The 121896-nt window shown below is 39.5% G+C and overlaps 1 protein-coding gene across 2 annotated transcripts; it reads right to left on the minus strand.

Moving 5' to 3' along the window:
* Positions 1-45511: 45511 nt before the first annotated feature.
* Positions 45512-120381, minus strand: LOC134612741 (spindle assembly abnormal protein 6 homolog). Of its 2 annotated transcripts, XM_063457174.1 has the most exons (16): positions 120064-120381; positions 101774-101834; positions 99349-99428; positions 97211-97315; positions 90852-91023; positions 83988-84065; positions 82844-82963; positions 79463-79654; positions 78623-78817; positions 78330-78419; positions 78074-78253; positions 75621-75702; positions 74519-74655; positions 59681-59772; positions 56057-56145; positions 45512-46389 (listed from the first exon to the last, which is right to left on the minus strand). In XM_063457174.1, exons 1-16 carry the CDS (start codon positions 120126-120128, stop codon positions 46304-46306), a joined length of 1824 nt encoding a protein of 607 aa, XP_063313244.1. In that variant the 5' UTR covers positions 120129-120381; the 3' UTR covers positions 45512-46303. The 2 variants fall into 2 exon arrangements, with proteins under 2 accessions (XP_063313244.1, XP_063313245.1); XM_063457175.1 differs by lacking the exons at positions 45512-46389; positions 56057-56145; positions 59681-59772 and adding an exon at positions 60123-60523.
* Positions 120382-121896: the final 1515 nt, after the last annotated feature.

The raw sequence follows: 121896 nt of genomic DNA on the forward strand, positions 1-121896 counted from the left end.
GCTCTACAGAAGGAAGAGGTTCACCTACTGGAGCCTGGTCGTAGGTCCAGGGCGCAGAGCAGACGGTGAGATACCAGCCCAGCAGTGGTGGTTCGTAGAGTCTGCAGTACTTATGGTGGCTACGCAGTAGTTATGGTGTCTACGGTGCTGATGATCCTTTGGTGAGCGCTAGGAGCATCCTTTTCTACGTTCCAACTTCCAGCCAGCCTGGAGGCAACCGTAACAACTTGTGACTAGCTTTTTATACTATGTGGTGAATTCACATTAAGTCTAAGTATATAGATTAGTAACACAAATGTTATTAAAAACTGTAATTTGCTATATTATACAGAGAGTTGTGTGTTTGATAAGTTACACATGACTGTGGACGTTTGGTACCATCTTGCCCATCTTATAATGTTTCAGTATATTTAGTATCGGTGTGGTGAGATTCCTAGTAATGCAATATTGTTCAATAGTGATGCACCGAACTGTTCGCCGGCGAATAGTTCCTGGCGAACATAGCGTGTTTGCGTTCACCACGGCGGGCGAACACATGCGCGGTTCAATCTGCCCCTATTCGTCATCATTGACTAAACTTTGACCCTGTGCCTCACGGTCAGCAGACACATTCCAGCAAATTAGCAGCAGACCCTTCCTTCCAGACCCTCCAACCTCCCTCCCAGCATCTATTTTAGATTAATTCTGAAGCTGCATTCTTAGATAGAGGAGGGAAAGTGTAGCTGCTGCTCATTTGATAGGGAAATGTATAGCTAGGCTAGTGTATTCAGTGTCCACTACTAGTGATGTACCGAACTGTCCGCCGGCGAACTTAGCGTGTTTGCGTTCGCCGCCGCGGGCGAACACATGGGTGGTTCGATCCGCCCCCTATTCGTCATCATTGGGCAAACTTTGACCCTGTGCCTCTCGGTCAGCAGACACATTCCAGCCAATCATCAGCACTCCCTCCCTTCCACACCCTCCAACCTCCCTCCCAGCATCCATTTTCGATTCATTCTGAAGCTGCATGCTTAGTGAGAGGAGGGAAAGTTTAGCTGCTGCTGATTAGATAGGGAAATTGATAGCTAGGCTAGGGTATTCAGTGTCCACTACAATCCTGAAGGACTCATCTGATCTCTGCTGTAAGGACAGCACCCCAAAAAGCCCTTTTTAGGGCTATAACATCAGGCTGCTTTTTTTTTTTTCCTGTGTAATGTAATTGCAGGTGCCTGCCTGCCAGCTTCTGTGTGAGGTTCACATTGGATACTGTGCCTACTTGCCCAGTGCCACCACTCATATCTGTTTTAACAATAGCTTAAGCTTTAGATTTTAAAGAAATCATTTTTTTTCACTGTAATAGAAGAGCAGTTGCCTGCCTGCCAGCTTCTGTGTCAGGTTGGATGCCTTGCCCATTTGCACAGTCAGTGCCACCACTCATATCTGTTTTAACAATAGCTTAAGCTTTAGATTTTAAAGAAATCATTTTTTTTCACTGTAATAGAAGAGCAGTTGCCTGCCTGCCAGCTTCTGTGTCAGGTTGGATGCCTTGCCCATTTGCACAGTCAGTGCCACCACTCATATCTGTTTTAACAATAGCTTAAGCTTTAGATTTTAAAGAAATCATTTTTTTTCACTGTAATAGAAGATCAGTTAGTTGTCTGCAAGCGTCTGGGTGTCAGGCCTACTTCAGCGTGTGCTCTGCAGACCTGTGCCAGCGTGCTTTGACAGTTCTCTCTTCTTATGATGCTTTGGATCCTCCCGTGATATGTAAAATATAAAAGGGAAAAGGACCAATGGTGCAGATTGTGGGGTACGTGGAAAATGAAGAATAAAGATGTAATAAACTCACATTTGTATGAGCTATAACCAGCTCAGGTGGAATGGGCGTTCTGCAGTATAATCCCTGCTAGTAGGATATCAGGAAATTCTGATCCACTGGTGCTGTCCAATTCTCAGGAGAAGGGAGAAAAATATATAACAGATAGTGCTCTCTGAAGATAAGATGTGGTATATACAAAACAAAATAAATATACTCACAGTATACAGTGCAGATGACACTGCACTTGAGATATGGCGTGGGTGGTATAATCCCCACCTTAGGATATATAAAATGCCAGGAAAGGATAATATAAAATTGGAGTGATAAAAATATATATAATAAAAATATGAATGGCACAGAGATAAAGCCAAACGTAATTTATTATTAAAAGTATACAATAAAATCCATTAACGCGTTTCACCTCAAGGGTTTTATCGAAATGGAATAACATTTAAAACCTGGCAAGAATAAAATATATATAGGTGCACTGTTACTTTAAAAACGGCGCCAAACATAGCATCAATTAACATTAGCCAATCACAGTTAGGCATAATACATATGATGGATACAGCTTATAATACTATTAAGAATAGGTATATTCTAAAAGTTTGGTGTGTGCCAGACATAATAGGCAGAAGAAAAATGGAAAACGAAGCTATATAGCTTGTATAATATTAGATTGTATTAACACTCTAGCGCGTGGGGTTGTGGGAGATGTAGTCCGCTGGCCACGTGTCAGTTTAGATCCAATGAGCATCCTGGGCGGGGCTTGCGCGCGTCACATGGTCCGCATCACACAAAGACAGTGTGATGCAGGAGTCATGTGATCGCCGCTAAGGAGCTTGGGAGATGTAGTTAGAGAACCCGAAATGGGTTTTTAAATAGAAATAGCTAGCTTAGGAATATGTAATGTCGGCAAGAGGATGCATGGCAACAGATAGCCAAATTTAAAATTAATACAAGGGTAACATATAAAAATTAACTTGGTATTAACAGGCATAAATGATATATATATAGAAAAAGCTAGCTTAGGTATATATAATATCAGCAGACAAATTAGTATGCATGTAAAAATGCTGGATGCATACTAATTTGTCTGCTGATATTATATATACCTAAGCTAGCTTTTTCTATATATATATCATTTATGCCTGTTAATACCAAGTTAATTTTTATATGTTACCCTTGTATTAATTTTAAATTTGGCTATCTGTTGCCATGCATCCTCTTGCCGACATTACATATTCCTAAGCTAGCTATTTCTATTTAAAAACCCATTTCGGGTTCTCTAACTACATCTCCCAAGCTCCTTAGCGGCGATCACATGACTCCTGCATCACACTGTCTTTGTGTGATGCGGACCATGTGACGCGCGCAAGCCCCGCCCAGGATGCTCATTGGATCTAAACTGACACGTGGCCAGCGGACTACATCTCCCACAACCCCACGCGCTAGAGTGTAAATACAATCTAATATTATACAAGCTATATAGCTTAGTTTTCCATTTTTCTTCTGCCTATTATGTCTGGCACACACCAAACTTTTAGAATATACCTATTCTTAATAGTATTATAAGCTGTATCCTTCATATGTATTATGCCTAACTGTGATTGGCTAATGTTAATTGATGCTATGTTTGGCGCCGTTTTTAAAGTAACAGTGCACCTATATATATTTTATTCTTGCCAGGTTTTAAATGTTATTCCATTTTGATAAAACCCTTGAGGTGAAACGCGTTAATGGATTTTATTGTATACTTTTAATAATAAATTACGTTTGGCTTTATCTCTGTGCAATTCATATTTTTATTATATATATTTTTATCACTCCAATTTTATATTATCCTTTCCTGGCATTTTATATATCCTAAGGTGGGGATTATACCACCCACGCCATATCTCAAGTGCAGTGTCATCTGCACTGTATACTGTGAGTATATTTATTTTGTTTTGTATATACCACATCTTATCTTCAGAGAGCACTATCTGTTATATATTTTTCTCCCTTCTCCTGAGAATTGGACAGCACCAGTGGATCAGAATTTCCTGATATCCTACTAGCAGGGATTATACTGCAGAACGCCCATTCCACCTGAGCTGGTTATAGCTCATACAAATGTGAGTTTATTACATCTTTATTCTTCATTTTCCACGTACCCCACAATCTGCACCATTGGTTCTTTTCCCTTTTATATTTTACATATCACGGGAGGATCCAAAGCATCATAAGAAGAGAGAACACCAGCGCAACATAGACATTTATCCTCCTCTTTATATTGACTTTTATATATATTTATATATATCCTTTTTATATTTTTATTGGGACTTATTTTATTGTATCTCTTGGCGCAGCCTTTTCTCCCCTTTTTTCTTGTACATCCTTATCCCAGAGGGTTAGAGGGTGACCCTCTGTAAGGTTGCTGCCTCCTTTGTATATTATTAGCGCTAACCTACTCTACACTTTTTCTTGTGCTTTGACAGTTGCCAATCATATCTGGTGTCTCTTTAACGTGCTTTTACAAAGAAAAGAGGTTTCCAGTGTAAGCTAATAGCAGCCAGTCAGTGTCCTTCAAGCGGCTCTGTCAGGCCTTCCTTCAGCGTGTGCCCTGCACAACCCTGCCAGCGTACTTTGACAGTTGCCACTCATATCTGGTGTCTCTATAGCGTGCTTTTACAACCAACATTTTGTTTCCACTGTAATAGAAGAGCAGTTGCCTGCCTGCCAGCTTCTGTGTGAGGTTCACAGTGGATACTGTGCCCTCTTGCCCAGTGCCACCACTCATATCTGTTTTTACAATAGCTTAAGCTTTAGATTTAAAAGAAATAATTTTTTTTAACTGTAATAGAAGAGCAGTTAGTTGTCTGCAAGCGTCTGGGTGTCAGGCCTACTTCAGCGTATGCTCTGTAGACCTGTTCCAGCGTGCTTTGACAGTTGCCAATCATATTTGGTGTCTCTTTAGCGTGCTTTTACAAAGAAAAAAGGTTTCTAGTGTGAGCTAATAGCAGCCAGTCAGTGTCCTTCAAGCGGCTCTGTCAGTCCTTCCTTCAGCGTGTGCTCTCCAGAACTGTTCCAGTGCACATTGCCAATCATATATGGTGTCTCTATAGCTGTCACGACAGCGACCCCTTCTCGCAGAGTGTAACCTAACTATAGAACGTATACCGGACCTTAGAATGTCCGGACTCACGTTGGAGTAGTCAAATGGGATAGCCAGAGGTCAAGGGATAACAGAAGACGGGATAACGATAAGCAAGCCAAAGTACAGGGAACCAGAGAGTAGAGTAGTCGAATAGAGAAGCCAAAAGTCAAATACCAGGGTAGAATACAAATATCACAGAAAGTAGCACTAGGGGAACCAGCAAGAACCACACTAGGGCGTCTTACTGCTGTCAGGGCAGCCCTTTTATAGTGTGGTGTGTGTAGCCTTAAAACCACGCCCCCAAAAGTTCCGGGGCGTGGCCGCGTCAGGACCTTGTCGGCTTCAAGCCGATGGCAGTGGCGCGCACGCGCCGAACCTAGAAATTCCGAGCTGAGTGAGCGGCCGGCGTCAGAAGTGCCTTGCCGCTCAGTGAAGGAGGATGCTGTGCTGCGCGGGTCCGAGGAGGTCAGGTAAGGTATCGTGACAGTACCCCCCCACAAGGACCGCCCTCAGGGCGGTTAGAACGCCTCCTTTCAAACAAACGAACCAGGCGAGGGGCGTGAACATCAGAAGCGTCCACCCACGAACTGTCATGCCTTAACTATGGTATCCTCTTACTTCCTGGTTCCACAGAGCCTAGCCACACCCCTTTATGACACGGTCTGCCTATTTAATCTGACTGCACCAGCTGATCTAGGCTGGATTATTGAACTACGTTCCGTACTCACGAACCGGCTACAACTTCGTTGTGAAAACCTCTGTTACCAGACCGGACTGAAAGACTCTGCAAGTTCCCTTCACCTCTCCTCATCCACAACTAAAAGCTTAACACTCTCCATACAGGATAAACGCCTCTCAGGAGATCTCGGGAACCAGTGTTCTATGTGCCGGAAGCTAAGTAAAACCTCTGTGATAAGCATTGCATCTCAAGCTGTTATTTCCTGTCTCCAAAATCCTTCGATAATACAAAACCGTTACAGCTAACTTCAACTCATACTTTATCTCAGTTAGCTGCATCTGTCTTGCTTCGGTTAAAGTCTATGGAACAGCTATTGTGACTGCTTATCACCTAAACCGTTGATTCTACTAAGAGACTCTTTATTGATTCAGTGTCTGCAATTTACTATTGTTTACTCCTTAAAGCTACAGTGCCTGTAATTGTGGACTTCAGTTATCATTTACTACTTAAAGCTACAGTGCCTGTAATTGTGGACTTCAGTTATCATTTACTACTTAAAGCTACAGTGCCTGTAATTGTGGACTTCAGTTATCATTTACTACTTAAAGCTACAGTGCTTATAATTGTGGACTTCAGTTATCGTTTATTACTTAAAGCTACAGTACCTGTAAATTGGAATTAAAGTCAATACCTTTTACTTTTTATAATAAATATTCAAACTATACGAAATCTGCAGTTGTGTTCCTTCATAACAAATGTTTAGACGTGACACGAACGATCCTCAGGACCATAACCCTTCCAGTCTAAAAGGTATTGAAGTTTACCCCTAGAAAAACGAGAACCCAAAATAGACCTCACTTCATATTCGTTTTGTCCCTCCACAACTTCAGGAAGAGGAGGAGAGGTACTACGAGTAAACCGATTACAAATTAATGGCTTGAGAAGTGAGACATGAAACGAATTCGGTATTTTCATATTAGAGGGTAAACGAAGACTGTAACAAACAGGGTTGACACGTTTGAGAACCTGAAACGGGCCAATGAATCTGGGAGCAAATTTCATACACGGGACCTTAAGTTTAATGTTTCGGGTACTTAACCACACTTTATCCCCGACCATGAACGTGGGGGCAGGTCTCCGATGCCTGTCCGCATTAGCTTTGTACACACTAGCCCTTTGAGTCAAGATTTGTTTAACCCCTAGCCAAGTCTCCCTCATATTCCGGACAGTGTCATCCACACTTGGCACTCCCGTAGAAGGGACGGAACTTGGTAGAGTAGTAGGGTTAAACCCATAATTGATAAAAAAAAGGGGCTGTGTAAAGTGGATTCATGGACATGATGGTTGTGAGCAAATTCTGCCCATGGTAACAACTCCGCCCAGTCATCTTGATGAACCGAAGTGAAACAGCGGATGTATTGTTCCAGGCATTGGTTCATCCTTTCCGTAACACCATTAGATTGGGGATGATAAGAAGAGGAAAGGTTAAGGTTGATACCCAACTGTCCACAAAACGCTTTCCAGAAACGAGAAATAAATTGAGGGCCCCTATCAGAGACAATATCATGGGGTACCCCATGTAAGCGGACAACCTCCCTTATAAATATAGAAGCCAGTTCAGAAGAGGTAGGTAATTTATAAAGAGGGACCAAATGAGACATCTTGGAGAATCTGTCAATTATCGTTAATATGACAGTGTGGTTCTTAGAAGGAGGTAGGTCTACTACAAAATCCATGGCAATACTCGACCACGGAGTCTCCGGAATAGGCAAGGGCTTGAGGAGACCTAAAGGACGACCCTTAGGGGATTTAGTAGCGGAACAAATACCACAAGCAAGGACAAACTCACGAACATACTTCTTGTAGGAAGGCCACCAGAACCGTTCCACCAGCAATGATGTGGTTTTATGTATCCCTTGATGCCCTGCCATTTTGGAATCATGCATGAGGGATAGTACTCTGTCCCGATAGGCCAATGGCACATATAGTTTTCCTTGTGGAACAGTCAAGGTAGTGCGATCTTGGAACGTAGATAGTTCCTCTATTAATCCCGATGAGACTCATGGCGACAATACGATTCTTAGGGATTAAAGAGGACATAACTTCATTGAAGGATGTAAAAGGTTCATATAGGCGGGATAGGGCATCAGCCTTAATATTTTTTGACCCCGGCCTATATGTAACAATATAATTGAAACGATTGAGATATAGAGACCAACGTACTTGTCTGTCAGACATTTTCTTGGCTTCACTGAAGTAAGAGAGATTTTTATGGTCTGTAAAAATGGTAACAGGGATGGGTGACCCTTCAAGCAAGTATCGCCATTCTTTAAGAGCAGAAATAATTGCCAACAACTCTCTCTCCCCTATATCGTATCTTTTCTCAGTTTCTGTTAATTTCTTAGAGAAAAATCCACATGGGTGCAATGGTTGATCATCCGAAGGTCTTTGAGATAGTATCGCTCCTATCCCTGACTCAGATGCATCTACCTCCAGTATAAAAGGACGGGAAGGATCAGGATGCCGTAATACTGGCGCTGAAGAAAAGGCTTCTTTTAATGAATCAAAAGCTCTCTTAGCTTCTGGGCACCATTCCCTGTGATTCCTTCCCTTAGTCATAGCAGTAATAGGGGCTGTTATAGAAGAAAATCCTTTAATGAATTTCCTATAGTAATTGGCAAACCCCAAGAAGCGTTGGATTGCTTTAAGTCCAACTGGTAAGGGCCATTTCATCTAAGATTCTGTCAGACACTCCATTCAGGAACACATCCACGAAAGCTTGTTCGTTCCATCTGACTTCTGCAGCTAAAGTACGGAACTCCAAAGCATAGTCTACTAGAGAAAGGGTACCTTGTCTTAAACGTAACAAGGATTTGGCAGCGTTAGTCTTTCTGCCTGGGGGATCAAAAGTTCTCCTGAAAGCTGCAACAAAGTTTATATAATTAAAGACAATTGGGTTGTCATTTTCCCACAAGGGATTAGCCCAGGTTAAGGCCCTATCTACTAACAGGGTGATAACATACCCAATCTTAGCCCTATCGGTAGGGTACGCTCTAGGATGGAGTTCAAAATAGATGCTTATCTGGTTCAAGAACCCCCTGCATCCCTTAGGATCACCCCCATACTGGAGAGGCGCTGTAGCCTGATTGGAAGTGCTTGTAGGTAGCACTTCCATGGGATGTTCCTGGGGTCTCTGACTAGGAGTCTGCTCCTCCGGCTGGAGATAAGCAGTACAGTTAATTAACGTCTGTACGGCGAGAGCGATCTGGTCCATACGATGGTCCAGTTCCTCAAACCTATTGTCAGTACCAAGCCCAAGAGGGTTAACACCTGCAGGGTCCATGGCCCTAGTGTAATGTCACGACAGTGACCCCTTCTCGCAGAGTGTAACCTAACTATAGAACGTATACCGGACCTTAGAATGGCCGGACTCATGTTAGAGTAGTCAAATGGGATAGCCAGAGGTCAAGGGATAACAGAAGACGGGATAACGATAAGCAAGCCAAAGTACAGGGAACCAGAGAGTAGAGTAGTCGAATAGAGAAGCCAAAAGTCAAATACCAGGGTAGAATACAAATATCACAGAAAGTAGCACTAGGGGAACCAGCAAGAACCACACTAGGGCGTCTTACTGCTGTCAGGGCAGCCCTTTTATAGTGTGGTGTGTGTAGCCTTAAAACCACGCCCCCAAAAGGTCCGGGGGCGTGGCCGCGTCAGGACCTTGTCGGCATCAAGCCGACGGCAGTGGCGCGCATGCGCCGAACCTATAAATTCCGAGCTGAGTAAAATAGCGTGCTTTTAAAACCAAAATTTTTTTTTCACTGTTATAGATTGAATAGCAGTTACTTGTCTTCAAGCGGGAGTCTCAGGCCTACAGTGTGTGCTCTGCAGAACTGTTCAAGTGCACATTGCCAATCATATCTGGTGTCTCTATAGCATGCTTTTAAAACCAAAATTTGTTTTTCACTGTTATAGATTGAATAGCAGTTACTTGTCTTCAAGCGGGTGTCTCAGGCCTACAGTGTGTGCTCTGCAGAACTCTTACAGTTCACATTGCCAATCATATCTGGTCTCACAGTAGCTTGCACTCATAGTACCACTAATCCCCAAAAAAATGACAGGCAGAGGCAGGCCACCCCGCAGGGGCCGTCGTGGTCGTGGTGCTGTGATTCCCTTTTGCCCTAGAATAATGCCCAGTTTTCAGAAGCCACGTACCCTGAACTTGAAAAGTTCTGAGGACATAGTTGACTGGCTAACACAGGACACCCAATCTTGTACAGCCTCCGCTCGGAACCTTGACGCACCATCCTCCTCCAGCTTAGCTTCAGGCACCTCTCAAGATACCACTCACCCGCCTGCCGCCACCACCAAAACTAGCACCACAGCCGCTTTACTTGGTATGTCAGAGGAGTTATTCACACACCCGTTTGAAGAAATGAGTGATGCACAACCATTATTGCTAGAGGATGTAGATAACAGGGATATGTATCAGGCAGGCAGCATTAAACACATGGAGGTACGGTGTGATGATGATGATGTTGTACCCGCTGCTGCTTCCTTTTCTGAGTTGTCAGATACAAGCGAAGCGGTTGATGATGACGATGCGTCCATGGATGTCACGTGGGTGCCCGCTCGGCAAGAAGAAGAACAGGGCGAAAGTTCAGATGGGGAGACAGAGAGGAGGAGGAGACGAGTTGGAAGCGGGGGGGGGTCGTCGCAAGGAGCTAGTGGCACAGTCAGACAGCATGCATTGGCACCCGGGGTCAGCCCGACAGCACGCCAATCAACGCATGCTGTGTCCACCACCAGAATGCCGTCATTGCAGAGCTCAGCAGTGTGGCATTTTTTTTGTGTGTCTGCCTCGGACAACAGCGATGCCATTTGCAACCTGTGCCAAAGGAAACTGAGTCGTGGGAGGTCCAACACCCACCTAGGTACAACTGCTTTGCGTAGGCACATGATCTCACATCACAAACGCCTATGGGATCAACACATGAGTACAAGCAGCACGCCTACTCTAAGCCGCCATCCTCCTCCTGGTCTAGCATCTTCAGCCACGTCAACCACTGCTGTCCTTCTTGCCCCCTCTCAACCATCCACCACTCCGTCTCCCGCCTTGAGCAGTTCCCGCTCATCTGCCCACAGTCATGTGTCTGTCAAGGACATGTTTGAGCGTAAGAAGCCAATGTCACCAAGTCACCCCCTTGCCCAGCGTCTGACAGCTGGCTTGTCCGAACTATTAGCCCGCCAGCTTTTACCATACAATCTGGTTGAGTCTGAGGCGTTCAAAAAATTTGTAGCTATTGGGACACCGCAGTGGAAGGTACCCAGCCGGGATTTCTGTTCACAAAAGGCAATCCCCAACTTGTACTCGATTGTGCAAAAGGAAGTCATGGCATGTCTGGCACACAGTGTTGGGGCAAGGGTCCATCTGACCACTGATACCTGGTCTGCAAAGCATGGTCAGGGCAGGTATATCACCTACACTGCGCATTGGGTAAACCTGCTGATGGCTGACAAGCAAGGAATGCGTGGCATTGCAGAGGAGTTGGTGACACCGCCACGAATTGCAGGCAGTCCTGCTGCCACCTCCTCTACTCCTCCTACTCCATCCTCTTCCATAACCTCCTCGGCTGAGTCCTCTTGTGCTGCTGCGTCTTTCTCCACATCAACGGCACCCTCCCAGCTCCCCAGGTACTATTCCACATCCCGGATACGGCAGTGTCACGCCGTCTTGGGTTTGACTTGCTTGAAAGCAGAGAGTCACACTGGACAAGCACTCCTGTCCGCCCTGAACGCACAGGTGGAAAAGTGGCTGACTCCGCAGCAACTGGATATCGGCAAAGTGGTGTGTGACAACGGAAAGAATTTGATAGCGGCATTGAAGTTGGGCAAGTTGACACATGTGCCGTGCATGGCACATGTGTAATCTGATCGTACAACGTTTTGTGCATAAGTACACAGACTTACAGGACGTCCTGAAGCAGGCCAGGAAGGTGTGTGGCCATTTCAGGCGTTCCTACACGGCCATGGCTCACTTTGCCGATATCCAGCGGCGAAACAATATGCCAGTGAGGCGCTTGATTTGCGACAGCCCTACACGTTGGAATTCCACAATCCTAATGTTCGACCGCCTGCTCCAACAAGAAAAAGCTGTTAATGAATATTTGTATGACCGGGGTGCTAGGACAGCCTCTGGGGAGCTGGGAATTTTTTTGCCACGTTACTGGACGCTCATGCGCAATGCCTGTAGGCTCATGCGTCCTTTTGAGGAGGTGACAAACCTAGTCAGTCGCAACGAAGGCACCATCAGCGACATCATACCATTTGTTTTCTTCCTGGAGCGTGCCCTGCGAAGAGTGCTGGATCAGGCTGTAGATGAGCGTGAAGAGGAAGAGGAAGAGTTGTGGTCACCATCACCACCAGAAACAGCCTTATCAGCATCGCTTGCTGGACCTGCGGCAACGCTGGAAGAGGATTGTGAGGAAGAGGAGTCAGAGGAGGAATGTAGCTTTGAGGAGGAGGAGGAGGAGGAGCAAGACCAAACACAACAGGCATCCCAGGGTGCTCGTTGTCACCTATCTGGTACCCGTGGTGTTGTACGTGGCTGGGGGGAAGAACATACCTTCAATGACATCAGTGAGGAGGAGGAACGGGAAATTAGTAGCTCGGCATCCAACCTTGTGCAAATGGGGTCTTTCATGCTATCCTGCCTGTTGAGGGACCCTCGTATAAAAAGGCTGAAGGAGAACGACCTGTACTGGGTGTCCACGCTACTAGACCCCCGGTATAAGCAGAAAGTGGCGGAAATGTTACCGAATTACAACAAGTCGGAAAGGATGCAGCATTTGCAAAATAAATTAAAAAGTATGCTTTACACAGCGTATAAGGGTGATGTCACAGCACAACGAGAATCTAACAGGGGGAGAGGTGGAAGTCATCCTCCTCCTCCTCCTCCTCCCACGACCACGCCGGCAAGGACAGGACGCTTTAAAGACGTGTTGTTGATTGAGGACATGCGGACCTTTTTAAGTCCTATGCATCGCCACAGCCCTTCGGGATCCACCCTCAGAGAGTGACTCGACCGACAGGTAGCAGACTACCTCACCTTAACTGCAGATATCGACACTCTGAGGAGCGATGAACCCCTTGACTACTGGGTGTGCAGGCTTGACCTGTGGCCTGAGCTATCCCAATTTGCGATAGAACTTCTAGCCTGCCCCGCTTCAAGTGTCCTGTCAGAAAGGACCTTCAGTGCAGCAGGAGGTATTGTCACTGAGAAGAGAAGTCACCTAGGTCAAAAAAGTCTAGATTACCTCACCTATTAAGATGAATGAGGGATGGATCCCGAAGGGACTGACACTGGGCGATACATTCGATTAAAAAAGGCCTGATGAGATGAGCTGCCTTGGGCTAAAAATGGTCCACACGCTGCTGTATTTTAGCTCTGAATGACATTTGACTTGCGTGACTTATCCGCCACCAACTAGGGTTCAAGCCGCCATGTTTTAGGGCACTTTCTGCCTGTGAAACAAACATCAATTTTTCTGGCCGCTGCTACAGCAGCGGCTGCAACAATACCAAATTTTTCAGGCATGTGTACATGCCTAATTTTTAGGCCCACTGGTGCAGCACTGTGGCTTCAAAAACAAAAAAAACAAAAAAAAAATCCTCCAAGATGGCACCAATATACCAGTGGTCTAAGCATCTTCCCACCTTGGCCTAAAAAGGGGAGGTGATTCAACAATTAAAAATCTCTGCCATTTACACGTCCACTGATAGGAGACGCGGAAGGTATTAAACTGATATGAACAATACTAAACTCACCACTCCTATCTGGTGGCACATTAGCTTGCCCGCGCAGTGCCACAAATTTCAAGTAAGAGGACCGACCAAGCATCTTCTTCCATCTCCCTGTTACATAAATCAATGCCATATCCATAGAAATTGTACATAATATCCAGGAGAGTTTTACAGGGCCAAATCTTGTCGCCTGTTGAAAGAGGTGACCTTGCTCGGGTCCCAGGTGTGCGGTTCCTAAAATGGCTGCCATATACACGTCCACTGATAGGAGACGCGGAAGGTATTAAACTGATATGAACATTTACTAAACTCACCACTCCGAGTGCTGTTATTTATTTAATTTTTTTGTGGTGAGGCTTTACAGGACAGAGTGCTTCTCCACGGGACATGTTAACTCACGGGCAGCTGGCTCATCAAGGAACCAGAGCAGCTTGAACGAGGTGAACTTGCTCGGGTCCCAGGTGTGCGGTTCCTAAAATGGCTGCCATATTCACGTCCACTGATAGGAGACGCGGAAGGTATTAAACTGATATGAACAATACTCCACTCCTATCTGTAGGTCCGTCCCATTGTGATTTATGCCCCCCACCCACCGCGCAGGGATGGGGGCCGGGGGGGGAGGAAAGTAGGCCCCCCATTGTGATTTATGGCCCCCACCCACCGCGCAGTGGTTGGGGAGGACAGTAGCTCCCCCCAGTGTGTATCATGGGCTTTGAGGACAGGTGTCAATCCATACCTGCCAAGTGACCCTATGTAGGGGGAACAGTCCCTATTCTGCTCTGTGTCAGTGTGTATCATGGTCTCTGTGGACGGGGAACAGTCTCTATTCTGCTCTGTGTCAGTGTGTATCATGGTCTCTGTGGACGGTGAACAGTCTCTATTCTGCTCTGTGTCAGTGTGTGTCATGGTCTCTGTGGACAGGGAACAGTCTCTATTCTGCTCTGTGTCAGTGTGTATCAGGGGCTTTGAGGACAGGTGTCAATCCATATCTGCCAAGTAACCCTATGTAGGGGGAACAGTTCCTATTCTGCTCTGTGTCAGTGTGTATCAGGGTCCCTGAGGATAGGTGTCAATCCATATCTGCCAAGTGACCCTATGTAGGGGGAACAGTCTCTATTCTGCTCTGTGTCAGTGTGTATCATGGTCTCTGAGGACAGGTGTCAATCCATATGTCAAGATGTCAATATGTCATATGTTAGGTGTTAATCCATATCCATTGTGATTTAGGAATGTTAGGTGATTTATGCCCTTTATGGATTAAAACCAGACTCTGCATCAACTGTGTAATTTTCCATTGGAGTTTTGCCATGGATCCCCCTCCGGCATCCCACAGTCCAGGTGTTAGTCCCCTTGAAACAACTTTTCCATCACTATTGTGGCCAGAAATAGTCCCTGTGGGTTTTAAAATTCGCCTGCCCATTGAAGTCAATGGCGGTTCGCCCGTTCGCGAACGTTTGAGGAAGTTCGCGTTCGCCATTCGCGAACCGGAAATGTTATGTTCGCGACATCACTATCGTTCCATAATTTGAAAAGACAATAGTTTAACAATAAATACAATGACTTTATCACTCCTGACATAGACTGTGGCACTTGAACTCTTTCATAATGGAGTTTACTTGGTGTCAATAATAATAATATAAATAGTGACATGTATTCACAATATGTACAATACATGTATTAAAATAACATCCTAAGGCAATTTAGTAGATTGTAAAGAGAAATAGCATCTCCTTAGATTGGTTAGAGATGGTTTGGCAACTGTTAAGTAGACATTGCCAGGAGACAATATGCAATACGTTAGTAGGGCACTTGGGGTTGGACTGAGCATCCTTGAGGATCCAAGAATGAGTGAGGAGCGTAGGTTGCCAGTTAGAGCAACAGAGAGACTTGGACAATGACAAGACTTTATCATAGTGAGAGACTGTTTGTCCATAGGAGCGGCATCCCACCAGTTTTTGTTGCAAAAGCTAAGTAATTCGTTCAATAATTAATTAAGCAACATATTTTTTTCTGATACTCTGCATATAGAAATTGAAATAAACTGTTTGTAGTGACCTCAAAGAGTAATATCAATGTCTTTAGCACTGCAGTTCTTACTGACTACTTTTCCCATGAGACTCAGTCAGCTATTCAACTAGATAAATGTCTTGAAAAATATAATGTACTTGAACTGGAGTGTTATTGGAAAGCCATAATGGTCAGAAAGCACAATATATATATAACAAACAAACAGTTGGTGACATTGTAAGTAATAATCTTAACATATTATTAATACAATGTGGGTATGAGCACATTACGTGGGCAACGTCCAACAGATTGGGTATACGTTTTATGGAGAGGGCTGGGATCAATTTACAGGGGTGGAACCTAATGCCAGTCCACTCATCTGCAAATTTCAGCAACTGCCACTTGTGAGACAATGTAAGGCAACTGCGTAGTTTAATGTGGAGAAGTAATTGACACAAAGTCCATGACTTGGTAGAGTATTTTGGATAAATGAATGAAGAAATACGTAGTAATGGAGTTATAATGTGAATGAATACTGGTCAGAAATGTCTGTACCACAAATACAGTGTCTGAATGGATGATCCGAGTTAGTGGTTGAGGATAGCACCAGGGATGAAACAAAATACAGTCCAGGATGGCCTGGTGAGACTTTTATGTGATATGCTGTGAAGATGCTGTGAATATTTTTATTAGGTTAAGTGCAATAAAATTGCATGTTTCACAATTAAGTATGCAATGTACCATCTGTTTTATCTTTATTCTTCTAGTATTATGTAGTGCCATGAATAATATTTGATCCTTTTATACCGCATTATATTCTAGACCATAATTTTTTTCACATGCATTAACTGGTGGTCTGTTAGTGCAATTAAGCAAATAAGGGGGTTATCACCTAAATTGTGTTATACTGTGTAAAATGTTGTTCTCTTAGTAGGTTTACTGTATCTCACATATTTGCATTTGTATCTGTTTATATTAGGACTGTGAAAACCTGGGAGAAATTAACCTCTTATTGCTGTATATTTCCATTTCCTGGTCATATCCATGGCAGTTCAACAATTGGTAGCTTCTCCCTATCCCTAACCAGACAGAAATCTAATTAAAACAGAAGGTATAAGTAACCCCTTCTACTCCTCCCACACTCAGTCTTTTTTGTTCCTGTCCTATCCATAAGACAGACTTTTTCTTTTTGACTTATCTGAGGGTTGTTCCTTCTGCCTCAAGGGAGTTCAGCTTCGCTACATTGGGAAGTCTGGGGGATTTACTTGCTGTGACTCTAGGGGTAGCAAGATCATGCCATCACCATGATTTCTGCAGTGACCCAAGGGGTAGCACATACATAGCATATGGATTTACTTGCTGTGATCCATGGAGTAGCAAGATTATGCTGTCACTCTATTTCCACAGTGACCAATGGGTAGCAGGCTGGACATGCACATACAGAGCATATTGGTTGCAAGGATTAATATGACATTGACTAACATTCCATTGCTGAAATAGTTAATGTGAGACTGGATAGCATTCCATGGCTGAAAGGATTAAAGTACAATTCTATCTTGTACTTTCCCATGGATTTACTTTCTGTCACCCTAAGGGTAGCAAGATTATGCCATCACGCTGTTTCCTTCAGTGACCAAGAGGTAGCAGGCTGGACATGCACATACAGAGCACATGGATTGCAAGGATTCTATGAGATTGACTAACATTTCATCCCTGAAGGAGTTAATGTGAGACGGACTAGCATTCCATCACTGTAAGGGTTAACGTACAACACTCTCTTGTACTTTTTGTGGTGTCAGGGTATTTATATCGGCAGACATTTTGTGCTATGATAGAAATTAAAAGTGTATATTCTGAAGTCACTTTGAACAGACCAGACTCCATTTTGTTATTTTCAAGTTAACAAAATACACGAAATTTCTATCCTTTCTCTAAAGCCTTGCCAGAGCTAAAAGGAATGTATAGTATAAACAAACCAAGTGATAAGAGACTGTCTAAAATGCTAATGGAATAGAATAAATTCTAAACCCAGACATAGGTGACAGAGAAGATTAAATAATTTAATTTTACTTTCTATATCTAACAGATTCCCATTGTATTGAAGGGGTCATTTTTAGTATTAAGAACTGTCATATTAGAAATTACAGCAGAATTTGGAGACACATAGTCTGGACAAAACTTAAAGAAACAGTTTGATCTGACGAGTAAACTTGAGTTATAGCAACCATATAGATAACGTAAATAACGTCAAAATAGCCACCAGGAAAAGTTAACTCTTTCCTGGATAGGTATGTTTAGTGGGATGAGACTGCCATCTATAGTCCAAATACCAAATTGGTTATCTAGAAAGGAACCACACCCCTAGTGCTGCTATTGGTTTATTAGCCACTGACGAACAGAGAATCTGTTCCTTTAAAAGTTAAGACAAAGGCAATCAGAGCAATCTGAATAATCAAGGCAGGTGCAAGGAGGTATGCAGAAATCAAAAGAGTCGGAAGCAGGCTAAGAAAGAAAAGACAGAGAAACATTCCTTGACACTTAGCTACCTAAGAACATCTGGTGAGAATATCTATTTAACTGGTAAATATACTGGCTTAATTTAATTAATTTAAATTAATTAAAACTTTCTAATAGCATGATATATGACTGGATAAATCACGATCAGATTTCGATATTTAGAAATCTTAGTTAAATAAGAAATACATTATTAAACTTTTTATTCTGCAGATAAAAACGAGAATTCTGTATTTATGTGACATATCACATGTTAGCATATCGTGATATTTATCCAGCTGTATTGATTTGCTATAAAATAAGATTAAATATCTGTTTAGCCAAATTTAAAAAAAAATCAGCTTATAGAACATGTAGATTTCTTCTCATTGGATGGATCCAGGAAATGACTAATGACTGGTTTTAATGTTATTTTATTTAAAATTACATAAGAATAGATCTTAAATGCCTAGAAGAGGTCTAGCCAGCATTGAAAGGGTTATTCTAACTGTCAGCTAAAGTTTTTACGACCTCACGCTGCACTCTAAGCAATTCTGTTCTCTCTGTGAAACTTTCACATTCTTTCTCTGTGAAGACAGTCGTAAATCTTGTCTTGACGCCTAATGGTGTAGATTCTAGACTGTGTTAGTCATTAGGAGATGTTTTTATATTACCATATTGTATTGCATACTCATGTTATACTGAATTTCCATTGATTATTATCACGCATGTTACATATTATTATTATTTGAATATAAAAATAAATTGCATCTATTTTTATAACAAATTCTGAATTTCTTTATATGGAATACATTCCACTTACACGATAAAGTTCTTTGGGATCTGAGAATTAAAATAGTGGGTAATTCTCAACTGTTTACTATTATTATCCCATAAATATCCCCACAGTGGATTTACTTGCTGTGACCCTAGAGGTAGCAAGATTATGCCATCATACTATTTCCTGCAGTGACCAAAGGGGTTGCAGGCTGGGCAGGCATATACAGAGCATATATATGGATGTAACCCCTTCTACCCTTCATCAGTTTCATCTGAACGGTAAGAGTTTCCTGCTCATTTGAATTCAATCGAACTTATTCCTAGGCCTCTGTCTTATTCCTAGGCCCCTGTCTCTTTTAATATATCCACTGGAGTCATTATTCTAGGCCTCTATGGCTTTTAATATAGCCACAGTAGTCACTTATTCCTAGGCCTATGTTGGACCTTTTAATATAGCAGTATAACAGCTGGAGTAAGTTATTCCTAGACCTCTGCTGGGCCTTTAATTATAGCAGCTGGATTCACTTATTCCTAGGCCTCTATTAAGCCTTTTAATTGTTAGAAGAATCTGTTCAACCCTTGGGGCTCGCAGGTTTAGTTCCCCAGCAGGGTTGACTCAGCCCTTCATACCTTTGAGGTAGATAAAATGAGTACCATTAAATTTGGTAACAGTAACATCCCCAGGATGCACTTAGAAATCAGAAAATATATGAATGTATCTTTCTTGGTTAAACATTTTGTTATACTTTAAGTCCAGCTGCGGTGGTTGCAGTTTCATATTGGCTCCCCCTTTTAAGCACAATTTGTTTATTATAGGTTTCCTATATTAAGTAAATAGATTTGTGTACAGTTTTCATCTTAATTTGAATTCTCCTTTTTGGTTTTGGTAAGTTTTTCTTTATTGAAGGTATATTACATCTTTTTCTGTATCTATCAAACTCTACTTGTTTTAGTAGAGATTTGCTTTGGTAAGGACAAAATGAATCTTTTTTTGTTTCCTAGTACATTTGATGATGTCTATAGATTTGCAGGATGATTATTCCCATGTATCAATTGCCCCACACCACCAGATGTTTCTCAGACTGCAGTGGAAGGACACTTTTATTTTTACATTTTCATAGTGAAAGATAAATGTCTGCTGAAGTTAACTTGCTCCCTCCCAGTTCAAGGTACAGCTGGGAACACGGTTCAACACTTTTCAGAAAGTGCAGTAAGACTTATCAAGTAAGTATTGGATGTTGACTGTCATATTACCTCAGCAGAGAGAGTTTTGATCCAGATCCACCATAGGTCTGATAAGATGGAACAAGGAGGAGGTTAACTTTCCTATAGAAATCCCTTTGGACAGTGATAACTATGAATACCATCCACTAGGGTTGAGGAACTTTTCTTCAAAATCGAAAATGTTCAGGAAAGGGACACCCTTAACATCCAACACTTCTCTCCTGCATAGGTTCCAAGAGCCGATATCAATCATCCTGACAGTTCCATATTGGTACCCAGTCCACGGTTTCTTCACGACCTCCATGGGATCTCCCAAAATAGTTCTTCCCTCTTCCATCAGGTCCAGTTCTACATTCCTTATTCTTAAGGCTTTGGATATTGTAAAGAAGAGCTTAAAGATATGGGTTTTTCAAGGGCAGTAATTAATGACCTTTTGAAGGACATTGAAAACGTATATCCTTGGCTATCTTTACAGAGTTTTGATGCCTTTTTTCCTAGTATATTTCTAATTAGATGATCATTCAATCAAAGAGGTTCTAAGTTTTTCAATCCAGGACTCATTTAGGACTTAGCCACATCACTTCAGAGGTACATGTCTCAGCACTTTCGGATCTCTCTTTTCATGAAAGGGCTTTGATATGGAGGTACCTAGATATCTGTTGGCTGTAAATGATCCCTCGGTTAACCATTGCTGCCCGTGGAATTCTTCCCTGATTTTATAAAGGCTTTGAAATCTTCACCCCTTTTAATCATGAGACTCTATCTGTCCACAACTGTTTAATATTAAGTTAGCTCTATCAGTGACATTAGCATCGGGCTGAAGGATATCAGATCTTCAAGCACTATTTTGCATAGAACCCTTTACTGCCTTCCACAATATATCTAAAGCCTATTGATTAGAAAGTAGAGTCAGTAATGAAACTTTCTCCTCCTTCCTAAATACTTATCAAAAGCATAATCTGAACAATTGCAAACAAATGGACACATTTGATAGATGTCTTAAGATCTATTTCTATAGATCTTCTATCTGGCTTTCTTCTGATAGTATGTTTATCTTTACTAATGGTCCAGAAAAGGTATTCAAGCCTCTATAGAAGTCATCAGCAGATGGATAGTCTTGGCTATTTTCAGTCTACTAAGCCCTAGGGGTTACAGTACCTGAACATCTATTTGCTCTCCACTGGAGCCATTTTTCCCTATTGAGCATCAGTGGCCAAGTTTCCCTGGAACTTATAGGTAAATGGCTGATTTGAGACTTTATTTTTTTTTTGTATATTTGAGCTGGTCAGTTTGATAATGTATCAATAGTGGGCAATCAGTTTTTAATTTCCAATGTCCTTTCCTTCCTCGGGTGATTGTTTTCGAACTTTTATGTATTTTTTTTTTTTTAATAAATCTAAGTATGTACGTTGTTCATCAGATGTATAGTAACAAAACAACAGCTAGATCTTTGTAGAAAAAGTAAAAATATATATATACATATATGTATGTATATATGTATATGTATGCGTGTGTGTGTGTGTGTATATATACATTTTCAGAAATGATGGCTGCACACCACGGTCTTCTTTTAAAATCCAAATTGCTGGGGGCGTGGTTACGAGGTGAATGGCGCCGGTCGCAAGCTAGGAGAGCTCCGTCGATGGCAGCAATAAACAGCGTGAATCCACAGCGGCATTGTACGGGACACACTTACCCAACCTCAGACCACAAGCAACAAGGCTATGGCAAGCAAAATGCCGTGAAAAATGCGGCAAAAAGCGACCAATATTCAGGTCCCTGTCTACACCGACCAAGAGGAAGCAAGATGGCGACGTGGCAGCCCTCTCCCCAGCGTCAAGCTCGGAACAGAGCGACATCACCTCTATCTCAGTGCACGCAGGGGCTACAGCATCAGAGGTGAATATTAAACGGCTAATGGAAGATCTTAAAACAACACTCAGAGGTGACTTCCAAAAATTAGCTAGTGAAATTAAAAGAGACGTACAGGCTATAGGAGAGCGTACTGCGCACCTGGAGGAAAAGGCAGAGGAAATTATTGAGGCCCACAATACTTTGGCAGATGCCTATACAGAGATAAAAACAAAGCTGCAGCACCTAGACACTAAAGTTATAGATTTAGAGGACAGAGCCCGCAGGAACAATATCCGGCTAAGGGGCATCTCGGAGGAGGTTAAAAATCAAGATCTGGGGGCATTCATTATTCAGCTGTTTCAGTCTCTACTGCCAGAACAAGAGATTATACTGGACAGAGCTCATAGAATGGCGAAGCCGAAGAATTTACCGGTTGATGTACCACGAGATGCCATAGTGAGAGTACATTTCTACGGTATAAAGGAAAGGATCATGTAGGTGGCCCGAGACCCTAATCGTCTGACGGGCAAGTTCGCAGGAATACAACTATTTACTGATCTGTCACCAGCTACATTGGCGAAAAGGAGAGCCTTCGGCAAGATAACACGTGCCCTGCGGGAAGCTCAAATTCCCTATAAGTGGGGATTCCCAACCCGCCTGGTGGTTCATAAAAATGGCGCAGATAGGATAGCGCTTACGCCGGAGGATGGTTACAAGCTGCTTGCGCAATGGAACATGCACCTAGACCCAACAGAGTTTACTCCAGGAGTTCCAGAGGGATCACCACAACGCCTAGCTGGGGACTGGCAAAAAGCTAAGGCCGGGAAATAAGAGCTTTGAACTTGCCTTAATTACTACATACTGCCGCGAGAGGGCAGAGGACTGACACCCCTGTTCGGCGGCCCTATACATACCAGGGTTGTTTCCGGAGAGGTATCGTATGGACACTAATGCATGGATAAACCTGTATTTTCTGTTTATTTTTTAGTCATGGGGGTGCCACTGGGTCAGGCTCCCAGGGGTGCCTGGTATAGCCTTAGGTAACCAAGTAGACGGCTCCCCAAATAGACCAGTTAATATGAAAAAAAAAAAAAAACTTTTAATAATGCAACAAACAAATACTAACCCCCCCCCCCCCCCAAAAAAAAAATAAACTCCACACGAAACACTTATTTTCATTCTAATCAGCCTTAAAAGGTGTATCTTGAACCCGTACGAAGCGGGAAGCTGCCGGCGGGCTCGGCGAGTGCCTCACGGAGGCATTAGTATTAACAGTATTATAGTACCCGTCCCCAATGGCTCCTTTAGAGCCGATATGGTGTATTCTGTTACACCATATGTCCATTTATTGGCCATACCCAGACAGTTTTTAGATGTCCGGGTTTTACGGCAATTGTATATAGTTACTGTTTTGTTATGTTTTATTTGGCATGTTTTGTTTTTTGGGAATTATTGGCACGCAACACGACAACACAATACTAACATACTACAGGTAGAACAAAGTGAGATTGCCAACGCTCAGAGCTGGACTGGACCTGGCCCTCACCCAGGTTCGAAAAGTCAGAGCAGAATTACGGGGAGGTTCTACAGTAACAAAGCAACATACGCTTTATCTAATGCAAGCCCATTATATCCCAGAGGATGGTCCTAAAAATTTTGTCTTTAAATGTTAAGGGCCTCAACTCTCCAAATAAATGGAGATTGGCCTTTAAAGAGGCTAAACAGGCCCAAGCCCAGATAGTGTTTCTGCAAGAAACTCATTTTGCAAAAATAGGCAGACCGGCATTCCACTCTCCCGCATTTCCAGTAAGTTTTCACTCCTGTTTCTCAAAAAAAAAAGAGAGGTGTCTCTATTCTTATAGGTAGGGATGTTGCCTTCTCACTAATATCCAAACATGTTGACAGCAATGGTAGGTTTCTAGTACTTCAATGTCATATTAATAATTCCCCTTATACCCTGGTGAACCTATATGGCCCACACTCGGACCAACCTGGTTTTCTAGATCGGATCTTTCAAAAGTTGGACAAGTGGGGGCTGGGAGAGGTAATCATCGGGGGAGACACTAACCTTATTTTAGACCACAACTTAGACACGTCTACTAACCAGACAGTAGCGAACTCCACTCTCCAGCACCGACACCACATTACTAAGCAATTGAACCAAACTTCACTGGCATATGGATATGTTGATCCTTGGAGGGTTACCCATCCTCTGGAGCGAGATTATTCCTTTCACTCAGGGGCACACAACTCGTACTCCCGGATAGATCGTTTCCTGATACATGGGTCTCTCATCGCTAAAGTGGTGAATAGCACTATTGGGCTAATTACGTGGTCAGACCACGCCCCGATCACCTTGACGTTGGGCGACCAATACCCAACTAAGGGCAAGGGCTCGTGGAGATTGAATGAACACCTCCTAACTGACCCTCAGATACGCAGTGACATTGAGCAGGAACTGCAGAATTACTTCTACAATAATAAGGTACAATAATCAGGCATAGCGTCAGTGTGGTTAGCACACAAGGCCTATATTAGAAGGGTGTTCATCAAACATGCGAGCAGGGCTAAGGCCCGTAGATTAAAAACATACTTGGAACTTACCAAAAGGCTTACCGAAGCTTCTTTGAAGAATAAATCTTCCCCTTCTTTGGAACATTTACAAGACATTAAAGACATTAATTCTCAACTAATGGAGATGGAACTAGCAAAGACCAATTTTATGTTACGTAGATTAAAACAGAGGTATTTCGCACACGGTAATAGGGCTGTGGCGGTATTGGCCTCCCAACTGCGGAAAAGAGCAGCAGCCACAAAAATAGCATTCATACACTCAGCACAGGGACATAAAGTTATGAACCCTGAAAGCATTGTAGCGGAATTTGCGACATATTATGGCTCGTTGTATAACTTAGATCAAAATAACTTCTTGAAGGCCCCAACCAAACAACAGATTACCGCCTTCTTAGATCAGGTCCAACTCCCTTTTATATCAGAAACCGACAGCATAGGCCTCTTGGAGCCTATCACGGACGAGGACGTTTTTAAACATATTCAGGCTTTGCCGGCAGCTAAGAGCCCAGGCCCAGATGGCTTATCAGCCGTATATTACAAGACATATCGAACCCAACTAGTACCCTACCTCGCTACGCTCTTTAACGATGCTTTGTTACAAGGTTCCCTTCCACCTGAAATGCTACGTGCTCATATTGTTACTCTGCCCAAACCGGGCAAAAAAACTATTATTTGTGCCAATTTCAGGCCTATATTCCTCCTAGACATAGACACAAAATTATATGCAAAGATTTTAGCGGACAGGATGGCCCCTCTTCTACCTTCTCTGATACATCACAACCAATCGGGGTTCATTAGAGGCTGTCAGGGATCAGATAATTCTAGACTTTTATTAAATACTCTTCAACATATGGATGAGGCACACACGGAAGGCCTTCTGCTTGCATTAGATGTGGAGAAGGCCTTCGATAGATTAAATTGGACATATATGAGGGAAGTACTAAAAAGATTCAGGTTCCTGGAGGCACTAATTGGTGCTATTATGGCACTTTATGCCCGGCCCACGGCCTGTGTTTCGAACGCGGGATTTATTTCAACACCCTTTGCCATAACCAATGGCACCCAACAGGGCTGCCCTCTGTCTCCCTTGATCTTCATCCTATGCCTCGAACCTTTAGCTCAACATATAAGGGAGGATGCTAACATTAATGGAGTAGTGATAGGCGACCACCAACATAAACTCTCCTTATTCGCCGACGATGTCATATTGACACTTACGGAACCCGAAAGCTCACTGCCAGCCCTGCTGGATCTCTTGGAGAAATTTGGAAATATTTCATATTACAAGCTCAATACCAGTAAATCTCAAGCGCTCCCTATTAATGTTCCCACACAGAGGACGGAGTGCCTTCAGCAGCGTTTTAAATTAGATTAGAGGGAGGATTATGTGACATATTTAGGGGTTAGGATCACTAAAACTGCCCAAACACTGTTTAACCACAATTACACAAGAATATTTAACTCGATAAAACAAGAACTAGATACATGGAGAGATGTGAAGCTGTCTTGGGCAGGGCGAATAAATGTCATCAAGATGATATCATTAGCGAAGCTACTCTATGTGTTTAGGATGCTTCCCATCCCAGTCCCCAAAAGCTATTGCCACAAAATGCAGCGAGTTTTTACGGAATTTATTTGGGCAAAAAAAAAGAGCCCGAATAGCGGGGAGATGTATACAGAAACCAGTCGAGAAGGGGGGATGGGCGTACCGCAAGTATGGGCTTACCACAAAGCAGCATTGCTAAATCAAGCTATTAATTTACATGCTCCAAGGGGAACAATAGGATGGGTTGACATAGAGAGACAGCAGCTAGCAGGAGAAAGATTGCTGTCATACATGTGGACCCCTCCATCGCTGAGGTGTAACAAACCAACACTGTTCAAGACGACAACAGATTCGATGGCAGCATGGGATGATTTGCTAAGGTCCCAAAATGGTGCCTCCAAGTTCCACAGACTATGCCCTTTGGAGGCGTTGGCTGCGGTCTCTCCCTGGCTATCCTTGAAGCGATGGGAGACCCACAAAATCACTAAGACATCTCAATTTCTATCCGGGAGTACGATAGTGCCATTCCTAGAAATGCAGAAGTTATATGGCTTACCCCCTAATTTCACATTCCTATACTTGCAAATTAAAAGTGCCATTATAGACCATGTAGACTTTAAAAAACAAGAGGACATTCAGACAGACTTAGGGGCAAATCTTTTAATTGCGACTAGTTGGAACAGACCCTTGAAACCCAAACTCCTCTCAGCATGCTACAAAACCTACTTTGCCAACACTGACAGACATCAATCCTCGTTTGTCCTACAATGGGAGAGGGAGACAGGAGAAATAACCCCGATAGACGAATTGATCAAGAGGTTAAATGCTCTTAAGGGGATGTCCAATTGTTACTCTCATTTCGAGGCCCATAGAAAATTAATTTACAGGTGGTACCTTACCCCAGACAGGCTTAGACACATCTTCAAAACTGCGCCTGAAACGTGTTGGAGATGCGGAGTAGGCAAGGGCACCATGTTTCACATATGGTGGCAGTGCAGTCATATTAAACCGATGTGGGAAACGGTACATGCATTGATTAAGGAATTAGGGCTTGAAACACCCTTGACACACAGGGCCTTCCTATGGTTGGAATTCCCCACACAACTTTCCTTTCATAATAGGGCACTGCTGTCCCAGATAGCAATGGCAGCCAGAGCCTTACTAACCTTAAATTGGAAGACGGGAATATGCCCGACTAAACAGATGCTGATTGACAAAATAAGGCTTAGCTATACATATGAGAGATTATCTATAACTTCCCCGACACAGGAACAAAAAGTCGCGCAGATATGGGAAAGTTGGCAAGTCAAATTCCCACCGTGAACGAGGGAAAGGGGCAAGGGCCCCAAAAAAGAGATATAGGGACAACTAATGGCGGAATTTAATTATGCTATAGAGGTAAAAAGATGCAGGGCTTAGAACTCCTTCGACAGACTGGGTTGCCAAGTATACACTAGAAAAAGTTAGTATGTGACTGTGCCATTTTTCCATGTTCTTTACTTTTTTCTTTTTATTCCTTTTCTTTCCTTGAGAATATAGTTTGTTTTCCTTTCCGCTACGAGATGTAATACAATGTAGACGTAATTGAACCATGGCTTGACATGCAGGCATGTATATTCGAATGTATAAAATAAGTATGACTCGTTTACATAAATACGGCTTGTCCCCAGTAGCTCATATGGTCTAGAAAGAGGCGAATGGATACGGCAGCAAGTGTCAGGACCCCGCGGGCGGCTGCAAGGGGAGGCTGCAGTCCGCTCGCGGCACTCACCCTCCAGCCGTCCGCGGTCCCCTTCTCCACGGGGTCTCGGCGAGCGGCATCCCTCCAGCCTCGGATGCCGCCCGCATCTTCCTCCACGCCCCCCAGCGGCAGCATGCATGACGCTGCACGCTGGAGGACTGCCCAAGATATGTCACGCCGGGGTCAGTCACCTGACCCGGCATTAAAGGCACAGTGCCTCAATCACAGTGGGAGGTTTAGATATCTCCCACGTGTGATTGTTAATTCTGATTGGAAATTATCCAATCAGAATTAACCTGATGGTTTATATACTTACCTTTCCTGTTCCTCCCTGCCCTGTTGTGGTCTTTGCTTTATAGTATTGATTCTGAACGTGTGATTTCTGGTTACGTACTCTCTGGCTTGTTATACTGACTTTGTGACTTTCTCCTACCCTTTGACCTCGGCTTGTTTCTCGTTATTCTGTTTTCTGGTTCCCCTTACTCGGCTTGTCTCCTGACTATTCTGTGTGTGCTTAGCCCGGCCACTCTAAGGACCGGTACGCACACTTTCTGTGTGTGTGTCTGTGTGTATGTTAGCGTGTTGGGTTCCCCGAATCGTGACATTACAACAGGGCCATAATGGAACCTGCTGACATACCCCAGCTTTTAGTTAATCAGGAGGCTAGAATGGATGGCTTGGACCACCGTATGGTTCAGTTTGCTCAAGCCTTACAGACCATACTGGCTCGTACTGCACACTTGCAGCCTGCCGTCCAGGAGGTGGCTGCTGCTGTGTCCGAACCCATTGCCACTCCAGTACCCGTTTCTGCTCATGTAGTCCATATGACACCGCCACAGCGCTATAGTGGTGACCCAGCTTTGTGTCGTGGTTTCCTCAATCAAATAGACATCCATTTGGTAATGAATCCACGTTCCTATCCCACTGACAGAACTAAAATTGCCTTTTTGATAAACCACTTGTCTGGGAGAGCTTTAGCATGGGCCAACCCCATGTGGGAGAATACGTCTCCTATGTCCTTCGCAGATTTTCTGACAGCTTTCAAACGCACGTTTGATCAACCCGGTAGGGTTGCTTCTGCTGGCAAAGCTCTGCTTAGGGTCCGACAGGTTAACAGATCTGTAGCGGATTACACTATCGAATTCCGCACTCTAGCAGCTGAGGTGGTATGGAATAATGATGCCCTCGTTACAGCCTTTCAGGAGGGTTTGGCCGCTTACATCCTGGACGAAATAGCGTCCAGGGAATTGCCTGTCCTTTTGGACGATCTTATAGATTATATCATCCGTATTGATAATCGTATTAGAGAGAGACGTAGTCAGAGGCGTATGTATACACAGATGTTACCTGCTTTACCCAGTACTGCGTTACTGGCATTACCCCCTTCTAGCCAACCTCCCCCTGAAACCTTGCAATTGGGTGTTACTGGGTTAACTGAGGTAGAAAAATCATACCGAAGAAGGGAAGGGTTATGCCTTTACTGTGGAAAAAGGGGACATCTTCTAAGAACCTGCCCTGAATTGCGGGGAAAACTGCAGCACCCAAGGCCTATAGAGGGGTCGGCCTCGGGTGTTATGTCGTTTACCCCTCACGTCCCCATTACTAGACCGTTTATTACGGTCACCCTTTTTGTTGGAAATTCTGCCGTGATTACCAAAGCCTTGATAGATTCAGGGGCTGCTGACAATCTTATGGATGAGAGTTTTGCTAAAACCACATCGTTGACTCTGATCCAAAGGGTCACTCCCTTGGCCGTGGAGGCCATAGACGGTAGACCATTGGAGAAACCTCTGGTGACCCATGAGACCCAAGAACTGGTTATGTCTGTGGGTGCCTTGCACAAGGAAAGATTGTCCTTTCAAATAATCAACTCCCCTACAGCCTCTGTCGTTTTGGGCTTCCCCTGGTTGGTTAAACACAATCCGATGATTGATTGGGGTTGTTTGGAGATTCTCTCCTGGGGGAAATCTTGTCAAAGGGAATGTATGACTCGTGTTTGTCCTGTTGGCTTGCTTAATGTACCCACAGCCAAACCACTTTCTGTTAATGTTCCTCCTGTGTATGCGGACCTAGCTAAGGTGTTTGAAAAAAGGGAGGCAGATAAACTACCCCCGCACCGTGAATATGATTGTGCCATAAACCTCTTACCTGGTACTATGCCGCCTAGGGGTAAGGTATACCCTCTTTCTGAAAAAGAGAACCAGGTAATGGAGGAGTACATACAGGAAGCCTTAAGTAAAGGTTTTATCAGAAGGTCCTCCTCTCCTGCTGGGGCTGGTTTCTTTTTTGTTGCCAAAAAGGAGGGTGACCTACGGCCTTGTATAGACTACAGGGGCCTGAACAATATAACGATTAAAAACGCCTACCCTATTCCCCTCATCACGGAGTTGTTTGACCGGGTCAAAGGTTCTAAATACTTCACTAAATTAGACCTCAGGGGGGCTTATAACCTTGTTCGTATAAAGGAGAATGATGAGTGGAAAACAGCATTCAATACACGTAGCGGACATTACGAGTATCTAGTCATGCCTTTTGGACTGTGTAATGCTCCCGCTGTGTTTCAGGACCTCATAAACGATGTCCTCAGGGATCTATTGCATGTCTGTGCCGTGGTGTACCTTGACGACATCCTTGTATATTCCCCTGATTTGCAGACACATCATAATCATGTTAGGATGGTGCTGAAAAGGTTATTACAGAACGGACTTTATTGTAAATTAGAAAAATGTTTGTTCGATCAGACCTCGGTGCAATTTCTAGGATATATAATTTCCGAACAGGGTTTCAGTATGGATCCTGCTAAGTTAGAAGCCATACTATCCTGGCCGCTTCCCCAAGGTCTTAAGGCTATCCAGCGTTTTATAGGATTTGCCAACTATTACAGGAAATTTATAAGAAACTTTTCACCACTTATCTCCCCTATAACGAAGCTGACTAAGAAAGGTCTACACCCTAGGGTTTGGACTCCTGAAGCCCTTAAGGCCTTCGACACTCTCAAGAAGGCATTTGCCTCTGCTCCAGTACTACGCCACCCTGATCCTTCCCTTCCCTTTGTTATGGAAGTGGACGCTTCTGAATCAGGCGTGGGAGCAGTACTGTCACAGAGATCATCGTATGACGAACCCCTCCATCCCTGTTGCTACTTTTCAAAAAGGTTATCTGATCCAGAAAAGAATTACGATGTTGGGAACAGGGAACTACTAGCTATTGTGCTAGCTTTTAAGGAATGGAGGTACTTATTAGAGGGTTCTAGACACAAAGTTATGGTCATAACAGATCATAAGAACCTCTCCTATATAGTTGATGCTAGAAGGTTGTCCGCCCGGCAGGCTAGATGGTCTCTATTTCTTTCACGCTTCCAATACGTGATTACCTATAGACCTGGTTGCCGTAATGCCAAAGCTGACGCTATCTCTCGACAGTATGAACCTCTAGAATCTGTTAACCCGACCCCTGAACCTATTGTACCTGCGTCTCAGATAATAGCTGCTACCCGTTTGGTTGTTTCGTCTCTTGTTCTTGATAAAATTAAGACATACCAAACTCAAGCACCCCCTGAGACGCCTGTTGGCAGACTATACGTTAAAGTGAATGACAGAAAGAAATTGTTAACTTTATTTCACACCGCCAAAACTGCTGGTCATCCGGGGGTTACCAAGACTTATAAGGGCCTCCTTCAACAGTTCTGGTGGCCTTCACTCAAGCGAGACGTAGTGGATTTTGTGCAGGCTTGTCGGGTCTGTACGCAGTGTAAGTCCCCTAATGTGAGACCCCAGGGTCTCCTGATGCCTCTATCGATACCCAAGAAACCATGGACCCACTTATCCATGGATTTTATTGTAGACCTTCCTCCTTCCGATGGTCAGACAGTGATATTAACTGTGACGGATAGGTTCTCTAAAATGGCGCACTTTATTCCGCTTAAGAAACTGCCTTCTGCGATTCAGCTTGCTCAGGTGTTTGCCAAGGAAGTGTTCCGCTTGCATGGGGTACCTGAGGATATCGTATCTGACAGGGGTCCTCAATTTGTCTCTCGGTTTTGGAGGGGTTTTTGTGCTGAGATGGGGGTCTCCTTGTCGTTTACTTCCTCCTATCACCCGCAATCTAATGGTGCAGCCGAACGTGCTAATCAGTCTGTGGAATTGTATTTGCGCTGCTTCACTAATGCGCACCAGGATGACTGGTCTCGCCTCCTTCCGTGGGCTGAATTTGCCAGGAATACGGTGTCTCATTCGTCTACTGGCTTAAGTCCTTTTGAGGTTGCTTATGGATTTCGGCCTTCCGTCCTTCCCGGTGCGTTCTCCGACAAGGGAATGCCCGCTTTGGACCAGCACCTCGCCTCTTTACGGAAGATGTGGGATCAGGTCCATGTTGCGCTGTCCCGTTCAGCGGCTGCTCAGAAGAAGTTTGCTGATCGCCATAGGGGTGCGGCCCCTTCCTATGTTCCGGGTGATAGGGTATGGTTGTCCTCTAGGAACCTCCGCCTCAAGGTTCCCTCGATGAAGTTCGCTCCCAGGTTCCTTGGTCCCTACAAGGTGTTACGTAGGGTTAACCCCGTTTCCTACTCCCTGGACTTGCCCTCTTCCATGCGCATTCCGAACACGTTTCACGTTTCACTTTTGAAGCCCTTGCTTTGCAACCGGTTCTCTCGTCCCCTCGGGCGGCCTGTTTCCCCTCGCGCTGTCCCCAGTGATGTGTACGAAGTGGCTGCCCTTCTCGACTCTCGTGTTTCTAGGGGTCGGCTGCAATATCTGGTGGATTGGAAGGGGTACGGCCCTGAGGACCGATCTTGGGTTTCGTGCTCTGATCTGCACGCTCCCTCTTTGATCCGCTCCTTTCATGCCCGGTTTCCTTTGAAGCCTTCTGCTTCCCGCCCTCTGGGCGGTCTTCGAGGGGGGGGTAATGTCAGGACCCCGCGGGCGGCTGCAAGGGGAGGCTGCAGTCCGCTCGCGGCACTCACCCTCCAGCCGTCCGCGGTCCCCTTCTCCACGGGGTCTCGGCGAGCGGCATCCCTCCAGCCTCGGATGCCGCCCGCATCTTCCTCCACGCCCCCCAGCGGCAGCATGCATGACGCTGCACGCTGGAGGACTGCCCAAGATATGTCACGCCGGGGTCAGTCACCTGACCCGGCATTAAAGGCACAGTGCCTCAATCACAGTGGGAGGTTTAGATATCTCCCACGTGTGATTGTTAATTCTGATTGGAAATTATCCAATCAGAATTAACCTGATGGTTTATATACTTACCTTTCCTGTTCCTCCCTGCCCTGTTGTGGTCTTTGCTTTATAGTATTGATTCTGAACGTGTGATTTCTGGTTACGTACTCTCTGGCTTGTTATACTGACTTTGTGACTTTCTCCTACCCTTTGACCTCGGCTTGTTTCTCGTTATTCTGTTTTCTGGTTCCCCTTACTCGGCTTGTCTCCTGACTATTCTGTGTGTGCTTAGCCCGGCCACTCTAAGGACCGGTACGCACACTTTCTGTGTGTGTGTCTGTGTGTATGTTAGCGTGTTGGGTTCCCTGAATCGTGACAGCAAGGCTGGAATGCAAGCTTACAGGCCTCAAGACTTTTGGGACATAGCAGCCCACCTCAATAAACATTTATGCCCACGTTAGGTAAATAAGAAAGACGACCTGTACTTAAGTGCAGGGTTCTTCATTAGATACCATTGGGACCCTTTTTTACTATAGTCCGAACTGGGAGAAGGCTAGGAGTAAAGGGTGGGAGCAATAGACCTATTAAACGATGGACAGACTAGTTAACTAGGGTTAAAACCTTACGTAAAGTCATAGCCAGGCCTAGACACAGAATGGGCGTACACTGAAATGTTTTGACAATGTAATTAAACCTGTAAATGTAATGTTGGATGACGCAAGACAATAATCATGTATGCTTGTTATCTCGTATAACCCCTCCCCTTCTTTTTATTCTGTACCCTAATCTTGACCTATATAAAACTCAATAAATTTCAATTATCAAAAAAGAAAATCCAAATTGCTTTATTAGATATGCATTAAAATAACGATCAACATTTCAGCCCCACTCTGGGCTTTCTTCAGGATCAGGAAATACAATTATCATAATTGTATTTCCTGATCCTGAAGAAAGCCCAGAGTGGGGCTGAAACGTTGATCATTATTTTAATGCACATCTAATAAAGCAATTTGGATTTTAAAAGAAGACCGTGGAGTGCAGCCATCATTTCTGACAATGTATGTAATCCAGCCAGCTGGCTTATGCACCCGGCATCACTAAAGACAGCGTGAGTGCAAGGAATCTTTTTGTATTATATATATATATTCTGAAGACCTCAAAGGATTAGACTTTTTTTTATCAACTTTGTGTATTGTGAAAATACTGCAAACCGGCATTTAATAATGTCAACCTGGTGGAAACTAATACAATTCTGGAAAGAATTTCAAGCTTTAGGGGAATATATAACAGTACGGGCTTTATATGACTTTGAAAACAACTGGTTTAAATAATTAGGGAAATAAATACTCTTTAGAAAATGTAACCAATATAATGTACACATTGGGTCTATTAATGAACAGTGTCCTAAAGTACAACTTGTATTTGTATTTATTTTTATATTAATTCAAAATTATTACAATTAATAATGGAAAATTATATATATTTAAAGATTTTGTGTAGATTAATATTAAGCAGCTTGGTTGTGAATCTTCGGGAAAACAAAATATATAAATACAAAATGAAAAGTCCTGCACTCACTCCCATCACTCCTGGGCGGCAGCAACGACCACAGTATACATCAGCTCCAATACATATAGTAAAAACCAAAGAAAAAAGTTACCTGCACTCTCTCATTATTCCCCATGCCTATTTAAACAAATTGAGGTCATTTAGTTACTCCAATGGCCACTGGAGGGAATGCCCTCCTGCCAACATCAAGGCAGACCCCCCCCCCCCCTAGACGGAAGGCAGACTCCCTACTCTGACCCTTCACCTTGCTTCCTTGAGCTTCTGGCAAAGATATCTCTAATGAGACAGAGAGGGGTATTTTTTATATACACCCCTATATACTTATTAACCCTTAATAGGGAACACATGGGAGGGGCAGCAGCATTGTAACCTAGCTGTGTGATACAAAAAGTGAATACAAAAACAAAAGTCTTGCGCTCACTCCCATCACTCCTGGGCGGCAGCATCGACCACAGTACACATCAGCTCCAATACATATAGTAAAAACCAAAGAAAAAAGTTACCTGCACTCTCTCCTTAATCCCTATGTATATTTAAACAAATTGAGGCCACTGGAGGGAATGCCCACCTGCCAACGTCAAGGCAGACCCCCCTAGATAGGTCCTACTCTGACCCGTCACCTTGCTTCCTTGAGCTTCTGGCAAAGATATCTCTAATGAGACAGAAAGGGGTATTTTTTATATACACCCCTATATAGTTATTACCCTTAATAGGGAACACATGGGATGGGCGGCAGCATTGTAACCTAGCTGTGTGATACAAAAAGTGAATACAAAAACAAAAGTCCTGCGCTCACTCCCATCACTCCTGGGCAGCAGCAATGACCACAGTACACATCAGCTCCAATACATATAGTAAAAACCAAAGAAAAAAGTTACCTGTGCTCTCTCCTTAATTCCTTCATGGAGCTTCTGGCAAAACAAAATATATAGCACATCCCACCTTTTATCTAACTACAGTTTTATCTACTTATAGAACACAAGGTAATATTTACATCTTGTTTTCTGCGTTTAATGATAATTTTATCCAAGTATAAACTACTAGCAGGTCATTTTTAGTTTAATGCAAAATCACCAGAACAACTACAGCTTATTGAATTTGTTCTGGTGAGTAGAATCATTACCTTCTGGCTTTTTGCTGTAAACACTGTCTTTTCAGAGAAAATGCAGTGTTTACATTACAGCCTAGTGATAACTTCACTGGCCACTCCTCACATGTCTGTTAGAGATCCTTCCTGGGCCATGGCTGCCTAAAATTCATTTAAACATTCAGTGTTTCCACCCACTGCATGCATATACTGAACTTTCCTCATAGAGATTAATTGATTCAATTCACCTCTATAAAGAGATGCTGATTGGCCAAGGCTGTGTTTGAATCATGCTGGCTCTGCCACTGATCTGCCTCTTTGTCAATCTCAGTCAATCCTATGGGGAAGCATTGTGATTGGATTAGGCTACCACTTCTGCTGATGTCAGCAGACTGCTTGTTTGTTTTGAGGCAAACAGCATGCAGATCTACAGCTTCTGGCTAGAATACAGTAAGATGTTGCTATATTTATGGAGGCATGAGGGGCCCACGTGGTCTAGATGGTGGTTTTAACACTATAGGGTCATGAATACATGTTTGTGTTCCTGACCCTATAGTGATCCTTTAAAGGAAGTTGGCAATTTGACACACTGTATGTCTGAAAGATATTTTGCTAATTACCTTTCATGAGATATTTTGGAGATCCATGATCTGCTTGATGCTGTCTGCTTTTTATATATGTATAATTCTTAGTGTTAGGATAGTGTCTTTAATTGCAGTACTCTATGGGTCATAAAAATTCACAATTTAAGTTCTATTCCAATTGCGCACTTGCTGGCAGGCAACTGGGGACTGAGATATATATATATATATATATATATATATATATATATATATATATATATTATGTGCTAGTAGATATCACACACTTCAATTATGTTAGATAGGAACATGCTTGTACTGCATATATATGAAATATATCTGTAAATGAATGAATCAACTTCTTCTGATAATGGAATGTTGGATCCATTATTCTCCACACAGTTAAGATGCTCGTAGCAGCATTATGGTATCTTCACAATTACTGTATATGCAATATTATTTCTGTTGTTGTGACCCATGGCGTTATTGATGTTGTAGATAATATGTATGCTGCTCAAGGTACTAATACTGACATGGCCAGGAAAAACATTTAGCCAACCTCTGTTCCACAATTTGGCTTATGCTCTTATATTTGTCTCTTCGTAATTCTCCACCTTCTTTACAAGGATTATCGTATTATGCATTTACACAATTATCCAAGTTATTGTATTGGTTATGCTCATCCCTGTTGTCAAATCAGAAAATGCAGCTTTAACCTTTTCATTGCATAGGATGTGACATCTCTTTAACATCCCTTCTCCCAGCATATAAAGGATGAGTCAGACTTGTCCTTCAACATCTGTCATTGAAAAGAATAAAAAACATATGTCCAAAAAGTCTTTGCAGGTGGTATATAATGTATGAATAAATAAACATTTAAAACACCTGTGACTTGAGCACAGTTGAATCCATTCATTTGCAAATACAAATGCATGGCATGGCATAGTTCATTGACTGAGAGTAATCCCCAGATGCTTTCAGTCAATGAGCTGGTTCTGTACTACAAGACTTAGCTCAGAGACCTAACAGAAGCTCCTGGCAGATGCTTCTGGCTTTAAGACTGGAAAGGGAAATGCATGGAGGTAAGAAGTAAAACCAGCAACAAACTGCTGGGATACTTATATTGCAGGGTGCCCGGACACTTCCATGACCACTACAGAAATAGGTAACAGCAACGTTTAGCTTCAAAGGTAGAAACCTCTAATTCAGTGTCATTGATTTCAGTAACCAAGGTCATGGCTGTTTTAACATGTAAGACCAGGTAAAATTAAGATGTAAAATGTAAGACCAGGTAAAAGCGTTTGATTCCTTACCATGGGATGGAGCCAGAGGACTCCTGCAACCATAACCACTACAACATGCTGTAGTGCTTGTGCTGCTTAGTTTACCATTTAAAGGTTGAGGTGGGAAACCAGTTAGGAATCCTAGATGTTGTATAATTATGTACACTATAGATGGAGAAAGACACATTCGGCATGAATGAGGACACTGAGAGAAATGTTAAACGTAGGTGAAAATTGGGACAAAACACAAACAAGGAGAAGGATAGAAACACAAACTAAATAAGGAAAGGAGATGTGGTGAAATGCAGGAGGCAAAAGAGGCACACAAAAGCAGGGAAAAAGGCAAAGAGAGTTACATGAAAAGAGAGTTAGAAACACACATAAGGGGAAGTGGAGAGTTGGACATACAAGAGGAAAGTGAAGAGAAGTATTTTAATACACATTAAGACGTCAAATGGATATCAGGGACTCTAAGTATACAACTATACAGAAATAAAACACAACAGCAGCAGTTACATAAGGTTTGTTGAGAGTTTTATTGAAAAATGATCATCTAAAATATAAAATTAAGGGATATCAATCACATTGTTGTACCACTCTCAAATGCATATGTAGCACATTCACTAGTGTTTCATTTAAGGCGATACAGGAAAGCTGGCATTCTTCTGAGTTTGAGTACTTAACATTTGAAGAAAGTATTTAGTGTAGCTTCACTATATAAAGATTGGCTACAGAGATACATGAAATCCATCCCACCACATTCCGTTTATTAAGCCCCTACTCACTACATATGGAGTAGACGAAAATCAATGACCCACTCACCCAAATATCATACTTGTAATGCACTCTAAGGCAAGCAGCATAGAATACCCTTCTCAGCAGATGCTCACTTTATATTCCTAACCAATGTACTTAAAATAGCACTGTCATGAATACCACAGTTAAATGAAAATCCTATTTCCCTGCAGCAAGTCGAATAGAAAAAGTTTTATACCAATCAAACATGAGCAGCTTGACATATTATCCGTAAATTACATTATCTAGCATTGAAACTTGGTTTCTGAGAAGAGCCATTAGAGAATATAGGCAAAAAAAGCTTCCAGTTCAAGTGCATAATCAATTCATAGCAATGAATATTTCTTATTTTTCATGTATTATATTATGCTCTTTGGCAAATTGTGTCAAATGATTTAATTACCTTCTGGCTAGATATAAACAGTGATCTTTATGTATTTGTAACATGTAACATTTGTCACATGTAATGTTAAAATAAAGGTAATTTAACTCACGTCCAAAATAAAAACAAAAATTCACCAAAATAATATGATATTTAAATAATGTATATTTACTTCCCATTTGTGAACAGCCGTTTATATGAATTTCAGATGCTTACCAAGTGAGATGTCAAGTAAATGGTGGTTAATACAGGCATCGATGGAAAATATTTTTAAAAAGGTGATGCTACAGAGAGGTATGTACTAATAAAGTAAAAAAAAAAAATAGATATGGACAACTGCTCCCTTTTGCATTTAGTACTAGGTTACTTGAATAGAAACCTGTTAGTCTCATAATAGTGCAAATTTATTTTTTATATTTCAATATTCATCAAATTGGCTGACAGTCTATTTTAACATTATGTGTGCATATTTTTTTGCTACTATGTTTCAGATTATCATAATTATATTTCCCCTATTAATTTGGGTAGTCAAAGTGATTATTAAGGAAAATGTTGCTGTATTAATATTAAGCAATTGTTTATCAGACTGATCCCTTGCAAAAGCAACCCAGAACTGGAATTTAGCCCACCAAGGTCAAAAAGTAGGTTAAGATCTGAGTGGGAACCCACGAAAGGGCAAGTTATTTGACTTGTTCATTGTCAGCATTTTCTATCACTCTACTTTGGTTTGCTTTAAATATCTAAAGGTAAAATGGTAACCCAAATGTGAAACGTGTTGCTTAGTGTGCCTTTAAGCTGTATCATACATACTAGGGCCCTCTAGACTGATTATGATGATCTGGAATTTTCTCATGCCAATGAACTTACTAGAGTTTAGTAGCTAGATTGACACTTAGGGTTGGTATAGACTGATATCTATGCAAATAATTTAGGTCACCTAATAGTGCCTCTTTATTCACAATTTTGTCTTCTGTACAGTTTAATAAAAATTTGCCTGTTTAGCACATACCTTTTTTACGTTTGATTTATGGACTTTGAGGAGGTGTTCGTCTACATTGTTAGCCCCATATTTATAGATCTTCTTGTAATAACTGCCTTTCTCATTAAGATATCCCCCTCCCTTTGACTGATTTACTTGCTGTGTATTTAGTAAACACTTTGTGTTATATTTTTATTTTACTGCATACATACATTATTTGTGGTGTGTTGTAAAGCACTTTTTAAAATTTATGTATACATATACAATATTAGTTGATAAAACATTGACATAAACAATATTGAAAAATGTGTCTGGATTCCTTCATATAATAGCTAAACAATAAAACCCAGCCCTTGTAATTCTGTTTGACATTCCTTGGATGTGTGATTTGGCAGTGTTATGCACTACTGTCAAAATGTACAGTTTGTTACTATGGAAACAACATCAAAACATTGCATATAACAATGAAACACTTTTAAAGGGGCAAAATATTCAGGATGTGACCAACCACTTTAAAAAAAAAAAAATGTAGTTAATGCATTACAAAATATAAAAAGAAAAAAAAAATATTCACCTTTAAGTTACTAAAACTACAAGCACTTGCACAACTTGTTATACATCAGACAGACCATTCTAGACAGGGACAACTCTCTACCAATTGGGCATCTCTGTTCTATGGAGTTTTTTGTTTTTTTATTTCTTATCCCATACATCTGATACCATTAGAACTGTATGCGATATGTAGTTTGGTTACCAGCTACAGTCCCACTCATCATATTGCATTAGTAGAACTGTTAAATAATATTAACAGCTTATAACTGCAGCTTCAATATACCTATTCACAGCCTGGTTCTGTGTGCAACCAGGCTGTGCGTGTAAGAAAAACAATGTGTGTGCACACCCACCACAGTGTAATAAGTGCTTAATTTATATCAGCAGAAAGAAACTTTCCTGTATAGGATGAAATTTTCAATGATATCCAATGATATAATGTTGTTTTATTTGTAATTGGTTCAGCAGATCCTCCCTTATTTTTTGTCTGTGCGTGTAAGAACCAGGATGTGTGCAGCTACCTCTCAAGTCATCCGCTGCACATTGAGCTCTTTTCCTCACTCAACCACTGTAGTGAAAACTACACTGTTGGATTGATCAGCACAGGTTTCTTCAAGGAGACATTTCAATAATCACTATATGTTTGATCAGACGGAGAAATAATTAATCAAAAACATAGTAGCCTATTGTTAGTTTGATTAAACAGTGGACAAGAATACACTAGTTCCTGACCTGTTATGCTGCCATCACACAGGACAGAGAGTTCCTAAATTCTCTGCACTATGGAGAATCAGGAATTTCTCTTGTGCTATATACAAGAAAACTATTCTAATCCACAAGTCCTTCAATTACCATGATGTATGCTAGGAACTGGCACAATAATGTCACACCTTGTTTTGACTTTGTGACTTGGAGAGCCATTATATTGAAACAACCAATAACCTTGCAGTATTGTACTTATTAGTGTAATCTGTGCCTCATGTGTCATATTTCTCCTGTATAGCTTCCTTTTCTTCTGCCATCTGAGGCGCACACATACAGCGATACACCGTTAGTTTACCTCCAAACATAAGCAGGTATACAATAAGGACAGGGGTGGGAATCCCTACAGGGGACATGGTTACAGAATTGGTAGCACATAAAGATATGGGCCCAACCAAAAACAGGGTGTGTCAGCCTGGGATGAACGAACACCAGGGTTACTGACCATCACGCTAGCTAGCCCAACTCTTTGCTGCACATTCACAGAACACTGTTTAAGCTGAAGATCCTGAATGCATGTGCCGTATGTGTATTGATGCAATCATGTTGTGTTGTAGGGGCATTTCACTGGTATCTGTAGATCTGGGAGAACAGCGATACATCTAGCATGAGGATACTGAGCCTTTTAATGCATTTTATAGGTCTTGGATTTATGAATAAGCTTTGTTTTAGAGGAAGCATTAGCCTGAGCAGCAAATGGTGGTGGTGATTGACTGTTAGCTGACAACTTTCAGCCACCCATTGCTAGTATGAATGAGTGTGAGTACAGGTATAAGCTCTACCATAGCCATACCTCCAGTGGGGGCCAGGCTTTGGGTGACCAGGTAATCTAATTCAGTGTTTAATATCAAATGGGTGGATAGTGCCAGGCGACTATAGGCACTTTAACCAATTCAATGAGATTAAAAGGTTATAGTGCCTAGAGTGTACCAATCATTGCCATTCAATTTATGTACACATCAAACATAGAAAAGCAGCTACTGAACAGGATTTTAGGTAAAGCGAGCGAAATGTTGTTTAGAAAAAATACGCATTTATTTGCAAACCTTCAATGTAGTTGGGACGAATGGGAGGAAGACAATAAAATAACCTACTGATTATAATATACATATTTTGTTAAACTCAAAAGACATATAAATAATGTTTTGTTTAACATTTTATGTGTTTACGAATATGGATAGATCCCCTTTTCTATTTGCAAGTTCCCTCTTCCTCTCCTACCCGGAATAGTATGTTTGACTATTTCTTATTATTTGCTGTTAAACCCTAACTTTAATAAAAATTATTTGAAAAGAAAAGCAGCTACACCGGCCAAATAAGAATCTCCCCAAAATGAGGGAATGCATGGATCACAGAGAGGAAGGAAATCCTAAAATGCAGTTTGTACTGCTCACTATAGAAGTGCATCATTTAAGTAAGAGAGGGTTATAAACAAAAAAAAGGCATTCAGATTTTTGCACAAAGGTTTATTAATGGTTTTATCATGATGATGCATTCAAACATGAATTTTAGCAAGCAATGACTCTTTAAGTAGTATGCAATTAAGCTAAAGTGTTAATTTCTAGTGATTAAATTATATTAAGATATACCACCAGTATGTGTGTACTTTGATATAGTGCTGGACTTAAAAGGACACTCTGAACCTCAAAAGCACTTTAAGTTTGCTGAAATTCCTTGTGTATGAAGACTATAATGTCCATCAAATGGGACTGTACATACCAAGCAGATTGATATTCCAATGATGCGCCAGAAACTCTGTGGCTACATACAGTGCATAGAATTGAAAGTTGTCAGGGCACTCTAAGGGTTAAAAATCCAGGCAGTTTTTATTTTTTTATTTTATTGGAAACAGAGGGAACATTTTTGCTCCCATGTAGCCTTTTTTTGTGTGTGAAGAGTATCCCCTCTTTCATTTTACAAAAGTTCAAATTTCAAATGAAATTGGCACATTTATAACTTAACCTTGTTACACATCCCAGGTAAGTGAACTAAAGCTTTCGCAAGCACTTTTAGATATATCACCAAATAGAAAAAAAAAAGTGTAACACATGTTTTCATTTTGGGCCATACATATAGATCAGGGATTTTTTTATTACTATTATTTAGCCAGTTGCGTGTCCCTTTAAGACAATATGGTTATAAATTACGAACAAATCTCCTTCCCCTTCAAGATTTTTTTTAAATAACCTTTCAAGATGAGAGAGGAAACATTAAAAATTGTTATAGGAATATTTTATGCCATTGATGGCTATTTTAGTTTTCTCAACACAACTGGCATTATTCCTATTTAAATACATCATCCAAAACTAAACAACATGTTACAGAATATATGCATATGTGGTATTTAGATAAACATGAGTTTAATATATGTTTAGAGGCATTTGTATACTGTTGCCTACTCCCCATAAGAAACTGTAAGCAACAACATTTATGAAGAAAAAAAAAATACAGTGAACCAGGCTAAAATCAGTATCAAGATGACCACGGAAACATGGGTAGATGTAGCAGAAACAAATTTTCCAAACATGTTTAATTGTCCAAGAATAACATAACATATTAGGGATATTTTTAGAGTCCAAAGATAAGTTTTACTTATTTTACAGCAATCGTCTTTAGTTACACATACTCAACTTAAGGAGTAGTTAGAGAAAGTGGGATATAAAATCATGCCTCCAAAATCCTGCTTTCGGGAACACAAGTGAACTATTCCTGGGAATCAGTTGTGCAGCAGGCACTAGGACATGCAGGAACTCTTCAACAGTGCTCAGTCCCTACATGGCCTGTAGGCTGTTGGTGGGCAAGGCAGCCTGTCAGTGGGGGTGGATCCACCTTTGTTCTGAGCTGCCCGCCCATTATTAATATCACTAGAGACGCAGACCATGTCACTGGCGATGCCTACTCAGGCACAACTATGTCCCAATTTCGGGAGATACAAATGTGTGTAATGCAACACCATGATTGGAAATGTATATTTCCATAATATGACTTTGAATTTGCAAGCTGCTAAACTGTTTCAAACAATTTGCCCAGAAAGCAATGTGTAAAAAATCTATTTTTACATATTGTAATCTGTATGCTTTTTTGCCATTTATGTTCCACAAAGCATGTGAACACTGCAATTTGGGTAATTTTCTCATCAGAAGTAGCCATCATCTGGTTAGGTCAGGTTTTATATCTCAGCAGCTAAATCTAGTCTTGGACAAATAATTAAATGCCGGATAGAAAGTAAAATGCATAGGGAAAACTACTCATTACCAATTAAGAAATGGAACTATTTGGCCTGCTGTTTAATTTCACATGGATTTGTTTCCATCCCAATTCCAACGGCAGGGACAAGGAAGTTGGCAAGTATTTTAAGACAGGATATGGACTATTAGCCAGTGAGTGCATTATCATCACCTATACCTTGTTGTCTGGAGCAGGAAGTTCAAAACTCAGACTAGATTTGGGTATCTCAATCCTCCTGCAATGAATTTCAGTGATTACAGCCTGCAGAATAATAAGCTAATAACATTTACCTTGGAATTTAACACGATTGAATCTCTTTGTTTTGATGAGATATCACTGCATTTATGGAGCGCTAGAATATATTAAGAATACAAAGTATCTCTTACACTCAAGGAACCCTCTGCCCCCACTTGGCAAAATAAAAGGTTAAATAACCCTTTAAACACTTACCAGATTCTGCTGGGTTGGATTAAGCCTCCACTGACGTCAGCTGATTGGGAGAACCTAATGCGCATTAGTTGTTCTCCATATAAAAGCACAGACTTAAGGCTTTCCTATAAAGGATTCTGAAAATGCTGAACTACCTCATGCAAAGCGTGAGGACATCCAGCATAGTTTCACAAAATCAAACTCTGTGAAACTGCAGGAAGCTTTTCTAGGGGTTGTCTGGTAGATAACCTCTATAGGCAGTCTTAACATTGCAGTTTATCTAAAGGTTGAGTAAAGGGAACAGGGACACTGCACCCAAACCATTCTAATGAGATGAAGTGGTCTGGGTGCCTAGTAAATACAGGAACTTAGAAATTATAATTTATTCATTTTTTTTTTTTTTTTTTTAAAGCAAGAGCAGAAATATGATGAAAATAAGTGTTCATAAATTTGGACAGTGCAATAATCATAATCAAAATATAAATATTTTATTTTACAAACATTAAATATGTGTAACAATACAAAACGTATGTTTATATAATGAAATGTTTAACACACAGGGCATAACATAAACATGAAAATTACAGTGATAAACAACAAAGGGAAAAAAACAGATGTATTAAAGAAATTGACACATATATAAATGATACAGTTGCTCTTGATTGTTGCATTTGCATGAATAACAAAAATTCCATTTCACCCAACAAAACAGCAAAGCTATTTTGGAAAAAAACATATGACTTTAAAAACTATATATGAAGTAAACTGGATATAACATTGGCTTTGATGAAGACAATCAGTTTTCTAATACTGACATGAAAACCTGATTACTTGTGCTATTTACATATTTAGTATATAAAATGTCTGAATCAGAGCAGCAAGAGAAATACGTTTCATGATATTTCCAAGGAAACAGATGAAAGTACAGTGATGTATACAAAACGTTCGAGACATGATAAAAATAAATCCCTTTTTAAATCAAGAAAAAAAAGTGAATGGTAGATCTAAAAAACAAAAAAACAAATGTATTGCTTTATAACTGAATATTAACAGTTAAAACAGTTAAAACAGTGTCTATTTGTTCTGGCAAAAAATAAGGAAATAAATCTTTGCTCCAAATTAACATCTACACCAATCTTTTGTAATGCAAGACTCCTGGAGCAGTGAGACAACGGACAGATTAGGTTGAATCTACCATCACATTTTGCAAATATTTTTGACTGATTACCAGCTTACATTACATTAAATATCAGTTTGGGGTACACCATTTTAACACACGTTGAATACAAAAGTTCAAAAAAATTAAATTAGACTGCATTTCCTACAGCAAAATGAGTGCAATAAATGCCTCTGCTCTTTGCATCACAACATTTTCTGAAGAAGTACTTAAGACGATAAAAGATTTCCATACTTGAACAAAGGTCAGTCAGTAAAAAATATTAACTCCTCTAGACTTCTCAACATCTTAAGTGCTCTACAAATATTTCACAGCAAGGACAGACCTAAATTTGCAGGTTGTTATTTTTTCCCATTTAATTTAATTGTGAAAGTATTTAGTAAGGAATACACAAACCTTGGTGCACTAAATTTATTTACAGCTATAAACAGATATTTTTGTTAACATTTAGGGAGCTATGAGCAATTATGGAATTTTACTTCTAAAACATACTCTTCCTATGCAATAAGATAGCAAACAAATAACGATAATGGCAATAAACAGTTGACATTTATTTGGATACAGTGTTGAATAGTTTTTGGCAGTTTTTATTAACTATAGTTGTAAACAAACCAGAAGGTTCATTCAGTTACTGTACATCCCATTTTTTCTCCTTAAAAAATAATACACAATATACAATTCCTTTTTAGTTAGCTGGAAGTCTGGGCTGTTGTCCAGGGAAGTAGGCTGAAAGAATTGGTGAGCTCCCAGATTTTGTTAGAGTTGGTTTAGCTGGGACAGAAAAAAGAAATATATATATTTAGTAATTAATCGTTGACCAAATATTTTTTTGTGTGCAGTCAAGTCATTATTTCACTTCTTCCCCGTCTCAAAATGAACTTGTTCTGTAAACTATTTTAAAAACTCAAACAGGGTTTTATTACACTCATTACATATCCAAAGGTTTGTGGATCCAAAAGCATAGAGATTAAAAGGGACACTGTAGGCACTGTAACCGTGTCATCTTATCGAAATTGTTGCAGTGTCTGGAACCAACACAGCACCATCCTTCTACCCAGCATTAAAACGTTTTAATGGTTTATTGCTAGACAATAGTCCTAAGCAGCTCAACCCATCTGTGCTGCTTGGACTAATGAGCGTTGAAAACTTTCAGTTTAACAAAGAAGTCATTGCTGCCTTAACCACCCTTTATTGGAAGAATGGCCAAGGGCCCTTACAGACCGTTTTACAATTTTCTTACGTTGAGGACCAGAGCTGTTTTTACATTTCTGCAGTGTTTGTGTTTAGCTGTAATTTTCCTCTTACTCATTTACTGTAACCACACATTATATACAGTTTTTCTCACCATTAAATGGTCTTTCCAAAGATACAATTATTTTCATCATATCATATAAATTACTATAAAACAAATTATAAAATATGATGAGTTTTTTTTTTTTTTTAAAAACACACTTTTTCTAACTTTGACCCCCAGAAATCTGTTACACATCTACAACCGCCAAAAAACACCCATGCTAAATAGTTTCTAAATGTTGTCCTGAGTTTAGCAATACCCAATGTTAACATGGGTTTAGCTTTTTTGTTGTTGCAAGTTATAGGGTAATAAGTACAAGTAGCACTTTGCCATTTCCAAACCATTTATTTTTCAAAATTAACAAATTAACTGATATATGTCAGGAATCCCTGAATAGCCCTTCACATGTATATAGAATTATTTTTTTTCTAAAGAAGTCAACCTAAGGTATTAAACTTGGGGTATTTTGACTCTTTTCATGCAACCATTTTACCACCAATCTATGCCAAATAAAAAAAAAAACTTTAAGGGTTACTGCCAAAGAACACCCCAATATGTGTTCAGCAATATCTCCTGAGTACAGCATCTCATTGACACCTAATCAAATTAAACTTTTAAATAAAGGACTGAAATATGCCCCTGCCAAGTCTGACCCTTTTCTCAATTTTTTAGATGTCCAGAAATTTATGAGGGCATTGATTTTAAATTCTTCTTTTTGAATAACCTCATTAATATTGTGGACAAGATAATTGTTTTCTGCATACAGCTCTTAAGCAGAAATCTAAATTCTGTCCTCCAAACCCACTGAGTGCACATATGAATGCGTTCAATATAGCGGTATTGGAAGACTTAGAAAGAATCCCCACAAAAATCCCTAATAGGCATCACAATTTTACAGTGGAAGAAAGAAAAGCCTTAAAAGAACTGAGAGACAAAGATTTAATAATCACACCCGCTGACAAGGGTGGGGGAATTGTGTTAATGAGTGTGGATTATTATGAAAAGGAATGCCTTAGACTTTTAAGAGATTAACAAACATACAAATCACTCAATAGAGATCCTAGTATGGAATTCCAGACAGAATTAACTTCACTTTTAGATAGGGGAAAGCAGGTGGGAATCTTGACCAAGAAAGAACATGACTTTGTTTTTAATTTATACCCCAGGAGGGCTGTTTTTTATTTTCTCTCCAAGATTCATAAGCACAGGACTGAACCACCGGGTAGACAAATTATTTCAGGGATTGGGTCCCTGACCTCTAATCTATCCCAGTATATTGACACATTATTACAACCCTCAGTCAAGAGTACAAAATCATATTTAAGGGATAGCAGTGAGTTACTCCGCTTATTAAAAGGCATAACCTGGAATAAGACCTATTGGCTGGTGACGTGTGACGTAACGTCACTGTACACAGTCATCAAACACGAACTAGGGTTAAGAGCAGTAAGAGACACTGTATAGAGTCTCAGGACTACAGATGGAACAGATTGAATTTTTGGTGGAGTGCATCAATTTTATTCTTACGCATAACTTCTTTTGGCACAATGAGGAGGATTATTTACAAGTCACGGGTTCTGCTATGGGGACCAGATTCGCACCCAGTTATGCCAACATGTTTATGGCATACTGGGAAGACATGTATATATGGAGTGGCCGTCCATGGGTTGCGAACCTGGTCCTCTATAGAAGGTACATTGATGACATTTTTTATTTGGGAAGGGGAAGAAAAAGAACTCTCCATGTTTTTAGAATATATGAACAACAACGTATACAACTTATCTTTTACTTCCAAGTACAGCACAAGTATTGTTGACTTTCTTGACCTAGTCCTTTATGTAGAAGAACAACATTTGAAGTCCAAAACTGTTTTTAAGGTGGTTGACGTAAACAGTTTTATTTTAAGAACAAGTTGCCACCATCCACCATGGCTGACAAATGTCCAAAATGGACAGTTTCAACGGATAAAAAAAAAAAGAACTGCACAGATCCCACAATTTGTGAGCAACAGTTAGAGAGGGTCAAAGCTCAATTCTTAGAAAAAGCATACGCACCTGAACTTCTGGAATTGGCACTAGACAGAGTTAAGGACTTGGAAAATAAAAAATACACTTCTAAACCCATCTAAGAGGGACAAGGAAAGCGCACAGGATTTTAGGTGCCCCATTATTTTTAATTATAGTAGCCATGCACAATTTTTAAGAAGAAGTATTAAGAAGCACTGGCACCTTCTGCATAAAGATCCAACCTTAGCTACCTTCTTACCCCAACGTCCAAGAATTATTTTTAAGGGTGCACCGACAATTAAAAATCAGTTGGTGCATAGCTGTAGACAGCCCAAACCTAAAACACAGTTTTTGAACGCAGAAAAAGGCTTTTTTTTTAAATGTGGAAGTTGTAGCGTGTGTGTAAGACCACAGGCCCTCCCTTTAGAGGAAGTTCTAGCTTTCAGTCTTCAGTTACGAAAAAATCTTATAATATAAAGGAGTGCATTACGTGCCACTCTAAGCAAGTTATTTGTCTCCTAGGATTTCCGTGTGGACTACAATATGTAGGACAAACCAAAAGAATGCTGAAGAAAAGACTCAATGAACACATATACAATATAAAAAGAAAATTTGATAAACACTCTGTATCTAAACACTTCATCGAATACCATGGAAGTGATCCGGGGTGTTTAACTTTTTGTGGAATAGAAAAGGTGAATATTCCATGGAGAGGGGGAGAACTGGCAAAAAGACTAATTTACCAAGAAATGTCTTGGATATTTGGCCTAAAGACTCTGGCTCTGCTAGGTATGAATGTGGACCTGGAACTTGCTAACATTTTATGATTGGCTTCTATATATGGTGCCCAGATTTGAATTCTTTAAACTTATGGCAAGCATCTGACCTTATGGAGATATAGCAAGTATTTTTTTTAAGAACAAATATTCCTTTGGTTTTGTACGTGTTCCTTCTATTATTATGTGAATCATGGAACTAAAAGTGTTAATATGGGGTATTTGCCCTGATTTGCATATTGATTACTTCATTCATCTCTTGACTTTTTTTCGGGTAGTTTTATCCTCACTACTTTTGGATGCACTGATATGTTTTCTCCATTATCATGAATAAACCCTGGAGTTGCAAGGGTTAATATGGGCATTTGCCCCAATGTGCACACTAATTACATCACTCATCCCTTGTTTTCTTCTGGCAATTTTATTTTCATCCCTTTGAATGCATTATTATGTTCTCTCCATTATTATGAATGAACTCTGGCGTTACAAGGATTAATATGGGACAGTTGACCCAATTTACATACTAAATACATCACCCATCCCTTGATTTTTTTGGGCAATTTTCTCTTCACCACTCTGAATGCATTAATTTTTTTTTTTTTTTTTTTTAATTATGAATGAATTTTTTGAGTTGCAAGGGTTAACATGGGATATTTGCCCTAACATGCACATTAGCTGCATCACCCATCCCTTGATTGATGATGATAATTTTTTCCAGGGAGTTTGCTCTTCACTATGTTTGGGGGCACTGATATGACAAATGATGGCATGCAGACACTGACTCTTCCTCTTTTTGCTCTTTGTTTGTAATATGTGGGATTTTTGGTTCACCTGTAAAGTAGGGACGGAGTGTGGGCTGTACCAGATAATTTCCACACTCTGCCTTAATAGACAGATGAATATAAAGCACCAATGTGGAGAATATACATATTTTACTATATACCACGGACACTAGAGAGTTAACTAGATGATATACATGGTAGCATAGTTTGACTTTCATAGTCTGCACTAATCAACAGATGAATAGGTATAAATTATTTAACACTAATATTGAGAATGTTCATATCTCACTACATTCATATAATGTGAATGAAAGAGTTAATCAGCTCACCTACAGTGTCAGCAATGTATGCATGTAATAATAAAGTTTTTCTAGAATAGTTATGAATATTATGTTTCATTTTGTAAATTTATAACAGTGTATCCTGTTGTATTTTTATTAGTATATATGCTTATTGCCAAGTCTATGTATAATAGTCTTTATTTTTATATCATGTATTTTATGACTATTTAAATAACTTATTGATAAGATACATTTATTAAGACAGAATATAACTCGTCAGAATGTATTATGTTTTAAATAGAAGATGCTCTTTGTATTCAATGTGTAAAAAGCATGATACCTCCAGCGGTCTATTATGAACTGATCAGACAGTAACGTATTTAAGAACGTTCCCCACAGCCGATACACTATCTTGAAAAAGCCTGGTATAGCGGGTGTAACGTGTTGAGGTGCTATTGGCATTCAGGATACAAAGGACTGATGACTGCAGCCTGATTTCCATCGACCACACACCGAGATTTTAGGTTCACATGCTATACTCCACCTTATCAGTGCTGAGATCGGGCGGGAGTTTTGAACTGCTGAAACCAGTGGACGTAAACGGCTGTTCAGCCTCTGATTCTGTCAAAATGTGTTTGTGAGATCTTGGAGTCAAGTATCACCACTTGCTAATGTAAGGGTTTCTATTTGGGGGAAGGGGATCTTTTTTTTTTTTTTTTTTTTATTAATAAAAGCAGTTTTACACTATGAAAGGCTTTTTTGGATCCTTTGAAGGTACAATCTGCATAGAGCTACAGTGTATCCATGGATGTTACATTTTCTGCTTCAGCACAAGATTAACCCTCTAAAGCAGTGGTAGTCAACCTTTTACCTACCGCCCACTAATGCATCTTTTTGGTTGAAAAAATTTCCTTACCGCCCACCAGTTTTCGTGCAAATGCGGAATATTTTTAGAAAGGAAGGTGTTTTACAAAAAATAAATGTACGTACATTTATCTTTTTATTTCTACTTAATGCAGGTTTATAAGGTTTTTAACTTTATAAAGTTTAATGAGAAAACAATAAAGTAAATTGAAATTACCTTTACTAGTGATTTATGAGATCCTTGAGGTTGATGCTGCGAGACTAAATATTTGATATCTGGTTCGATTTTCGTAAGGAACAAACGAAGGTCTCTTTCAGTGATATTCAGACGACTTCTCTGTTTGCGCATAATATGATTTCTCATTTGTGCGTCAGCTCATCTCCTCTCCCTCCTCAATTCCCCTCCCCACCTTTTTTTTCCCTTTTTTCTATTTTTTAACCTTCCTTGTAGCAATGCCCAGTAGGAAGGCTGAGCTAGGTAGCCCACTTACTATATAGTCCACTATAACAGACAGACACACACGTACAGACACACATACATATACACAAGACACACATGACACACACGACACACGACACACACGCATACAGACACACACAAGACACACATACCAACAAACAGTCACACATACATACACACACAAGACACATATATACAGACACACACACACACACACACACACGACATACATACAAAGACACACACACACATTATATTTAAGTCACCCTCCTGTTTCCTACCTTTTAGATTCAAGAGGGTGACTTTCCCTGGGGTCCAGTGGTGGCTCAGGTGGATGGGAGTCAGAGTTCCCACTCTGACTCCCTGGTCTTCCTCCCGCGCGGCTCTCAGGGTTAGCTGGGAGGAGTGACGTGCAGTCACTTCCTCCCAGCTCTGCGATGTCATCACAGGGGGCCCGGTCGCGCTGTTAAAGCGCCCAGCGCTGACCGGGCCCCCTCACAATCCACATCCATCGGGTGGCCCTGACAGCATGGGCCACCCGATGGACCTCTCCATATGCGGCCCCGGCGGTTTGCCGCGCGGACCGGGGCCGCAAATTGTCACGGCGGTACCCAGTCGCAGGGGTACCGCCGGCTCGCAACCGCCCGCCCAGTCGTCAGGTCGTCAAAACCTGGAAATCCCTACCGCCCACCTGAAATCCTAAAACGCCCACTAGTGGGCGGTAGGGACCAGGTTGACGACCCATGCTCTAAAGACTCCCACTCAGAACTTTTGGACTCTTAAGCAAGTTTTAATATTTTTTAGGTGTATGATCTAACTTTTTGTGATATATAGGTGTTTATATATATATATATATATATATACACACACACACATATATACACACCACTAATTCACAGAGATAAGTTGTTGATTTCCACATTTTTTATAGATTGCCTAAATGCAAGGTTATCATATATAGTGCTGACACTTTGTTTTTGAATGATATCTAGGTATAGATTTTTAAGGAACTTTATTTTGTGCTTAGCTGCTTAAGTATACTATTATAAGAATTTTAATTTACTACCATTGCGCTCTCCTGTTCATATCAGTTCAACCAAGTCCTATTTGGGACATTTCTGAAGCCGGCCAATGTAATTTACCCCTATCAAACCATATAATTTTTTGAAAAGTAGACATCCTAGGGTATATCCATGGGTGGTATTATAACCCTTTCCACTAATTCTACCACCAGTCTTTGTCAAACCTTTGGGTAGTAGTTTTTTCTCTCACACATTGTACTTTAGGCATGGATTCTCAGTTCCTGTTATGTGTTACTGACCAAGAACACCTCAATATGTGTTCAGCAACATCTCCTGAGTACAGGGATACCCTCTCGGTAAAGCTTTGTAGGAGGTGCAATGCCAAAACTTCTGACGTGTTTATCAAAGTGATCATTTATTACAGTAAGATCATTAAATGGCAAATTATGGTTAGAGTAAAAGTAACCATTATTGGCATGGTTCCCTAAAGGGAAATAAATAGAAAATATAATTTTCCTGCAATCAAGTGCCAAGGTGAAGTTCTCCTTGCAACCCAGTCCTCCTCCAGTGACATCACTCTCCCTCTCACTGCAAAACTAACAAATGTAAGGAAGGATAGAATAGGTCTGGGAGGATGGGCATGGCAAGAAAGAGGAGGGGGTTGTGTCTCCATTGGACATCTCTCATCAGCATGCTATGTGTGCAGATGATAAATGTCACATGTTAACAGAATTGGTAATAGCTACCCCAGATATCAAATACAGGGCCGGCTTATGACACTGCTGGAGGTGGAGGTGCACCTTTGGCAGTTAATTTTTTAACTCTTTATGTGCATCGTTTCAAAGCAACCCTTTAATACATTGCAAACAAACAAAAATTTAAGAAACACCTTAACATCTAACCATATACCCCCAAAAAGATGTAATAGAGACTTTTTCAACAAAACAAAAGGGTTTTATGGTTGTGGATACTGTGGCGCGTGCAAGAACTCAAAAAGTAAGAAAAGACTAGTAAAAGAATTCTCACACCCTCAAAATAAAAAAAGTTATGTTTAAGATCAACGAGCTAATTACTTGTCAGTCCACGAGAGTTATTTATCTCTTGATATGCCCATGTGGACTTGTATATGTAGGACGCACTAAAAGAAAGTTGCATATTAGAGTACAGGAACACATAGGAATAGGAATATTAGGAACAACTATGAAAAGCACAGTGTTTCCTTACATAAAAATAAACATAATAGCGACCCCACCCTGTTAGAATCCCATGCAATTCAGAGGGTATCACCCGATTGGAGAGGGGGAGATTTTATTAAAAAATGAGGCCAAAGGGAGATGCAATGGATTTTGTAACCTGAATACCATGCAGCCTAATGGTCTCAATGATGATTTTGAGTTATGTCATTTTTTAACTTAAATTATTTTTTATTAGTATGTTTCATTTTAAATATTTATTCTATGGCCATACCAGTCTGAAAATGTCTGATCTTGTCAGATCTCAGAAGCCATCCAGGCTCAGGCCTGGTTAGTACTTGTATGGGAGACCAACTAGGAACCTACTATATATATATTTTAATATATGACATCATCATTGAACATAAGCTGCTGATACAATAGAGATCTATTCAATAATAATCAGCATTTTTCCTAAAAGAGCACACTCCTATTCACCACCTGTCTCTTTATGCATGTACTGTCACTTTAAATGAAACACTAGATGGTTTTTATTTTTTGATATATAAATTTTATGAATTAACTTGTAAGCAATATACAATAATACTGTCCCTCTTTCTCCCTTCATTTTTTTATTTTTTCGTTCATATATCGCTCAAATTGAGCATCTGGTTTGTAAATAGGAACAGACTTGGTTGAAGGAGGGGCATTTTGCCCAACTTCAAAATGGACGATATGAAACTGTGAGCCCTACATTGAAAACACGCCCAATTTGTGATGCGGCACGTGACACTTTGGGTCACGTGACTTGCCCCGAGACTGGAGCATTCTCATTACCAACGCAGTACAGCTGTTCATGAAAAAGGACGCCAGCGGATTGGAGGGAGGGAAGTTTGAAGGATCACACAGGACGAAGTACAAAGTATTTAAACAAGCAACAGCAGCAACTCTCTAACCGATTGAAAAAGCTGTCTGGGTACAGTGAAACATGTTTCGGCTGGAGGATTGAAGATTCCACATTTTATAATTTCTCACAATTTTGTTCATACTTTATTTGTAAGTTTTTACTACTTTATTTAATAAATGTTGTTTTATATTTGGAATCCATCTTCCATTGTTGCTGCTTAAAGAAGGTTAGTTGCCCCCTTAAAAGGCACAGACACCTACACACCAGGAGCCAGGTATAGGGCTCCACATCAGGTGAGAAGCCACTTTTTCTGCACTATTTGACATTGTACATTGGGATTGACCGCACTAGGGGTTCTCCTCTTCCCCTTGTTTTCTCTCTCTTATTTATGCATAAGGATCTCCAGACGCCTAGAGAACCAATTGGGTACTGTGTCACCATAAGCACACGCAGGCCATTGAGATCTGAGCCTATCCTATAGGGCTCTGCTACATGTGAGAGTGAGACCATATAGAATATTCCCTCTCTGCACTTATTGAAAACGTTATCTGCACTATTTCTTGCATTTACATTTGTTTCAGATATATCGCTATGAGTCACGTTTTCCATTCATATGTATGTTAACCCATATGGGTGAGTCAACAAATTTGTAAACGCTCCACATGCACACCAGTGGTGGTTTTTTATTATTAATTTCCAATACTGAGTGTGCACTTCATCTTTTTTGTACTAATCTATAGGGTAGAGAGTCCCTATGTGTGGTAGCTGCTATCATTCTATTCAATTATTAACTGAAAGCGCCTTGAAAACACACAAATTCTTATTTCTGTGAACAAACAAGCAAGTGTACTTTGAATAACACAATAACTCTTACAGTTGCTGGTTCCATTTCCATTCTTTGGGCCTCTGGTAGGAACACTGCTATTTTTCTTCAGGTATTTCATATCTAACCCGACTGGATCACTGCATGAAAATATTAAATAAACAATGAGAACAACAAATACTTTGGCAAGATTAAAAAAAGAAATACATTTAGATAGAATGAAAATGTGATAAGTTTGCAAGTCTTGTAAAAGAGTGAGTAATAAACCTTGTGTATGTTGATAAGTTGCCAGATTTAATATAATTTTAGCTGTTCTTTCAACAACCTACACTGAAGAAAATAATTTAAAATATATATAACACCCATCTTTTTATGTAATAATACCTTTGAGATCGGGGTTAAGCAAATCCCTTGTTTATGAAACTTCATGACGCTGGGTTAAATAAATTATGTGCCACTCATACATATTTTATCATTATCACACTATAGTTCAGAGTAGCTGTATTAGTATAGGGACACAGAAGGAAAATAAGTGCACATTATCTTATATAAATGTTTTATTTTATTGTAGTACAATTCAACTTCAAGGAGATTCACACACAAAAACACATATATAAAATTATTTTAACCCCTTAAGGGCACATGACATGTGTGACATGCCATGATTCCCTTTTATTTCAGAAGTTTGGTCCTTAAGGGGTTAAACAAGGGTATTGTGTCACATGCTATTTTTTACTGAACATTTTATAAATTGAGGAAATGTAGAGTGTTCAAGCCATATTACACTTTATTAACAGTAAAATTAAGTTTGAAAACGGAGATTAAGGACAATTTCAGAATGGCTTCATCAAGGTGCTGGCTTGGATATTTTATTTATTGTAAAAAAGACTGATAGCACTTAAATAAATTTGTGAAGCAACCTTGGAGAGTAAGATACAAAGCCTTCCAATTTTTTAAATCCTCTCTCAAGGATGAGAGCAGGGATATGTAATTGGCTTTATACAGGCCTTCTGTCACAGGTGTTACATGTGTTTAATGCTATCAATCATATAGTGGATCCCAATAGCACTAGATAATCTCCTGGAAATACACATCAGCTTTTGATCTGGCAAATTATTTTGAGATTCAGAGATTTATAGACATAACTTCTAGCTGGGCCATAATGGTGTACTTGAGCATTCAGGTTTGTGGTTGGCCTAGCTATAGTTGGATCCACAAAATATAAACATAGCAAAACTTTGTACATGTGTAACCAAAACGATAACATTATGTTACGGGAGATCCTGAATAATAGAGCCCTATAAATTAATCTAGCAGTCCACAGGAAATTAACAAGTGCACCTCTCTGGGGGGTGAAAGTGCTTAAACAAAACTTTGGATTGTGTATAGGCAGCCAAGGCAATGTTAAATGTTCTAACAAGCCAGCAGTATAAATATTATTTTTCACAAACTCTAGGAACAAGAGATAGTAGTGATAACAAACCATTGTAAACCTTATATTATATATAGTAAAAAAAAAAAAAAGGCATTTTATAGGTATATAAACTTAGAGTACCGAGGTGTTCAGGAACCCAAGGCATCTTCAGCAGCTGTAGCTGGTACGTCAGGTGATTTTATCAGATTCTCTTCCTAAATGTTGATGTCTGCCACCTAGTCTATTGAGGTCGGTGAAGGGTAATGCTTTGCATCTTGATACTTGTACTAATCTGGGATAGTGATGTGCTGAAGATCCAGTGCCTTCTGGAGTGATGCATTTTGAAAGATCCCAGCTGTTCTGGTGGCTCCTAATATTGCCTCCTTATTCGAGAAATTGTGAAGGTGTCATATGAGATAGCATGTTGCTGATTGAGGGGCTTTCTTAGATTTCAGGGCCCTGTGTAGTCTGTCAAAGAGTGTGGGATGGTCTACTGGCTTGTTTGGTATGTAATTAAAGAAGCCTTTTAATAGGGCCTGTAGATCTTCCCCTTCCCTCTCTGGACATCCTCCAATTTTGATGTTGTTCCTTCTACCTCTTGTCTATGTCATCCAGGTGGTGGTGATATTGTGCAAGCTGGGCTGTAAGGTGGTATTCTTGGGTTTGAATACTAGCTAGTTGGTCAAATACCCTTTCCAAGACTTTACCTCCAAGATGGTGAAGGTCTGTGCCAAGTTGTGTAAATTTTCCTGGACAGCACTTTCTAGTTCAGATGGTATGCCTGCCATGTCCTCTTTTGAAGGCAGTATTCTCAGCACGTCATCGATGTCTGCATATGAGGCCATGATGGAGCAGTTCGAAGGTGTGGGGCTGCCTGACCTGATGTCTCCTCTGCAGTGGCCAACATTATATTTGCATTCGGGCTCTTGTTGTTTAGAGCGCTATGTTCTCTGAAAATCTTGGATAAGGCTGATATTTTGTGGGTTCTTCTTATGTCCCTTTACCTTACATCCCCTTTTCTTGTTTTTCATTTATAAATATTGACTCTGGATTAGACAAGTTACTTGTCATGGTGGAGGACCTCCACTAGCATTGAATAGCTACACCCCCTACACTTTTTGTTTACTCTTGTACTCCATTCACAAAATAGAGAATAGACACGTCAACCCCCAAAGTTGACAAAAAATAAGGCACACACTATGAAGGGAAGGTAAGGATACTTGAAGAGTAAAATCACATTTACTGTAATCAATACAATAAAGGAGCAAATATAGCTTCAAATTTCATATTGTTTCAGAAAAATAGTGCTAAACCTATAAACTGAATTTTTTTTAAAGTTAATAAAGCCAAATAAAGAATCATATGTGCCTAAACATTTAGCATTTAAAAGTGACACAAAGTACCCCATAATCACCTCATCTTAATGAAGGAGTTTTACAGCCAGGAGTTCCCATGCACCATCTTACCTTGAAGTGTTTTCCAACAGTTTAAACATTAAAAGTAGTGTCCACAGGTACTGGTTCTGTTGCATTTGCTCTTGTGCTCAGGCTAGTGTGGAAGCATTTTTGATAGATTGACAGCATTGGCCTCTGCATTAGCCCATACACAAGACTAATTTCAGAAACTGGCACCTGTGGACACCTCTGCTGTTGAGTTAATATGGCTCAGGGTACTATAATCACTTTGTTTAAATGGGATATGGTAAACTGTATTCTTTGAGAAAGAAACAAATTTAGTGTATTGAAACCGTATCTGGTAAGAGCCCACATAAATCACATGGAACCTGGATCACAGTTCTATTTTGATGGTTTTGTTGATACAAGACAATACTAGGATATATATTTTTTTTTTTTTAGAAGTGATTTTTTTAAAAAGATTTTTAAACTTTATTTCACACAACTGGCTAAAATAATTCAACAAATATTAATGTATGTGCCCTGAAGCCTGACCAAATCATTACCTTAAACAGGAAAAGTAAATAATCTTTCCATGAATTTATTTATTTACAATGACTTTTCTCATTCGCATTATAAGTCAATTGCATTTACATGCATCGATCAACTTTTCAACGCAGTATGATCAAGCCAAATATAAGCTTTAGAGTAGGGGTACCCAAAAAATAGATCCCCAGATGTTTTAGAACTACAACTTTTATTATGATTCTTTGCATGCCTTTAGAAGGACAAAGCATAATTTAAGTTTTAAAACATCTGTGAATCTACCTTTTTGACACCACTGCTTTAGAATATGCACATATATACCTTGAGGTAGGAGGTGCAATGGGAGTAGATGTTGAAGGAAGGTGTCTTGGCTCAGGACTAGAACCAGAAGCAGAGTTCAGATGGAATCTTACCTGTACGAAAATAAAAATACAGAAAAATTAAATTAAAATAATTTCTTCATATACACAACCATTGCTTAACGTTGCTCATTCAAATGTTGTGTAAAACCCCACATAAGTGTGTGTCATGCAGAACAGCCAAACAAAAAAAAGCACACAAGAAAATCCCCTGCAAGAGACAAATGTGCCAGTAAATATCGAAAACAAATCCCAGAGACCAAAAAGGTGAAACATCTGTATAACATAAGTGTGTTCTGTCTAGTTCACCTATTAAATATACTGGCTAATATAAAGCCATCAACATTTTAAGTGCAATTCTGGAGATACAAATGATATAGTTGCAAATGTGTGTATAAGACGGGTACAAACAAAATTTTCGATTGATCAATATTTGGCACTGCATGTATAACAGTTTTGGTCTTACAAAACATCCATGTGAGAAGACGTATATTAAATATGGGTTGCCACTTTTAATATTTGATACACAAAAATCTTCTATTCCACAATGGTGTTGTACTTAATGCTTTTTTAAGTAGTTCGAACTGTGATTGTGGCGTGCTTTACCAAACCAGTGATGCAAATGACAGAAAAACTAAAGAATGCATGCCTGAGGGTCAAGTCTTGAGCCAACAGAGTTGGTAGATGGTGCATTCATTCGTGAAGCAGGAGTGAAACTGTTTGAATATTTAGAAACTAGTGTGGAGCCAGTTGGCTGTGATATAGCATAGGCAGAGTAGGGGTTGTTACCAATAGGAAACCGACGCTGAAAAGAAAAACAAAACCTTAAAAAATTAAACAAGAATACAAAAAATTAAACAATAAACAAATTAAACAAGAATACAGTAATAATGTTACAGATTTAAAACACAAATATGCCTTTAAACTGTATATCACATATGTATGGTCTTTTAAAGTGTTACACCTCAACTTGTCTTTGCTATTTAATGCATGGATTCAGTATTCAGTAAGGTTGTCTCACAGTGGGAAATTAATGTTGTGTGGATTTCATGTAACCCAAATATTGCTTAAAAAGACAATTCCAGAATAAGGGAATTTGAATATTTGTATTGCATTTATACATTTTGTAGAATGTAAACAGGTTTATTTAAAGATTGAAATGCACAAACACTGCTACCATGCGGCAACAAGCAATCTTGGAAACATCTCCTGCTTTTCCTTAACAAAAAGTAATTTCATTAAGGATTTTTTTTTATATAAAATTGTTGTTGTGTATTCCGGTGTAACCCTAATGCATGCTACTGCATAAAAAAATACCTCCCAAGATGCTGATTAACAATATCTACTTTATGTATACTTGGCCAAGCTTTTGAGAAGTTACAGGGAAAAAAAAGACATGAACATTTTAGTATTTTCAAATGTAGAATATTTAAGCATTACATGTTTAGCTAATGAAATCACAACATAAAAGGCATATACTTTGGAAAAGTGGACACAGACTCGTACCTAGTAGTGTACTTATAGTGTTATGATAGGGGCATTTTTTTATTTCTTTTTTTAATACCTGGTATTGCGCTGCCAAAGGGTACAAAAATACCTGCAGTGGTCTTGAGTTTTCAAAGGGAGATTAGAGCCCAAGGGTTAGGGAGTGTTAAGAATAGCTTGCTTTGATGGTACCAGTGAACTAAAACTCCCATCACTCTCAGCCAGACCTTGCATAATATTCATGGAAGCTACAGTCCACAAAATATTCAATGGAGGCATTCTGTAACTAACTTAACAAACCTTACAAAACTTATTTAACCTTGTGTCTCACCCAATCCAAAATGTCCAAATATATATATATACACACACACATGTTTTGCAGGCTGCTACACCAAACATTCTCCACAGAATTTAACAAACAAATAGTTGTTTATATGCACATGGGAACAATTTGACAATTCCATGTAACAGAGGAAACAGGTAAAGCACAGCAAGGGATCTACATAAAAAAACTGTGATTGCTAATGATAATAAACCTTTCTGCATTCTACATCTGAGGTGCACCAGATGGTCTACAGTCAAGTTGAGAACCTATTGCTATGTACATCCACCCGCATGCTTTCCCAATACATTATAAACATTCCACAGAAAGTCTTTTAGTCTTATTTTTCATAGAACCTGTGGGATACATTCTATGCTTTCCAACACCTGTCCATATAATCTTAAGAAATGTTTTTCACACTGTATATTACCATCAGATTTCGTTTACCACCATCTGTTGCACACCTCAGAAACTCCACAAAATAAGTCTAGTGCACATCGGGGAGACATTTGGAAGCAAGTGCTCCCTTACTTGGATTACTTTAAAAGAATTACAACATTAACGTAATAAATGCTGAAAAAGCTGCATAAATCATTTTATCTGTAGAGCGCCTTTATTGCAGAATGTCTAGTCATTTAACTTTGTGTTTGGCAATGAATATGGTGGGTAAAATTAGAAGAAAAATACTGCAGATTCGTTTGTGCCTTAATACAATCCTGTCAAATGAAGGGATAAATGCAAGTATAATGTGTGATAAACAAAAATTGATTATTCCTTTGTGGAAAAAATATATAGAATAGCTATATATTTAAAAAAAAAATGTTAAAATGATACTGCATTTAAAAAAGAATAATGCACTTTGTTCTCAGTATTTTCCAAGCATACAATAATTTTATTACCCAAGTCAGTGGTTTTTCTATTATTTATGAAGAGAAATATACCAAAGAGCTGTACAGTGACACAAATGACAAGCAAACAGGACAAGTAAAGGAATCTTGGAAAGGGAAAGAGATTGCTTTGTGTGCTAACAGCATACATCATTTACATACAAATAAGGTGGGGAGTAAGCTAGAAAAGTAAAAAAAGGGATTCAAACAGACAATGGGAGACTACTTGTTTGAAGAAGGGAGTGCCTTTAAATGGTTTATTTTTACACTTTTAGATAATATACACCTGTGAGTTAGAGGTGTTTTTGTGGAGGGCGGGGACAATTAAGAATGCTAATCGTGAACCAACTATAATCAGTGGATTTACTTAGAGTAATGGCATGTGCCACAACAAGAGGAAAGAGATTCCAGAGCAAGAATTATGGGATTAAGCCTCTGCCAGTATCAAAACAATCTACAGGGATGTGTTAAATCCAAACTGCACATTACACCACAGTACACAGTTGAATTCTAGTAGCATTTGCTAGAAGGATAAAGGAAGAAAGATAACCAAATTCTTTTAACAAGCAAATTGATGATTACATATGCCAAAACAATCAATTATATTTTAAATGGAATGCATTAGGTATTCTTCAAACAGTGGTTAAGGAAATATATATCTTGCTTTCAACCTTCAACTAATTAAAAAAAAAAAATGACTAGGTTAGAATAAAATATAAAAAAAAAATGTGTACCCTAGGCTTGGACAGTAATATGATATGTGGATGATCTAGCTCAGGAGTAGGCAATCTTTGGCACTTCAGATGTTGTCGACATGTCCCATGATGTCCACAATATCTGGAGTGCTGAATATGGTCTACGTCTGGTAGACACACACACACACACACACACACACACTATTCTGTATTTACATCCTGCTTGACAAGTTTCGACTATATTTATTGTGATTCTTGTTTGCAGATCGCACGGTCCTCTAGGGTAAACAACAGGCACAGTCCTTTTATTTTCATATAATCCAGGCACTTTATTTGTAAGTCCACACAGGAGACAGCAGTAAATGAAAACAAATAACACAAATCCCTATAAACAAAACCTAGCTCGTCTGAGCACTAACTAACTAACAGCAGATTCCCCATCTCTCAGGGGTTAAACTATAACAAAATAATATTGGTTTCACCAACCTAGTGTCTTTGTCAGCTCTCAGCACTCCAGTGTTTTGTCAGCCTGCTGCTTCCAGCTCTTCAAAAGAGAAAACAAACATTCTCCCCTTACCTGCCTAGCAGGGAGGGGTTTATTCCCACTGCTGCAGCTGATTATCTGCAGCTGAGCAGTGGGTTGGAGACCGTCCAAAAACCCTGGCCTGGATCCATGTCTCCCAAGAAAACCGCTAAACTGCAGAGTGGAGCACTGGTCCACCCTGCTCTCCAAATGCTCCACCCCAGGGGCCCATAACTAAATATTAATTTCAGTTATATACACACAGAAACACACACTTCCCCTGGGGTTAACATCATATGCCTCTCTGAACAATTCAGTTGAAATATAAACTCCCTCACAGACCACCCCATTCACCTGATCACATATCCCCCTCCCCAGCTCAGACCCATCGGGGCGAGCGGCCTGGGACCATAGACAGTGAACTCGGGAGAGGCCATCTGCATAACCTTGGGCAGTTCTGGCCCTGTGAGTAATAGTAAACTGGTAAGGCTTAGACTTCGGAACCATCTAGTCACCCTGGCATTTTTTTCTTTGTTTTGCCTCATCCACATTAAAGGAGCATGGTCCGTGATGAGTGTAAAACGTCTCCCCAGTAAGTAGTATCTCAGGGATTCTAATGCCCATTTTATTGCCAGGCATTCCTTTTCCACTACGGAGTACCTCTGTTCATGGGGATTCATTTTCCGGCTCAGATACATGACAGGATGTTACTCTCCTTCATGTACCTGAGAAAGAACCGTGCCAAGGCCCACATCAGACGCATCAGTCTGTACCATAAATGGTTTAGTGAAATCCGGAGCCACCAAAACAGGGTCAGCACACAAAGCTCCCTTCAAGACTTGAAAGGCATGCTCCACTTAACCATAACCAGGCCTTTTGCCTTAGTAAGTTCAGTCAATAGGTTGGCAATGGTAGCGTACCCAGGGATGAATCTGCCATAGTAGCCGGTTAAGCCTAAAAAAGCCCTGACTTGCTTTTTAGTTACAGGACGTGGCCAACTGGTGATGGCCGCTACCTTGCTCTCTTGTGGTTTAAGGAGCCCCCGCCCGATAGTGTAAGCTAGATATTTTGCTTCTTCTAGCCCTAAAGAATACTTAGCAGGGTTAGCTGTCAAACCGGCAGCCCTTATACTATCCACAACTGCCTGAACCTTCATCAAGTGGGTTTCCCAGTCCGCAATGTGAATCACCACATTATCCAGGTAGGCGGCTGCATACTCCCTGTGTGGGTGAAGTATCTCATCCATCATACGCTGAAACGTGGCTGGGGCACCATGCAACCCAAATGGCAGTACTTTATATTGGAAAAACCCATCAGGGGTAGAAAACGCGGTTTTCTCTTTTGCTTTCTCTGTCAGGGGTATCCCTTGGTGAGGTCCAAGGTGCTCAGATATCTGGCCTTACCTAATCGCTCTATTAGCTCATCCACACGAGGCATCGGGTAGAGAGATATCATTTAGTTTACGGAAATCATTTCAGAAATGGATTTCCCCATTTGGTTTGGGCACTAACACAATTGGGTTGTTCCACTCACTTTGTGATACTTCAATCACCCCCAACTCAAGCATGTTTTTAACCTCTGCACCAACTGCTTCACGTCTAGCCTCAAGTATCCTGTAGGGCTACAGCTTGATCTTCTTCCCAGGTTCAGTTAGGATATCATGCTTGATTATGTGTGTTTTCCCTGGTATTGGGGAAAACACATCCCTATTTTTAGACACAAACTTCCTGACTTCCTGTTTCTGATGGGGGGCAAGAGTATCAGCGACATGCACCTCCGGACCCTGCTCACGACTGGCTTGAGTAGGTGTGACGAGACCAATCTTGCCACTGTGCAGTGGAGGAGCCTGGTTGCCTGCCTGCTGCCTTTTGACTATGGACCGGCATTTAAATACTTTATTTTCCTATGCAGAAAGGTCTATTCATTTATTTCTGCTCTGGCGTTCGGTAGATTCTCGGATTTACCGAATGAACTAATTTAACCCAGATAGCTATGCCATGGAGCCTATTCGTGTAATAAAAGACTTTGGCTCCATGGCAATTGAACTGTATGTGTGTGATCTGAGCACCATTCAGTAATACTGTGCACTCAGATCGGAGCTATCTGGGGATATGTTGAATGTACCTGTTTTATGCAATGGATGGGAAAGGGTACCAACGGACTACGAAAGCCCTTATGCAGAGCTTTTAGTTGGAATTCTGGGCAGGATTTACAAAACCTCTCTATTGCCGAAAATACCCCTGGCCAATAGAATCGGGTCAGAATTCATTCCCTCGTTTTTTCAAAACCAATGTGCCCACCTAACACATGGCTATGGACTAGCTTTAAAACAGTGTTTCGGTGAGATTGGGGAACTAACAACTGTTCTGCCTCCTCTTCCCCCTTCTTCTCTACTCGATACAGCAGATTATTTTTCACCTTGAAATAAGGAAAGCTTAAGGGCTTGTCAGGGTCCACCCTTGTACACCCTTTATTTGCACATTCTCTCTTGCTCTCTTGCTGCTGACATATTGGGCTGCTTGGAAGTTACCAGCGGGGACTCTGAGATCCTGAAACTCCACTTCTTCTATAGGGTCTTCAGTATGGGGAGGTGCTACCTCATTACCCAGGCACACCAAGGTTGTCTCTTGCTCGGTACCCAATTCACATTCTATATCGGAGAAAGGAAAAATATTATCTATACACTCTACCCCGAGTAGCTCCTCAGAGCGTATTTTCGGATGAGCAGAGCACTTTCCCCATAGGAGGCAGAAATGGGGAAAGTCCCTCCTGAATACTACATCATATGGTAACAGGGGCACTGCCCCTACAGAGCATTTATCCTGTCCTACCTCGGTGCCAAACTCAACCTCTGCCATGGGGTATGTGTGGGTGTCACCATGTATACACACAATATCAATCACTTGTCTGGTATCTAATTTCTCTGGCTGGAGCAGAACACTTTTTTTTATCAAGGTAACCTCACTCCCTGAATCAATCAGAGCTTGTACATTCTTTCCTTCCACCCTCACCATTATTAAATGCATTGCATTAATAGCACTAGTCACCACACACATCTTTGAGCAAGTCAACACAGTCCTATGCAGAGCCCTTGTTCCTACATCACAGTGCATGGGCTCTTCATTCTCTGGACAGTTACGTGCAAAATGTCCAGGCTCAAGGCATTTAAAGCACCGGAGTTGTCCCTCAGCTTGGTCTTGTAGCCGTAATGGAGCTGGTGGGGACCTTCTGCCACCCCGGTCATATGGTCCAAGGTTTGGTACAAAGTTTTGTCCTTTGTTTCCCACTTTCCCGCTTAACCGGTTGTTAGCCGGTTGGGACTTTTGATGAAGATCAATACGGTATGGCTCCTTGCCGACCAAATACCTCTCAATCAGGCACATCATTGCTTCTGGATCCTGAGGGTCCCCCTTGGCAGACCCATTATCACAGTCCTGTTGGCAGGTGTCTGAGAAAATGGTCCATAACAACGATCTCCACTATCTTGGTAGCAGGGTTGCGCTCTGGCTCCAGCCACTTCTGAGCGAGCCTGAGTAATCCATACATCTGGGCTCTGGTAGGTTTACTCACATTGTATGCCCAATTATAGAAACATAGAATGTGACGGCAGATAAGAACCATTCGGCCCATCTAGTCTGCCCAATTTTCTAAATACTTTCATTAGTCCCTGGCCTTATCGTATAGTTAGGATAGCCTTATGCCTATCCCACGCGTGCTTAAACTCCTTTACTGTGTTTACCTCTACCACTTCAGCTGGAAGGCTATTCCATGCATCCACTACCCTCTCAGTAAAGTAATACTTCCTGATATTTTTAAAACTTTGTTATGAAACCTTTGGGCTCTAATGGCTGGTATTACGCCTATGCGCTTTAGAATTTCAGCTTTAAGTTGCTTGTAATCCTGGGTCTGGCCGGAAGGTTGGTCTTCATAGGCTTTTTGGCACTCCCCACTCAGGCATGGAGCTAGAAGCCCCGCCCACTGGTCCAATGGCCATATTTCCCGGGCAGCAACCCTCTCGAAAGTGGTGAGATAAGCCTCCACATCATCTACCTCTGTCATCTTATGCAGGAAGTCAGTGGCATGGATACGGGATGCCCTATCCCCAGGGGGGCTCCCTGCAGATGGCAACATCACTCTCTGCAACACCTCAGTAAGGGCAGCTCTATCCATCTGCTGGGCTTCCTTCAGGTTCTCAACCTGTGTAACCAGTAGACTATTTGTTTCTTGTTGTACAGCGGTTTCCTGTATCAGAGCTTTCACCAGTTCCTCCATTTTAGCGCTAGGCAGATAACAGTCTTAACCCCTTAAGACCGGAGGGCGTACTATTATGTCCTTTTAAAAGCGTCTCTAAACGTAATAGTACGCCCTCCAGTTTTTTGTAACTTACCCGGGCGCCGGCGATCCCACGCCGGCAATCGCGGTTGGGGGGACTCCCAGGGAGCCCCCCCGCGGCAGATCTTCCTCCTCCGGTCCCTCCCGGTCATGTGAGAATGAGGTCCTTGCGAGGACCTCACAATCACATGGCCAGGATAGCTGCCTGGTGCATTGACAGCAGGGGGACTAACTGTAATGACAGTTGGTCCCCCTGCTGGCTGGAAATAAAATGAAATTAAGTGTAAAATTAAAATAAGTGTAAAATAAAAAAATATATACTTAGATCATATATATATATATATATATATATATATATATATATACACACACACACACACACACTGTCTAGGTGTATTTTAATAATAAATATATATATATATTAATATCAAATTACACGTAGACCGATACTGATTGATTAAATATATATATAATTATTGTTATATATATATATATTTATATATAATATAAAAAAATATGTAAATACGTAAAAATATTAAATTAAAAAAATTAAAACTAAAATATATAGATGTGTTTTATTTCGTTCTAACTGTATTGTGATATTAATATATATATTTATATCAAAATACACGTAGAACAAAATAATATATATACCTATATACATAAATATATACGTATATATCACTATATATATACCTATATATAAATAAAAATGTTTTAAAAAAATTATATATATATACACACACACACACACACACACACACACACACACACACACACACAGGGAGTGCAGAATTATTAGGCAAGTTGTATTTTTGAGGATTAATTTTATTATTGAACAACAACCATCTTCTCAATGAACCCAAAAAACTCATTAATATCAAAGCTGAATATTTTTGGAAGTAGTTTTTAGTTTGTTTTTAGTTATAGCTATTTTAGGGGGATATCTGTGTGTGCAGGTGACTATTACTGTGCATAATTATTAGGCAACTTAACAAAAAACAAATATATACCCATTTCAATTATTTATTTTTACCAGTGAAACCAATATAACATCTCAACATTCACAAATATACATTTCTGACATTCAAAAACATAACAAAAACAAATCAGTGACCAATATAGCCACCTTTCTTTGCAAGGACACTCAAAAGCCTGCCATCCATGGATTCTGTCAGTATTTTGATCTGTTCACCATCAACATTGCGTGCAGCAGCAACCACAGCCTCCCAGACACTGTTCAGAGAGGTGTACAGTTTTCCCTCCTTGTAAATCTCACATTTGATGATGGACCACAGGTTCTCAATGGGGTTCAGATCAGGTGAACAAGGAGGCCATGTCATTAGATTTTCTTCTTTTATACCCTTTCTTGCCAGCCACGCTGTGGAGTACTTGGACGCGTGTGATGGAGCATTGTCCTGCATGAAAATCATGTTTTTCTTGAAGGATGCAGACTTCTTCCTGTACCACTGCTTAAAGAAGGTGTCTTCCAGAAACTGGCAGTAGGACTGGGAGTTGAGCTTGACTCCATCCTCAACCCGAAAAGGCCCCACAAGCTCATCTTTGATGATACCAGCCCAAACCAGTACTCCACCTCCACTTTGCTGGCGTCTGAGTCGGACTGGAGCTCTCTGCCCTTTACCAATCCAGCCACGGGCCCATCCATCTGGCCCATCAAGACTCACTCTCATTTCATCAGTCCATAAAACCTTAGAAAAATCAGTCTTGAGATATTTCTTGGCCCAGTCTTGACGTTTCAGCTTGTGTGTCTTGTTCAGTGGTGGTCGTCTTTCAGCCTTTCTTACCTTGGCCATGTCTCTGAGTATTGCACACCTTGTGCTTTTGGGCACTCCAGTGATGTTGCAGCTCTGAAATATGGCCAAACTGGTGGCAAGTGGCATCTTGGCAGCTGCACGCTTGACTTTTCTCAGTTCATGGGCAGTTATTTTGCGCCTTGGTTTTTCCACACGCTTCTTGCGACCCTGTTGACTATTTTGAATGAAACGCTTGATTGTTCGATGATCACGCTTCAGAAGCTTTGCAATTTTAAGAGTGCTGCATCCCTCTGCAAGATATCTCACTATTTTTGACTTTTCTGAGCCTGTCAAGTCCTTCTTTTGACCCATTTTGCCAAAGGAAAGGAAGTTGCCTAATAATTATGCACACCTGATATAGGGTGTTGATGTCATTAGACCACACCCCTTCTCATTACAGAGATGCACATCACCTAATATGCTTAATTGGTAGTAGGCTTTCGAGCCTATACAGCTTGGATTAAGACAACATGCATAAAGAGGATGATGTGGTCAAAATACTCATCTGCCTAATAATTCTGCACTCCCTATATATATATATATATATATATATATATATATATACATACACACACATATATATATATATATATATATATATACATATATATATATATATATATATATATATATATATATATATATATATATATATTAATTCTACACATTTATTTATGTAATAATTTTACATAATTAGGTATCCTAATTAATTACAATTAGCAGGACCTGCCTGACAACCCATGCCGAAAGTATAGGGAATTTAATTTGCTAGCACTATATTTAACCCTATAACTTTCCAAGACACCATAAAACCTGTACATGGGGGGTACTGTTTTACTCGGGAGACTCGGGAGACTTCGCTGAACACAAATATTAGTGTTTCAAAACAGTAAAATGTATTACAACGATGATATCACCAGTAAAAGTAAAGTTTTTTGCATTTTTCACGCACAAACAGCACTTACACGGACGATATTATTGCTGCAATACTTATTACTGTTTTGAAACACAAATATTTGTGTTCAGCGAAGTCTCCCGAGTACAACAGTACCCCTCATGTACAGGTTTTATGGTGTTTTCAAAATTTACAGCGTCAAATATAAGGCTTGTGTTTCATTTTTTTCACATTAAAATTCGCCAGATTGCTTACGTTGCCTTTATGACCCTATGGTAGCCCAAGAATGAAAATTACCCCTATGATGGCATACTATTTGCAATAGTAGACAACCTAAGGTATTGAAAATGGGGTATGTCCAGTCTTTTTTAATAGCCACTTAGTCACAAACACTGGACAAATTTGGCGTCTTTTGCATTTTTCACACACAAACAAATACTAACGCTAACTTTGGCCAGTGTTTGTGACCAAATGGCTACTAAAAAAAGACTGGACATACCCCATTTGCAATACCTTGGGTCGTGTACTATTGCAAATGGTATGCCATTATGGATGTAAATTTATTTCCTGGGCTACTATACAGTCTCAAAGGCGTATCCAATCTGGCGAATTTCAATTTCAAATGTAACACGCTATATTTGACCCTGTAACTTCCCAAAACACCATAAAACCTGTACATAGGGGGTACTGTTTTACACGTGAGACTTTGCTGAATACAAATATGTGTATTTTATTGCAGTAAAAGCAAACAGTATTATGACATTGACAGTTAAAATGTCACGTAGAACTAAAAAATTACAAAATGTCTTATTTTCTCCCATTTTTTTCATATTAAATTATGTTTCATAGCTAAATATTTGATATTAAATAAAAGCCCTGTTTCCCCTGAATAAAATGATATATAATAAGGGGGGGTGCATTTAATATGAAAGAGGTGAATTACGGTTGGACAGACATATAGCGCAAATGCCAGGTTTTGTTTACATTTTGTTTCGTTCACAACTTGTACATTTGGCTGCGGTCTTAAGGGGTTAAAGGTGCTGTGCTATTTATTTGCTTAACAGGTCTGCAAAAATAAGAGTCCTCAATAAGCATACGGACGGATGACTGGCACACCCACACACTCTCAATGTGCTACTGTGCCCGCATTCTCCACCATATTGTGATCCTTGTTTGCAGATAGCACGGTCCTCTAGGGTAAACAACAGGCACAGTCCTTTTATTTTCATATAATCCAGGCACTTTATTTGTAAGTCCACACAGGAGACAGCAGTAAACGAAAACAAATATAACACAAAAACCTAGCTCGTCTGAGCACTAACTAACATCAGATTCCCTCTCGCTCAGGGGTTAAACTATAACAAAATAATATTGGTTTCATCAACCTAGTGTCTTTGTCAGCTCTCAGCACTCCAGTGTTTTGTCAGCCTGCTGCTTCCAGCTCTTCAAGAGAGAAAACAAACATTCTCCCCTTACCTGCCTAGCAGGGAGGAGTTTATTCCCACTGCTGCAGCGGATTACCTGCAGCTGAGCAGTGGGTTGGAGACCGTCCAAAAACCCTGGTCTGGATCTATGTCTCCTGAGAAAACTGCTAAACTGCGGAGTGGAGCACAGGCCCACCCTGCTCTCCAAATGCTCCACCCCAGGGGACAAATAACTAATTATTCATTTCAGTTATGTACACACAGAAACACACACTCCCCCTGGGGTTAAAAATCATATGCCTCTCTGAACAATTCAGTCGAAATATAAACTCCCTCACAGACCACCCCATTCACCTTTTCACAATATAAATATATATTCATTCAAGTAGTATGGTTGCACTCACGGGAATTTCTTTAAAATATAACTTTTATTGTGGTTCCATTAAAATAAATCAACGTTTCAGTCATCATCATAATGGAACCACAATAAAAGTTATATTTTAAAGAAATTCCCGTGAGTGCAGCCATACTACTTGAATTTATTATGTTTTGGCCCTGGTAATGCACCCGGTTTTGAAACAACTGGTAGCTTGTGTGCAAGGTTTTGAAACAACTGGTAGCTTGTGTACAGTATATATATATATATATATATATATATATATATATATATATATATTTATATATTTTTTTTTATTATTATTTTTTTTTTTTTATTGTGAGTAAAAGTTATAAAGTTAATATCCAGCAAGTCAGGAGAGGTTACAATGATTGTGTTTGTATATACTGGTAAATATTGCAAGCACCTCTCTTGTATTCCGTTCAGTAATGTCAACAGACCAAGGTGCACTTTTCTTGATTGGAGAGGCCATTGATCTTAACATTAGAATACCACAGTAATTAGAAAAAGCTTAGTCAATTGTTGCAGCTGATCTTTAAAGAGCAACAGCATGGGCAAAGGCCAATAGATGTTAATTTGCTGAGGTTTCAATGCATAATTAATTTCACAAAATGTGAGCCATTCAAAACAGTTGAACTGAACAATTTCAACACTATATATAAAATACAATGTTAAACAAAAATCTGTACACTAGTCAAGCCAAAAGACTTGCTTTTCCCACAGAAATCACAAATCTGCAGTGATGTTAATATCGCAAAGTATTCTGGGTGGGCATATGCAAATTAGTTTAACAAAGAATCACATTTTTGCCTCATTCCATTTTAAACATGGATTCCTTTGAGTCTGTGTTTGCTGTATACAACAGCTTTGGAACACCACTTCGGAAAAGATGCAAAGCTAGTGAACCACTCATGGACATCTGCTTTGCATTAACAATGAAACATTTGCATGAGATTGGTTACTGGTTTGCTTATTGAGGCTCGGTAGTGCATACATACATACATATGCCCACCCAGAATCCTTTGCGGTAGTAACATCACTGCAGATTTGTGATTTCTGTGGGAAAAGCAAGTCTTATGGCTTGATTAGTGTGCAGATTTTTGTTTAACATTGTATTAACTATCCACAGACTTTAGGTGGAAGGGGTTTTCAATCATATTTTTTCCCCACCATAAACTATTTGGATTTGTTACATACATGCATACATAAAATTGTCCAGCACTTCATAGACAAATAAAAAAAAAAAGCGGATGTTATTCTTGGTGCTTCCCCATGCGCAAATATAACCAAAAACATTTCAACCAAACCGAGTCATTTGTCAAGATCTTGATAATGACTTTGTTGGATCAAAATGATGATCTTGCGGTCCAATACTCAATTTATGCAGCTCACGTATAATTGTGGGAAAAAATAACTTGTGTGATGCTTACAAAACATTATTAGTTTGTATGCTTGTTTGAGTGTGACATTTCCAAAGGGCTGTTATCACTTGCCTATTTTTTGTTTTTATTTCACAATTTATACAGCGCTGGGAATATGTTGGTTCTTTATAAATGATAAAATACTATGCAACTTGAACAAGAGATGAGTGCATTACACAAACATACACTTGATTCAATAATTAATATGCTAGGAATATGCACAAGGAACAAGAAAATCACTGATTACATTGATACTGCAATTTTGCCTTCTGGTAAAGGAGGCCTCGCCTATTGTCTTGCAACAATGATCTATTATGAGTGAGCTATATTAAGTAGCTTAGTATTTCATATTTAGATCCATTCTAGTGTAGGAGAGATCATACATTAGAAAAATGAAAGCTAGGCACATTAGTACAATCAAATAAAGCACAAAGTGGTAAAGAACATAAAACTCATAAAATCCATTAATAATAAGGAAACTCAGCAGATTATTGCATTTGAATAATCTGGCTGCCTGACTGATGCTTGACACTCCTGAACAATAGGGAAGCACATTTTTATCTTCATATATAAAGCAAAGACATTCTAGTGTATGATTGTCTTACCTGACTATTTTGCATGACTCCCAGGTTTGAAGCACCATTGACTGCCTTAACTGATGCAGGTATTTCATACAATGCTTGCACTCCTTGTAAAGATGCAATCTTATTTTCGTTTAATTGCTTGTTAAGCCAAGAAATTACTAGGGGATAAAAAAAATAATAATTCAAATTGAATATTAAGTGGATAAGCTTTTCTTTAGCATTTAAGTGGGTACATCCACTGGCACATTCTAAATAAAATTATACATTCTATTGCACTTAAAACGCACCATAGGTGGAAAAAGAAATTTAAGAAAAAGCTTGTGTGAAGACTGTATTAAAATATACAAAGGAAACCATAAAGGATACATTCCATAAGTAAGCATATGTACACAAGATGTTTTGCACTGAAAACAGGCTACTCACGATCAATATTTAAGCCTGGAATTGTTTGCCAACAATTTTGAAAGGGTGCAAGTACACAATTTATATGCTACATATTATTATGGAACACGTATTAAACTGTTCAATAATATTGTGTTCTGGCAGTTGATAAAATTTACATGAGTTTACCATTGGTGAAAAATGAAATTCAGAAAAATGTATAATAACTAAATGTATAACAAACATTTGTCACAGCCAACACAAACGTGGAAATGTCAACATTTCTCAAACACATATTACATAGTTATAAACAAGGCACTCTTCTCAGTTTAGAGCAATCTATGGAAGTCTGCAGTGATTGAGTACTTTCTTCAAGATCAATTAGGCAGCTCAATGGTTTGTAAATACCAAGATAAAATGTCAATGCTACACAAAAGGATATAGTGAGGTTTGTAAGCTACATGAGTCAAACATTTGCAAAGCAGTGTAAGGGACAAAAGGCACACATTTCATTGGTATGTTTGCTGAAGAGTGGTGGAGAATAACATTGTTTTTTTCTTGGAAAAAGGACATTCAAGAGAATGATATTTTCCAATAACAAGGTGGTAAAAAATAATAAGCTTGTAGAAGTAAAACTCACAATTTTGACACACAGAATACCGAGAAAAAAAATTGCTTAAAGATATATGAATTGACATACAACATCAAGACAAAGTAATGTCAACAGGTCTGCAACATTTACCATTTTCATTAGTCTTTAACAACTGTTTGCCTTCTTCCAACTTCTCCATTGTGTTGTCCAGTTGCTCTTTTAACTTTACTAGCTAGGAAATACAAATACATGTGACAAAATGTTAGAACTATTTTACTTTGAAGAAAAGAGACCTGACAGACAAATGCCTGTAGGACTTTTCAGTGTCATAATGGCTATGGCGAAATTGCTCTACCCTTTCCATATCTCAGCCCTCTCGCTTTACACTTATGCTAGGAAACATTTCTAAAACAACCTAGGAAAATGTCACTAGAACTCATAATTAACCATAATACTTCTGTTCCGAAAATCCTTAAACAGTCAATGGGTGCAGATTTCTTACATATGTGTATAAGATGGCTTATAAATCGGTGTATAATGGGTGTATAAATACCTGTATTTTTATGTATGTGAGCTTATAAGAAATAGGTATTGGATGAGTAATAAAACTTACCTGTGCTGGTGGATAAATATATGGAATTCATAAGGTGGAGTGAATGTGACTTGGTGCGCATCTGAATGGGGTGTATGTGACAGGGTGTGTGGAGTAAGCCGAAACATTGCTGTGATTTTATTAACATGTTTTAATAAATGGCAGCCTGAGGTCTAAGGTGGTTTAAACGACTAATGAATTGATCTTTAGGTGGGGCTTGTGAGAGACCTAGTAGGTTCACGCTAAAACCACACTTGCCATTAACAAGATAACTGGGTGATTGTACACAGACTCTATTTGAGTTGTAGACAGAGTCATTTCACCTTCAAAGGCAAGGCAATGTGTCTCCTTAACCCAGCCCCTTCATGTGTCTCTTTAAGCCCCTCAGCCTCACCATGTGTCTTCTTAACCCCCCAGCCAGTGATGTTTTAGCCGCGAGGCAAACAAGGCATTTGCCTTGGGCGGCATTTTCCAGGGGGCGGCAAAAAAAGGCACCCCCAAATGCCCAGGGCAAGGGCCTTGTTAGCCTTGGGGCTAACTGACAAGGCAGGCTGCTGGGCGGTCAGGCGGGCGGCTGACGAGGGAGCACTTCCTCTGAGCTGTCTGCTCAGAGGAAGTGCTCCCTCGTCTGCTGCCCGCCCGCCAGTGCCGCCCGAATGCCCAGCAGCCACTAAACCCCCAGGGAGAGAGGGACCCCCCCCTCCCCCAGTCTTCCCAAAGGTAAGGAGGCTTGGGGGATGGGGGTAAATAAAAAAATGTGTTACCGAGTGTGTCTGTCTGAGAGTGTGTGTCTGAGAGTGTGTGTCTGTCTGAGAGTGTGTGTCTGTCCAGCAGGAGTGGTGGCACTGGGCCTGAATGTACCATGAGCACCCATTATTACATGTACTGGGATGTAGCAATGTTTGATATGAAGTGGCCTCTATATGCTTTTGTATGATCCTTATGGATGGTAAAGGAATAGTCTAAGCACCAAAATCAGTTTATCTCAATAAAAGGGATTTTGATGAATGGATTCTGCCTTTACAGCCTTAAAACAGCATATAAAAAACAGTGCAATTTCCAGGAAATGTCACAGATCACATTTTAAATTCTAATTATACTAGTGGTTACTAGGGATCCTTGACAGGAATAGATTTAATATTGAATCTATTTAAATTCCAACATCAACATAAAAAGTATGCTGATGCTGGGTCCATCCTTTTCTTCTAGGATTGGCGCATATGGGCTATGTGTACACAGTCTCAATGATAAATATACGACTTGACAAAACCATGACATCACCAGAGATGGATCAGCCTAGTATTCAAAGCAGGTTAAAAAAAAAACATAATGTAATAAAAATATTAAATGGTTATGGAAAGGAATGGCATGCTCCTACCCAGTTTTTATTGGTATACACACCATCAGATATGAGATAGAGGTCTATACTTGGGACACATTTTCTCTATACTGTATTTGACATTCTTTATTCATGGATGCTAGGGTTACAGGTGTTTTATTCTCTGCTACTGTCATATCTGTGATGGACAAGTATTATAGACAAGTAGTATATATGTAGGATATTAGGTTTTACAATATGCATTTGGTCGTCAGGGTTATGCAATCTCAGCAGTCTGATTGCACTTTAGAACTGCCTTTATTTTTGATGCTGTCCCCCCTCTCCCCCAGTCCTTCCTCCCCCCCCCCCCCATAGAATGTTTTCCAATCATTGCATTACACAATTTGTAGAAATGTTAGGGTTGAGAAAAGCTATTCAGTTACACCATATGTTGATACAATAAAGACATATGTTTGCGCAGACCTTTTATGCCAATAATTATATTGAAATTAGACAGACTGAATTATTAAAATTATCCTTCATTCTGCTGATCTCAAGACCAGCCTTATTAACTTCCACAGGTATGCTAATCTGTGTCTCATTATCCTTAAGGTAATGTACAGGTTTTAGACAATACCCTATTTAAAAACCTTCAAATCAAATATGTTGAATAGTACTTCTAGCTTTCATTACCTCTTCTTCTTTGATCTTCAAGGTATGCTTCAGATTGCTTAGCTCTGCTCTGTCCTTCTCCAAGATATGGTCCTTTTCTCCAATCAACTTTTCTTGCTGCATTGTCACAGCATTTTTAATCTTTATCTTCTCTATTAATTTCTTCATGTCGGTCTGTAGTTTTTTGATAATCTCATTAGCCTATGGGAACAGTGCAATTGGTTAGTACATTGAAGGTGTCAATTTATGATCATGACAGATATGGAATTTTAGTTACTTTTATAAGTTCTTCAGAAAGGGATTTCACAGTTGCTTCCAGTTTTCCAGTTTGTAGCTGTTTTTGTTCAAGTGATTCTTCTAGCTTTTTCTGTTGGGAGGAAATGCAATTATGTAAAAATAGATTCTTTACAGCAGATGCAAAAAAAAATATTAAACTATAAAATTGCCTTGCTAAAAATCATGCTTTAATTATGGAGATAATAAGCCATAACCTTTTTTTTTTTTTATAAGGCAGTTGAATAGCCTTTAGAGTTTCCAGTTCCTATTTGCACTTCTTATAGAAACACCAACCTTGTGTTCCTGAACACTTTCGCAAGCATTTACACTTCGAGTTACGACTTGTTCTTTGTCTTTGACTTCCTGCTCTAGAACAGCAGTTCTCGTCTTGAATTGGTTAATAAGCTTCTCTTTTTCATGACATTCTGAATCCAGAGTGGCATTCTCTCTTCGAAGAGAAGTTACCTCCTGTTTTGTTCTGTGGCACTCCTATAAGACAGTATAGTTATATATTTACTTCTACTTCATTTTGATTATTTTATTAGTAATTGTATATTATATATTTGGAAAATCATAGGCAAGGAAAAAAAAATCATTATAAAAAAATATATATATATTCACATACATACACACACACACACACACACACACACACACACACAAAGTATTTTACATGGATATGTTTATGTTAAATTTTAAGTAGACAAGCATCAACATCTCAATTCCTAAACCTTTCTTCCTTTTTATTTATTTTAGATCAATTAACCTAGTGTCTAATAAAGTAGACTATAGAGAGAACCAGTGACTAATTAGAAAGAAGTGTAAAATTCCCTATATGCATGGTATTATCAATGTATACATGTCCTTGCAACTTACTGGACTTTGAACAGAAATGACTGTTAACTACCATCAATATCTACTGATAAACACATCTAGAAATGCAGGATGTGCATAGTTAAATAAGAGTCACACGGTTTATGTGGTAAAACAGTAGCCAAGTATGATTTAATTAATAATATGCATTAGCCATTAACAACCATATTAAACCTAGCCCAGTTACAGATCAAACACGTTTAATAACCATCAAGGTTAAACAGAATATGGATTTAAAATATTGCGCACGTTGCTTCATACCTCTTCCATTCCGGAGAGTTTGCTTTTAAGTTCTCGTATACATGACTCAGACTTGTACTTCCTCTCTGTGAGGTCCTTATTAATGGATTCTAGTTCATTTACTCTTGATTCCAAGTGTTGTATTGTTTTGCTGCTTGAAGCTTCCAATTCTTTCTTTTGATGTTCATACTGGAACTGGCACTGAGTTTGAATCTAAAATAGGTTTAACATTCAATTGATATTTTTTTTTCCCCCAATTATTTTTTTTAACAATAGAATCTGAAATAACAGGCATGTACAACATATCTCAGTATAAATCAATTATAAACTAACAACAAGGGAATAGTGAGTTCAAGTAAAATCAGAAATAGCCATAGTCCATAAGGGGATACAAAGTAGGAGTAAAAAAAAAAAAAAAAAAAAAAAAAAAGTATTTAACATTGAATAGATACTTTAAACTCAACAGGATCAGAAATAGTTTGTTTCCCGTGACTATTCTGAATTGACCTTGATGAGAATAACAAAGGTGCATATACAGTATTTAGTAAAAGATTTGCTGACATAAAATGATGCTTCAGTGCTATTAACTGGTCACAATATAGTTATTTCATCATTGAAACATCCTACACTTTCACTAAGCCATGAACTGTGGGACACTGACTACTCAATTGCACATTTTAGATAGAAGAATAATACAATTCCTCATACACAGCTATTTTTCAGCTCAGCATTGAGTGACAACCTCAGTTTTTATAGAATGTTTTCACTTGGCACCTTTTTTTTTTTTTCATCACATTTATACTTTGTATGTTTTGGTTTGAATATTTATACTAATTTTAAGAGCATTGTGCAAGTCTTATGGAAAAGCAATCAGAGTGACTGACTATTATAGAGGAAATTTATAGATGCACACATAGTGTATATGTAAATATATTCAATAATTGGTTAGTACATTAAAAGCATCAATTTATGATTATGATGGATAGTTACTTTTATAAGTTCCTCGGAAAGGGACTTTACAATTCCCTTTAGTTTTCCGGTTTGTAGCTGGTGAGTGTGTGAGATTGAGATAGATATAGATATCTATCACTCACCAGCTACAAACCAGAAAACTAGAGGTAATTGTGAAGTCTCTTTCCGAGGAACTTATAAAAGTAACTGTCCATCACCGGAACATTTATATATATATATATATATATATATATCAAAAATTGTGATTGAAAACTATTTCCACCTGAAGTCTGTGGATAGTTAATAGAATGTTATACAAAAAATTGAACACTAGTTAAGCCATAAGACTTGCTTTTCCCACAGAAATCACAAATCTGCAGTGATGTTACTACCGCAAAGGATTTTGGGTGGGCATATGCAAATTAGTTTAACAAAGAATCACATTTTTGCCTCATTCCATTTTAACCCCTTCAGGATCGGACTGTTTTGGCCATGTTGTACGTTAAGGACCAAGGCTGTTTTAACATTTTTATGGTGTTTGTGTTTAGTTGTAATTTTCCTCTCTCATTTACTGTTTCCAAGTTATATCTTGTTTTTTTCAGGACAAGAAGGGCTTTCTTTACATACCATTATTTGCATCATGTCATAATTTACTTATGGTGAAAAATTGAAAAAAACAAACAGGTTTATTGACTTTTGCTTAAAAAAATCTTTTACATATCTAAATAAGCCAATGAAAAAAACTGCTAAATAGATTCAAAATGTTGTCCAGAGTTTAAAAAACACCCAGTGTTTACATGCTTTTTTGCAAGTTATAGGGCTATAAGTACAAGTAGGATATTGCTGTTTCAAAACATACATTTTTAAAATGTATCAATAGTGACATTTTAACACTTATCTTTCATACATCTCTGAATCACACCTCATGTGTAATTTTTTTATTTTTTTTTGAAGTAGACAACCCAGGGTATTCAATATAGGGTATATCCAGTCTTTTTTAGTAGCCACATAGTCACAAACATCAGTTAAGTACATAATACTGTTATGATGGTTCAGGACCGTCACCAGTCCTCAAGGTGATTTTTTTTTTTTTTTTATGACTGTCCTGAACCGTCAGCGGCCGTGAAAGGGTTAAACATGGATTCCTTTGAGTTTTTGTTTGCTGTATACAAACACAACTTAGGAAAAGATGCAAAGCCAGTTAACGGTTAACAGTGACGTGTTAAACTAATTTGCATATGCCCACCCAGAATCCTTTGCGGTAGTACCATCACTGCAAATTTGTGATTTATGTAGGAAAAGCAAGTCTTATGGCTTGACTGTTGTGCAGATTTTTGATTAACAATCCACAAACACACACATACATTATATATATATATATATATATATATATATATATATATATATAAATGAAAAAAAAGACCTTGCACTCCTACTCACTGTCTTATGACCGAGTAGCACTTTGTATGTAGAACAGGTAATTCAGCACTCCCAGGTAATTCACAAATTCTTTACTTGAAAAAGTGTTGAAAAATGTCAACATTTTAATTCCACATGGGAACTTTCATCAGGACGAACGCCTGATCTGTCCATCATGATCATAAATTAACTCCTTCAATGTACCAGGCCCCAAATACACCCTTATAATGTGCAGTCCTCTTGGTTTCATATGAAAATAAAAATTATGGAGATTAGGCTTACTCATCAGTTTTCTACCCCTCCCTGTCACTGTGTCACAGGTGCCTTACTCCAAGGCCTTTTTTGTCCTGCAGTGCAGAGAGGGTCTGGAAGAAGTATTTCCCAAAAAAATGGGTTCATCTCATAAGCGCTGGCATTAGGTTGCTGGATGAGACCTGCCAAAAATGAGGCACATTGGCATTGTGGCAGGCTTATACAAAGTATGATCATCTACAGTAAGTAAACCTTATTTTTTGCCTAGGTTAAATGTTTATTTTATAAATCACAAAAAAAAAAAAAAAAAACTAACAACCCTCCTCCCACAAACTATTACATTCTGTGAGCTTTGCAGTTGCTGTTCAATAAATGAGTGAGTGTGCTGGATCTTATAGGTTATAAAGAATTTAGCCTGTCATAACGTAACCGTAAAACTGAAGCACAATAGTATGCAAAAATGTTTGTCAGGAAGATATCAATTAGGCAAGATGAGGTTAACCTTCAAAAATCCGATTTCACACCCTTTTACAGAGGACTTATTTTAGACCTGTGTATATGAAATTTTCTATTGAAATGTGATGGCCTATTAGTGAAACCTCAGTGACACAAGCTTTGATTTTCACACTACAAAGAGCTTTCGGAGACAGCATCGCAAAGCACTAGCTGCATGTAGAAGAGTTAGAAACTTGAGCAGATTTTTTTTCCCCATATCTCCCCACTCACTCTTTGAATCTCTTTTTAAAACCAGAATAAAAACAAATGAGACATTAATTGAACCTGCAATGCTTTCTCTCGTTCTGCAGTGATTTCCTGTGTATGCTTGCTAGTTAATAAAGAAGTCTGAGATGTCCATTCATTCCGCAGCTTATCCAGTTCTTTGCACTTCTCTGACAAGGCCTAGGAATAGAATATAAATTTAAAATATCACTAAAGCAAATCTGATTTTAAAACCAATTAAAAAAAAAAAATTGCAAAATGTAATCCTTGTAAGAAAAAGTATGCTTTGAGAGTATGCATACCTCATCAAAAATGTAACCATTTGCATCATTATTATGCTTGACAAAGTTGATTACTTTTAACATGTACTATTTTCATGCATCCATATAACCCCCTATAATCTGGTAACAACTCACATATATGTTTGTTAAAGGAACTTTATAAACACCATAAAAATATATTTTAAATAAATTTATGGTGCCCACAGGTCACTGGTGCTTTCTTACCTGAAGGTTTTACACTGTTCTTGAAGGTTGCTCTCCAGAGTCAAATCTCACTTCCTCCAGTGGTAACCGCTTTGTTCAATTCAGTTTGAGTAAGTACAGAGTACCAGAGGGCAGGTGTACCGCTGATTGGCTTAAAGCAGTCAGCTCTAAGCCAATCAGTTTCCCAATCAAAAAAGGTACATGTGGGTAAGAAAATACCAGATACGTCTGGGCACCATAATTACCTAAATTTGATGAAGTTGCTGTGGTGCCCATACAGTTCCTTTAACTATAGAGATGAACAAACATAATACCAAGGAAAATACTGGGAAGTGACCGCTCCCTTTTGAAATTTTAACTTATGAGGATGTAGTTCTTTCAGTGATCTGTAAAGTTATCATGGCTATTGCAAGAATATGAGGAAAAAAATATATTATATATATATATATATATATATATATATGAGGTATAGTGGAAGTAAAACCTTTTTGCAAGGATATAAGAAAAATACAAGCATGGTATGTTCTTACCACAGTAGTTTAATACCCAATTTAAAAAAAAAAAAAAAAAAAAAATAGTCCAAGAAATTTAGATTTGGGATCATGGTGAATATTAATCTCTAAACTTTACATCCGGAACATATGAATTCTAAAATTGTGGGAGTAGGATTTCATGCAATAATTTATCCACACAAAATAAAATAAATAAAGTAACTTTACCTGTTGTGTGACACAAAGTCTTTTAGAAAGATCCTCTTGTGTTTGTTGAAGCTTTTCTTTTAAAGAACTATTTTCCAACTACATGCCAAAACAAAAGTAAATGTGTCATTTTAGCAAATCACATAATATAAAGAGTATACATATATGCAACTCTAAAGAAAAAATATTTCATAACCATCTTAAAATATAGTTTCACATGGTCTGCATTCTTGAAACTGAATGTATTTGAGAGACAATTCTGTTAGCTACTCTGTATTTATAAATTCAGTAACTAGGGTAAGAAAAGACCATTAACCCCTTAAGGACCAAACTTCTGGAATAAAAGGGAATCATGACATGTCACACATGTCATGTGTCCTTAAGGGGTTAATAGTGTATATAATGCCAAAATACCAGAGTATTGCAGTATGCAATGGTACCTTTTTTATTGCAATATGAATATATATATATATATATATATATATATATATAAAAACTTTAAAATGTGTATCTTGTAATACCTTTTTTATTGTAGTAAAATAATTTTTAAATAAGCTTTCAGACGAACCTCCCTTTCTCAGGTCTTAAGCTTTTCTGAGCAAGGAAACACACAGAATTTGAGTTGAGTTGTGATACAGAGGTTAAAGCATCATGAGCGCAGAGAAGACACAGGTTTGATAGAAAATAGACCCCATTCTTGCAGAGGGTTGTACATATCTTGTGTGAAGATCACAAAGAGGGGGAAGAGAGAAAAAAAAAGCAAACTGTACAGAAGATGGTGCTAGAAGGAGGGGGGGGGGGAGGGGAGTGAAAAAAACAAAAATAATTACTACTTATATTAAGAAAGCATGAACTCCCATCCAAGAGTTACAGGATATGCATGGAGGCCTATATCCAGCATGCACAGACACACGCCACACATACTCACAAGTAGTGCCTACACATACATATATGTGTATATGGGAATATATGTATTGGTGCTTGTGTGTGGATATAGGTGTGCATGTACATATATTTGAGCATTTGGTTGTATTTATATGTATATTGTTGTATGTACTTGTGTATAGTTGTACATATACACTACTTGTGTATATGTACGTGTGTGAGTATGTGCGTCTGTCTGTGTATGCTGGATATAGGCCTTCATGCATTCTAAATACAAGTAATTATTTATTTATTTTCATTCTTCTAGCACCATCTTCTGCACTGTTTGCTTGTTTTTTTGGTTGTTTTTTTTTTTTTTTACATATTACATCTACATCACTGGACTAATAACGGCTACAATTAGTCGCGAACACGAAAAGTTGTTTCAAGGGGACTAACACCTGGACTGTGGCATGCCGGAGGGGGATCTATGGCAAAATTCCCATGGAAAATTACACAGTTGATGCAGAGTCTGGTTTTAATCCATAAAGGGCATAAATCACCTAACATTCCTAAATCACAATGGATATGGATTGACACCTGACATATTGACACCTTGATATATGGATTGACACCTGTCCTCAGAGCCCCTGATGCACACGGACACAGAGCAGAATAGAGACTGTTCCCCCTAAATAGGGTCACTTGGCAGATATGGATTGACACCTATCCTAAGAATCCCTGATACACACTGACACAGAGCAGAATAGAGACTGTTCCTCCTACATAGGGTCACTTGGCAGATATGGATTGACACTGTCCACAAGGACAAGCTGCAGGCTTTCTGGAAGGGCCCATACAAGGTGGTAGAGCAGGTTTGTGATACCACCTTTGTGATCGGTGTGCCCCCATCACGGGAGGCAAGCGCATGCTCCATGTGAACATGCTCAAGCCATACCACGAGTGCACGGAAGAGGTAACCGCGATCTGTGCACCTGCCACTGAAGATTATGAAAATTTGCCACTCCCAGATCACCTAGACCAAAAGGGCCAGAGCGGAGACCTGGGAGAAGTACAGTTAGGAGAACGGTTAGACCCCAGGAGCGAACCCAGGTCCAAAGATTAATCCAGGACAAGGGGGCCACGTTTTCCAACCTACCTGGGTACACTCCATTAACCACTCACAAAGTTGAAACCCTAGACCAGACCCCCCTTCGCCAAACCGCCTATCGCATACTCGAAGCAGTTAAAGAAAATATGCAGAAAGAAATTGAGGAAATGATGCAGTTAGGGGTGATAGAACACTCTGACAGCCCCTGGGCCTCCCCGGTAGTACTAGTACCGAAACGGGACGGCACGACCCGTTTCTGTGTAGACTACCGGAGGCTAAACGATAAAACAACCTATCCGGGGCATAGGGTAGGCGTCTGGGGTTGTTTTATCGTTTAGCCTCCTAGACAAAATGGCCAGAGGCCAGTACCTCACCACAATAGATCTGTGCAAGGGGTACTGGCAAATTCCATTAGCCGAGGACTCCATCCCCAAGTCGGCATTTGTCACCCCGTTTGGCCTGTATCAGTTAAAGGTCATGCCATTCGGGATGAAGAATGCCCCGGCTAACTTTCAGAGGATGGTAGATCGGCTACTGGATGGGTTTCAGGAGTATGCCTGCGCCTACTTGGATGATATAGCCATTTTTAGCTGCTCCTGGCGTGAACACCTGACCCACATAGGAGTCGTACTACAACGGATTAGGGAGGCCAAACTAACCCTAAAGCCCAGTAAGTGCCATATAGGAATGGCAGAAGTTCAATACTAAGGGCACAGAGTCGGGAGCCTGCTACAGAAACAGCCTACTGCGGTCAACTTGCCCAAATGCAATGCCGCCAACAAATTTCTTACGTTGTCACAAGGGCGGACAGGAGTGCTGGTCCGGTGTGACGCTCTGCTTTCAAGCAAGTCAAACCCAAGATGGCGTGACACTGCCGTATCCGGAATGTGGAATAGTACCTGGGGAGCTGGGGGGGTGCCGTTGATGTGGAGCAAGATGCAGCAGCAGAAGAGGACTCAGCCGAGGAGGTTATGGAAGAGGATGGAGTAGGAGGAGTAGAGGAGGTGGCTGCAGGCCTACCTGCAAGTCGTGGCGGTGTCACCAACTCCTTTGCAGAGCCATGCATTCCATGCTTGGCAGCCGTCAGCAGCGGTACAATGCGCAGTGTAGGTGATATACCTGCCCTAACCATGCTTTGCAGACCAGGTATCAGTGGTCAGATGGACCCTTGCTCCAACACTGTGTGCCAGACATGCCATTACTTCCTTTTGCACAATCGAGTACAGGTTGGGGATTGCCTTTTGTGAAAAGAAATTTCGTCCGGGTACCTTCCACTGCGGTGTCCCAATAGCTACAACTTTTTTGAACGCCTCAGACTCACCAGCTTGTATGGTAAAAGCTGGCGGGCTAATAGTTCAGACAAGCCAGCTGTCAGACGCTGGGCAAGGGGGTGACTTTGTGACATTGGCTTCTTACGCTCAAACATGTCCTTGACAGACACATGACTGTGGGCAGATGAGCGGGAACTGCTCAAAGCGAGAGACGGAGTGGCGGATGGTAGAGAGGGGGCAAGGAGGACAGCAGTGGTTGACGTGGCTGAAGATGCTGGACCACGAGGAGGATGGCGGCTTTGAGTTTGTGTGCTGCTTGTACTCATGTGTTGATCCCATAGGCGTTTGTGATGTGCGATCATGTGCCTATGCAAAGCAGTTGTACCTAGGTGGGTGTTGGACTTCCCACGACTCAGTTTCTTTTGGCACAGGTTGCAAATGGCATCGCTGTTGTCAGAGGCAGACACACAAAAAAAATGCCACACTGCTGAGCTCTGCAATGACGACATTCTGGTGGTGGACACAGCATGCGTTGATTGGCGTGCTGTCGGGCTGACCCCGGGTGCCGATGCATGCTGTCTGACTGTGCCACTAGCTCCTTGCGACGACCACCCCTGCTTCCAACTCGTCTCCTCCTCCTGTCTCCCCATCTGAACTTTCGCCCTGTTCTTCTTCTTGCCGAGCGGGCACCCACGTGACATCCATGGACGCATCGTCATCATCAACCGCTTCACTTGTTTCTGACAACTTCGCAAAGGAAGCAGCAGTGGGTACAACACCATCATCATCACACCGTACGCCCATGTGTGTAATGCTGCCTGCCTGAGATATATCCCGGTTATCTACATCCTCTGGCAATAATGGTTGCGCATCACTCATTTCTTCAAACGGATGTGTAAATAACTCCTCTGACATACCAAGTGAAGCAGCTGTGGTGCTAGTGTTGGTGGTGGCAGGCGGGTGAGTGGTATCTTGAGAGGTGCCCGAAGCTAAGCTGGAGGAGGATGGTGCGTCAAGGTTCTGAGCAGAAGCTGTAGAAGATTGGGCGTAGATGATATTTATAAATCAAATCGGGTTCATGAAGGTATGAAATGTCATGTCAGTGAAGATTCCTTGTGTTATTTTAAGGAACATCTTTTACAAGCTGGTAAAGAAGATCTATGTGATAGCTCAGGAATATTGACTGTAAAGAGATTTCTCTTGTTATTGAAAGATTTGTAATTCCTACTATGTATAGTCATATTGATATAATACTACGTAGCGTTCTATAATACATTCCATTTAGTCCCTCACTCCACCTGGCCTTTGTTATGGCACCTCAGTTTAACACTCTAAATGTCATTGTGCTGAAAATTAAAGATGAAGTCCCACATGGCTTTGTAAAACCATTTACACAACTGACAACGCCTTCAAGACAAACTGAATGAACACCACACTCCAAGCTTCACAGCTACCCATGCTCGTAGCATGGTTATGAATCAAGTAGTTCCTTTGATTCATGGGTTCATTTACTAAACTCAAAATTCTAGAAAACTGAAATGCAAAATTACAAAACTAAGCAGTGACTATTCCAGAGATTGATCCTCTCCATATAATTTAAGTTTTCCTACAATTCAGAGTTTATTAGTCTTGGTCCAGGGCTGTACATTCATAGCAAATTAGGAAAGTTCTTCTAGCTATAAACTTATTTTTATTCATTTAAATACATTTAAAAAAAATAGTTCATAAAAAAACTAAAGAAAGGAGGGAGGGACTATTCAAGCCTGGAAGATACTTTTAATTATTGACTTGCTTCCACACATTCTGGCTTTTGTATCCCTAATGAGTGATGTCACATTCTGCCTCACCATCATAAGATTTACTGTATTTTTAATACTCCATAAGCATATTGGGCAATACTTCAATCTTTTCTTCCTTCTGAGTTAAAGACTCAGCAGATTCTCCAAGTCCTCCATACACGCTCAGTCTCATACGGTCAAACACATTTGCTAGCTGATTGTATAAAAATTGAATTATTGGCAAGTCATGATTTTCATCTGCTATACTGACCCACAAGAAGGTTTTAACCTTGGCTCTCTGTTTTACTGACAAGCACTGTTGATTGCATTTAGCTTTTTTTTTTTTTTTTTACTTAAGGGCCATTTCACCTTCAGAAAAAGTTTAGAGCAATTATTTTGCTGGTATATTAATATCAGCAAAGGTATATTCTGTAGTAGTTTTATTCTTGCACTTGAAGGCTTTTTACTAAATCTGTAAGTGCAAATACTAGTCTTAGATTATGACTTATTCCAGCTTCATATATTTTTGTGTGGTTATATAATATTACATTATTTTATTTATATATCACACACACAATAAAGGACAGACTAAATTAAAACTAGACACACATCTGTTTTCTTTTTTTTTTAAATATAGCAGGTCAGGCAACTGTAGTTATTATTTTCTGTTTTATTGTGATGATGCAATGCACGACCCTGCCAAAAGAGAGGGCAAAATTGAACGAGCAGTGGTGCATCTCAGGAAAGATCACATCACATATGATATGTTCATCTGTTCCTTTGGTCACTTGCCTAAAAATACGCACAATAGAAGGCTTGTTTTATGGATGGAGAGGAGGGAAGGATAATTTTGCTGTTTTTTTCCCACACTGCTCAGTATAATTCAAATCAAAATGGCGTTTTTGGAGAACTGATGACAATGTGTTATGGTATTTTCCTCAGAAAGATCTTGCAAATTATATAGTGCACATGAACATTTGTGTGTTTTATTAGAGTTCTATAACAAGGCACATGATGGCTGAACACACTGTAGTTATGGAGAAGGTCTGTTTAGGCTTATATGCACAGGCAAGGATCAGACAGTCCATAAGGTACTGAGACTAGATTTAAAACAAAAAAAAAAAAAAAGTGTTGAGAAAAGGTGCCCAACCAGTGCTTGTTCATGAGATGCAGGTTAAATTTGAGTGCTAGGTACATTTGGTAAAACTGAATAATAGCACACATGAAAACTTCACCCACAATCATTTCTCATTAGGCTACGTTGTGTTATATACAGTTAATTTAGAAAGTATTCAGATAACTGTTAATTATGACGGCAAATATCAACTTTTAATCAAGCTCTCTTCCCCCCCACGTGTCTCAATCCCCCCCCCCCCACGTGTCTCTTATCCTACTCACCAATGTGTCTTACCAGCCAGTGTTAATTTTGGCAGCAAATTTAAATTTGGTTTTAGTCAGTCTTTTGACTAAAAAGCTATTTTAGTCATCTGAATGGTTTTAGTTTTGGTCTACTAAACCTCCAACATTTTTGTCAACTAAATCGAACAAAAATTGTTAGTCAAAGAAATTAACACGGATTCAGATCCCTTCATTTTTAATGTTGCAGCCTTATGCTAGTATTGTTTAAATTAAATTTCACATCAATCTAAACTCCATACCAAATAATTACACAAAAAAAACTGACATAAAGCTACAACATGTACATCTGAAAAAAATAAAGTGGTCTAAACACTTTCTGAATGCATTGAATAAATAAGGTATACTAAAGAAAATGACACAATGCATACAGATACATTAAATTGTCGTGTATCTCTGTATGTTTGTAAATATATATAAAAAAAAAATCAAGCTGTAAACAAACCTTTAAATTTTGTATACAAGTAGCAAGGTATTTCTTTACATCGCTGTCATTTCCTGCTAAAAGTTTTAACGAAAGGTGAGTAAGGTGCTTGAATGGGTTTGTTTCTATAATATTTAAGTTTGCAGGAGCACAGTCTGGTACACTTGAAGATGTTAATAGCTGCAGTAAAAACCTGTAAAAATATAGAAAAGAAAAACTATAAAACAAAAAACACATTTTTAAACAAAAACTAAAAAAGTTATGTGTAAAGGCGCTCAATTTTCTTAAATATTGAAAGTTAGCAGCTACCACAAAGTGTGAGCATCTCCTTCACAACACACGCCATTGAATATGTGAATATAGATACCACCAGTGATAGTAGTGGAGCAGTAGAAAATGTCACTTACGTAATGGATATACAGCAACATGCTAGATAAATAAGAAAAAACACAAAAAAGTGTAGTATATTAGATATTCCAATATGAGTGTAAGTATGATCAATATGCACTTGCATGGGGTAGAGCCAAATAAAGGCAGGCTCAGATCTCACAAGCAGATGTGTTCTAAGGGGATACAGGCCCTCTTCAGTCTTTGTCCGTATTGGCTCAATGGGAGATACAAAACAAAAAACAAAGTGGCTGCTTGTGAAGTACAGTATGATATGTGTAAACCACTTATAGTAGGTAAAGACCTTGATCCCCTGATTCAGAGCCAATTGGAACTGGCTCTGGAATATACAACTTGTGTGTCTCTACAAAGGGGACACTAACGTTATTTGGTCCAGGAAGCAGTGGGAATTGAGTGGCATGGACATTTTAGTAGAAAAATATTACATTAAACAAAAAGATTACAACATGTATCAAATATAAAAGTCTAAAGTGCTCCAGTCCTGCTGATGACGCATTTTACCACATTCTGTGGCTTTTTCATCGGTGTCTGCTTCCTTCATTTACCAGTCTTTTAAATCCTTGACTTCTTACCCATAGGTCACTTTGTCCGAAATCCGTCCAATCGCTGTTTTTCTATCCAGGAGGTGTGTGTATATCAGTTATCTGTATGAGACATCGGGGGAAGTGATGCGGTAGTTACTCGCATCACTTCCATCATGATTATTTTTGCCATTTTGGTTAAGGGCATGTTCAAGGAAAGTACCATGTAGATCCGAAAACCATAAGGGACGTATCGGTCCGAGAATCGCGTCACTTCCTGGCTACGGCCTACTGATGGTGTCCATAGTGATTTAGAGTCCAACAGATATAGATCTAGAAAAAAGGTAGGGCTGAAAGCAGGATATCGTCAGCCCCCAGAAAGAACATTATAAGTAAAATGTCTGCAATATGTATAAATGCAAACTAAAAACTTCATTAATAATTACAAATAAATGTATAAGATCAAACCTACATGATAAAATCTCAAAATATGATTATTATTATTATTATGTTATTTATATAGCGCCATCAAATTCAACAGTGCTTTACAATGGGTGGACGAACAGACATGTAGTTGTAAACAGAAAAGTTGGACACACAGGAACACAGTGGTTGAGGGCCCTGCTCAATTAGCTTACATGCTAGAGGGAGTGGGGTAAAATGACACAAAAAGGTAAGGATAGTATTAGACTAGTGACAGTTGCAGAAGAGAAATCAGTCTATTAACAGTTCAATTGATACGCTTTTATGAAGAAGTGGATTGTAACAATTTTTTGAAGAAGTGGAGACTAGGTGAGCAACAGAGGAGGGAAGCGAATTCCACAGGAACGGTGCAGCCCTCGAGAAATCTTGAAGGCGAGCATCAGAGGTGGGAAAACGGACAGAAGATAGACGTAAGTCTTCAGCAGATCGTAAGGGCCTAGGCGAGACATACTTGTGTATAAGGGAGGATAGATAGGTGGGAGCAGCATTATGTAGCGATTTGAAAGCAAGAACCAGAATTTTAAATTGAGCTCTATATCTTATAGGAAGGCAATGTAGGGACTGACAGAAGGGTGAGGCGTGGGAGGTGCGGGCGGACAGGAAGATGAGCCTCGCCCCAGCATTCTTTATGGACTGTAACGGCGCAAGTTGGGAGCACGTAAGACCACTAAGAAGTGGATTACAGTAGTGAAGCCGAGAAAGGACAGTGGAATGGGCCAGCACCTTAGTCGCATCAGGCGTTAAGTATGGGCGGATACGCGCAATGTTTTTGAGATGGAAATGGCAGGATTTGGTGATAGACTGAACATGAGGCTTGAAGGAGAGGTTGGAATCAAAGAGAACACCTAGGCAGAGAGCCTGTGTGGTGGAGCTGATGGTAGCACCGTTGACTTGGAGGGAGACAGACGCAGGCGTAACAACACTTGAAGGAGGGAAGACCAGAATTTCAGTTTTGGTCAAGTTTAGGAAGTGGGCAGCCATCCAGTTAGAAATAGCAGAGAGGCAGTCAGAGATACTAGTCAAGAGGGACAGATAGATTTGCGTGTCATCTGCATAGAAGTGATATTGGAAGCCAAAGGAGGTATTGAGTTTACCAAGGGAGGCAATATAGATGGAGAACAGTAGGGGACCAAGGACTTGCTCTTGGGGGACACCAACAGAGAGGAGTTGGGGAGAAGAAGCAGAGCCAGAGAAAGAAACACTGAAAGAGCGCTGGGAGAGGTAGGAGAAGCACCAGGAGAGAGCAATATCTTGTAGACCGATATTGCGGAGGATGAGAAGAAGCTGTTGATGATCAACAGTGTCAAAAGCCGCAGACAGGGCAAGGAGAATTTGGATAGAGTAGTGACCATGAGATTTTGCAGTGAGTAGATCATTGGATACTTTGGTCATTGCCGTTTCCACAGAGTGCTTAGCGCGGAAACCAGACTGAAGCGGGTCTAGCAGAAAGTTGGACTCGAGGAAGTCTGTCAATCTCGCATACACAATTCTTTCAAGGATCTTGGATGCAAAAGGCAGTAACACTTGAAGGAGGGAAGACCAGAATTTCAGTTTTGGTCAAGTTTAGGAAGTGGGCAGCCATCCAGTTAGAAATAGCAGAGAGGCAGTCAGAGATACTAGTCAAGAGGGACAGATAGATTTGCGTGTCATCTGCATAGAAGTGATATTGGAAGCCAAAGGAGCTATTGAGTTTACCAAGGGAGGCAATATAGATGGAGAACAGTAGGGGACCAAGGACTTGCTCTTGGGGGACACCAACAGAGAGGAGTTGGGGAGAAGAAGCAGAGCCAGAGAAAGAAACACTGAAAGAGCGCTGGGAGAGGTAGGAGAAGCACCAGGAGAGAGCAATATCTTGTAGACCGATATTGCGGAGGATGAGAAGAAGCTGTTGATGATCAACAGTGTCAAAAGCCGCAGACAGGGCAAGGAGAATTTGGATAGAGTAGTGACCATGAGATTTTGCAGTGAGTAGATCATTGGATACTTTGGTCATTGCCGTTTCCACAGAGTGCTTAGCGCGGAAACCAGACTGAAGCGGGTCTAGCAGAGAGTTGGACTCGAGGAAGTCTGTCAATCTCGCATACACAATTCTTTCAAGGATCTTGGATGCAAAAGGCAGTAACGACATTTGTTCTTCGAAATAGATTTTACAATTAAAAAATGTCAAGAAACAATAAAATGTATTCTATTAAACAGAATATTAGAAATGGCAGAGTTCGAAGTCATTATTCAGTCCATGGGGCACCAATGGATTCAGATTGAAAATCCATTTCATCTCAGTCTGCCCCATTTTTCTAATCATATATCCGCCTCTCCAATCCAGCACTACTATTTGAATCCCAATAATTTCTGTACCTCTAGGGTTTTGTTTATGTTTAATTTTGTAATGTAGTGAGATTATGTTTCTCATTCCCATTTTTTATATTTCTTACATGTTCATGAATTCGAACATTCAATTTATGTGTTGTGCGTCCCACATAAAACAGATCACAAGGACAGTTTATCAAGTAGATCACTCTTGCTGAGTGACCTGTAATGATTTGCTTTATATGAAAAATGTTGTCCTTTTTGAGTAAAGACTTTAACCAGACGTTTATATAGTTCCCAGTATTATTACATGCGACATATTGTCCACATCTGTAGACTCCTTTAGATTCTTTAAAGAATTGGGTTGTTCCTTTGGTTTTAAAGTGGCTATGAACTAGGTTGGTTTTTAAATTGGGTACCCCTCTATAGACAATGCAAGGTTTTTCTGCTAATATTTGACTTAAAAAAATCATTCCTTAAAATTGCCCATTATTTAATAAACATTTTTTTTTTCTTTTTTTTAAGATCATAGCTTTGACAATTTAAAATGACAAATAAAAGCCAACTTCGAACTCGGCCATTTCTAATATTCTGTTTTATAGAATACATTTTATTAATTGTAAAATCTATTTTGAAGAACAAGTGTTGACCTTCATATTTTGAGATATCATAATGTAGGTTTGATGTTCTTATACATAAATTTTTAATTATTAATGAAGTTTTTATTTTGCAGACCTCCCGGAAAGAACATCCGCAATTTGATGGATTTCGGATGAAGTGACCTATGAGGAAGAAGTCAAGGAGTTAAACGACAGGTAAATAAAGGAAACAAACATCATTGAAAAAGCTACGGAACGTGGCGCAATGCATCATCGGTAGGACTGGAGCACTTTAGACTTTTTAGATTTGATACATGTAATCTTTTTGTTTAATAAATGTAATATTTTTATACTAAAATGTCCATGCCACTCCATTCCCACTGCTTTCTGGACCAAAGAAGAGAAGTGTCCCCCTTGTACACAAGCTGTATATTCCAGAGCCAGGTCCAGTTGGCTCTGAATCAGGGGAACAACGTGTAATGGTATTTATTAATTAATGACTTTACATCATAAAGAAAGCATATTTAGTGTAATGCTTTGGAGGCACCCCTAGGGGCAGTGTGTAGGAAGACATGTGCTTCTGGCAGTGACATCACAGGTCAGCCTATTTAGGAATACACTGAATAAAAACCAGATGTATGAGAAACTCTGTCTCTTTTCCTGTACCTGACTGAACCTAAGATGTAGTACCAGCTTTGACTTAACCCCAGCCAAAGGGCTGGGGCCTTGTAAGTAATATGAATCATTGTAACATTTAGCAACTGTAATAGCCTTTTGTATAACATTTATCAACCAACAGCCTTTTGTAAGTAATATGTTGTATAATTATTGTGGTAAATTGACATTCTGCTAGCATCTGTTTATTTATTATAGTTATATTAAATAGACATTTAATATTACAACGTTTTGTGTATTTTCTATCCACATATTCGACCATAATACCATGAACTATAAAAATGTTAATGTTGTTCCGTATTGCTTAATTATGTATTAAGAGATTAATATTCATATTTAAGTCACGACCACAACACAAGGTCTTTACCTGCTATAAGCGGTTTACACATCTCATACTGTACTTCATCAGCAGCGACTGTTTTTTGTATCTCCCATTGAGCCAATACAGACAGACTGAAGAGGGCCTGTGTCCCTTTAGAACACATCCACTCGTGAGATCTGAACCTGTCCTTATTTGGCTCTACCCCATGTGAGTGCATATTGATCATACATACACTCCCATTGGAATATCTAATATGCTACACTATATAGTGTTTTTCTTATTTATCTAGCATATCGCTGTATATCCATTACCTAAGTGACGTTTTCTAGTGCTCAACTACTATCACTGGTGGTAACCGGTTTCCATTCAGTTTATCTATATTCACAAAAAACAATTTTTATAGAATTGCAATAAAAATGCTTTAAAATGTAATACTATCCTAATTTTTTCCAAATCTATAATACTCTTTTTAGCAGAGCATGAATACTCAGAAGCAAAGTAATCAGTCTGTGTATGCATTCATTAACCCTATGTATAAACCTTATATAACAAGCACTTATACAATTTGTACATATTGTTTTACACATAGTTTAAAAATGCATTTCCTTTAATAAAATATGTTGGCATTTGATAACAAGGTTTAAAGCATGTGTAATAAAATGATGCAACTTTTTGTTTCAGTATTACTTCTGCTTTTCTAACAAACATCAAAGAAACTTCTTTAAGACCATTTATTGACTTTATTTTTCCTATGGCGTTAGCTATTGGAAATGTGAACTTTCAAGAAGTTGTGACCCTAAATAGAATGGTGGGGGTGGGCGGGTGGGGGGAGAGAAGACCCTTACAGTTTTCTAACTAATCAGTAGATTGATCTTAACATGACACAATCTTGTACTTTGTGGTTTTTAAGTGCAAAGTGTTTAAACAAAATATCTTGACAGCATTATTTTGATTTAGCAATCTAATGGTTTTCCAAACTTAGTTATATTTATAGCATAATGTTAACGACAAACAAAAACAATAAAGAGGAATATATGTCTCCAATAATAACACAGAAATGTGTACCTGGGAACAGCTTTGTCCTGCTCCAAAATGCATTGCTCTAAGAGGTCTATAAATCTCTGTGGAAACGCAGAAAACTCTACTAGTAGTCCTTGCTGGTTCTTTAAACTATAAGTGATATGAAAAATACGTTAGTCAAAGAAAGAAAATACAAACTTCACTTAATACGGCCATTGATGAAACCAAATGGTATTAATAAAACAGAGAAGGATAAGCTAAATACTTGTAAAGTGGCATGAAAAAAAAGAAAATCCATGCAACAGTGATTTAAAACACATCATAGCACACTCCTTGCTGCCCACCCCCATTTTTCAGAAGTGTACCCATTAGAGTTTTTACTCTAGTTACGCTCACTTGCACCTGATAATCAATAAAGTCTTTAAGATGCAGTGGCAATTTGAAAAAGTAGAAATGAAAGAACAAAATAAAAACACACACACACACAAACCAAACCTTAAAAACTGTTCACTATTGCCAAATAAGGTTGCTGCGAGGTATCTAATGGTGCTAGATTACAGCTAAGGCTTGATGGAAGGCTATTTTAGTTGTTCAATTTGGACGATGTTGGAATTTCAATCCAGTCAAGAGATATACAAAGACAAAGTATTGATAACTGGGTCTCTGTATTTCTCCTCTGCCTGACTTTCTTGGATGCAGAGGTGGTCTTGAGGGATCCTCCATAAAACTTAATGCTGTACACTTGCGCATGCACAAAAGTACTGCAGCGACGTCGGCTCCGACAAGGACCCTGCCCCAACAAGGGGCAGGTTCAGGTAAGTAAATCTGACCTTTTCCTGCTCCCACCCAGCAGTGACGTGGCACTTGACACAGTTTTTTGTCACATTACTTTTATAGTCTGTTAGTCAAACAAGAGTGCATGCACCAGAAAAGTAAGCAGGTGGTAGGATACAAGAACAAGGAAGTATGAATGCAACCAAGGAGATGTAACCCATAACCATCACGATGAGCAGTAGCAGTTAGAACAATAAAAAGTACCCCTTTAAGAAAGCAGCATAAAGGGATACACCAGACTCCAATAGCTTGCTGAAATACAATGTGTTAAGAGTGTATCCTCTGTTTAATTTAGCAAAAACTGCAAATTTTAATAGAAATTTGCACTTTTAGAAAATAAAGTTATAAAATAACCTTGTTACATCCCCCACCTTGGCTGTCAGACAACTGGTCATGCTATGTCCTGGTTACCAAGTCTAATGGAGCTAAATAGTTTTAGATGCACCCCCTAATCATCTGCATGCATGTTTTCCTTGTGGGCATATCTACTAAACAGTGATATATAGTTTTATTTTGGGCAGTAGAGTGTCTTTAGAGTATAGATTGAACATGTTCAACTACATTTGCATATTTCAAGGAAAACCACATTGTAGAATTATGTGAACTAAACACTGGCAATATAATTAACTCAGGAGGAAGTGAGGTTTTACGGGCCCATTCATTTGTGGAACCAGAGGAAAAGTTGAGAAAATAAGTTGTGCTTGTCCAATGATCTGAGAACATGGCACAAAGCTAATAAACTGAGGGTCAAGATGGACCAAAAAAAAAAAAAAACACCTGCAGGTCAAATGGGAAATCAGGTAAAAAAAGAAAAAAAAAACAAATTACTTAAAAAAGGTTATGGAATAAAAGCACAATGTTAGTGAGAATTGTAAAAAATGGAAGTGCATTCACTTTGTATTCCCCCCCCCCCCCCCCCAGTCCCACATCTACTACAAGGATATTGACAGGTGCATATTACTGCAGGTAGGATCAACATAATGCTTCAATATAATACCAAGTACTGATAGCTAGTTCATACAAGAATTGCAGCTTATATTACTTTTTTTAAAGAAGAAAAAAATAAAAAATACACTATGCATATATAACCATAAGCAAACCTATACATCTAAAAATGCGTGGGTGCATGGATTATTCCTTTGAGGAGATAAACATATGACAAAAGTTCTTACAGTATTACTATTTATTTAATACTCACTGCATATTACAGAGTTAAAAATGTGTTTGTTTTTTGTTATGCTGTGGTAGAAATCTGCATCAAGCATATCTGATGCATCTTGTAAAGGAACAATGGCAACATTCTGCTATGCTGCCAAAAAATAACCCTTTCATGGTACATTCAAATTTACCTTTGGAAATCTTCTTCCCCTAAAGTAAGATTATACAGGAAAAATGGATCTTTATCATCTGACAGACGAACTATTAAATCCTAGTAGAAAATAGAAACCAGATTAAATGAAAATAGAAAAGTGCTACAAGCACATCTGATACGGATAGTACAAAGAAATTGTAACAAAAATAACCATTTTCAGGTACATCTGTATGTGGATTAAAAAAAATTAATTAACATCAAGAAATATGCATTTAAAACCCAATTTTTCTTAAAGTCAAGACTGATTACATTAAAAAGGTAAAGATATATATATATATATATATATATATATATATATATATATATAACAAAGCAATGCACAGCAAGTGTATCTCAACTAAGAAACAAGGCTAAACATAATTTTAATAAATTTCTCACCTGAATATTTTTCCATTGCTGCTTTGACTGCTGCAGTCAATGCCTTATACAGAGCCCGTGTCCCAAACAACAGAATACATAGGTTTGCACCCAAGACTCATAGCTACCAAATCTTGCAGGCAAAGACTTAAGCGGAGGTAGCATTTTTGGAATATTTCCTACCAATTTCAGGGTACTCATTACATGTATAGACCGCACATATTCCCTGGTTTTCCAAACACACCAATTAGGTCTATCAACCTCCCCTCATTTCTCACACTGCATGCATTTTTACCCTTCACCCCTCTAATCTCTACTATGGTTTGAATTTCCCATCCAATCTCCTTATCTGTAATAGAAACTCTATATATCCTTATGTTCTCCCTTCTATTTTTAATTCTTACTTCTCTCATTGCCAAGATCTCTACATCCTTCTGCTTCCCAGTTTCTGCTGACACCATCTTCCTTGCCCCCACTTTACTTCCCACCTCTCTCTGTTCATCCCATGCACTTTACTCATGCCTATCCACCAACTCCTAAATCCTCCAAATACAAGCTTTCACCCCAAATATTTAAATCTTACTCTCACCTTCTCTTCCTTTCAATCCTTCTGCTCCAGGAAGCTGGATATAATTCTCCAAACCTTGGTCCCACCACCACTAACCTACTTTGGGCCAATGTAAGAAATCACACCAATCTTATACCCACCCCTTGTAACTCTCCCTTTATGTCCTCCTTTCACACGGTCCTCTGGAATGCATGAGCTGTTCAACATCACCAAATCAACGGTCGTCCATAACATTCATCTCACATTCCCTAAACTTACTCCCTTTAGTTCTCTCCCTCTGACAATGCTACCCCTGCCTGGTTTTCCTTTGGTGTTCTTCACATCACTCACAACCCAAGACATTCTCACAGCAAGCGAGGCAGTGAAGGTTCTGCTTTCACTGCACTGCTCCTTCAAACCTCTACCAATCCCTCTCTCTTATTTGAAATGTATTCAATTCACCTGTTTAAGTTCATTTCTTTCCTAGCTTGTTGCAAAATTGGAAGTCCTTCAAACTGGGTTTTTTGCCTTCTTTTGGCTCAACAGCAAAAAACAAATGTGAGGAAGGGCTGAACTTAATGGATGCAAGTCTCTTTTCAGCTATGTAACTATCCCTGCAAATATCATTTATCACCCCCTGGTTCCCCTCTTCTTGTCCTTGCATTTGGACAGCGCAACCCTCATTCTTGCTAAACAGTCATACTTTTCTGCTCTCATTAGTTTATGCTGCCATCTTCCTCTTTGATACCTTTAACTCTCTTCTTTGCCCTGCTGTGGCCCCCCTCCCTTACATTTGATAGCTTTGCATGCTGATAAGATTAAGAAAATAATTTGTGCCTCCCCATTTGCTCTTTACGCTCTCAATTGCACTTAGACTGTGCCTTTACTACACTTCAGGCCTTCACCCCGGCTACTGATAGTGGTCTAGACTTCTCCTTTCTTCTTGCCCACTTGATCCTGTTCCACCTCCCCTAATCAGATCTCTCTCCCCTTGTTTTATGCAGTCCTAAATGCATATATTCTACTGCTATTTTTTCCTGCTCCCCTGAAACATGCTACTGTACACCCACCCCCCCCCCCCCCCCAAAAAAAAAAAAAAAAAAACACACCCTCTTGACCAGTCTTCCCCTTCCAACAATAGTCCCATACCCTTGCTCCCTTTTTCCTCAAAGCTCCTAGAAAGACTTGTGCTTTGTCTGGCATGTTTCCTCAATTCAAACGCTTTCCTCTGCCCTCTACAATCTGGCTTCAACCCCCTCCACTCTACTGAGACTGCTCTGATTAAAGATACAAGTGATCTAATTGCAGCTAAATCCAAAGGCTCTATACCAATTCTTTTTTACCTCTCTGCCACCTTTGACACTGTTGATTATGTCCTTCTCCAAACTCTTCAATCTATCAGTCTCTGTGAGACAGTCTGATTTCTTTAAACAGTCAGTCAGTGTTTCCTTTTCCAATGATACCTCCTGCAAAAAAATTTAAATAATGGAGCACCTACCTTTTTATGAACCGGATTTGTTGAGGAACGTGTTTCAACAGTTAACCTAACATTGGTGCGCCTGAAAGAAAATGCATGTATATTACACTTAAGATGGATCATTAACACAATTGAGGATTCTCTGATATAATGCAGTTATACTATTATCCATATTTAATAGAACTTACAAAAACAACATAATTTTTTTTTTAAATGGTAGAGAAATATAGTCACCAGCAGTCATTAACACATGCATAAATATCTGACATGTGAATGTATATTCTCCTTATGTTGGTTATTTACACTAAATATTTTGGATAGCTTTGTCTTTATGTGTACCAGTTTTAAATATTATATATGATTTTTTCAGTAATAACTTAATTTCACAGGTTCATGTGAGCATTGCAATCTCATATCTGTTTATGAACATGCAAATGGCTGCTGCTGAGCCTCTAACAATATTCTACCATTAAGATTTGTTTATACACCAGGTTTACCAAACTGGTTTAAAAAACAAAAAACACACAAGCCACTCTGTTTGAAATTTGAGTGCCAAACGTTTTCTGCTCCTGTTGGACTATAGCTCTAATGTTCGGGAGATTGTAGATTTGGTTGGTGGGAATTAAGATATACATTTGATGTAATGGGATAGAGAAGCAATCAGACTCCTCTAGTTGTTTGTGGAGCCTAACCAGAAATTTTGTTCAAAAGCTTTATATCTCTGTGAGAACCTTTGGACAGGGAAATTACTGGTCAACCTTTATCTTTTTATTGGAAAATGCCAACACTAACAAATAGTGCGCTAGTTATAAAGGAAGTGGTTGTTCATGAGCTACAGAGGCAACTTGCTGCAATTGACAATTAAATATATGTATTACAAATAAATAAAATACATAATCTGAAATGCCTATATAGAAAATAGGTTACAGAGACACCTGACACCTATTCACACCATCAATGTGCTTGGCTGTCTGTTAACTTGAATCTGTGATGAACTTGGAAATCGCTTTGTAGATTTTTTTTTTTTACCTTTTGATATCAGCCTACTGAGAGTGTGACATCTTGAGATGAATGAGGAATTCAGTTTAAAAGGGATACAATAAGCATCAAAAAACAACTTTAGCTTAATTAAACAGTTTTGGCGTTTAGATCATGCTCCTGCAGTCTCACTGCTATTTTCTCTGCCATTTAAGAGTTAAAGGATTTCTGTTTCAGTTTATGCAGCCCTATCCACATCTCATAAATCATGAATAGATCTTTCACCATTGGCAGACTGTGATTAAGACCTTAAAAGAAAAACCCATAATCTATCTTGCACAGAAAAATAAATTTGACTTCTTTATGCACATCATATTTTAAATGGTTTCTTTACTTTTTGCAACTTTCACATGTTCCTGCTGACCACTTTAAGCCTGAATTTTAAGATTATATTCTATGTAAAATGTTAGTTCTTTTGTAAAAGTATGGCAATATGCTATGTCTAATTAAAGAGAAAAAGATAGCTCACAGTATGACACTAAATTGGAATATAAAAACTGCAGCAAAATAAATCGAAAAGCAATAATTAAAAGATTCTGAACACTGTGAAACATATAGTAAACTCCTTTTAGGTGTTTCACCTCCTTGTAGGTGAAAGTTTAGGATCCAGTGATCATCAGTCAGTGTGGTTTAATATAAGAACAGTGACTGAGTCACACCACACAAAAACAAACGTTTTAGACTTTAGAAAAAAAGACTTTTCCAAAATTAGAATATGTGTAAAGGAGTCATTATCAGACTGGAGCAATTTAAATGGAGTCCAAAAGAAATGGGATTATTTAAAAGTTGCACTACTGAAGGCCACAGAAAATTGCATTAGGCTTGTCAGTAAAAGCAAAAAATTCAAGAAACCACTGTGGTACTCCACAGATGTAGCCAAAATAGTAAAAAACAAAAAGTTAGCATTTAGTAATTATAAAAAAAACCAGAGTGAGGAAGACAGAATGACCTATAAGATTAGGCAGAAAGAGGCTAAGCAAGTTATAAGAGCTTCCAAATCACACACAGAAGAGAAAATAGCACAGTCAGTAAAAAAGGGGGACAAAACCTTTTTTAGATACATAAATGAGAAAAGAAAAGTAAAACAAGGATTAGTTAGATTAAAAACAAAAGAAGGAAGGTATGTAGATGAGGATAAAGGTCTAGCTGACTGCCTCAATGAATATTTTTGTTCGGTATTTACAGATGAAAATGAAGGAAAGGGACCTCAGTTAAGAAAAAGGATAAATGAGTCATTTATTACACGTGAGTTTACAGAGGAAGAGGTTCTATTTCAACTGTCAAAAGTAAAGACAAATAAGTCAATGGGACCTGATGGAATACACCCAAAGCTATTAAAAGAGCTTAGTGGTGTACTAGCAAAACCATTAACAGATTTATTTAACCAATCATTGATAACAGGAGTAGTCGCAGAAGATTGGAAGTTAGCGAATGTTGTGCCCATTCACAAGAAAGGTAATAGGGAGGAGTCGGGCAACTATAGGCCAGTAAGCCTAACTTCAGTAGTGGGGAAAGTGATGGAAACCATGTTAAAGGATAGGATTGTTGAACATCTAAAAACACATGGATTTCAAGATCAGAGACAACATGGGTTTACTTCAGGGAGATCATGCCAAACTAATCTTATTGATTTTTTTGATTGGGTAACTAAAATTATAGATCAGGGTGGTGCAGTAGACATTGCTTACCTCGATTTCAGTAAGGCTTTTGACACTGTTGCACATAGAAGGCTTATCAACAAACTACAATCTTTGAGTTTGGATTCCAATATTGTTGAATGGGTAAGGCAGTGGCTGAGTGACAGGCAACAGAGGGTTGTAGTCAATGGAGTATATTCGAAGCTTGGGCTTGTCACCAGTGGGGTACCTCAGGGATCTGTACTTGGACCCATTCTCTTTAATATTTTTATTAGTGATATTGCAGAAGGTCTTGATGGTAAGTTGTGTCTTTTTGTGGATGATACTAAGATATGTAACAGGGTTGATGTTCCAGGAGGGATAAGCCAAATGGAAAATGATTTAGGTAAACTAGAAAAATGGTCAGAGTTGTGGCAACTGACATTTAATGAGGATAAGTGCAAGATAATGCATCTTGGACGTAAAAACCCAAGGGCAGAGTACAGAATATTTGATAGAGTCCTAACCTCAACATCTGAGGAAAGGGATTTAGGGGTGATTATTTCTGAGGACTTAAAGGTAGGCAGACAATGTAATAGAGCAGCAGGAAATGCTAGCAGAATGCTTGGTTGTATAGGGAGAGGTATTAGCAGTAGAAAGAGGGAAGTGCTCATGCCATTGTACAGAACACTGGTGAGACCTCACTTGGAGTACTGTACACAGTACTGGAGACCCTATCTTCAGAAGGATATTGATACCTTAGAGAGAGTTCAAAGAAGGGCTACTAAACTGGTTCATGGATTGCAGGATAAAACTTACCAGGAAAGGTTAAAGGATCTTAACATGTATAGCATGGAGGAAAGACGAGACAGGGGGGATATGATAGAAACATTTAAATACATAAAGGGAATCAACACAGTAAAGGAGGAGACTATATTTAAAAGAAGAAAAACTACCACAACAAGAGGACATAGTCTTAAATTAGAGGGACAAAGGTTTAAAAATAATATCAGGAAGTATTACTTTACTGAGAGGGTAGTGGATGCATGGAATAGCCTTCCAGCTGAAGTGGTAGAGGTTAACACAGTAAAGGAGTTTAAGCATGCGTGGGATAGGCATAAGGCTATCCTAACTATAAGATAAGGCCAGGGACTAATGAAAGTATTTAGAAAACTGGGCAGACTAGATGGGCCGAATGGTTCTTATCTGCCATCACATTCTATGTTTCTATATTTCTATGTTTTGCAAAATATAAATACAATAAAAATACGTCTGTACTTTTAATGACATAAGGATGCCAGTACATCTGAAGTATGCTAGCTTTATGACGCAAGGATATGTCCTGCAGATTTGGTGTGAGCAGAGTTAAATCCCTGCTCACATCAGAGTCCTAGGTATCGGGCTCCCCTTTATCCGTTGGGGTCATTTTTAATGGCCCTAGACTTTAGATTGAGCAGCATGCAGTGCTGAAAGTCAACATGGCATGCAGGTCATTCTATAGACATGTCAATGCCTATAACTATTGCGGTGTGATTAGTGCCCTGCTCACACTATTAAACTCTGGTATCAGTAAATACCTGGGGCTCCCCTCTGTCAGCAGGGGCCATTTTTTTTTTATTAGAATTGGTGCCAGCAAGAAAATCCCTTTGTTGACATCAGTATAGGGAACCCTAACCGTTTATAGTGTTAAGATTGAGATTAGGATTAAGGTTATAATTAGGGTAAGGGTTAGTATTAATGAGAGGTTTAGCATTAGCTACAGGGTTAATTGGGGATTAAGACTTGGTTTAGGATTTAGGACTGGGTTTAAGGTTATTACTTTGGAAAGGTATACAAATTGGATATTTTGAGGAGTATAGTAAAAGTATTTTATGTTACAGTGGGACATGACATTTTAAAAATAAGCAGAAAAAGATACAATATGCATGTAAACATTGACAAATAAAAATTACTGGAAGACTGTTACTAGAGCTTGCCTTAACCCTTCAATGTAACAATATCAATTGGTATATATTTTGCTTTACATATTTTCCACCATTTGGTTTACAGATCAACATATATCCCCTAGCTATGAATCATCTTTTCCCATCAATTGTCATGCCATGGGCAGAATTTCAAATCAAAATAAGTATGCTTGTCTTTTGGGCTTGTGATTTTCCTACATTTTGGCTCAGGGTTTGGAATTTCTACAAATAACCAATTGGCCTAAATTCAAATGAAACTGCAGTTCATAACAAAAATTAATTCCCAAGTCTGGTGGTGGAAACTCAAAGTGTAACAAAAAAAAAAAAAAAAAAAGTCAAACTTGTAACAGATGATGACAAGATACATATGCAACATTAATGACAGATGCACAATTCAGAACATATTGTATATTGTAGTCTACACCACAGATTATTAGAGAGATTGGCCAGAATTTCAAAATATCTTTTTGTTTTACCTGCATATCAATCTTTGGATAAGTGATTGACAAAATGTGAACATTTCTGACAACCGACCTTTTACCAGGAGAGAAACAGAAACCTCATCACTTATGGTTTAATAAACCAAGCTTCAGAAAGCTAGAAGCAAGGAATTTATGAAACATAAAAAGGTTACTGCTGATGTCTAACTTTTTTGACTAGCCTATTTAGGATTCTATAAGAATATATTGCACCTAGCACTAAACAAAACCAGCATGTTTGCTTGTTTTCCAATGATATTTTAGAAATAAAAAAAATATATAAGGGATTATAACCTCAGATAAAAAAAATAAAAATAAAAGCGAAAAAAAAAAAACAGTTTAACTGTCCTTAGTAAAAATTTCATTCTTGCATTAAGTCTTAAAATGAAACTCCACACGCCATAACCACTACAGTGCACGGTTTTCGGTTGATTTTTTTTTTTTTTTTTTTTTTAAAGCAGATAACGAAATAAGAGGCAGTAGTTAGGTTTTCTGAATAATGACCTTTAGACATTCTTATGTGGGTTTTCACTATAGCTCTATAAATTATTTAACTTTTTAATGTGTTAACTGTAATCCTTTAAATTTACATGTCGATTTGCTATATTTTAGGGGATACAAATATTTACATTTTCTTCCTTTTTGAGCTTGACTTGTGCTTTCATCATGCCAATGAAATTATTCACTTAAAATGGATAGACTGTCTATAAAAGGAACACACAAGCACAGAAAAGATTTTATGCATGCTGTAATGGTATTAAGAAATTTTAAACCAGAATGATACGCCAAAATCATTGAGTACTACCCTGTACCAAAAATTCCAATTGTTGTGACCAAAAAACATTGTAACTTCTACCATTGGCTTGTCACAAAATAACAGATATTTGAGTGTTAGTTTCTATCATGGCTTTTCTTATTAACCAGAACAGCTGGTCACTGGATGTTTTTGTTGTTTATTGCACCATTTTATCATTACTCTGAACTTGGCAGAGCTGATTTCACAGCAGGGCAAAAGGGACAACGGCTCTGGGCACCACTTGCCCACAACATTTGTCTCTTGCTCCCCTTGGTAGAGATGGGAACCAGTGGCAGAACTACCATCTGTGCAGCTGGTGTGGGATCACAGGAGCTCACAAGCTGCAAGGGGGAATATTGGGTGGCCCACGCAATTAGAACTGTCCAAGAGTTAATTTATATATATATATATATATATATATATATATATATATATATATATATATAGATATATATATATATATTGGGTTAATGGCATTACTTTTTATTGCTATAATATTTCAGAGTATGTCTGTTTTTGAGAACTCGATTTAGAAGACCTACCCCATTTTATATTGAATATACTTCTCATATGCCGTTTTTTATGTTTCTAACACGTGATTCTGAATATAGATGGTAATGTATTTGGTTTATTATGAACAAGTCTTTTTTTAAATATTCTACTTTGTAATTGTTACCCGACACTACATTTGGATCGTGAAATGATACTTATATAAATATTATGGGACTCTGTGTTTAAGTTTTTTGCTCCCTTTCTCTCAATGTTTTAATTGATTGCCGGACTGCATTTAAAACATAGTACGAGTGACTGAAGCTTAATTGGTTAATGAGCAAGGGTATTTTATATGGACTGAAGTAGGAGGATACACTGAACGTTTGAGAAAGCCCCAGGAGGAGGGTCAAAACGCGTCACGGGCCGGAACCAGGAAGTAGACAGTGATCAAAGATCAAACAAGCAACCAAGCCAAGGAGAGAAGTGGGACTTGTGAGGACTGTTTGCACATCCCGTATCCACTACAAGTTGGATAAAGGGCTGGTGAGCTGTTTCGAAATACTGATGCTGGAAGCTTTTTTTTTTTTTTTTTTTTTGCTGCAATAAAATAAATCTACTTTACCCGACGGCTGCAAGTGTATTGATAGGATCCTATGCACACCAGGGGCTGAACCTCCCTGAGTCCAATAGATTTGAGTGGTACTTTGACCACTCTACATTTGTGAGTGCTTTTTATTTAGCCGTTTGTTACTGATTATTTCATTTTAAGGCAATATTGCAAAAGATTTTTTCCTTTTTGTTTATCTCCTATATTCTCTTTCATTATGGATAACTGTGCAAGTATAAAAGTTTGTGTTAGTACTTGTGGGTGTCACTATACCACTGCCTATTGAGTTAAGACACACATATATAACACTGCTACTTGGGCACATATTTGTTAAATAATAAGCACTATGGGCACTTATTTATTTTTAAGATTTGTATATGTGACTTTTATACAGTGTTTGACAGTGATTTAAAGGATCACTATAGGGTCAGGAACACAAGCATGTATTCCTGACCCTATAGTGCTAAACCCACCATTTAGGTGGCTTGCCCTCCCCTTTGTCCCCCTATAAAAGTTTTAAACTCACCTTATTTCTAGCGCTGGCTCCTTCCCCCTTGTGACATCAAAATAGCCGATTTTTAGCCAATCCACTACTTTCCCTATATTGACTAAAATCGGCACGGGGCGGGGCCAAATGCCGTTTTGGCCAATCAGGACCTCCTCATAGAGATGCATTGAATCAATGCATCTCTATGAGGAAAATTCTGCGTCTCCATGCAGAGCGTGGGGACGCTAAATGGCAGGGCTGCTTACTATGCAGCCCTGAGCCAGGAAGCCCTCCAGTGGCCATCTAAGGAGTGGCAAATAGGTGTCCCTACGGGCAATTTAAACACTGCCTTTTCTCTGAATTGGAATGGAATAGTTCACATGGGAAAACTAGGTCAGTAGGTTCCCCACTTCCATGAAATAATTGAAAACGAGAGAAATGCTTAAAATTAACCAATCTACTGTTATTGATACTTTTTGAATTACTTATCACCAGGATTTTTTGTTGGTTGCTGCAGTTGCTGAAATGTTATCCATAGAGTATGAGTGAGTGTGTGTGTGTGTGTGTGTGTATATATATATATATATATATATATATATATATATATATATATATACACACACACACACACACACACACACACACACACACACACACACATAACCATCTTATTTAAACATATACGCATTGTTACTCTTTGTGCAATACCCACCTCCTGGCCTCCTCTGCTCACTAGTAGCATTGGCTAGGGAGTTTCCATAGTATCCACATCCAATGCACTCGGTTTGCTTTGAGAGAAGAGCAGAAGGACCTCCTATGGAAGGACTTTTCTGCTCTCCCTTGTCAGTCATTACTGACTGTTAATACTCAAGAAGGCAGAACCACCCTCCCCCTCCCCCCGCCCCCACCCCCTGATGGGGAGTTGATATTGTCACTACAGGCAGTCTTAGTCCTGCAAAGTAATAAATACAGTTTCTATAAAATAGGACTAAGTGGGACTGGGACATTGCACCCAGACCACTTCAATTAGCTGAAGTGGTCTGGGTGGCTATATCATCCCTTTAAAATGTTTGTTAATTTAAATTAAGTTGATTACATATTAAGCCTTTTTGAAAGAAAGTTGCTATTAAACAACTATAGATGTCAGTTTGCGTTAAGTGTTCTTGTTAAACATAATGCACAAAAGTCGCTACAAATCCTCTAGCCATATTGCAAACAAATATATATCTAATGTTCATTCCCCCATTTTCAGTAGCATCTCATAATTCTTAACTTTCAGTTGTACAGATTTTTATAGACCGTAACTACACTTATTAATATAAAAAATAACTAAGCATTTCATGGAAGTGGGGAACCTACTGACCTAGTTTTCCCATGTGAACTATTCCATTCCAATTAACAGAATGGTAGAGGAAACCACCATCATGTTTTTTTTTCCTCTTCTTAAATGTATTCTATTTGTATATTGTCAGTAAGGGAAAATTAATACCAAATGGGAGCAATAAGATGCTACAATACAAGAAACAAAGTAGGAGAAAAACTGCAGGATTATTTGGTGGTAGAGGGAAGACATTTTTAAGACTAAACAGACTGGGCTGGGACATCTCACAGCATTTTTGAGCGGAAGGGAGGTTTTTCGCTTGTTTCTAAATCTATTATGAGGGCTTAAAAAGTTGCAAACTACTAGTCGATCGATCTTAAATGTTACTCTCTATTACAGGGTTTCCAACTGTCCTGCTTTTGAGCTTCTGCACAACTGCCCCGATTTAGTTACCTAGTATCCAGCATCCAAGAACACCAAAGTACTATCACTGGGCAGCAATAGCACTATTTCATCATTTGACACATTCAGACTTTGCAGCTGGCATTAGAACTATGCAGAGAGTGCTTTAGCAGCAATATCTGCATGGTCTTTACGTTGAGAACTGGCCAGAGAGGCTGTCAGCTGCATCACTGGTGATGCTGCAAAGAAGGTTTATCCACCCATACTTATTTCAGAATACCAAATGTTGGGAGGCATGTTACTACAAGCCTGGATGGTCAATGGAACACTCACCACGGTTAAATGTTTACTAATGAATGGCTAGCAGGGATTGGAAATTTTGAACCATGTGTTTATAAGCCGTCCATCTGCCTCTCCAAGCAGCTGCATCTTTCACTGTATCAGAAGGTTACCAACAGTGCCGTTAAACCTAAACAAATTAGGTAGAAGCAGCTATTATTTTGCATCCACATGCTTCATTTGAAGGTGCCTGCATATAGTATGATATACTCATGTTACTTTACAGAACCCATCTCCGTCATTGCCCAGTTAGACACAAGCAATGGCAGCCACAGTTATCTACCAATCTTTTCACTGCTGATATAGCTAAGCATGATATAGAGATGGGGGAAAGAAAAAACAAAATGTGTTTTTGTGTGTTTCTGGTTACATGTGGGTGTTTGGCTATTTAAATATGTAGTAGCTAAATTGTTGTGTTAGCTACTAATGATGTGCATACAAGAATGGATGTAGTTTGCCAGGCGAGTTTGTGCGCAGATCAGAAGTGGTGCATTCCATACGTGAGCATGACCAAGTGTGGTTAGGAAGGTCACATCAACACAGATGAACCTAGGACTGATTAGAACAATAAATATGACCCTGGATAACGGGATCACTGGGTAGCAGGAGACTGTACAATGGCAAAATCATTTTACCAAAAGGTCATGTAGCTTAGTAAAATTAATAAGAGCAATAGATATGGAAAAGAGTTGACTACATTGGAGAACACTATCCATTTACAAAAATCCATTCAGATTCGGTTTTCTTCTTAGGAAAATGCCACTTGATATGAGTAAGCAGAGCTCTATTGTTTAGGAAAGAGGAGGGAAAGCACTACATGCTATCATTCCCTTGGGTGAATGAGGACACATAATATGCCAACAGCCTTCACTGGGTAAAGTCAGCGTCACAGGCTGTCACTATTTGTGCATTCCATGTCTTGGTCAAAAAAATAAAAAAAAGCAATGAACAAAGAGACATTAAATAGTAGGAATACATATACATTTAGAGTTTGAGAGAATACTAAGCATTAATTTAAAAGGACAATGTTAGAAAGTTAAAAAAATCTTCTCTTCATATGAAATGTTTTGTTTCAGTTCTATCAATAATTCACTAGTTTAAAAGTGGAGCAGTAAAACAAGCTGGGGCAGATTAAAAGCATCACTTGTCATTATAACATCACCAAGAAACTGCACTGACAAAAAAAAACAACAACTCATCTTTTAAGCTTTAAAAGGGTTGTAGTCTTACATTTAAGTTTTATTTTTTTTAAATATCATGAAAATTAGATAAGGTTTTCTACAAATTATATGTATGAGCAATATATCTGATTTGATTACTATTTTGCCAATTACTGCAGTTATAAAAGCACCAGGACGACTTAGAAACAGGGGTAAGTATAGCCCCTTCCATTATAACACATACAAAGAAACAAGTTAAGTTGATTATTCAGCCTGTACAAAAATTCCATTCCATTATCTTTTGTATATTCCATTATCTTTTGTAGATATCGATGAAATATTGGGAATATCATCTAGACTAATTAATTTAAAGGTGATTATTTGCAAATTATATAAGCACTAAATTTTTTATGTTTTTTTTTCTGATTATTCAGCCTGTAATAAATATGCTACATGACAAACAATGTTTCTAAGAACAAGACTTAAATAACGGAGCAATGCCTACACCATGGAAAGCTCGGAGTATAAGAGACTCTAAAAATATTCTGGGCAATCTTTTTGCATGAAGTTGGATAGTGCTTGTTTGCAGTGACAAGAGTTTTGCTTGCAAATCTACAACAGAACATTTTGAAAAACAAAAATATTTGGAGAAATTCAGAGGTAGTTCATGAAATTAACTGTACTCCAAAGTATACATCTGGTTTTACTGAAATTGACATCTTTAAAGAGTCCCAAAAATTGACTAGGAATGAATTCGGGTCACGATTCAATCTTACTCTGTTGCACAAATTAGCATATAATAAACAAGACTTAGCTACCAAAGGCTTCTGCATGACCATGAATACATTAAATCTAAATTCTTGGCTCCTTTAAAATTCTGTCATCTTATGATATGTGTGAGGGTCACAGAACCCTAGAAGATATTTGCAAGAAGCTTCATATAGTTTTAGGCTATATTATTTTTCATCCCTGGACTCATTTTTCTTCTTACGGCATCAATTTAAGCATTCAGGTTTCAGCTGCAGGGCACTTGATATGAAGCAGTAAAATATATACATGCTAGTATTAATTATGATACACAGTCTCGTCACTCACCGATGGTGTTAGACAGCATAGATTTTCTTTAATATTCTTATTAAAATGACAATATGAAAAACCATATATAAAAGCAATAAAGAAAAATGTCTCAAAATATATTGTGAGCTCATCTATTTCAGAAGTCCTCTATGGCTTATTTGTGGTGTTTATAACTGTACCCCTCCCCCTCCCATTCCACAACATGCATTTACAATCTCCACAACAACGCAGAGGTGGAAGTAAAGTAGAGATGGGCCTGGTGCAAGAATTTTGTGGGGCCCCCCTATTGCAAGGCCAAAAAGTAGATCCCCATCTGTTGTGCAACTCCAATGCTTTGACAGCTGGGGCTCTACCATTTCCTCATGCTTGCAGGGTTGTATTGAGCACTGAGCAGTGTTTGAAGTAAGCACGTTTTTGTATGTAGTATATTTGTGTGAATGTAGGGGTGTGTTTGTATGTGGTGTTGGCATTTGAATACAAGCATGCATTTATGTGTAATGTTTTGTTTTTTAATTCAGGGGTGTGCATTTATATATAAATTTAGGTGATTAAGACAGAGGTGTGTTTGTATGTAGTTTTGACATATCTATGCAGGAGTGTGTTTGTATGTAGTGTTGAAGTTTGAATGCAAACATAGAAACATAGAATGTGTTTACTGTCCGATGGATCAGGATTACCGCAATCAGCTTTTGGAGCTCGTTCAGAACATGGCCATACAGCTCTATAGTTGGCTGTGCCCCCAACGTTTCAATGGAATCTAAATGATATGCTCCTGAATAAACAGAATTTTATCTCCCAACTCAAGGACACCCTACAACACTACTTTAAGGAGAACTCTACCCCTTCCATATCACCCACAATCATGTGGGAGGCACACAAATGGGTCATCAGAGGCCATATGATTGCCTTGGCATTCAAACTTAAGCCATGACTAGAGTCGAGTAGACTCCCTCATGGCAGAAATTAGAGCTCTAGAAAACACGCACAAACTCACTGCAAACTTAACCCTGTACAAACAATTAACTTACAAAAGAACAGAACTTCAGCAAATCTGAAAGGCACAAATTGCACGGAAACTGCGACTTTTCTGACACCAATATTATTCCAAGGGAGGGAAATGTGGAAAATCATTAGCCAAAGCCTTTCAAACTTCCATGCAATCAACCTATATCACAAACATAAAAACACCATTGGGGAGACTTCTCGTTTAATCTCAGACATTATGTCTGCTTTTCACACATTCTATACAGATCTGTACAACCTCAACACAATACCCCCCTCCCAACAGGAAACTAAAAGCTTCCTCTCAGATAGAATAAAACAGACAATCCCTGACAATGTACTACACATTCTAGATGGTCCCATCGAGGCAAAGAAATTTGATCAGGCGGTCAAAAGGCTCCTATTGGGCAAAAGCCCAGGACCAGATGGCTTTACAGCCAAATACTTCAAAACATTCCTGCACACGCTCAAACAACCCATCCTCAGCACTTTTAACTTCCTTTCCACGAGGGCTTACATTGCAGACTCTGTCTGGTTGAGGCAGTAGTGTAATATGCACCCATCTTGTTGATAAATCTAGACCTAAAAGTTTACAAAAATACTAGCTACACATCTTTGTCCTCTACTGCAGGGACAGTCCACCCAGAACAGGCAGGCTTTGTGCCCCAATGAGAGGCAAAACAAACAACACTAAATGACTGAGCCTTATACACCTATCCAAAGCCAGACCTACTGAGAGTCTACACTTATCAGTTAACGCAGAAAAAGTGTTTGACAGGGTGGACTCGTCTATGTTGCGGGCAACTCTCTGGACAATGGGATTCGGACCTTGCTGGCTGCAATGGATAAATGCCATCTACTGAAGACCAAGCGCAAAATCATTGGGCAATTATCAGGATCTGTCCACATCCGAAATGGCACGAGACAGGGGTGCCCCCTTTCCCCATTACTTTTCTATTCATACTCATTCTAGAACCATTCCTTCAGGGAATTAGGGACAACCCTAATACAACGGGTATCAAAGTACAACAAAAAGAATATAAAGTAGCTGCTTTCGCAGATGACCTCCTCTTTACACTTGCAAACCTGAGGACTTCCATGGCTCCACTAATCAGGGAAATAACATACAACCATCTCTCCAACTTCAAAGTGAATTTCACTAAAAGCGAAATAATGCCTTTAAACCTCATGACCGATTCTACATATGCGTTTAAAAGTCAATTCTTCTTCACTTGGACAGATACGGCGACTAAATATGTAGGTGTTCTCCTACCATGCAAACTTAACTCCCTCTATGACCTTAATTTTCTGCCTCTCATGCTAACCATATCTAAAAATCTTTCCAATTGGCACAAACCTCAATTTAGATGGTTATGCACAATACACATACTAAAAATGAACATTCTCCCTAAAATTATTTATCTGCTTCAAACACTCCCTATAATTATACCATAGTCCTTTTTCTCCAAAATTAGAAAAAATGTTCTCCTACATATGGTCACAAAGACACCCCAGACAAAACATTTAACATGTTAACACAACACAAACAGAAAGAAGGCCTAGGGTTGCCGGATATCGGGCTTTATCACAAAGCATAAATTCTGACCAGAATATATGAATGGTCTTATCATATAAATTCCCACTTTATACCATCCCTTGGCTTCAAAATGGACGCCTCTCCATCAAACCTTCCCACAAATTACACCCTACGGTAATCCCGACTCAAATTATGGCTTGCCATTTGTAACCAACCAGATATTTCTCACTTTTCCTCACCGTTATACCCATTAACTAACAACCCAATCTTCCCATCAGGGCTACACCCCTCATCATTTCACATACTACACAATTCATCTTACCTCTAATTAGGTACAACTTTAGATGCAAAAGTGGTTAAACCCCTCACAGATATGATGCTCAACTCCAAACCTACATCTCTACAGAGGTTTAGATTTTCCCAATTTACACACTTTATTGCAGCAAACCCAGTTCTTCACCAAGGAGCAAGAGAACACACAAACTTTGAAGCACATGGTCATTTACAAAATATTAAACTATCGTTCTTCTACAAGACTTTACAAGCCAATAACCAGACTACCGCACCAAAATTGTACTAAAACTGGGCGAACGACTTAAGAAACATGGACAACTATATTTTCAACAATATATAAATCCTCCATAAATAACCAAGTACAAGAAAGTCACTATAAACACATATCAAGATGTCATTACACACCATCACTTGTTTTCTACCTCCCCAGACACATGCTAAGAGATGCAGTGTATCTGTGGGTATGATAGGAAACATATGGTGGACATGCCCAGAGTACTGGGGTAAGATAATCATACTGGTATGCACAATCACTTCGGTGACACTTCCTAATACAACAGAGGCATGCCTCTTACTTCAGTACTCCACTCCAATGCCGAAATTCTGGTGCATGCTCATTCACCACCTAATAACTGCCGCCAACCTGCTCATCCCTATTAAGTGGAAAAGCGCTTTGGCCCCATCTATAAGAGAATTTATTAGCAAAGTAGAGTCTATCCGCTTGATGGAGGAATTAACTATTCTCTATCGGATAAATACACAATATATTGCGGTACATCGAGTCCATGGATCCAATTCCTAAAAAGTAACCACCCAGACCACTTTAGCTTAATGAAGTTTGGGTGCCAGGTCCCCACCCTTATTGTTATTTTTAGAGCCCCCACCCACCGCTCAGGGGTGGGGGCCGGGGGGGACAGTAGGTCCCCCCCTTATTGTTATTTTTAGGGCCCCCACCTGCCGCACAGGGGTGGGGCCGGAGAGGGGGAGGACAGTAGGCCCCCCCTCATTATCTTTATGACCCGCCGCCCAGGGGTGGGGGCGGACAGTAGGTCCCTCCCCTCATTATCTTTATGGCCCCCACCCGCCACCCAGCGGTGGGGGGAGGGGGCCGGAGAGGGGGAGGACAGTAGGTCCCCCCTAATTATCTTTATGGCCCCCATCCGCCACCCAGGGGTGGGGGCCGGGGGGGGAAGGAGAGTAGGTCTCCCCCCCCTTCAACCACTATTATGGCCAGAAAGAGTCCCTGTGGGTTTTAAAATTCGCCTGCCCCTTGAAGTCTATGGCAGTTCGCCCGGTTCGCGAACATTTGCGGAAGTTCGCGAACCGAAAATTTTATGTTCGCGACATCACTACTCCCTATACAACTAAGCATTCTGCTAGCATTTCCTGCTGCTCTATTACATTGTCTGCCTACCTTTAAGTCAAAATGTAGGGGTGTATTTGTGTGTAGTGTTGGCATTTGAAGGCAGAGATGTATGCACCTATACACAGCTACACACACTATGATAAACATACACACACAGATATACAGATCCCATTGTACAGCGCTACGGAATTTGCTGGTGCTATATAAATAATAATATGCAGACACATACACACACACCACCTGACACATACAAACACTGACAGTCATGCAGATACACAGATACAGACACCCTGTCATACAGACATACTGACAAACGCATACAAATTTAACACTTTTAAAGCCACCCTCCAGTTTCCTACCTTTTGCTGGAGGGTGGTTTCTCTTGGGTTCAGTGGTGCTGGCTGGATTGGTTGGGAATAGGGGAAAAGAGGCTTTCATTTCACATAGAATATTTATATATGAAACAATTTTATATTAATAATTTTTAAAATAAATAATAAAAGTGTGAGAAAGTAAAATATTTTTACAACATATTTTCCAGCATGCAATGTGTTATTGCAACGTCTTTTAAATCTGTTTCTTGTTGTGTAACTGCTGCAAAATGTTCTTCACATTTGTAGGATCCTCTAATAGACACACACACACAGTAATACTTCAAGCCAGGGCTTAGAGGGGCACTCCAGGCACCAAGACCACTTCTGCTCATTGGAGTGGTCTGGGTGCCAACTCCCACAACTCTTAAGCCTGCAAGTGTAATTATTGCAGTTTTTTTATAAACTGCAATAATTACCTTGCAGGGTTAACTCCATCTCTAGTGGCTGTCTATTAGACAGCCACTAGAGGGCACTTCCTCCTTCATAGCACAGATTATCTGTGCTAGAGCGTCGCTGGACGTCCTCACGCTGTGTGAGGACCTCCAGCGTCGCTCATTTCCTCATAGGAAAGCATTAAAAATCTTTTTCAATGCTTTCCTATGGGGAGCGCTAATGCGCATGCGCGGCATTGCCGCGCATGTGCATTAGGTCTCCTCGGCCAGTGGGCGGGATCAGTCTCGCCCACCGGTCGACGGAGACAGTAGGAGGAGCGGCGCGGAGGTTTTTTGCTGCCCCCCCCCCCCCCCGAAAGTGCCGCCCTAGGCAAATGCCTTGTTTGCCTTGTGGTAAATACACCCCTGGATGTAGTCCACAACATCTGGAGTACCGGGTTGCCTCTCCCTGGTAGGCTATGGTAATTCATCTGACACTTTTAAAACCATTGTTTAGGTAAATGGGTAGCTTCATCATACTATACAGATATATTTGTGTTAAATAAAACAAAAATTTGATATGCTCTAGTCAAAACCAAAGCCTTATTTTTAGGCCATATGCCATTTGCTGCACCTGAAACTTTCATATGGCTGTATATGTGCAGGCATGGCTCACCTACTGAATGTGTGACCCCTAGACTGAGATGTGGAAGCTTGTAATATGTCTAGTAGTTAGGAACATTGGAAAATAAAGCAAATGGTTCACAGAGCAATAAGGAGGAGAAAAGACAAAAAAATCTTCTTATAAAATAAGCAACAGCTGACAGAGCAACAAACCTTTATTTTTTTTTATTGCAGGTCTAATATACAACATAGTATAGCTTTCCAAATCATGGGTATATTCGCAATAGTTACCATAAAAGCATAGCCAAAAATAAACAAAAAAAAACAACAGCCAACTACAATCTCCAACCTAGACAAGAAGTTTCAATTTCAAGTGGCTGGCAACAATTTTCTAGTTAGTATGTAGCAACTTTGGCAAAATTTGATGTAGTATATTGAGCACAAATGAAAATAAAATCAGTCTAATCACTAAGTTGACTGGTTCCGATAAGAATACATAGCCTTACAATTTCATGAGCCGGTTTTAGGTTTACGGTGAGGAGATACTTCAATATGTGCAATGAAAGAAGCTGGTGCACTTGGAGTTTTTAACAAGGTAAAGTCTATTAATTGGAATATTATCAAACTGGAGTAGAACTACAACTCCCACAATGCTTTGCAATTCTTAAGCTCCTTAGCCGTTTTAAAACTACATTTTGGCCATCCGTTCATACAAACATCCACTTTGGTTCCATTGATAGACCGCAGCAGAACAACTGTATCAGAAACCAGAAGAATGTAAAACTATTGCATTGTGTGTTCCATTCCTCAGAACCACATGATCAATCACATTAGCCTGTTCTAGAATTCACTCAATGGATACTTTAACCATGGTATAACCACCCCCAGACCCAGCAGAGAGTGAAAAACCGGATTCTAGCTAGTATGTACACCTGGAGGCAGGTGTGATATTAGGGGATTCTTACCTGTCTTCACAATCCCGGCATTTGATCACAACAGACACAACTTTACAGAAGAGTTCGTCTGCCATTCTGCAGCTCACGGTGCGACCCTCTCTCTACCTGTGCACTGGGCTCTTATTACATATCCCGCAGTCTGACCAAGCGCTGTGTCCGGGAGCACCTGGGAGGACAGGTGCACAGAGCGTACGGCCGGGCCTGGACCGCGTCACCGAGCAGAGGTAGAACAAAAAAAAGGCAGCTAGAAAGTTATTATCATGGCCGCTGATAGGTGCTCATTCATGGCTCGGCTCCATGCTTGCTCCGTGGGAACAAGGCGGCGGCAGCGGCGGCTGGGCGGGCCGGACCTGGCACTCACTGATCCTCCCCTTCACCCCTGATACTCTCTTTCCCCCCCTTGCAGCCGCGGCTCCCTCGGGGATTCGCGCCACCTTCCCGCCGCCCGCCGCCCGCCGCCCGCAGCCCTGCCTGCACTGATTGTTTCCCTACTCCACCTCCAGCCTGTCCTGAGCCGGGGCAGTGCAAGAAGCCCTCAGTACATTAACATTAAATGAACAGCGCCGCAGGCCAGGTGTGCACTTAGGAGACACTGGAGTCATTTCTAAAGGGATTTGTAGAGCAGGCGATTTATTTCTAGCTGGGAGTGTGGCTAGAACTTTTTTTTAGTGTGTGTGTTGGATACAGTTTGTCTGTGCATTTTGTTATGTGTTTAACCATGGCTTAAACGTATTCGCAGACAAAGCCGTTTTCATAGGGCTTGGCAATTATGTTAAACACTACTGATATCCGATAGCTGAGCTTTATCCACTGGTAACCATGTTATTTTTATAAACATAATAGACAAACTTTGTAACCATTCCTTGACTTCCACATTAATAACAAAGTTGCAATTATAATTGGAAGTCAATAATTGGCTTCTCTAATTGCAGTTCTGTAAGACACAGAATGTTTTTGTTTATTAACCTTCAGGCACCAGAGTTAATTAAACTCCTTGCTATTATGAGTATTGTCATATCACTAATTGTAAATGGATTTTAGGCATACCTGTATCTTCTATATGAAATAGGATCTGTATAGTTAGAGGGCAGCATGGTGTCTTGGTTATTTCTTACATCCAATGATTAACTAATTTCCAACCATAGAATGGATAGGAAATGCATGCACACTCACTGGGTCTCATTCTAAATTGGTTATTAAACAAACCTTTCAGTAGGGGTAATTGCTTATTCAGGTTTACTATGAAAATATAGAGTATACTATACATTGAAAGATAAAGTATGTAACACCCCCCCCCCCCCCCCCCCCACACACACACACAAATGTATATATTAACCCTATAGTGGTGGTTGACAATGTACATCATACATCACTTGTTTAATGCCTGCCTGGGAGATCTGGCTACTGTGGACAATATACCATTTTGCCACAGTTCTCAGATGGCCATAACCATAGGACAGGAAGGATCACCAAACTGTTGATGGATGCCTCAGATGTGAGGTAGTCTAGCAATACTTGATGTAATGCTGCCCCAGGGATACAATCAATGCAATTTGCAGTCAAAGTAAAGGGATACCCTACCCAATGACTGTCCGTGGCATCATCTATAATTGGTACATACTGAGATTGAGATATAACATTGTTACAAATACCCTCTGTCTGCCACTTTGTTGCAATATATTTGTTGTTTTCATCAGAATAAACTACGAAAATCATTCCCCAGGTCATTCGTTCATACATATCGAGTGTGCCGCCTATTAACCACCCAGAAATTGCGGTTTGCCTTGTTGACCTTTTACACCTCTCCATTACTGAACAAACTGCCGAATGGCCGACAACCCT

Source organism: Pelobates fuscus, chromosome 5, assembly GCF_036172605.1.
Source record: "Pelobates fuscus isolate aPelFus1 chromosome 5, aPelFus1.pri, whole genome shotgun sequence".
NCBI classification, from domain to species: domain Eukaryota; kingdom Metazoa; phylum Chordata; class Amphibia; order Anura; family Pelobatidae; genus Pelobates; species Pelobates fuscus.

Bases quoted from the DNA above. Each gene is read 5' to 3' on its own strand.
- LOC134612741 (XM_063457174.1), bottom strand. From the start codon at position 120,128: ATGGCAGACGAACTCTTCTGTAAAGTTGTGTCTGTTGTGATCAAATGC. The intron at 82,964-83,987 runs GTAAAGTTACTT...TTCTATTCCTAG, and splicing joins GACTTTGTGTCACACAACAG to GCCTTGTCAGAGAAGTGCAA. The intron at 78,818-79,462 runs GTATGAAGCAAC...ACTGTCTTATAG, and splicing joins AACTCTCCGGAATGGAAGAG to GAGTGCCACAGAACAAAACA.